The sequence below is a fragment of the Pieris brassicae genome, chromosome 9, assembly GCF_905147105.1.
Source record: "Pieris brassicae chromosome 9, ilPieBrab1.1, whole genome shotgun sequence".
Taxonomy (NCBI): Eukaryota; Metazoa; Arthropoda; class Insecta; order Lepidoptera; family Pieridae; genus Pieris; species Pieris brassicae.
In genome coordinates this window covers 2,113,109-2,257,287 of record NC_059673.1, presented here as the reverse complement: position 1 = coordinate 2,257,287, position 144,179 = coordinate 2,113,109, and the positions used below count along the sequence as shown (strand labels likewise).

Genomic DNA, 144,179 nt, shown 5'->3' with positions numbered 1-144,179 from the left:
ATATTCTTTATGTATAATCGCTGAATTACATAGGTTAACCTTTTCAATGGTCCGTTAAACTGACAAAAGTTCAATTTTTATATTATAATTTAGTTAATTTATTCATTATTATCATGCTCTTCCTATTTCATTCGTTTTGTATTTTTTTTCGTGTGTATTTTTGATGTAATATATATCGATATATAAGTAGGGTCATTTGTCTTAGGATTGCTTTTTGTAAATAAATAAATTATTATTTATAGAAATACAGATAACATAATACTTAAAAGTTATAAGGGATGCAACGGGAGGCCTTATTGCTAACAAGCGATCTCTTCCAGGCAACCCTAGTAAGAAAAAAAAGTACATAATTTTATTAATAGTAATTAATATTATGGGTAAACTGCAAGAAGTACATAACAAAATCTTATATACAATACAGAATCACCAACCTTAATCTAAAAAAGCTAATCTCACGGATTTATGAATTACCCATTACAAGTGGCTACCTATATATAGTGGCTATATTGAGGATTCAGGCAGCGTATTCCACAACTTAACGGCGGAGATCCTCAAATTGCCTAAGAAGGATGGATCGAAATGTTTGTAACTATTAAAATCTGAAAATTAGTAAATATACATCATTAAAATAGTTTCATGGTTATTTATCCCTTTTAATCTTAAATTCCTATGAATCAGTAGAGTAATGTCAAAAAGGTTGTAGCGTCAGTATTATTATTTATTAAAAGCATCGATCAGTTACCACGGCGTTCTAAGTAAAGTATAATGCTGTATTGTCTCAATCTCGCCTTATCAATGAGGATCGTAATACAACTCACACGAGATCACACACATCCTAGGAATCGAACAATGCATCTTAAGGTGTATAATATCATGTATAATTTTCCGTCATGAGCCTGAGACATACTCAGATCAGAAGAGGATGCGAGGAAAATGTTTTGATCTAAATCAACAACAGTAAAGTGGGTATTTAGTAGGATTTCACTTCGTCTATTTAAAAAAAGGGCCAGTGTTGACGAAGCTTCTTTGTGCCTCCCTTAGCCTTTTTAAAAGTCTTATGGGGGGTAGTTTTATTATAAAAAATTTAATTGTTTACTTAAGAAACCTTTACCCACTCTCTTGTTAAATGATAGGTTTATTGGACACAGTTAGTAATTTTTCAAAACATATAATGATAAACTGAAATTCTCAATTTCCAAATAATTTTAATAAAGATTTTTCTATATTAATTTAGTGAGATCCTTGCGCTTCATGCTTGCTGCACAGAGATTTTATATTAGGTAATTTTAAGAAATTTTCGAATAGCCAACAATCGAATTAGCCCCCTGTGGGGAGTGGGCCCCACGTTGGGAAACACTGGCCTAACCCAAAATTACATTTCAGACAAGCCACTCAATTTGTATGGTAGTCAGTCGTTATATAAATTCGTTTGAAATTATCGTATTATTCTGTCTTAGGCCCCAGAACGGTACCTAAATTTTGCTCCCAAATTTCTCTTATTGATTCATGACATTCAGCGCTATAGGTCGGCCCGGGTGCCCGGCAACTAGATATTGTACTTTTTTACATTGCACCCCAAATTATTTTTTTTCTTATATAGAGTAGGGAGGGAAATCAGCCTACGGGATCCATATTTAGCGCCTCTGAGGGAGGAGTACACTCTTACTTTAAACAGTGGAGATCGTATCTCCCAGGTAACCCACCGGGAGTCGATTGCACAGTTTGCAAGTTACCAAAATAAAGTTTTTTTATTGCAATGAAGTTCCCAAAAAAGAGTGCGTATTTACATGAATTACAGCCTATAGAATACTTATAGCTAATTAGTTATATTATGTTGATTTAATTTTCTACAATACTAATGAATTAAACTAAGGTAATGTTCATTAACAGTCTTAGTGTTCTGTAATGTCCCAAAAGAAAATACACTGATATTATGATTACATTGATTCATTTATAAGTTCTATAACAACGTGTGCAAGAAAATATGACATCACAAATTTTACACAGAAAGTACCTATATTAGAAAAATATTAAACAATTCAATCAAAATAACTTTATTCATATAGGGTAACAAGTATACATATGAACGTCAGAAAAGAAGTTAAATTAATTCTAAATTTACTACCAAGTCAAGGGCGTAGAGCGGGAAAGAAGAACTGGTAAGTAACTTTCCCCTACTCTTTTTTATCGCCAAATTTTGGGTCATACAATTTTTTTGAATTGGAGCAAATTAATCAATCATTTAAATATTCATCAAATTTATAAAAACTAAAGATAATAACTAAAACGAAATGGAAAAGAGCACGATAAACAAAGTTACGGTAAGTTGGAAGGTTTTTGTAAAATAATGATCAATGTTAGTAGTTAATTAACGTCCAATATACATCCATTATAAAATTGTTCAGTACAATTTTAGTAGCTCACGTCTCAATTATGTAAATATGAGTCAAAATTCTTTATTGCATTAGTATTCAAGCGTCAATCTCTACCCAGAATCCGCATACAATGGAAGTGAAATCGATTTATTGTGATACGGATGTCGAGGCGATAATGTTTCGGGCTGAGTATTTAGAAATTTAAAATCTAATATATTTCTTCTCTATAAAAATGTCTTTTTAACTCCATCCGTGTATCTCCCATATATAATTGAAAACGACGCTAGTTGAAGAAAAATTGCTGTTTCATCAAGACAATGCACCGTGTCAAAAATTGTTCTCCAGATTTGACCTAAAACTTTTACTATGAACAGGAAATCGCCGTAGGTGAAGCCTATTTTGAGGCTAAAGACAAATCATATGGTATCGTATCGTATTATGGGTAAATGGATTGAATTATCAAACCAAATTCTCTTTAAAAAAAATCTATGTTTTTACTAAGAAATTTTTAGGCCACCTAATTACCATCGTATTTTTTATTACAAATTATAGTTATTCGTGCGGCTTTATTGCATATTTGTATGCGTAAAACTAACCATTGCCTTTCTAACTTTTAAAATTGTCTGTGTATACTGTATACAGTATGCAACGAACTATGGTTTGGTAATGTTATAATTAAGATTGTATGTCAATTCAAACTTTTTGCATAGGTTGACTTGAAGATAATTGGTCAAACGCCTTACCGCCATATTTTATGTGTAATAGTTTTAACGTATATAAATAATATTAATAAGCCTTCGTCAATTAACATCTTATTGATATATATTATACAAAAAGAAGTATATATACTTGTATACAATTTTATTAGCTGCCATCGTCATTAGTTTTTTGCCATTTGCAATTTTAGTGTGCCCATGTTGCTTTTTACTTTTGGACCAGCTTTGACGTGTACGATTACAACGATACAATGATATCAAGGATAATAGTAATATATACTCCGATAACCAGGTAACGAATTCAATTCTTTAATTGTGAAAATCCGGTGACGCCATTTTCGAAAGAATTTCATTGGGATTATCCATGACGATGACGATGACGATGACAAAGAAAAGATTAGGTTTCCTAGATTCGAATACAGGAAAAAGTATTATTTGGTATGTAATGTTACTTTCGTTAATCAAGGCATCTTCTTTATAAGGTTTGTTTAACGTAGTTGGTTACAAACGAGTCGCCTAGAGTCTTACTTCGTAAACTGGTATACACAATCATATATCAAAAGTCTATGACTGACTTATTGTCCTATATCCCCAACGTGGGGGAAACGGTGTCCAATTTTTTTAATAGGATAGGAGGGCGAACGAGCCTACGGGACGCTCTAAAAGGGCAGTCATGGCAGTCCATGATCACCCATTTTAGTGGGTGGGGTGGCCTGTGAGGGAGGAGACGGTCTTTTATTAAAAAAATGAGTTTTTTTATGTAATAGCAGGCAAACGGGCAAATGGCACATCGCCAGAAGGCTCGCAAGTGCGTTGCCGGCCTTTCAAGAATTGGTACGCTCTTTTCTTTATGGACAAGGCGAAAATGTCTAGTGAAGCGGACCGTGGAAGTCTTCCCAACCATCCAGCCATCAAGGTGATGCCAATGCAATTTTAATGTTTGAAACTAGGCAGGGATCGACCAAAACTTTTCAGATTAAGCTTCGACATCTAGTTCTTCCTTCAGCCCAAACTTAACTACGGACCACGTCAACCCAATGGCTCGTACCTCGGCCACAACAGAGCGTCGCCAGGATTAAGCGTCCATGTATCCCTTTTCCTTGGGGAGTTAATTCAAGTGCCTGGACCCTCTGCGATAAATATGTCCGTTTCTCAGCACCGTTTTTGTAGCTCATTAAAAATCTTTTAAGTCCTGAACGGCTCAGCGTTTCATTACTTTATGTATCCATGCAAAGCCATCATCAGATTGAGGCATAAGAAAATCAGTGGCGCTACAACCTTTTTAGGGCTTGGCCTCAGATTTCTGTATTTGTTTCAAAATCTTTTGTCAATTTTTTGGGTCAGAAGCCAGTTTCCGGGTTTTAGGTTTTTTCCGTCACCGTTCGAGCGAATGTTAAATGCGCACATAGAAAGAAAGTCCATTGGTCCACAGCCGGGGATCGAACTTACGACCTCAAGGATGAATCGCACGTCTATATTATAATATTAACAAACTCATTGTTCTATGACAACGAGCGTTCAATGAACTAACGTATATATTAAAATCCAGCCAGCACAATCGATTTTTATCTCGAGAATTTCTCAGTACTTGTACTAAATGTCAGTTGAGATGTTTGCTTGCGTTTGCGCATAGGGTGACAATGGTTTGCATTAACGGCGATATATATCTCTCAGGATTTGTGTGTCAATATCGCGGACTACTCGATTGCGAGAAGGTTGAATGGATCTGGTTAGGCTAGGATAGACCAGATCCATGCAATCCCTGAGGTCGTAGGTTCGATCCCTGGCTTTGCACCAATGGACTTTCTCTCCATGTGAACATTTAACCGTCGCTCATACGGTGAAGGAAAACATCTTGGGGAAAACATCTTAAGGAAAACATCTTGAGAAAAACATCTTGGGGAAAACATCTTGAGAAATGATCATAAAACAAATACAGAAATCTGAGGCCAAGATCAGCCAAGGTTGTAGCGCCACTGATTTTTGAAGTGAAAACTTCTCGAGCTTCTTTGTGATGAAACGAAAAAGTGACAGTAAAAAGAGACATACATATAAATTAATAAGATTTAACGTGGGAGGAAATGAGAAAGCGTTATACAGTGTATAAACTTTAAATTAGTGTGTATTTGATAATTTTCTAAATTAAATAAAAACAATAGATATACAAAAAAAAAAATTATTTAATTATAAAATTTGACGAATTTCATTTACAAATCATAAATTATAAAAACTTTTTTAATAATTGTAGTTTTTTTCCTAATATACAAATATTTTTTTCGTAGTCCATCTCATAATATACAAAGAAATACTCACCCAACATCGCGCATTGTGCATGACAACGCTATGCACCTAACCAATTGTGCATTCACCCCACTGCCCATCACGAGATGAACAGCTCTCAAATGCTACTCGATTGTTATCGCGTTTCCGTTTTATATAAAAACATTAACTTTAATTCGCTTAAACAAATTCTTGTCTTAAAAAATCTCTCAGGATATATGATAAATCAAAAATCTTCTAAATAATAAAGAAAGAGAAAGAGCTTCTTACGAATCTCCGCCAAGTCGAGCAAAAACTGCACTATCCTTTTCTGGAGCCACTTCAGGCATTTCTTGATCCCCTCAACTTCGTTGTGGATAATTTTAGAATCCTGAATTTTGATTGCCAAGTCAATGTATTAATTTAAGATTTTTAATATCGATATGGTCACTATAAGATGTTGTCTTGTTAATTAAGTAATTACCTGCGACACAAAGTCCATTAGGTAGGAACTGAATGACAGACTTGGTATTACATGGATCTCTCCGGAGTCCTCATGGACTTATTCCGGTAGAACAACTGCGTTGCCAGACTTGTTTTTTTACAACTTGTGATATTGATGGCATTGTATCTTTCGTTGAAAGTTTAATAATTAAATTATAATTGTATTGATTGATGCCTTTGATATGTGGTGCTGGCGAAAGGAGTATCGTGTATTGCGAAGCGCACCAATACATATTAACCCAACTCCGCATATGGATTCGCCTGTCTACCATATGCCGATAACGAATTATCATATTTCGGAAATACATATAAGGTGATGAGAACTTGGAGTAATTAATCGTGGTTGGTAACACAGAAGACAATAGACTGGTCGTACAACAACCAGATGGACCGATCAGGTGAAAGACCTCATCTGTACACAGTAAACTGGCGCTGGACAGCAACAGAAACAGATTGTCCACTGCAGATGTTTCCTTGCTGAATACGTGGCTCCATATAGGCTACCGACTGATGAAAGAGGGAGAGAATGATTTTAGAAAGTAGGTTTTCTACAACTACCGCTGCGATTATATCAGCTTGAACATGGGCTGACACATTGATTATAAACGTGATATAATGCTAGGAAGATGACTGGAGATAGCAAAAACTAAATTTTGGAATCTCTTGGAGGAGGCTTTTACTCGTGTGGTCCATATAAATACAACATTTTATAACTTACTTTTAAGTTTTACATCGTACTTCGCTCTCTCCAGTGAGCTTCCGTCCTGCTCTTCAGCCGATTGACCACCCATCGACGGCCTAAGCCGAGGATCGAGTCTCACGAGAAAAATGCCCACTCATGACGAGCTACGCTCACCAAACCAGCCCGAGCTGAGCTGTAAAGGTCCTTAAGGCCAAGAGCGAGATGCCATTCCAAAATATCACTTTTAGAGTGACCCCGTACATGATATGATATCGTCCCTTACACTTACTCATATTCAAAATTAAAAATTAGCAAAATGTTTAAAATTCCGTCTGCGATGTGTAGTAGTTCGCATAACTGGAACTACTTAACATATTTTAATAAAACAAGAAATCTTTAACGCTAAACAGTTAAATAGTTCCTCGAAGCGTTTCCTCTTCAAATCAAACTTAACATTGTCGTCCCTTATTCATTCAAGGTTCAAAATCGGAATATTCCAAATTCCGTCTGTAAAAACCAACCTGGGAATTTAGGCACCTCTTTCGAATTCTTCGGAGCTGGATATATTCGGTAGTGAGCTGATCAGTTTTAAAGAAGACGTTAAGCCTATCTCGTACCTAATCCGCTGTTTTGCTGGTATGTCTTTTATTCTGCTTAGCAAAAAGATTATAGTATTTTTTATTTTATCTTGTTCATAGTTTGTAGCATATATGACATAGTATTATGTACGGTGTGGTGAACTTTAATTAATAAAAACAAAAAAACTTAACGATTCAAAAGAGTGATAGAGTTGGCATTTTTTTTTGTTCTACCCTCTTTATTTAAAAACTGTCAGATTCAGGATATAACGTTATTGAACTGAATATGTTGATGTCTATGTTTGCGATTGTGTATGGAATCACACAGAAAACGCAATCTTAATTTCTCAATGTTCCTATGTGCTTAACCATATAACAAGATAAACGAGACAGTATCTCAAACGCATTCGAGCGTCATACATCTAAAAACAGAGCCTTTCTCACGAATACTAATATACATGTACATGCTAAAATGATTTCTGTTAACACTTAATAAGGTCCACAATACCTTGTAGAGTTTTTAACGTATAGCAATTTATTTCATTAAGAAGCACAGGATACATGTCCCTTCTTCACGGGCGAGTGGCTTCAGTATGTCGAGAAAAATGTACATCTTAGTTTTAATGGACTTTGTTGCTTAGTAAGACTAACGTTTTTGTATATGATTTTATATGTAAATAAATACCGTTTATACTGTCTCAAAATCGTACTATTTGTTTGAAATATAATTTTCATTACTAGAAAAAGTATTTATTAGACTAAAAAAAAAAAACAAAACAGGGATTGGTACTCTCTCTACTCAGAAGAGTTGGTTCCAAAATGCTTCAGTGTTCAGCTGGTACATAGTGGTGGTGTACCTTAAATAATGCTCAGTTTTGGTACAACGGACAGCGTCATTCGGGTGGAATTTCGTATTCTGCCTCGACGTCCGATGATAAAACTTAGCGTGCGACTCTGAGTGCGGTCGACAAGGCGACCAAATGACTTTCTTCCTATGAGCACAGTTAACATTAGCTCCAACGGTGAAGGAAAACATCGTGACGACAGCGGCTTTAGACCCAAAAAGTCCACGGCGCAAGTCAGGCACAGGATTGCTATTGATACTTGCCAATTAAATTGACAAATGATCATGAAAAAGATAAATAAATCAGAGGCCCTTAAAATATTAAAGCGCCTCACCAACCTAACATGCCTACCTAGATTTTAACAATAATATTTGTATGTGATGGTATCACATATTATTGTAAAAATCTATTCCAAAATAACTGTTAACTAGAACTATAAACACAAAAGTATCGGCACATTTAACACAGGTGTACGGTCAAGAAAAATATCGTGAGGAAATCAATGTAGCATACAAAGCTACAGTTGTGTCAAAGACCGATGGAACTGTGTATGATTGGGAAAAAAAGCCAAAATAAATAATATATCTTTAAGAAACACAACTAAGGTAAGGATTTTACAATAACAATTAATAAATTAAGCGCGGCATATGGCAAGAGGAACAATAAAAAGAAAGGTACCAAAAAAGGTACTAAACTGGTGATTAAGGTACAGCAAACGAAAAAGAAGGAGACAACTTAGAAGGTGGATATACCAAATTAAACAGCAGACATGGCATGGCATTGGGACATGGCAAAAAGGCATGGAGGCATTTACGAAGAGAGGCCACACAAATACCTAAAAGAAGATTGAAATAAAAACGTGTTTAATTGTAAAAGTATCCGAATTAGATTATTATTATTATTATTGAATATCCTGTCGCAATCGGCTTCCCAACAATGCGAGTTAAGTTTTATCTTTTGCATATTTCCGTTGGAATAAATTAAGCGCAACAAGATATTGTGTCTACCGAAAACCTGTTTTTTATTGATTTGGCCACAGAATATATTAATAGGGTGTAATCGCTAACACAAAACACTTGTTTTTACAGTGTCTCGAATATATTATGTAGTTGAAATATTGTTAACTAAAAAAAAATTATTAATTTGAAAAGAAATTGGGTTCCTAACTAAAAAAAAAACAAAGAAAATCTTTTATTAACTTAATAAAAACAGAAAAGTATTGATTGACTTTAAAATACACACAAATACCAAACAGATAGTAATTGTTCACGTTCACGCTGATGATACGAAAAACTTAAATAAAAAAAATCATTTTAATTTTCTATAAATCTTACTTTATTTTACATTTAAACGCTAAAAAATAAATTAACCCATAAAGGACTCGAGGAATCACACGTTCTCAGGACATATATTCATTAAAAGTTGAATGTTGGGATGTAGGGGTCAATATACAAGATGGCGTCAGGGTCCGCAAGGTGTCCGTCACGCTCGGCTGCTGAGGGTCCGTCTTTGTTATTGCTCTCAATATAGTACATTATGTAGTCTTTGCCTCGGATGCGAAAGCTATGTGATTAGAATTATATGAAATACCATAGCTTTGTGATTTTTTTTTATATACAATTACGTAAACTGTTAAATATAAAAGATACCAAATATATGTTTAATAAAACAACGTATTATTTGTTTATTTACACTTCGTTATCTTATACAAAAAAATACATGTAAAAAAGCAGATCACTATGTTATTAAGCAACGGGCAAGGAAGCGAATTCTTCCAGGCAACGTTAATTTGGAACAACAAAAAAAAGAAACCCCTACAGAGGGGCTAAAGAGGGGAAACTACAAGCATTAATAATTAACAAAAAAAAACTCAAAATATCATATTATACTACTTATAACTAAAATTAAGTAAAATCTAAAGAAAAAATTAATAAATGATAATCATATAATATTTGTTATTTTAAAAGTACCTATATTTAATTATATACTTTTATACAACTATTATACACATCTCTAATATTTTTTTATTATCACTTCGTGTATATATATATATATATATATATATATATTTTCGTATACCAATGTATCAATGTGCCGAGCATTGGCAAACTTTTATAAACAAAATAAATAAATATTTAATTTTATTGTCACTTTGACAAGACGAAACTTAATTCATTTTATCATTACTTAACATATTTATAATCAGTCAAAATATAGATTAACACTGTAGGTACAAACTAATACGAATTTGCTATAGTTTTTACTTTAGATATTGAATGCGTGACATGAAATAAAACTTTTACGAACACAGCGTATAAGATATTTTTATAAACAAAATATCGTGGATGACTTAGTAGAATTTGCCATCAATATGTTATCTTCACAATTGACGTCATAGCATTCATGCTTAATCTGAAATCTGAATCCAAAACACATTTATAATATAACTTAAAATAAAAAGTAAAAACACAAAGTTCGACGATTGGTGGCCGCGGCGTTGCCTCACATTTTCCCGCGCATCGTTCGTCCCTTTCCAACACGTATCTCTTTCTATAAATGTCCGCAGGATTGCTTCAATCGAGATAATTTTATCTGTGCTTTGACTTTTGTACGTGACTTTTTTTTAAACGAACCAATGGAACGAAGCTGCCAGTTCTCAGAGGTGTAAAAAGGTTTTAATGTTTCTTCTAAAGGTCAGATAGGTCAACGCTTTAAAGCTCCAGTATTATTATTCATGTTATAATTGTTTCATATGATTTGATTGTAAATAATTAATATATATAATAATGTATATAGCATACAACAATATGCATGCATGCCTTAGTATTTATGTCATTAAGTAGGTAGAGTAGTGTGTAAGATTTGGGAGCCCTTTTTAATTAAAAAACACCTGTGTAAGGGTTCAGCTTTTCCATAACATATTTAATAGTTAATTTCATAATTTTGTTTTACCTATTTACAACACGCGTGAGTGCATGAGTTTGTGGGTGCATGTCAGTGAATGAGTGAGTGTAATGTGTACATGTTAGGTCTCAGGAGGATCTCCATCTCTGCGTAAGGTGTCTTTATAACAGTTTTTTTAGATTGTGGACTGTTGAAACAATATTTTGTGTAGGTACTGCCTAAAGAGAAAATTTAAAAAGTTCAGTCCACCCTTGTTCAGCACATCTATGTGTGAAAAACTATATTATATGCCTAACGACTCCGTAAGGAAAGTGGAAGCGTGGTCGTTTCAAGCAATCCTTACTGATGAGGTAAAGAGATTCGGAAAGACTTTGAGCGAAGTGAAACAGGAGGCTCAAGACAGAACGTGATGGAGAATCACCGTGGACGCCCTCTGCCCTATCTAGGGGTTATAGAACATTAAGTCACACCTATTAAACTGTTATATATAGTGGTATAAAAAATAGTCCGAAAATTACAAATAACAAATAGTTGTGATTAAATCAAATAATAGGTATTTTAAGTACTTTACTATATTTTTAAGTTGCTTAAAATCAGTTGCGCTACAAACTTTTTAGGTCTGGGCCTTAGATTTCTGTAACTGTTTAAGGATCATTTGTCAATCCACCAGGCGAGTGATCAGTCTACTGTGCCTGACACTTTTTGGTTCTTTCGGTTCCCTCACGATTTCTTACACCGTTCGAGCGAATGTTAAATGCGCACATAGAAAGTTCATTGGTTCACAGCCGGGGATCGAACCTACGACCATAGGAATGTGAGTCACACGCTGAAGCCGCTAGTTCACAGCTCATATTAAGTTACTGAAAAGTAATGAAAATATAAAAATCAGTTATACTTTTATTTTACTAATAGTTTATCATCAAATATATACAATTCTCGTGTCACAATGTTTGTTCCCATACTCCTCCGACCGACTACTCCGACCGATTCTGTTTCAGTAAGTCTGAGAATCACCTAAAATCAATATACATAAATATATATTTATTTATCATTATATATTTTTCGGATAAAATTCAATTTATTTTGTTATTATATCATACATACAACCCCTAATTTTCACTCCTCTACTATCAACGCCTATATTGTATTTGTTAATTAAAAACTTATGACATGCACTCTGAGGTTTATATATAGAAATATTCACAGAAAAAACTAAAAAAAAAATCATTCCGGAAAAGCGGACCGTCTCTGGGGTAGCATATCAAAATGTTCCATGTTTGTATATTCTAAAAAGGTAAGCTAAGTAATATTACATTCAGGAGAAACAAAGATCGCGGGGCAGGTAGTATTTAATAATAAATTTGCCTCAGTTGATAAAGGCTTTTATTCCTCTTAGTAATATAACATAATATTCATTCTGTATATCCAATGAAAGCCGCTCTCGCAGCTTGTATTTCGCATACGGTGTTGACCGTTGACGTAAACATAACGTTAACTAACGGAGTAGCCAACTGTCTTGAAGAAAGGGCCGCGCGTGCGCAGCGTAGAACTGAGAACATTATAGACGGGCATTTCATAAGATAAATTATATTATACTAATGTTGAATGTAAATAAATATTATAATTATAATAACATTTGTTTTGTTTGTATAATTCGGTATACTATGGTAACAAAGTATAAATAAATAAATAAATAATACTCTCTCTCTCTTCGGATGCTCATGTGCGAGCGACACGAGCGGAATATCTTCTTCCACCGGTTACTGTTCAGGGCCTCTCTTATGACAGCGTACAGTTGTAAACACGAAGAGTCTTTCACATGATCTGTCCGTCTCTGATCTGTAGTATCAGTATCTCGATTCTCAGTGCCAAATTCGCAGCTCTTCCGTGCATTGTATGGCTTATATAAATAAATGACGCTATGTCCTGTATTGGCCTGGGCCACAGATTGAACATGTTTATTTTTGAACATGTCTTATTTGAGTATGGCCTTCGCTGTACCAAGTTCCTTTCGATCGTGATTGGTACTCTTTTTTATTGAAGGACCTTAGTCTTAATTGAACTTTAAGTCTAATTTTTAACTACCGTTTATTATACGCGTCTATTTGTTTTAAGGTCTGTAGCGACAGGTGCGCAGGCGTCACCTTTCTCGATCGACCCTCGCGTATAAGATATGTCTGATTAAGGCCTCACAACTGCTGGGGAGTTGGGGACCCTGGATATCCTATGGAACGGGATATTATTAAAAAGTTGTACAGGAATTAACCAAATATTAAAATAATATCATCTTGAAATACTTGTGAAAGTTCAAGGATTAAACAGTGGTTATAACTAATAAGTAACATAAACGACCATTCAATTATCCAATAAATACTGTTGGAAATGGGAAAGTTTATTTGATTTCTTTTATAAATAAAAAGTTGTCCCTTGGTTGTCATAAAAATTCCTTCAGAATTATATTTCATAGCCTCAGTGAGATCTATTTGGTATCTTTTAAAAGTTTTGTATTAAGTTTTGACATAAATAGGTGATACGTTCACTATTTAGAAAATTTATATAAGTCTCGTGATGTTGAAGTCATCGAAGTAACATTCTCAATTACGTTGAATTAAAAATAGACATTGTAACGATTCTTGGTCATCGTTATGGTTCAAATAATAGGAATTTATTTTAGCTTAATAATTAAACATTCATCACCTTCATACCGGAATTGGAAATATTCGGCAGTGGGCTTACCAATTTTAAAGAAAACATTGTTATGCGCCTAACTGATACATAAATTCGCTGTGTTTCACCTAACAATAAGCAAAAAAAAAATACTAGTACTTATTGTCATGTATTTTAGAAAATATATTATAATTACAGTTTGATGTCGTGAGCTTCAATATGTATCCACTCGCGTACAACAATAAAATATTAGCCAGATAATGAAATGTTACTTACTATGTAACGAATGAATGCAATGTAACTTTTGAAAGTGCCTACGGCTATATCCTCGGGGCGTAACTCTGACGATTTAGGAAATCGCCTTATAGAACTAAGAAGGCTTCAATGAGCAAAACGGCCTTGACTGATGCAAGCTTAATACTTATGACAATCAATAAAACTTAATTTTCTCATTGATCTCTATCCACATGAGGTGCTAACATGCAGTTGGACAACAATTTTTTTTTCATTTAAAATTTCAATAGGTAGTTCGTGGTGATGAATCGCTTTCATACCTCTGATGAGCACGTTATGGAATCAAGGGTTCACATGTGTCTGCACACACGTGTGTATTTCTTAACAGTTCATAGAATTTATCTGTGACCTAGTCTGTTTTCATAGCTCAAACTGTTAGCCGTAAAACCGGCAGTCTTTTTTGGAGGTTACTCCTTAAGAAACGATTTGAGTTATAAGGCCCGGTACGGAAATTTTATGAGGAGTAAAATCAAGTGTAACACGAAAAGTTGAGGCGTTACGTAGAAAGAGACAAACATATATATCTGTAGGATTGATCGTGTAAAAGAATGATTCCATCTCATTCTCTCTCTAAAACTGGATTTAAATTGTTTTGTAACATACTTTATGTAATACGCTTTATTGAAGTAATATAAATAATCCGTATAATTACAGATATATGTTTGTTTCTCTTATCATTTTAGCAAATGCGTTAATTTACCCTTTTTTTCTATTCGATGATATATATCATGATTATCGTTCGTAAGGAGTAAACTCCAATCGTGCGTCGTAGCTGACACACACACACACATTTTTTCATAGAACAGGGAGAAAACTGGCTGGAGGCTCATCTCGGGCTCATCAATGACAAGCTCGCAAATGCCTTTTAAGAATTGGTACTCTGTTGAAGGAATCGAATTGGTTCGAAAGTACTTCAGTGGGCAGCCATATAGTGGTGGAGCGCTTCTAAAAATTCTATTGTACTAACAATCACGTAGTGATATACAGTGACTACGTTGTGTAGGGTTGCCTAATTTTGTCTACGAAATTATCCTTTTAGTTGAATTTAATTTTTAATTACACTAATTAGTTGTTTAATTAGGATCACAACAACGGAGTGCGGTGCCAGCCTGATTCATTCGGTGGTTGATCCTTGTTCTATAGCTTTCTTGGTATGGCTTAAATGCAAAGATATTTTTTATAGATATTGATGTCTTATATAAAACTGTAGTACATCACTTTGGTTTATTATCAATAGTTTCAGTACACCTTTACGCTATTGTAATTTCATACAGAACGGTAACTTCTTTGAAAATATTCTACAGCCTTTGTTCATCAGGGATAAAGTAGGTTTTTGGTAAAGAATTTTTCAAATCAGCCCTTTGGAACCTATTTTAAGGTATTCAATCCTTTTTAGTTGAGATTATTGTTTTATTATTATTTGATTAATCAAAATATATAACTATAAGCGAATAAACACATACCTATGTATATTTAAAGACCTTGAATACTGTTTTATTGCTTTATGTGTGTTGATAATTGTATGATGATATATAATGTTCCTTAAAAGGTACACTGCCACAGGGGCCAAACTTATTAAATTTATTATTTATCAATTTTGAATTTTTCTTATTAGTTTGTAAGTTAAGAAAATTATTAATAGTGTATATTTGATTCTTATGTTTAGGTTTTAATGAACGATAATATATTATGTTCCTTTTTTTTTTAATTGTACTCCTCTTAGTATTTTTTTTCTTGTTAGGGTTACCTGGAAGAGATTTTTTCTTGTTATCTGCCTTGAGTACCTACCATTGATCAGAACCACTTTACGGGTCTGCCAGCCTTTAAGGCCTGGTCCAGCTTATTCTAAATACTATTTATCCATGGATTGTTTTTCTCCATTCGCTTCCTGCTTACGCTTCTATTTCTTCCATCCACCTTTTTTTGGGGCGCCCTCTTCTCCTTCTTCTGTTTGGTCTATTCCAATTTGAGTATAGTTGTCTTCAAAGTCCACCTTTTGTCTGTGCATCTTGCTATATATCAGGCTCATTGCTATTGCTTACTTTTTTACAAATACTACGTAAAACTTTTACTAATTTCTTACAATTGTCAACCCTGTGCATAATTTAAAAATAAAAAGGCCAATTGTATGAAAATGTCCACACGCATTGTAATAAGACTATATTATTCTTGATACGTACTTGTTTAATGTGCAGCACGAGCCGCAGTCAAAACATAGTATTATCATATTATCATAATACGGTTTTCACTGACGACCGTCGATTAAAAATATATGTAGAATGAAGATGTGTATTATATTTATAAAACAAACATCCAAGAATGGTGTCAACACCGCTGAACCAGGTTCTTCCCAGGACCAACATCAAATACACTTCAATTGTTAATACTCGGTTTAAGAGGAAATTTCAAATGTACGTAAAAATACATTCAAACAGCTGTTATGTCAGTTACAGCCACGCTTTTAGTTTATATTTGGTTATGTTGTCTGAATATCAATTGCATAAAATCGTGTATTAAAAAAAAGCAATAAAAAATTTATCTTTATATACCTGAAAAACCCTGGGTCTTGATTCTTCCTCTTTATAAAACTGGCCAGCAGCTATCATCCCGTGTCATGAAAATAACTCTAAGAATCTCTAAGTGCACATGTTTTTTCACCCGATGTTAAGTGATAAGTAGCCATAGACACTCTCAATGCCAGAGGATTCGCGAGTGCATTGCCGGACTTTTAAGAATTGGTACGCTGTTTTCTTATAGGATCCTAAATCGGATTTTTAAAGCATATAGAGTATAAATAATATTCATAGTTTTTTTTATATAGATTTTATTATCAACATCAAAGAAGTTTATAAACCAAGAATTAATAAATTCCGTATTAATGAACATCTCATTAATGGCACAATAGACGGATGCGCCGGCGCAGGTCACGAATCTAAATAATTATTTTAATACAACCATTTATAAGCCCATGGGCGGCGTCGAGTAGGGCTAAAGGGTTAATTGTATCGAGATCCGATTGTGATATCCCTGAATTTAACGAATTTGATGTGACCTTATAATAAAAATAAAATATTAATAAAAGCCTTTTATTTCTTCCAAAATAAGTAAGTAAACATAATATTATTATATATTTTAATTGATATAAATTAAACTAATTTATATTTTTACTAAATAATCTATATTTTCTAATTAGTTTGAAAGATCCCCACAGGTAAAGGACTCCTCAAGGATCTCTAGGTATATCGCTCATGGGCAGGCTGCATCCACTTCGACCAAGCCGTAATGTCTCCTGCCTCGAGATTGAGAGCATCAGTAGCTGAAGTAATGCTCGTATTTTACTAATTTTTGTAAATGACATACGGGAACCAGGACTTTCTACTATAACCTACCTACCTACTTTCCACTGAAGAAATTATTTTAAAGAATAAACAAAACATAGACATTAGGAAGTAGATTTTACACAGACTTACTTGAAAAAAATAATTTAAAATAAGGAATAAAAAGTAATTATTCAAAAACGGATATTAAAAAAGGAATCGAGCTCAAAAGACATGTTACAACCGAGTAACCATGGCAACGGTTCCCTAAAGGGTGTAAGCGGAAATGAGGTGATCCCACCGGAAGTTCAACCTTCGATCTTATTGTGCTACTTGTGAGCACGAATCGAGTCTAAAGATAATGACAGTGCATTATTTTTAAACGAAACATTAGTATGGCCGTATATTTTTCAAAGTTTATTAAGTCTTACAGTTTCTTAAATATTTATACAAAATATGCATTCAATATAATATTCCTGGTGGCTAGAAAAACTGTGCACAGTTTGTATTTCCACCACATCAACTTCCTTTATATTAAGAACACTTATACAATAAATAAATAAAATAAATAAATAAATATTTGAAAAAAAAAACTATTTATGAAAAAATACTATACTCTAATTATTTCTAGCGGCCAGTCTAAAGACACCCACCACAGATGCTTCATATGTATATTCATTCTTTATTTGACAATTTCATAATCTGTGAAACCAAAGCAACTTTTCTGTAAGTTGTCACTCGCCGCAATTACCGCTCAAATTTTGAAAATCGAACTCATTATTACTACCTTTAACCATGTATGTTTATTATCTATAGCCGAAGCATAATTTGTTATTCTATGGCCCATATGACACCGCAGATAAATAGAACTCACACAAGTAAACAGATTAATCAGGTTCATAATACACTGAGTTATAACCCGGTCATTCGGGTATTAAGTGTAAATCATGATTTACACTACAATATATACAATAATACATGTATTATCATAATAAATGAGAATGTATTGGACAGTAATGTAATGTATTCGTAGTAACATTTATTTATGTAATCACACAATAAAACTAAAACCATTAGGACATAGTACAGCGGAAAACTGCTATTAATGAAAGTATAATATATATAAACAATTGGTTGATTTCATAACCTAACCTAATGTAATACATCAGATGATTCGATATTGGTGATCAACGATGTCCTGCGACACCAAGGCCTCTTCCAGCTGCTTCCATTCTTGTCCCAGTTCTGCCTTCTAATCTCTTTACTGGTGTAACACAAATGTAATAGCTATGGTAGTCAAATTTGACGATTAAAAAAATTAAACATTAAATTATGACCATGTAGACTCGTTATCAATCATACAATTGTTTTTAAATAGATAATTTATAATATATTTATTTTTTTAAAGTATTCCGCGTGTTAATTTTAATTAAACCCAAAAATAACACACAACAAAACAACACATTTAAGAGAAAATAACTAAATAGACACATAATAAAAATTGTAAAACCAAGCCGTTACGTTAATGAAAAAGGTATTATGAGTTGCTTTAATGATATATTAGAGTCGTAGTCAAAATCATTTATTCATATAGACAACATGTACACTTATGAACGTTCTCATTCAGTTCTCAAATCAATGGCGTAGAACTGAAGAGAACTATATCTGTAATATATATTTCCATTCTATCCATGTACCAGTTGCTGTCACCGTCTTGTAGAAGAAAACATCTTCTAAGATCACAGGCTCTTAGTCGGGTCTACGAGACGCCCAAAAAGGGGAAGTCATTGCACAGCCCATGGACACCCATTTTTAGTAGGTGCCGGTCTTTCAAGGAGGAGTACAAGTATACTCTTTGTTGGAGGTCCTATCTCCCAGGGAAGACCACCACCGAGAGTCGATACCATAGTTCGCTATGCCTTAAGCTTGTTCCGGACAAGCGTATAAAATTTTTACATGTCTGAAATCTTGGTGTACCACAATCTTAAAGTCAGCTGTATTTTCACACGTATCTGTGTGTTGTGTTGATGCGGCACGTTACCATGGCAATCGTCGCAACGCTTCCCAGAAGATCTAGCCTTGTTACCGATTTTATCTACTTGGCACAGAGGATTTATTGATTTTTCTGTATTGTGTTGTATAGTTTATCTTTAGGTTCTATATCCAAAGTCCTAGCATGTCTAAGACTGAAACTAGATTATGTTTCCCAGGCATGGGCTTTTAAAGAACGAAACAAAAGCAGTAATTCACGAAATTTAAAATGATGTAATTTTTATTACTTTTTGAAGTGAAACTTGTTTATTGGCGTTGAAAAAAAATTACAGTCACATTTTTCCGTTACGTGCCATCTTTTCTTGTCCCTACCACGGTTGATTCGACGAGATTCGAATCCATTAATAACAAAAATATATAATAACGATAACAATGATAGTAATAAATCTATTACAATTAACGAAATTCTATAATAATCTTAGTAGTAATAAGGTAAAATGAAATAATTGTATTATCTGTATTCATGTCTATGATAATAAAAGCATTTTGTTAAACTTTATCTAATTTAACTTTATTAAGCCAATTTCTGTAATTCTATTTATTGGAACATTATTTTTAGCCTAGCATATAGCTTCTAACATATTCTTTATATATATATATATACTGTTCACCACATCATATACAGGATTATTTGTAATAAGGTGAACTTTGATAAATAAATAAATAATCATTTCAACTATTTATTTAATAGCCAACGATTCCAAAGGTGGCATTGGAGCCTGTACCAGCAACACGCCTTCCTTGGTAAGAGAAGACACTATTCGCTCAGGGTTAACTCCGCGAGGCAGGTGGAACTCTCTTCTATACTCTTTAATGGTGCTGCTGGTGTCAGTTTTGAACTCGTGTGTCGCTGTCACTTGGAGAAGGTTGTTTGTGACGTTCACATTCACCTGAAATACATTAATTTGGATTTCTAAACATACGAATTATTTATTATATACTAAATATTTTTTTAGTTTGTACATATAGGAACATAAACACATTTTAAGTTAATGCTAACAATGGTTTGTTAAGAAAATTAATTACCAAAATTTTAATCATGACACTGTCACAAAAAAATTACAATATTTTGCGATCTAACGTCCTATACCCCAAATACAGTAAGGCAAAGAGACATATTTCTGTCTTCCAACCATTAAAATAATAATTATTGGTTCGCCTGGAATCGAACCCTCGTCCTTCTTGATAATATGCTTCATGAATCACACAGGACAGCTGTAAACTGGAGTACCTCAGTTGGATCAAATTCACTCAAATCAAACTGCAGTTTAATCACTCTATTCTCTCCTTCTCCTTCTATCAGAGAAGAAGTAACAAGAGAATCCCAAGTGGGTGGCTTTCCTGTGTCCTTCGATGTTGTTAATGTAGTGTCAGTTTGACCATATAATCCCAGGATATTGGAACTGAAACAATAAAAGGAATATGAATCCGGGTGAGATTTAAATAATAAATAAATAAATCAGTGGCACAACAACCTTTTTAGGTCTGGACCTCAGATTTCTGTATCTGTTTCATGAACATTTGTAAAGCTAATAGGCAGGTAGGATCAGCCTCCTGTAACTCACATGCGCCGGCGACTTTTTAGGTCTAAAGAAAGCCGGTTTCCTTACGACAATTTCCTTCACCGCTCAAGCGAATATTAAATGCGCACATAGAAAGTCCATTGGTGTACAGCCGAGGATCGAATCTACGACCTTATCAATGAGAGTCACACACCGAAGCCACCAGGATATCGCTGCTTTTTGCCACCTGCCAGGAGGCATTTAGTTCTTGGCCCAAAACTTGAATTATAAACGAGAATATCGAATATACGGAAAGTAATTGGAAGATTTGATTAACCCTTTCTGTATATGTGAAATGAGAGGGACAAAACATTACCCTTATTAATAAGCAATAACCAACTTTCAACTAGTGCCTAGTCTTTCGGTCTTATTGCGTTTTCGCAGTGATGAAAAGAGATAGAATAGATAGCTTTTGTTTAAACTGTATATTTAGGCTACTGTAGGTAATCCTACCACACGTTTACTGATAGGTATACCGAACTCCCGACAAATTTGGTCAATGGCAAAAGCGCAGTCCTCTATACAGAGGCTGTTTCAGCGCATCAGTCACCTACATAGTATGCGTGGCTGCGGCTTCCCAACGAACCGAAATCCTCGTCCAATGACCTCTGAGCTTCTGGAAGGGATTAGGCTGGCTTAATTAGCCAGGCCTCTACGCACAACAGTCTTAATGCGGAAATTGAGTCCACAATACATACATAGATACATGCCAAGATCTCAGCAGTCGTTTTATCTACTAAAAGTACCAATAGAAAAGTATTCAATAGACATACCTAAATTTGGTCATTTCTTCATCAATCCTTTTCATCTCAGAAACAAATGTATCTTTTATATTCTGGGCCGAACCATCGAAGAGTGGTAGATCGGTTATTTCAATAGGGATATTGATGTGTGGCTGTAATTGTTTTTCAGACATTTTCTTAAAATTTTGTAAATTGTTTTTTGACAAGTTTCTATCTTTCTAATATCATGTCATTTTCGTAACGTTTTGTAGAATAGAATAGAAGAAATATTTTCAAACCATAGATTTAAGAAGATAATAGTCGTGAACGAATAATAATTCATTCTACAGACCACAGACACTACAGTCCTACCAAAAAGCAAGAATCACTTACAGTGGTAAATTTAAGAATTGTTGCCGGGCTTTTAAGAAGCCGGTCTAAAGCAAGCCGGTTCCCTTACGATGTTTTCCTTCACCGTTCCAGCGAATGTTAAATGCGCACAGAGAAAGTCCATTGGTGCACATCCGGGGATTCAACCTACGACCTCAGGAATGAGAGACTAAAATCAAAAACAATCACCAACATAAGAAAAAATTTAATCTATTGAGTATATTTAATAACAATCATATAAATCCTATCCACTTGTAAACGGGTATTATAATCTACTTAATTAAATATAATAAAATAGATAAAATCTAAATAAAATCTCCGTAAAGTCAATTACACAATGACCTTTCAAATTCATTATTCAGTGTTGTCAGATAAAGTCCCCCTCGAGATGTGGTATTTACGCGCCCTATAACAGATTGACAATTGACAATCCCCCCGGTGTCATGGCGACCGATGTCTAAACATCGCACTATTAATCTCAAATTGAGGGCGTGGCGACCCTCGATGTTTCATATTGATGAATTATGTTTTGAGGGAATACTTTGTTTACTTTACTAATTATGGATAGGTGTTTTAAGAATTTTTATAGGAGTCGGAATGTTGATTAAAGTCCATTTATTCATAAACAATATCAAAAACAATAGAAATAATCACGAAACACTACTTTTATTTCATTTAATATTGTATATGAATATGCGAATGTTCATAATACACAAATCGCTGAAAAACAATATAGAGCCATTACCTAAACCGGGGTTCGTGTTAATTAATAAATAAATAATATATAAATATATATTACAAACATAATCTAAGCTAAGGTATTTTTTTGGTTATTGTAATATATATATATATATATATATGTAAATCAGGAAATAAGAAGGTTTATTATTATTATATGAATATGTTTATTTACAATATATCTATTACGTCACAAAATTTAAAAAATATTTCTTTCCGGAACTAATTAATTAATTAAAACTAAATATTTCTACCATTATTACAACAATCTTAAATTTCTTCCAAATATTTAATACGTATAATCATATCAGTCGAGTTTGGTTTTTAATCTATGGAATTGGACACGCCACACAGGCGTGAGGGCGCAAATCGAACGCAAATTGGCGGGAAAGCAATTTGACAGATCATTTTTTATTCTGTACCATTGTTCCACAAATTAACAGCTGGCCAGGAAGTGAATAAGCCCCTGATTTTAGTAACAATTCCCGATTGTTTATAATAGCAGCCCACAGGTGAAATAACCGTTGTTATAGCGACTTTATAACAATAACAGTTGAAATAGTATCGTGATCTGCGGTAGATTGGTTAGTTTAAGATTCAGAACCTAGATTTAGCCTTAAGTCGACTCTCGTAGGTCAAAAATGATTTGTATTTTACCATACGTTTTCGAATATTACCATAACTTTGATCTATGTTTTAAATCAATTCGTTGTAAATATAACATGATGATAATACCACCTGTAATTTTATCGTTGTCTCTATTAAAGCCGTAAATAATCGCGTGCTATACGCAAAAAAAATTGAATTAGAAATCAACAAATAGAGTAACTACTGCTCGACGCAGTATTTAAAAAAAAAAGGCTCGAATAGGAATACAAGTTCGTTATCCTACTTATACGCTACTATATGCTATTTACGGCTGTCGAATTCGCTGTCTATAGCATAATCTTTCGTAAGAATTCCAAATGGACTTCTGGACCTAATTATCAATAATGCCTTAAACACAGATGATAAATATGTATTACGGCATACGTCTAATTCACAAAAGCTCTCAAGTATAAATTACAATGGCTGACTCATATCTTAGTCACGAAAGTATAAAAAAAAACATAAAATTGTCTGCGGCTATAATGAAAGGGCAGTTTTTAATTCCCGTAAAACGCTCTCTCGGGGGAGAGTTGGCAAACATCATTACACGAAACTGTTGGGTTGGTGTACAGTCGCGTACATTATATTAGATTAATTATTTTCAGCAGTGGGCTGATTGATTTAAAAAAAAAACGTGCCTATCTATATATATAATATCATATCCACGTTTTGCTAGTCATGTAATTATATTTCTGTTTAACATTTATGTTTCCCATAGCGCAGAGGTGATGGGAACGTGGAGAAACTGATAGTGGTTGCTATCAAAAAGCAAAAGATCTCGTGGGCATTCATCAGCCAGATGGATCAACTGAATGACTTATCGTACTCAAAACTGTACACTGTCATAAGAGAAGCGCTGGACAGAAACCAGTGGAAACAGATAGTCTGCTCCGGATGCTTCCTTGCTGACCAGCGAAGATATGACTGATGTTGTGTCGAGGTAATACGGATGGTATTTTGCATTCCTTGACGTGCAGGTCCAGGTACAACCGAACAACTCCTCTGAATTATTTTTGTGTGTGTTTGTTAATTATATTATTTGTTGTATATTAAAGGATATTTAAGCTTTATATTTAAAATTAATATTCACATATTGTCAGCGACTGTACTTTGTTCACCTTTTACTGCGAGTTAGGACGCAAGTTATTTGCTTGGTCAATATAATTCGTAACTATAATTATTTATTAATAATGTTTGTGGCTTTTAGGGGATATTACATATTTTCTTCATACATACGTGCTTATATATTCATCGGAGTGGGGGGGGGGGGGGTTAACGCTTATGCGATTTGAGCAGGAGGGATTTGAGTCTTACAGTCTTGTACTATCTGTGCCGCGTGCGAAAAGACTCTTCCTACTTCAGATATTTTTACAATTGTCTATGACTTCAGTTAGTAACACATAATACCCAGGTGTAGCTTTCTGTTCGGAGTTAAACCGCCATTGGCTATGTTATAAGACAAAATCACCTGGCATTTAAAATATTTCCGATTATTCTTTATTAAAACGTTACCGCTGTATTCCCCTCAATTTTGCGTCTCCCGCGCAATCACTAAATTGGTATCCATAAACACAAACACTGGGGAACAGCGCCCTACTATGACAACTCGATATTTTGCTGTCAAGTTAAACAATCGACCAAACTATCGTAGGCAAGTTAAAGCGTTGAAGCTACCTAGCTTCCTTAACCTTTATACGTCCTTATGTTTATAAAATGCACCTTAACACAAAGCAGTCAATAATTTTGATCTTGGTCTTTGTGGATTAGTAGGTGTGAAAAAAAACTATTTTACGAATGCTTTTGTACTAATTGTACACGATTAGAAAATAGATTCTACTGTAGTAATTTAGTCATTAATACTAGACTAACCACTTTGACTTCTCAGTCATGGAATTATCACACTGAGCGGGATAGTCAATATTCGCTAGGGAAGATAGAATGTTTTTATGGCAGTTTTTACCTCCCACCACTTTGTGTGTGTGAAATATTTCTGAACCAATTTTTATGTCTTAGAAGAGCGCGTACCCATTCTTAACAAGACGTGCGAGCCCTCTGGCAGTGCATGTGTCTATGGGCTATCACTTAACATCAGATGAGCTTCCGTTTCCGTCCTCTTGTTAAAAAAAAACACTAATCAGTTTCCTATAATAAATGAAAATTTTAATGACAAAAGAATAGGTGGAGAAGTTCTCACTAACTCCACCATTTCGAGAACCATTGCTACTGCATTTTTTACACAAACTGAGTAGTGACACGCGAACGGTGTGATCATATCGCCCGACGGGATAAAGCAAATAGATTGGAAAAAAAAACACGTTTTATCATTGATTAAATTGTTTTGTAACGTGATCCAGGTGGGAATACTAATATTATTTAAATATATTAAATAAAAGCAGCTTGGAGCTTTGATAGTAAAGTTTTATTTTTGACTAAAACACTGCTATTGTTCACATTGTTTTTCAAATGTAATATACCATGATTTAGATGGTATTATTCTGTGCAATTAAATTAATTAAAAAACAAGCGACGATCATAATTGTGTTGCGTTAGTGTATGATAATAATAATTTGTCTACATCCTGTTTATATATACAATATGCAGATATACAATTTTATTATAAACTTGAGAAATGTCCTTCTAATCCCATTCCGGATGCACCTACGTTTTCGAAAGATATACTTTGATGCAGGGACAGCGTGATATATTTAACTATTTTGTTTTTCAATATGTAAGAGACATATATATGTTTTTGAATTTACTGTTTTAGACCATGCAATAGTGGGTTTAAAAAATACCAACTTTTAATTGTTTGACACTGATAAATTGATCTCATTAGTGGCGCGTGAGTCGATTCATCTCAATAATAGTTTAGGGTACTAATGGGCCGCACCTAGTTTTGGGGTGATTCGACACAGCTTGCCTTGATTACTTATTGACGTTTTCCCATTAGCACATTAACTTCCGATATCAACGTGTGTCCAAAAAAAAACACGATGTTATTTTTTTATCACCTAAAAACGTTCTCTATGTCCAAAATGTGTCCTCCGTAATTGGAAAACCATCATTCAGCGCCATTATCCGTCAGTTACAAGCTCCTCTCATCTATTTAGCGGTACCTGAGCCAGCCAGACTGCCACCCATTTAACTGGCTTAGCTTTCTCCTATAGTTTAAATTTTAATTTTATATCAAATTTGGTTATACAATGTCTCTATCCAGGTCTCCGTAATTGGAAAACCATCATTCAGCGCCATTATCCGTCAGTTACAAGCTCCTCTCGTCGATTTAGGGGTACCTGGGTCAGCCAGACTGCCACCCATTTAACTGGCTTAGCCTTCTCCTTTAGTTTAAATTTTAATTTTATGTCATATTTCGGTTATACATTGCGCAAAGGCGATGAGAACTTGGAGAAACTAACCATGATTGGTAACAAAGAAGACAAATGACGTTCACCAACCTGATGGAAGGATTATGTGAAAGCCTCATCGCCCTCAAAACTGTAATAGGAGAGGCGTTGGACAGACTGGTGGAAAGAGTTCGCCCCAAATGTTTCTTTGCTGACCACTACGTTCATACATGAGCTACCGACTGAAGAGAGAGATTGCCAATTTAAAGTACATATATCTCTATATATATCAAATTCTCATGTCACAATGTTAGTGCCCATACTCCTCCGAAACGGCTCGACCGATGCTTATGAATTTTTTATGCATATTCAGTCAGTCTGAGAATCGGCCACTATCTATCTTTTAAACCCCTAAGTGATAAGGGGTGTCCACCCCAAAAAAATTGTTTATGTTTTTTGGATAAAATTTATTGTTTGAATTTTTTATGATACAACATACAAAAATACATACAGACCTTAATTTTCACCGCTCTTCTATTAACCTCTATATTTTGTTTGTTTATTAGAAAATTATGAATTGAATTGAGGTTTATGTAGAGAAATATTCACAGCAAAACCTAATAAGTCTTCATTCCGGAAAACCGAACAGTCTCTAGCATATCAAAATGTTCCATGTTGGTATATTCTAAAAAGGTAGGCTAAGTAAAATTACATTAAGGAGAAACGAAGTTCGCAGAGACAGCTAGTATACTTATAAAATTTGTGTTAATCGTTGCATTTAAGATGTATAAGAATCTGGTTGATTAACTAAATTTAAATTTCGTGTACCTCTAGATATTCTGAGCATCTTATCACCCCATTTGTCCCTTACAGCAGAACGCATTTTGGGCAAAAGTCACTGACAATATCCAGATTTAGCATTTCGACAAACCAGCTAGGTCACCTATATAACCTGGAACCTGGATAACCATAGTTCCCTCACATTTTGAAATCGTTTACCTTTAGTTTTTATAATTTATATTCTTTATCTCTTCGTGTATATATTTGCCACAATCGTACCAATATATCAGTGTGCTAACGTTGGCAAATTAAATTATCAATAAACACATTTTAATTTTTTATTGTATATTAAAATGATCTTTAACCACTGAAGGCTAACTGTGTTGAAATATATTGTAATGGTTTCAGATATAAAAACTACAGCTGTTTTCATTAGTTTTATCCGTATTGATTATTCAAATCACACTCGGCGCCCGCGCACACGATCTCATTGTTTCGACTCGTGACGCACAGCGTTCACGTTTACGCTACCTTTATCGTCACGCCTCTCTGTGTTGAGTTTCTACCGATCAGGCATGATGTGCCTAACTACTCTGTGCGTATATAAAGCTAAAACGTTTTGGCAGTATTATCTTATCAGGATACCTACTTATTTAGATAAAATATACTGTCAAATCATTACTGATCCAATACAACGAAAACAACCTTTTGCTAATACTCTAATCATACAGCTACATCAAGCCATTCCTCGGTTGCTCTGGCAGCAGAGCTTTCGCGACTCTTCGTCGGAGACCAGTCCAGCTGTATGGAGATAGTAAACTGCCATTTAAAATCGTTAAAGAACTATTTGTTATGAAGTATTTTTCTTTATTTTAACAGTGCAATTATAAAATTTGTTTCGCAAATCGATGAGCTTACTACGCTAGATATACAGATTATAGCAGGAAAGTAAATTAGAAATAACACTTATTTATTTATAAAAAAACAACTTTTTATCAGTTTCTAAATCATCAAGTAGGTAATCAGCCTCATGTGACACACGTCGACTCTTTGGGTCTAAGGCAAGCCGGTTTTCTGTTTGTTTTTCTTCACCGTTCGAACGTTAACATAGAAAGAAAGCTGGGGATCGAACCAACGACCATAGTGATGTCGCACGCTGAAGCCTCTAGGCCAACACACCTCATTATTAAACTCGTAAGGTTTATTAAAAAGTAACCGAGAAAAGAGGTCAAACGCGTCGCGTGTTCAACAAAATTCTAATTATCATATATGATGAATGTGTTATATTTTACGAGGTCGGCTAATTTAATTAATTCATCTTATTCAAGCCTTTCCTTTATTTTTGTTTGCGTAAGGTTTCATAACCATGGTTCTGGGTTCAAGTTCGGTGGATACACTTTATTTGAATGTCACAGTTTTATAAAAAAAACATATGTATAAATTTTAAACACTATCCTTGTAACACATATTTATGTAGCTTTAACTATATGCATCAAGTCATATTTTATACATGTAGCACATATATATAGTGAACTTTTAAATAATATTAAACAAAAATAGATGTTTTCTCATGCGATTAGAGCATCACGACACAAACATGGTTAGTTACGCTCATCCGTGGAATGGTGGGTTCCAAAAGGAGTCAGGGAGAAGGTCATAACCCCTCCCCAAAACCCCCCTTCGAGAAAACTGTATTATTACTCTTCATGAAAACATTTTTTATAATATTAGGGCAAAAGTCTACGGGACGCCGATATAGAGAGCCACCTATTAAGTAGGTACGTTGGCGGCCTTTATACATCTTTGTTTATTAATGTTTGAAGGTAATGTAGACTTATGATTTTTCACTATATGATTACTGCCTGACGTAAGAAGCTACTCCTCTGACAGCTGAAGTCAGGACTAAACAATCAAATGTTTATATTAGAAGGTATTTAGAACATTCTATGATAAAGCGATAGCTCAATTATTTTGTACCGACTCTGACAATAGGGCTTATAGTTTAGGAGTTGTGTTCTTCTGGTGCTTTCCTAGCTCAACGAATAAGTATGTGTATACTCCAAATATAGTGAGTTCCAGCATTAAAGGCACACTACCACAGAGACCGAACTGTATAATATTCTATTTATCAATTTCTAATTAATATTATTAAGCTAGCTAATTAAGTATATTGTAAATACTGTATTGTGATTTGTTTAAAAAAATCCCAAAATCTATAATATATATCTGTATTCATAAGCGAGTGGAGACCGTCGTCTCTCTTCCGCTACGCTCTTGTTGCAAGTGCAGTAACGCACTTCACTAACTTACTGCAGCAATCTTCCAGTTGCGATCTGAAGCTTTTTAATATTTCGGGTAAAAGCTCGGTATATGCACCTTTATATCGAAGTTGTTTACTGGTTAAAAAATTGTTTCAACTGGTAACCCACAACACAGAAACTCCCTCGTGCCCACCAGGGCGGGACTACCAATAGATGAATTTTGCCTCAACTATATTTATGTTGCGCACCAATACATCGATCATCTACTACATGACGACAGTGAATTGTATCTTATGCGCAGAGGCAATGAGAACTTAGAGAAACTGATCGTGATTGGTCACAAAAAGCAAAAGATAACGTGGCCGACCAAGCAGATGGACCGATCAAGTGAAAGACTCATCGTACTCATAACTGTACACTGTCATTCGAGAGGCGCTGGACAGAAACCGGTGGAAACTGATTGTCCTCTCCAGATGCTGCCTTGCTGAACACGACGCTCAGACATGAGCTGCCGATTAAAGAGGGAGTTAATTCTGTCATGAATAAAGTTTTTATAATTAATATTAAATATTAAATAAACATGAATTAGCAGCATGTTAAACCTGTTAATAAATCCAGCCTCGCAACAACTTTTGTGCTTTAAATTGCCATTCAGCTCTTAGCCTATATTTTATTATTCAGGGCAAGTGTTTCGTTCAATGTGCTTCTAGGTATCAACAAATGATGATGTCCACGTCATCTCTTCAATTTACTTCATATTTAGGCAAGGAGCATTGTACTTACATACATTGCCCCTTGTTTGACATTTCTGTTTTTAATACTTTTGTGGTTTTAGTTTAGAAAATATGTTTAAAATCAGTGGCGCTACAGTCTTTTTATGGCCTGAGATGTCTCTAACTGTTTCACGAGCCTCCTGTGATTGACTCACGCCGGTGACTTTTTAAATGTAAGGCGGCTTGCCTCACGATGTTTTCTTTTTTCGAGCGAATATTAAATGCGCACATTAGTCAGTCCATTGGTGCACAGACGGGGATCGAATCTGCCATGGATCGATGGGAGTCCCAGGCTGGAGCCACTTGGCCAACAATGCTCTATGTTAGGTTATTTAATATTTATAAACAATACAATTCATTACTGGTAAAAAATACCTGCCTGTCCCAGTTCTTTCATTACAAACGTAACGATTGTTTTTTTTCTAATAACTTTTTTTACCTGTTGAATGGGCGTGAGTGCATGAGTGAGTGTGTCGGTGCATGTGTCATGTTTCAGGAGCATCAGCTCTGCGTGAGGTGTGTTCAAAAGCCAGTTTAAGGCCCTGGGATAGGGCACGAATTGCTGTGTCAGTGTTTCGGGGTGGACTGCGGTGCGTAGTGGAGACCTGGAGCACTGAGGCGCGCCGGCCCGTAATAACAATTAGTTATGTAACCCATTAAATTAATGTAATTTTGTCAATTTTTTTCTGAACTGGATTGCTTGGCATGCGCTAAAATATGTCGTTTAAATATCAAAATCATGTTCTATATACATTTTCGTCATAAAATGAATTCAAAGTGTCAAAAATTCGCTACGTTTGGATTTTCTTCTGTCAAGCGAAGCTATTTAAATCGTGAATTGATCTTTCAAATCTTTATGGATACATAAACTACTCAACTCCACTATATATTTTTTCCATTCGCAAATCTAAAAATTAATCTTAAAATACATATTTCAGACAATATCGTGCATTATTTATTTTTTGTTAACTGTATCTGGTTTAAATTAATTATTTTATTTTTAAAAATCATGCCGATTTAGTTTTTATGAGAAAACTACTTGTTTAACCCTTTACGGAGTTAAAATACTCTTCTTTGTAAATGGTTAAAAAGGTTTCGTTTATCTAAGTGAGGAAAGAGGTTTTAGCTCTTATCTGTGAGGTTAACCTTTGTTGAGTGCATTATCTGCGCACGCGCCACTATAGTCTTATAATATTTAGACTGACATATATGCGTTTAATATGGCTAATTTTGTTATTAAAATGTATTTTTCAGCATTTTTTTCCAGTATTATTTTATTTAATCCCTAAAACACAATGGAGTTTGGGGCAGTTCAATCTATTTGCTACCAGGACCCCTACCAGGTTTAGGGTTAGCTAACCTAAAAATATAGAGTGTATATAAAATATTACAGTGCAACCATAAATGAAAATTCAATTGTATGTTTTACACGAAAATACTAATATATTCTTGCTCCCAAACATCACTTTTAAAATATGAACAAAATACTTTTGAAAATACGTTATAGAAAGGATGTACAGGTGTGAAAATGACATGAGAATTTATAAAGCATCGCTAACCAGACCAATGCAACAATTTAGTAGCCCGCAATATCGCAAACAACTCACGAGAGGACCGTTTGTATTGAAGTCGTATGTATGATTTTACACTAGGTATTTATTGTATATTACATTATATATTTATTGTTTATTTTAAATATCAACGAGTAATAATAATATATATTAGATTTTTATGTCAAACTGCCAAGGATACTTTCTGTATATCAAGTCTATTCTAAATATTCCTAACTCTGTAATGTAGGATTCATCTCGTGGCTATGCCCTTATCACTAAAAGGAATTTAGACACACTGCCACTGTCTCAATTAACAGATTTTTAACAAAGTAAATTCAAAGCAAGGGGCCATGTTTTTATAGAGGATGACTGAGGCAGTAACGTTAACTTAAAAAAGCAATAGTCATTCATTTCATTCCATTTCTCCCTCTTTTCTGCTAGGTCTGGATATCCATGGCTGCTTCCCTCACACAATAAACTCAATTTTCGTTAAGTTTTTGTATTTTAATTATATGGCTCGACTTTAGTTCAGTGTCACATTAAAAATTGTTAAATATGTTTGTGTGAAAAGAACCTTTTACCACTGTATTAGTGTGCCGAGCGTTGGCAAGGTTTAATTAATAAAAAAATACCGATATACATATTATGCAAGTAATCCGTACCCCTTAGAATCGCGAATGAACTAAATTTTTAAACGCTGGATTTGCTATTACAGAGTAATGACGCAGGACAGCTGATGTAACTATTGCTACGAGAACTCTATTGTTTGTGCTGTACTGATAAGTGTTCTGCTAACTTCACAGACACCACTGAAAGAGAGTATGTATCAATATGACTAGTCTGGCCATAAATACTGTTACATAAAAACTTTTTCGACTTTTAAATTATTTTGAATTTGGAACACGTATTATTTTAACAACTTTCGATTTTGCGCCATTTCACAAATTTTTCGTGCTCTATATGAAATAACAATATGAAATGGGCTCTTATAGAAAATACCGCTAGGACTCGAGAGTACATGCCCTAAATCAAACTTTACATTAAAGAGAGTGGATCAATCAAAACGCTTTCTGTTATAACATAATATTTTTAGGCAGGCTAAGTGAAAAACACTATCTAAAATGCAAACAATATATCAATTAATATTCTACGATTCTCCAATGAAATCTTAAAGTGCGCTCGCCTGGTTTCGTATGTTGGTAATTCGTTTTTCGTGATGCCAATCACTTGAGACAATATAATAACCAGTATTAATCAAATACAGTTAGTTTGAAGCTTATAAATAAGTGACCCCGATTTTCGTAATGAAACACAAATTACTAGTCATCCAGGAGAAATCTTGAGATAATAGAATTGTCCGATCCCACGTATGTCTCAGCCACAGTAAATTGTCCGTTATTATATAGTTGCATGACAAATTACTGGCTAATTTACAACGACTGTCGCAATGAGAGTATGGTAAAGAACTTATTGTATTTCCCGTGGCATCTACTATGAGAAAATACTTCACTTATATTGGTGGGATTGTTACAATTTCTAATCTTATTTTCAGTAATGGCAGGTAACTATCGTTCTTACTAAATACTTAAGAGTTTCATAGATATTTAACGAAGGTTAAAACGTGTGTATTAGATATAAATAATAAATTTTTCTATATAAGTTAAATTATTGCAATTAAATCACTTTAAATTGAATGTAAGCGCTTTTTCCTAGCTACATTTTTTTTATTTACTATTGTATATTTTTACTGATAAGTATTCATATAAAAGTTTATTGTACACAGGTAATAAACATAATCAAAAAATATAATATGCTATTTGACAAAATTTTAAATTCTTTTCAGATTATGTATTATATAAGTGTTCTGTGCTTTAAACATTCAATCTAATTCCTAATTTCAAGAGCCCGCCAAAACGATTATGCAAGATGGCGTCGCACCACTCCCTACGAACGTTCCGTGTAACGTAAACAAACGTCAAGGCTTACGTGTTTATTGTCAAATAGCACAAATATTACATTTCGATCAAAAACAGTCTGCCGAAATTAAACTTTTGGAGGTTTAAACTGTCGAAGAGATTATTTACATGCTTCATCGATTCGACTAATCTGTGACGAATGTGTCACTTGACTGACGTCAGTTTTATGTATATATTATTTATTTAAACTCAAGTTTTATACTATATACTGTCAATAACACTTTCTTTATCATACTGTCAAACAGCCTATTGGGAAATACATACCAAGTACAAGGTGTAACTACATTTCCGTGTTACAAATATTTCAATAGCGAGGGAGGCATTCTTTCCCCCATTTCTGGGAAAAATACCACTGTTATCCGGCTTTTTAGCTGCACATAAAAAGAGCAAACCCCTCGGGCGAGGGAGAGCTCAATCGATATGCAAGCTAAGCGTACCTGTAGTGAGTATGAATTATGCTTTTTGTGGGACATTCTCGCATTTACTGTCTGGAGGAAATACTTGCAAACTTAATGTAAAGTAAGACAACTCTTAATAAAAAACAGTTAAATACAAAACAGTATTGGTTGAGGTTGGTTCGAATCACAGCACTAAGTGCACGCCGAACTTACGACCTCAAAGATGTGAGCCGCACGCTGAAGCCAACACTGCTCAAAGTCAAGGAATACATCGGAAAAAACTGGTATATGGTATTTACTAGTATATACTGGTACATGGGTTCTAAGACCTAATAATCGGCGTATGTCAAACATAGGTAGACCTTCTAACAAAAAAATATCAAGAAACATATGATATTGACAGCTACCATTTTTTCATATATATCTCAGTGTGTGCAAAATAAATTAAATACAGATCTTTCGGTTTAGTATATAGTATGTTTTTATTATATTTTGTTATAATTCAGTTTTGAATCGTTGGTGAATATTTTTTTTTTATAAACTAGTTAAAAATAAAAAGGTTTTTGTAATTTCCATGTAGTTTTTGACCTTGGGAACGCGCTAGAAAAACTAAAATTTGTGGTCAGGATCGCAATTTCCATCGTTATTGGGAGTCACAAAGTACTGGAAAAATTAGTTTCCATTCGCTCATGTAGGAAACAGAAGCAATTCTTGACAGATTTTATTTATCGAAAAACAAATACTACAAGAAGTTTGATAATTTTAGAGGTATTTTATCACGGTAATAAAACACCTTAAGCTTAACCCAGGGAAAGGAATGAAACCAGTTGATTTAAAGAACATCTTTTCATGAATAGCTAAAACAATTTTCGAATTTAAAATAAAATCATGGTGTGCCTACAACACCCTCCGTCAGGTGAGTCACTCGCCTATCTGCGATCTGTGTATGTGTGTGTTGTGTATGTGTGCGCAGACTTTCTGGCGTCGCCTACTGGGGTTCACAACAAAGGAGTATTCGAAATATTCAGCTTTTCTTGTATTTTATTAATTGGTGGCGATTTTTCTTGTAATGGTCGCTTACGGCCATCGTTTTCATCAATGTAGAAATTTCGTAACTGAGTTAAACATCGTGTATAATTAAAAATAGTTAATTTATTATTAAGTTCTAAGCATGAATGATAGGTATTAAAAAGTGTTTAGTAAAATATGTTTACTATATTACGATTTTAAATAAATCTTTTAATTTCTTATTCATCACTCTGCTCCACTCACAGAGTAATCACTCTCAATCACGAATCCGTGATCTTGGGCTTTCATCATTGTATACATTCAAAGTATTTTCAATTTGAAGTGTAATGTGTGCCTAACCTTACAAAGAGCCTTGTTAATTTCATAGAGACACGCGCTTGAATTCTTTGGGGAATGTACAGTGGGAATTACCGAAAATTTTCGTGAATTAATTCAAAGCATTTTCATTTAAAATTAAGTATCTTCAGGCCGACTTTTGGACACTGAAACTTTGTATAACTCTCAATCGAATTACGATCTTGGGAGTTATGCCACATATGAACAAACTGTTCAGTACGACACTATTTAAAAGATATATAGATTTGATATATAGATGAATATTATAATTCGTTCGTTAAAAAGTTTTCTCTGCATCTCCTATCACATTTACCATAGAGAGTGTTCAGAGGAGTTGTTCGGATAAATAGCTGCGGCTAACTTTCATCATCATACGTCTAGGCAGAATGCGAAGTTCCACCTTACCGATATCCGTCGTTCCACAACTGAGCGTTAAGTTGCCTCTCACCACTATGTGGAACCAGCTACCCATTGAAGTTTTCCGAGCCAATTTGACTCAGGTTTCTTCAAGAAGAGAGCGTGCCAATTATAAAAGAGCCGGCAACGCCCTCTGACATTAAGAGTCCATGAACTGCGACTAGTTCAGTTGAGTCCCCTGTCTGTAATAGTCACCAAAAACTTTATCGATCTCATATAAAGTATTTACTTTAAAAGTCTCTCCACCTCACCAATATTTGTTTTGATATACATGTATTTACAAAAACATACACATCTATACTTACAGTACGATACTGTCGGCAAAAAATATATAATATTATACATCATAAAAAATGAAACATAACCAACCAACTATTCCAACTTTGAATTTGTTATTTATTTATTTTAAATATAGCAATATAGCATTTTTTTTAATTTGTTTTAATGTTCTATTTATTCATTTTTAATTATTATTACTATTACTAATTCAAGATTTTTTTTAATATTTAACAAATGAATGACACAAGGATGAACCACTGAACTGTGCTGTCAAGGTTTTTGTACTCTCTCATCTGAATAAGATATAAATAAGATGATTCCCATTGATGTAACAATCACGTCATTTGCATAATAAGAATCATTGGTAATCGAACCTGGGAATCATGATAGTGAGAGTTGCGTTTTGTAGGGTTTTTTCTTACCATATTAGGTCTTATAAGTTGTTGTCTTATAATTAGTAAAGCCAATGAAAACAAATTATAATTTTCTTTAGGATAACTTTAAAAGACTTGAACTTTGTATACATTAACAGACGAATAAATAAGGCAAAGGCAAGGTAGAAGCTGGAGGAGGTAACTCGTGAAGGGTTTCCGATCAAGGGTACTGAAGAAAGTTAGTATATTAGAATAACAAAAAAAAACCGGGGCTTATTATTAAACTAGGCAAAGGCCGGCAATGCCGTTGAGAGTGTCTATGGTCAGCCGTATCACTTAACATCAGGTGAGCCTCCTGCCCCTGTTCTGTAAAAAAGGCAAGTTTGGTAAATGATGGAGGGGCTGACGGCCAGCATACATTTCTGGATTTTATTCAGTTTGATAATAAAGAGCAGGTCAAAATTTTTGTTAACCGACATTTATATGTGGTAAATCTTATGAGATTGGGAGAAACTGGTAAGGTAAAAAGGTCGTAGCAAGTGTAGGTTTCAATTGACCTTGGGAAAACAGGCATTAAAATAATGCCTATATATATATGGACGAAGTAACAGAAGTAAAAAAATATTTATTTTCGTATAAAAATCTTCTTGAACGGATTTATAATTTAACTGTTTAAAAATTATTAAAATATCTGTCTATACAAGTCGTGGTTATTACAATCATCCAAACACTCTCAAAATATAATAATAGCTAAAAAGATCTATCCGTTATACGTACTATTATTAACCTTATAAAAGACGAAGGGAGTCCTAGGGGTCACGTTGACCATTGTAATGAAACACCAATTGAACTTTTTCTTGTGTCCACCTTTGTCCAGAATGGTCCAGATGACCCCTGGTCAAACATAGGGTCAAATTGCTTAGGGGTCAAATTTTAATCACTGGTCACTTCCATCTTGAAAACTTAAGTTAGTTAATTTATGATATGTTATTAAATGCGGTGAATAAATATAACTTAGAGAGCATGTGTTTTTGTAGCTACAAATTTATGTTTATTTATTTGGTTTACATAGTTATATATACTGTATTCAAACCCAAAGCAATGGACTGTCTGTACATATTAATGTGTTCCTGTATACATTTTACACTCACTCGTACGGTGGAGAAAAACATCGTGAGGATTACGACATGACCTAGACCCAAAAAGTCGAAGGCGTGTTTCCACAGGCTGATTACATTCCTATTAGATTGATAAATGATCACAAAACAGATACATAAATCTGAAGCACAGACCTGAAAGGTTATAAAAAGCTACGCCATGGGCCATGTCAATCATACTATTTATTTGGCTTCCTGGTAGTGCACATGCGTAATATGTTTTCAAATGAAAATTATTTAGATTTCTAATAATAATAATTTATTGCAAGAATATATAGAGTTTTTAAATTTTACATTATTAGTTATATAAATTTGTCAATTCTTATATTATTTGTATCGTACATATTTTATTAAATTTAATCAACTACACTGAAGTATTCCTACGTTATAAGTTTTGTTATACTGACATATATTTTGACATTTGCATGCTGTTTTCATAACTTGCGCTTATTACTCTCAAAGCAATAAATTATAGCTTATACGTAACGGTCAGTCGTAATATTAGTATAGACTATGCTCTGTGGCACTTAGGTAACGCTGTGGTTAGTTAACGAATGACATCGGGAATAAAAGTGAAATTCCTTTGGAGCGCAGATGCGTAAATAGTTTTTGTTTGTATTTAGATCGTTGATCCGTTGTGTTTGTAATAATTTATTAACTCCGACATGTTGTGCTACGTTTTCTTGTTAATATATTTAAATAAAAGACACTTCTACTAAACTAATTTATTTAAAAATAAGCTCCAGGAAATTACCTCATAATATAGGTATATTCTCCAAACTTCTTCGATAATCGGTGACGTGTCGTATACCAACATCACTTTTAATTCTTCTAACAATCACTTTAAATCGTTTTTGTCCCAAATTTTCATACATTGGGGTCTTAAATTTCAATTCTGTCATAATTTCATTTTGCCGCCTATTTTTGCTCAATTCGTTGATTTCGTTTATCCAAAATGGCGTATACTCTATGGATTCACAGATTAAAAAGTATAATATTACACAGACGCGCATTTCTGAGATAAGTATAATCGTTTTGAATTGAATCGTTAATTTTATGCGTCTTACGTGAAATTAAGTAATAATTGTGTGATCTTAAACGATGTGATGTTTTACGTATTGATTATACAATTATGGCTTTTAAAAATAATATAAATCGACAAATAACACATATACGTCTTAAATAAATAAATAATTCATAAATTTAAGTATTTTAGTATCAAGCACGTTTTGTGTTTTTTGTATATTAGTAGTATGTGTATATAGATACACATCAATCCTAAATAACTCGGAGTAGTCTAAACAAGCCTTGTACGCAATACACCACGTAACTGTAGATGATTGCAAATTTAAGAAAACATTTTTTAATTGTTTCAAAGGTATATGCATTTTGAAATATGGCCACTATAGTACAGTGGTATATTTTTAATACTATGTACAAGGGATTTGTAAAGAGCTACTGTACGTTTAACGTTTGTAAACTTATAAAAAAAAATAAGCTTTGTTGGCAAAAAAACCTTTTTTAAATGTAATAGCAGGCAAACGGGCGGGAGGCTCACCTGATATTAAGTGATATCGCCCGTAGACACTCACATTGCCAGAAGGCTCGCAAGTGCTTTGCCGGCCTTTTAAGAATGTTTTAATTTAATATACTCTACTCCCCTGCCATTGTGTCCAGGGACTTTTTCTATCACTCACATTTATACTTAAAAGATACAATAAGTAGTTCCCGAATGGTGTGTTACGCGTCTCGCGAGATAGGCTCCGGCTACATCGGTAATATTTTTTTTAATAATATTCATGGGCGATCCGTGACGCAATTTCTTCCTGCTCTTTCAGATTTGTATGCCACCTTTATATTTTTTACGCTCTTTCCATTGCCGTGATATCTTTAATAAAGTCCCACTAGTACTGGCCCATGTACATCGCCAAAGGTGCGTATCGAAACTTGCGAAGCACATGTTCTACGCCATATATATATATATATATATAGGCGTCATGAATTCGTAGAATTTATCGCCGCTAATATGGGAGCGTTCAAGTATTACGTAACAAATTTTGGGGGGGGGGGGGTCGGCTTGTATAACATTACGATGCGGGGAGGGGATTTAATTACGCGTTATTGTTAATATTCTTTTCGACTTTCCAGTACTTTATACCACATAATGGTAAATTTTAGGTAAAAATAGTCACTGGGGGTGGTCACGAAACGTTTTACTATTGGATATAGAAAACGTTACGTTTCACGGGGGGGGGGGGGGGGGTATCAAGAATCTCCAAAAATTGCGTGACGTAATACTTGAATGCTCCCTATAATAATATAACCTACTATTAACAATGTAACAATCTTAAATAATTGGGTTTAAGTTTGGGTTTTAACCAATCCTTGACAGAAATCTATCTAATTGATCTAATCTAGTCAAAATAAATCTTCGGTGAATGTAATTTGGTATGCAATTTTGGAAGTATAACATTATAATAACACAGTACGTGAAACAATAAGCATAATAGATTAAAAACAACAAAATTGTTTTTTGTATAGAAATTTGGACGTCTTTGGAATTAAAATATAAATAGGTAAAAATTTGCTTTATGTTTGTGTTTGAATGTATATTCCGTTTTGGGCTTTTGTGTTAATGTAATTGTTTGAATATTGTTTAATGAGTAGCTGTAGGAATATTTTAATAAAATAAAATAAAAACAGAACCACAAAGAATAGAATTCGTGTTAATAAATTATATAAAAATTAAATTGCTAACAAAAACTTATTCGTATAATGCCTCTTCGTTACTGGAGGTTGGTCGTCAGTCTCGTGAAGCGTTTGTCCTATTCCAGATGCAGCATCCCTAACGTAACGAAACATTATATTTAATCTTAAACCAGGTATGTAACAAAACATAGTATCAACGTATGCTTAACGAAAACGTTAAGGATCTATCCGGTCGCCAAAGTCCATAAAAGTACATTGTAACTTTCCATGTTTTGTCATGGTTTCTTGAATGGAAAAAATATATAGTGGAGTTGAGTAGTTTATGTATCCATTTTGAAAGATCCATACACGATTTTCCAAGCAAATTTTTGACACTTTGAATTCATTTTATGACAAAAATGTATACAGAACATGATTTTAAATTTACTCGTTAAATTATATCGCAAGCCAAGTAATCCATTTCAGAAAAAAACGATTAAATTACATTAATTTAATGTTTTACATAACTAATTGTTATTACGAGCCGGCCCGCCTCAGTGCTCCAGCTCACCACTGCAGCTCTACACTGACACAGCAACTCGTGCTGGGATGGGGCCTGATCTCGTGTTAAAGTCGTGGCGTTGAGACTTTTCATAATTAGGTGAGAGATCGTTTTGGTGATTGAAGTGCGTCAAAACAAAAAACACCGTGATTTACCAAATCACGGAATCATTAATTACCTATAATGTCGTCAGCAATATTTATAGTCACTTTGGCGGTTAAAATCTAACGTTCTTAAGACACCCGATACCATAAGTCCAGCTGCTGAACAACAAAAGGGAGACGTTATGCAAAATTTTAATTGCTTATATTTGCATACAGTATGGGATGCGCAAAAAATTAAGAATTAGGGGCCTTTGATTGATTGTAACTGGTCACACCGCTTTGTTGTGACACGGCTCAAAAATTATAATCCTACAGATGAAACAACGTTCGGGATACGTTTTTGATTTTCAGATCTATTGCGGAGGAGTATACAGATATATATATATATTGGTGGTGTATTCGAAGTTTTTAGAGAACGACTCTCCGTTCTCTCACAATTCGACTTTATTTCTGTGTACGCATTTAACATTCGCTGACATTCTTTGATTAACAAATGATCATGAACGATAGAGAAATCTGAGGCCCAGGCCCAAAAGGGTTGTAGCGCTACTGATTATTTTTTAATTTTATGAAGAATTAAAATTGAGACTTTTCGCGCCATTACCAATTTAACTACAGATTATGTAACGTTTGACCGAGTCTGTCAATTCGATTAAAAATACGGATTTTACAATATAAATGGAATAATATATATATATATGGATATAATCGGATCTAAATTTTAACAATTCTTTAATTGTCTATATTATTATACAACAAATAATAAATTGTTGTACATGTTAGAAATTCTAGAAACATCGAATCGGTTTTGAACAACATTTGAATAAACATTTGAACTATCTGTGCGAAATTATTTTATTATACCTATCATTTATATCTTGGGTTAGTAAAGTTGGCAACTTTCGAATAATTCAAGCAGAAAAAGTTAGTTTCGTAAGCATATAAAAAAAGGGCAACTTTAAGACTTCAGACAAATTTTGAACCACAGAGACCACCTTTCTTAAAACAATTATTCAGTCCTAGCTATATCTCGTAAACCACGATTCCTTTGCGGTGAAACGACAGAGCCACTACAACACAGACAGCATCCAAAAAGTCCCACGTATGCAAAACCAACGCTAAATTACCATAAACAACGCATTAAAGGTAAACCGGTTTTATCCGGATGTTGGGTTCTTCCGACACCAGAGACAATCGCTTATTGTCGGATAAACCCTTTGTTTTTTTAGGGTATAAACACCGAGCCGTTGGGGTGTTATGCGATTAGGTCAATGATGGACAGAAGGGTTCATCTTAATAGATGTAAACGTTTTGTTTGGTTAATTGATTTAGGACTCGTGAGAAACTGCGAATCTGTGGATTAGCGCGTATCGTGAGGTAGTCACAATGGTGCTTCTCTTGTATGTTGTCTAGGGAGCAATGTCAATATGTTTATAGATATTTGCCTAGATAGAAGAGCTTTATAATTTGTATTGTTACATTAATAGTTAGGAATCGTAAATTCAAAATCAAATTACTAATCAGCTATCTAGAGGATAATTCAAAATTCACAAAACCCCAAAAATCACATAAAAGTTTTGTTTGTTTCGTAACGTTTGTTTATTTATTTATTAAAGTATTCTACATATATAATACATTATAAGTTTCAATCTGTTATAAAAAACGACAGTTACGGTGAACTCTAATTTTTAAAAAATTCAAATAAATTAACTACAAATTTGACTTTAAAACACCTCAAGTGTATTCGTATCATATGTATACGACGCTTTTAAAATTGATCAGCCCAGAACAGAATATACGTAATGTATATCAAGCTAGTTATGTGTTCAAAAATTGTTATTTACGAAGATTTTGAACCTTGGGACGACACTGTTGACTGAAAGAGGCAATTGTTCTGTATTAGACCATTTAACGGTTTACCGTTAAAGATTTATTGTTTTATTAACATGAAGTGTTCGCACATTTGACACGTCGGCCCTTTTTACACAGACTATAAAACAATAAGTAAAAAAATATAACGTCATTAGGAATACATTTTTATGATTTCATTTGTATTTTTTTACAGAAATTACTATTAACACATATTCTGGAAGAAGACTATAGAAGAATGCTAGACAGAAGATAACGCATAACTGATATGACGGACCTCTTTCTACACAGACTATTAAATAGACCAAAGATAACAAATTGAAGTATTCTTTTACGAAATGAATTTTTCGCGCCTTATTTGTTAAAATATTCTCTCTCGCTTCAGCAGCATAATTCCTTAATATCATATTTCCGCTTAAAATATTATTCAATTACCAAAGATTTATAGTATATACAATTATAGACTTATATCCTTAAAGACATGTATATATACACTTAGTATTGTCTTTTGTTAGGTTTTACACATTGAAAGAAAACACTTTCTTACCGGATTGAAGCTATGTATATAAACTTAAGCAACGTCGGAAAAAATTGATTATGTAAAATAATTATAAGTTTATAATAATACATAGCTTCAATCCGGTAAAAAAGTGTTTTCTTTCAATATACACACTTACTATTTAACTGTTCAAGATCCATAGTCAAACAGAACTAGTAGGAATGTTGATCTAAAAAAATTCAGATAATAATAATAATTTATTGCAAGAATATGGTACAAAAAGTAATTTCGCATATTCTGCCAAATTTGTCTTTGAAGGAGTTTTACATTATTAGTCGTATTAAAATTGGTCAATTCTTATATTATTTGTATCGTACATATCATATCAAATGTTATTAAACTTATATAACTACAGCAAATAATCATTTATTGAGTAATACATTTTTTCCATGACTAACTTGGCGGGAATTATATTCTAATTTGAAATTTGAAAATGGTTCTGTCGTACAATTTGAGGCAAAACTGATAAGTCGTCACCGATGTAACACATTCTTAAGCTTAATATTTAATGTAAAATCAATCTTATCCCAACGCAATAAGGTCTTTTAAAACAATACTTATGTCCGTCAAATTCCGCTAATATCCTCTTGTGTGGAACCAGTTTACAATGCTTTTCTGTTATTGCAATATGACACTTATTCTTATAGGCATAACGGTTTTTTTAGCGCAAATATTCAATGTCTTGCTTTGTATTGGGGTCAACGTTTCGCACCTTGGATTGGAAGCTTGTTTTCTTATCAGTTGACAAGAAAATTAGGTTCCTTTTTCTTAAAATTACTTTTGTTAATGAGTTTAAAAGTGTTCAGAGAATCTATATAGTGTATACTGTGTTTTGGATTTGTGGCCTTTATACTGAGCCTAAGTTTTGTATGTAAATTTTAATGGGGTGGGAAAAAGACCGGCAACGCACTCGCGAGTAGTCTGTCATTTAGAGTGTCCATGGGCGGTACCATAACATCAGGGAGGCCTCGTGCCTGTTTGTCCCTGTTCTATGAAAGAACAGAGCGAAGACTGCATCACCGGCGACTACGAAGATTTTATATCAAATTGAGATTATGTTGCGCTTCAAAAACTCACCAAATAATTAAAAAATATAGAAACTGAACAGTGAATAATTATATTTAATTTCGCAATCAACAGTTTTCAATCACTTTTAATATTTATTCAATAAAATTATCGTAAAATTACATTTGAAAACTCTGCATATGAGTTAGTACTACAGATATTGGTTGCATAAAATCGCACAATAACAACAAAACTTTAAATTTAAAATTAAATATCTAAAAAAATTTAATATCTAATTTTTAATTTGGAAATTATTCATTTAAAGTAAAAATTATTTTTTTCTTAAACATTATGTCTCATCGTGTTATTAATTAGACGACTATCTCTCTAAGAATATAGGTTGCGATCCCCAGTTCGACACCAATGTACTTTCGTTCTGTGCGCATTTAATATTCGTAAGAACGGTGTGGGAAAACATCGTGAGGAAACGTCAGCCTGTGTCAGGCACAGGAGGCTGATCACCTACTTGCCTATTAGATTGACAATTAAGCATCAATCAGATACAGTCTGAGGCCCAGACCTATAAAAGTTGTAGGGCAACTGATTTTTTTTACATTCATCAACATTTTCTTAAATTAAAAAAGGATCGAAAGAAAAACACTTTTTTAACCGGATTAAAGCTATTTGTATTATTATAAACATAATTTTGAATTCAATTTTTATCCAACGTTTCGCGTGCTTTACAACAAAAAGTGTTTTTTCTTTCAATGTGTAAAAGCTATGTTAACAAAAGACAATACTATAAAAAACACATCTGGATTTCTTACATATATTTCAGGAAGTCATGTTTTGTTATATGATACTATGAATTCGTATACATTTTGGGGGATATGGAGGTTATATACTGTTTATATAGTGATATATATGAATATGTTAATATACTAAGAAAAGAATAATTCAAAAAGTTCTGGTATATCTTTTAAATTCACTTATTTGTACAATAATTATTAGAAAATAATAATAATTTTTTTGCAAGAATATGTCACAAAAATCTTATACTGGTACAATGAAAAGTTCGCGTATTCTGCCACACATAATGGCTTGCAAATTTGTCTTAAAGGGTTTTTACATAGAAGTTATATACATTATGAGTCATACTATTATAGTCAATTCATATATTATTTTATCACTACATCATCACATTATAAAAATATATTACATTATCAAAATAAGATTAATTATAATGTTTCACGCAATTAATTACAAATATACATTTTTTTGAATATTTTTTTCCCAAAAGTAGTAAATTAAGTCGAATTTTAAAAACTCTAGTAGGGTGATATTTACTTGTTTGTGGTAAATTATTATAAACCTTGATTGCTATACGATTTGACTTGAGAGATTGTAGCTTCGTTTCTCACCGCGCTTCTTAACCTCAAAACGTATCTCAGGTACAAAGACTCATTGTAGACAATTTGCATAATGCAACAAACAATGGACGTTCTATCTTCAAACTGACCTATATCAATTTGCGAAGCCCTTTCTAACGCAAAATTTCCCACTGTCCACAACAAAGACTATCTATGACCAGACCCTTTCGCTACAATTTTTATGGGAAACAACTCTGCTCTATTTTTTGCATTGTCCAAGCTTCTTCAATAGCACCAACTGACTTGCCTTTGGCGAATTATATGAATTTAATTTAACATAATAGATTGTCGTTTATTTGTGCGTTCTTTGTACATCGACCGTTATGTGTCAAACATCGCTGGCCGTTACCAATACTGATGTACCGGTACTAGTTGCGGTCTTGATGCTTATAATAATAATATAACGACTATATACTATATCAAATCAAATGCTTTTTTCCTTATACAACAGGGGCAAACGGGCAGGAGGCTTATCTCACGTGAGGGCGAGAGGGCGTTCGTCTACCTTAGTTATTGTTATTTACATTAGGATCTTTTGGGTAAAGGCTGAACTGAACTTTCCGTTTGGATCTGTTCTTAGCTTCTCCATTCACCTAAGGGGAGCCAAATAGACGTTTACGGAAATATTGAAGTCGGAGGTGACTAGTGTACATAGAGCAATGGACTGGAGCATTCTTAGAATAAAAGAGATTCACAAAATACGTAGTGACCAAATCAGAAAGAAAGATCACAGATGCCTTACAGCTGAAATGAAGATGGACAGGCCATATTTCAAACTGATGCTACATATTATGCCGGAATTTGTATGTTTTGAGCCAGAGGAATCTATGTATAAAATACCAATATTACAAATAATGACAATTCTAACTTAGACTTCGTGTTTATTGAATCTAATTTTACAGTTCGGAGAATTATTTTAAGCAGAGAAAATAAAGAATTAATTATTCCAGTATTAGCAACATAAACAACTTTTAGTTACAAATAAAATGCATATTTGTAATTACACTAAATGTAAATGATTACATACTTTAATTATAAAGGCACGCGATCGAAAATACTTAACAATTTTACACGATTACAAGCGTTTGTGTAATCCGTCCAAATGCTTAAGGTTATCGCGATTTTTCTTAACCGTTAAAACGTTCTCGTTTTAATTGTCCATTGACTGGGCAGGATCAGTTCGACCCGTCCAGCGCAGGTAGCCAACCCGCGCTGACCTGCCACAAAACAGGGGTCACGACAGCCCTTTATGTCCCTTTAAACACCCCGAAATCGCTGCAGCGTGAGTGATGAGGTCAACCCCGCGCCGTGCTGACCGATCTGACCTCTACACCCTTTTCTTACAAGGCATTATTTGTAATCCCTTTCGCAAATCTATTTTATTGTTCATCGCCTATTCAGTTCCTATATAACTGGTGAAATTTTTGCGTGAGAACGGTCTAGTTTCTTTGCAAAACTGTAACGTTCGCAGGACAAAGCATCAGTCCTTTATGGGAAGGTGAGTGTAATAGACAATGAGCGGTCTCTTTTTAATGATTCGCCATTGTGCTAAGGAGCTTCTTTGATGGTCTTTGAACGGTCATCGGTGACCGTTGAGTAACGACTCGACGATGACGGAACGGACGGAGTCGACGATGTTATATATATCGGCTGTGCAACGGTTGGGCGCGTCATTCCATAATTGAACGCCATATGAACTTAATAAAAATCGCTATTGATTACAGTAGGACAAGGAGTTGTTACAATATTCTTAACCTACATAGTAATAATAATAAATAAAAGAGAAAATTAAATAAATTCGAAAAGCTCCTTGTGGCAGTGTACCTTTAACGCTGGCAGCAGTTCCTCGCTGTATTGCGATACTTATTCGTTGAGCGAGGAAAGCACCAGCTCTGGGGTCACCATTAATATCTACCTGTGGGCTTGAACTCCACGGCTTAAGAGTCTCCTGAATCTATATTTTCTGGTGGAACATGACAAACAATAATTTAATAATTATAAAACTAAAAAAATTGTCTACTTAAAAAATAAAAGCCCCTTGATAGAGACTGTAATATTGACTCATTTTTTGTAAATTAGATTAGTTTTAAATTACTTATTAGTCTTAAGTTAGGCTAGATCGTAATGTTCCATGTCTCAGTGACTCACACAAAAACAACTCATTGATTGATTTGTCTTCCCAAACCTGTCACTATACAGTTCTAGTGCAGAACTGAGGAAACCGTTAACTAGAGAGGTCGTGAGTGGATTTGGTGACTGCGTGTGGAGTTCGTGAGCTCCAGTCAGACAGCAGGGCATGATCAAGTTCCGAATTAATAAAATGTTAACAGGTAGTATTCATTTGTCCTTTAGTAAGTCTATATTGTAATTTATTTAAGTATACACTTTACCTAGCTTTAATTAACTCATTTAAGCCACACTTGGCCCTCAGTCTCGACGGACACACTGTTTTAATAAAAATAAAAAAAAAACAGTGTCGCTACAACCTTTTTAGGTCTCGGCCTCAGATTTCTGTATCTGTTTCATGATCATTTGTCAAGTATTATCCTATGCCCGGCTCGTGTCGACTTTTTGGGTATAAGTCATGCCGGTTTCTTCACCATTCGAACGAATTTAAACACATAGAAAAAAATCCATTAGCGCAGAGCTAATCGAACCTACAACCTCAAGGATGGGAGTATGCTGAAGCCATTAGGCCAACACTCCTCAGTTTATATGTGCGTGCTCAATATATATCTTATATTCAAAGACTGTAGTACTTTTAAATTTCATTTGGTATATTGACATAAAAAGAAAGTGATAAAGCCTTAAAAAACGTTAACCGGACAGTCCCCGGATGCAGGGGTGGGCAGCAGTTGGCACGTGCGTAACGGCAGGTGTTCAAGTCACCCACGACAGGGATAATAAACCTTAAGGCTTATAAAGCTTATTATAGCAGAAAACTTAAAACAACTCAGAATAAATTTTTATTGTTTTGTATAAAGCAATGAAGTCCTGATTTCAATTTCTTCTCAAAATCTAGCATTGCACTCAAAAAAGGTTTTATATATGTTTACTTGTCCCTATGGGGTGATTCTTTGCGTAGATATGTAGGTCTATCTGCATCATTTACGCATTTAAAATGACTGCCTCGCGAGAGAGTTACCGGCCTTTTAAGAAATGGTATGCTCTGATCTTGAAGAACCTTAAGTCAAATTGGCTCGGAAATACTTCAGTGTCTTAGGTAGACAGGCTGGTTCCAGATAGTCGTGGTTTACAGTTCACCTATATATATAAATCCGAACAACTCCTCTGAACACACTTTTTCTGATGATTTAAATTACTATGAATGTAATAGTTCTCACGAGTATTTAAAAAATAATTACTAAAACTAAAATGTTATTTATCCCTGCAACTTCCTCTTAGCTCTTAAGAGAAGGCTTCGAACCCACTTCGACCATCGCATTTGATACTTGAACGAATCATGTTTTTTCTGACCGTTAAAATTTTATTTACACACTTATCTTTACGGCGGCTATAAAACAAATGATTTATGTTCATGCAACATTTAAACCTGCAAAACTAACTAACTTAACTAATTTTCTATTTATTTATTTTTAATATTTGGGAGTAACGCATTTTTATATTGTTTCAGCAGTGTCTAAATTGTCATAGATATATTTTATACTTATCAAAATTTAAAGTTCGACACATTGAACTAAATTCTGATATAATCTTAGATAGATCAGAAAGTACATCTGCGTTACCTCCTGGAGTAGCTTCAAGATACCAGACGTTAAAATTTTATTTTAAATGCAAGTGCAATGCTTTTGTATGCAAGAATTTATTGCGATACAAAAAATAGCCAGCCCAAGAGGATCACCTCATTGAAAACTAACTTCTGAAGAGAGTTTGTAACTATTTTATGTTATTTTTAATTATTATTACAATGTAATTATTGTTTTTGGCCAAATAAATACATTTAAAAACATTTAATAGAACTTTATTTTCTCGTTACAATTGATACTACATGACAAACTTGGTGCAAACGTGTTCTATGTCACCATCAAACAGTCTTCCTAATTTTAGTCTTATTGGTTCGTATATATATGTACACCCATACAAAATAGACCTCTTCAAATAATTTGTACGCGGCATTCGTGGCATGTGTGTTTCATTTGTTAAGTTAGTTAAGAAACCATAAAGACCGTATTTAAAAAAAATAAGATACATTAAACATAATATATAGTTTAATTGTAATAATTTTGGTTTCTTAGTACATTTTATTTGTCTGTGTAATTTTTTTTATCGAAACAGTGCTTTTAATTATTTATTTTGAAGTGTTTGCATGTAGAAATGTAGGTTTTGGATATAAATTATATATGAGTTCAGTAGTTTGTCTGTAATCAAATCTATTTTTGATCGCTTATCCGCTAATCTCAGGATAGCACATTGACTTGAAAATAAAATATATATTTCATGTCGTTATTTTTATAACTATTTAAAAAGTCATAGCCATATAATTTTCTAAGTTATCGTACGTAGTAGCTATAAAGGTTATTGAGCTAGTTGATAATAAAAATATAAAAGTATCAAAATTTTAGGTCCGTCTACACACAGGTGTTGCTCCGCACCCCTATCTCCCACACTTCCTTTATCATAGAATAGTGTTTTAGTATTATTACTTATTGAATTTTGTATTTGAGAACTTCGTGTATAAAGAAGTTGGCTGTGGCGCGTTATTATTTCACAATATAAAAACAAATTGTTTTCGGTCAAAAGGTTACTTCAATCTTAATTAATAACAAAATAATTTAAATAATAAATATAAATATCTTTGTCTATAAATTTGATACAGTATATAAACATTTGTGTGTAATATTTATAAAATAAATTAGTGGCGATACAACCCTTTTAGGACTGGGCGTCAGATATCTGTATGTGTTTTATGATCATTTGTCAATCTAATCCCTCATTTGCTGACAAATGACGTCGACTTTTTGGGCCTAAGGCAACCCTCACGATGTTATCCTTCGTTCCTTCATTCGAGAAAATGTTCAATGCGTACTTAGAAAAAAAGTGCATTTGTCAACAGCCGGAAATGGAACCTACAACCTAAGACATGAGAGTCACAAGCTGAAGCCATAGTCAAAGTCAAAAATCATTTATTCATATAGGTAACACAATGTACACTTATGAACGTTAATAAAACAGAAACATACATTAAATGCTACTAATTTAACATTTACTGCCAGTTCTCAAATCAAGGGCGTAGAACAGAAGAGAAGAACTGGCAATAAGCTCTCCACCACTCTTTTTATTCGCCAAGTTTTTTTTTGTATCACACAACTTTTATAAGGAGCTGCAACCATTACACAATGTTCCACATGACATCTGAAGTCAATAAATAATAATAAAATTAATTTACATTCTCGTGGGCCACAAGGCCATCACTGCCAACAATTTGTACCGTGACAAAAAATAAGGAAACTTATCAGTCACAGATTATCAATTTATACCAAGCAATTAAATTAAGGGTTGTATATATAATAATTATATTAATGCGTTGTGAGCACAGAATTGAGGTCACTGACCGTTCAGGAGGGAAGATAAAGGCTAGATAACAAGGTCGGTGACTACCAGATGTGTGAACATCTGCCCACCCCTGCGACGCGCTCTGCTGATCTAACGTCTTGAACTTTTTTATATGAAACCTCTTTGGTTTCTATTGACATTTATAAATTCTTTTTGGCTAAAGGAATGTTTGAATTTAGAACACTCCACGAGATGAAAATTGTAAATGGCGGACAGAGTCACTTGTCAATTCGCTTAAGCATAAAAAAAACTCAGCTGTATTTTCAACGTTAAAATATATTTCTTATCGGAAACTTTGAACCAGCTGCCCATTGAAGTAATTCCAAATTAATTCGACTAAGTCTTTCAAGAACGTACCAATTCTAGCATTGAGTATCCATTGTATCGCCTTATTTCAGGTGATTGTATTGCCAGTTTGGTTCTATAATAAAAAAATAGATTTCTACATAACCATTCATCTCCTTCTCTATTCTTAGGGATCCTCGATCCCTTAGACTTAGTATTTCTTTCTTTCTTCTAGTGTTAGCTTTCCAACCCTAAAAGGTCGGCAACTTGCGAGTCCTCTAGCATTGAGTGTCCATTGTATCACTTATCGATGCAAGCCTATATAACCTAGGTTCCTATATAACCATTATCCCCTGTTGTAAGGAATCCAGGATCCTAGTCGAAAGCATCCACTATCAGACATAATACGAACCTTAAATGTTGTTAACACTTCTTGATTTTAACATATTCGCTTTAACTTAATCAAGAATACATACCAATGACGCTACAACCTTTTAGTTCTGGCCCTCAGATCTGTATGTACCGTAATCATATCTAATAGCAAAGTATGATCAACCTGCCTGATGCCGTCAAGGTTTTGGGTCTAATGCATGTGATTCTGACGATGTTTTTCTTCACCGCACGCCGTAAATGCGCACATAGATTGTCAATGGGCGTGCCGGGATCGATACGACCCCAGGGTCATCCGTAAGTCGTTGTCGTCGTTGAATCCACTAGGCCAATGCTCTCAATCTTTGCCTTTAGTATATATATAAAAAAATTAGTATATGTATATCAAAAAACAAAATCAATGGCCCTACAACCTTTTGTAGGTCTGAGCCTCAGATTTCTGTATCTGTTTCATGATCATTTTTTAATCAAATAGGCAAGTAGGTGATCAGCCATTCGTGCCTGACAGACGCCGTCGACTTTTTGTGTCTAAGGCAAGCCGGTTTCCTCACGATGTTTTCCTTCACAGTTCGAGCTAATGTTAAATGCGCACATAGAAAGAAAATCCATTGGTGCACAGCTGGGGATGGGGGGACAGCGACCTCAAGGATAAGAGGCGCACACTGAAGCCACTAGGCCAACACTGCTCATGTTTAGTATATATGTATATGATTATATTATATGTTTTTTTTCTTAAGGAATTGAGTTATCGTAATTATATTTCACTCTATTCAAAAGTACTCTTTCTGTTAACTTTGTAATTAACTTTACTCGCATAAACCCATCATAAAACAGACAGCAACGAGTGGCGCTTGACCGCATCTCATCTTACACAGTCACCACTTCCCAGAACACACATCCGAACGGAAAGTAACATGATGAAGGAAGCCATACAGCGACTTCCACTTTTTAAATGTAATTTCAATGAGAAACACTAGCTTTTATAATTAAATCATATAATATTACTTCATTATATATATATATATATATATATATATATATATTACATGGTTACGTTACCGCCAAATGTGGCATATATCAGCGTTTACATTTTTTCTATTTCCTCCCTTCCTCGAAATCCTTAAAATTAGATCTAACTAAAAAAAAAATAACTTAAAATTAGTCTAAGTACATTATTTTAAATAAAATATCACTTTTCATATCTGCGTAAATGCATTAAATCCTTTAATGAATAAGAGATACGGAAAGAGAAGTAGACAAGGTCAAAAAACCAACTCAAACTCCCAAATAAAAGACAACAGACATCTTTGTCCAACGCCAACCCAACATGTCGTCCTTGCCGATTAATATTAGAAATAAGAAATATAATCTTAAAGGTAATTCAAATTGGATAAGTTTAATTACTATTATATTACCTTTATATATAATGATCTTATATTATAACTCCTTCTCATAAAACTGATTTCTTTCACTCCACCTTTACTGTGCAAAGTATCCTGCTATGGAATTCCCTAACAATTGATATTAGACGAGCTCAATCTTTAAATTTATTTAAAAATCTTCTTTCTTCTGCCTCGTTATTAGCTACTACTTATATATATTAATTGTTTCTCAATCAACCTTTGGATTAGCTTTTACATTTTTGTTTATACATATAATTATTTAATTTTTTTCTTTAAATCGACTTATGTAACTTTGTTTATATGTATATATATATATCATTTTGTATATTATGGTACAATGGTAGTGTAAATAAATAATACGGACTATGTTAAGTAAATAATTACAAGCTTTAATACCTATGTATATGCCTATTATATACTGTCTCCGACACTATCGACATATGTATATGTTCGCTGAGATTTTTCGACGCTATCGTATGGGCCTAGTACTGTAAGAATAAATTATGTGGAATATATGACAAATAACAATGCATATAACAAAAATAATCTATTTGAATATGGTACAAAAATGTTATTATTTTTTTTATTTGTAATTAACTTTACTCGCATAAAATATAAGATAATCCAAAAAAAAAAAAATAATAATATAAACAATAATCATAATGTTAGTATAAACTTACAGATTACTGTGAGTATATTATTATTAAAAAGCTAAACATAAAATCATAAAACACATGAAGAAGTCAATGCATACACCAGTCGATCTGTACCGACGAGTGTACGCACAAAATGCCTCAGGATATGCGAAGACAGGTCATCTGCCAGTCTTCAAGATGCTGTTCAATGTTATGGTGGTATAATCTAAACTTCGTATATTCTGAGACACATAATGAAGTGCAAATTTGTCTTAAAAATAATTTTATATAGAAGTGTAAACATTATGAGTAATATCATTACAGTTAATTCTCATATTATTGTATCTACTATATCATCACATCAAAATGTAATATATAAGTACAAAAGAACTGTTGGCTCTCATCCTATCAGTCGGCGGACCGCAGCTTCCCGTGATCATTTCCGAATTCCTATGAGAACTAAGTAGATAATTGTTGTGGTTAAACTGATTACACAAAAAGTAAAATATTTAATTAATTCCAAAATTTTACTATTAATTATTATCATATAATTGTCGAAGAAGGGTTTTTAATGTATGAAATCTTTATTTAAAAAGCTGCAAAATCAGAAACACCTAGGTATTGAAAAATAAGAAAGAAGAATCTTTTTAGATCTGGGTCTCAGATTTTATTTGACAATCTAATATCTGGTGATCCTGTGCCAACGGGCGGCGTTATCGCTAACAAGCGATTTCTTCCAGACAACAATAATATAAAACAATAAAGAAAAATAAACACATACAGAGGTTAAAGCACAACAAGTGCATAATTAATTAACAAAATAACATGTAACTATAACAAAAATTTAATAAAGTAAAATCTAAAGATATAAGTTAAATAATGTTATGTATAAATAAAAATGTAAAAGCTAATCCAAAGGTTGATTGAGTAACAATTAATATATAATTAGTAGCTAACACGCCGATTTTTTGAGTCTAAAGCAAGCCGGTTTCGTCACGATCTTTTTCTTCACAGTTCGAGTGAATAATGCGAACATATAATGTCCATTGGTACACATCTGAGGATGGACACTACGTCATCAGAAATAAGAGTCGCACGCTGAAGCCACTGGACCAACACTGCTCTCTGTGAAGTCCAAATAAACGCAGGACTAAATAAATAATAGCTTACTTTAAACACAGTTTAGGCAAGGAACTTAATAGATACAAATTACGATAACAAAAAGCTCACCCTTATTAACATTTACAAATAATTAAAGAACCGTTAACAGGTACTAAGCGACGGAAATCGATTTTAAGTTACCATTAAAATGTCCAAAACATCCTGACCTCTCTTATCAAACATCTACCCTGGTATTATGGTTCCAGTTCTTTTTTTAATTAAGGATATATCCTGTTACAATTTTACATATAAATATCGCTTGTATGAATATACCTTTCCTGGGATTTGTTAGATTTGTATGTAAATCGCTGTTTTAATATTAAATTAAGGAAACGTTTTTGTAGGCAATAAATATTTTTAGATTTTTAAATATTTAATTTAGATTTTTTGTTTGTTTGAACCAAATTATAACGAATGCTTATTAAAACTTAATCCACTTATAAAAAAGTTACGAGAACAGAAAGACGACTATACCTTATTTAGGTAAAGTTAATCAAACATTTAAATGATATTCACTGTCAGTTTTCTAACTAAACCAAACTAGAAAGAAACTTGACTGTTTTCAGAATATTAATTTCCTACTCACAAATATACAGTATTTAATATATTCTTTTATTAATATTCTTAACCTACAAAGTAATAATAATAATAATCATTAAAAATTGGCAGAATTACCATGGATTGCCATACTTATTCGTTGCACCAGCTCCACCAGCCCGTTCCAGTTCGAAACCCATAGCCAAAATAAATAGTTTCTTGTTTTATGAGTCTTGGAAGGAGTTTGAACATATACATAAGCCGAATAGTATTCGTGTAGTAATGCAAATAGCGGTGTTGATTGGCTCAAGTGCGCGTGCGCTCAAACCTCGTATCATTGTGAATAGGTATGCGACATTTAAAGGCCCAAGACCTACACGCGTCTTAAAAAATGTGTGCGTGTACTAGTGTACACACGTAATAAGTGTGAAATTTCTTTATGACCTTATTTTTCGAAAAATGACCTACTATATGCAACTTACAGAAATTTGTTAAATAATATAAAGTTCAACAAAAGGTTTTTTTTATCATAGACATGAATACAAATGATACAATTATTTCATTTTACCTTATTACTACTAGGATTATTACAGAACTTCATAAATTGTAATAGAATTATTACTATCATTGTTATCGTTATTATATATTTTTGTTATCAATGGCAATCGCAAATCAACCGTGGTAGGGACAAGAAATAGATGGCGCGTAACGGAAAAATGTGACGCATAACCGAAAAATGTGACGGTAATTTTTTTTACAACGCCCCTTAAGGAAGTTAGACTTCAAAACATGACGAAGCAGATTTCTGAGTAGAAAGTTTTTTGGCCACAGGGAGGAACATTATAGTAGCATTCTCATTGACGGATGCTGTGGCTTTAACTGGCTATTTTACGAATTTACATTACATTTCTGACATTCGTCTTAATTTTTTTAATAACTCTTAACTTGAACCATGGAACATCTAGCTTAGCTAAAGTTTAATAAGTGATTTAAAATTTGCTAATAACGATATTTAACATAAGAAAGTGTCGAATAACACTCACAGTCTCTATTAAGACTCTCCGTTATTGTGTTACCACAAGCACTAACTCAAATGTTTTGTCTTGTCTTGTGGAGCCTTTGTTCGTGAGCTCCAGTATTCTTTTTGATTATTATTATTAGGGTCCGATGGAGTTTCACTTTTCACAACAAATTATCTAGAAAAAGCTAGACTAATAGGGTATCGTAGAAATCCTAGACAAATGTGTCCAGCGAAGTGTATCCAATTGGTAGGTTTGATAGCGACAAATTAGTAGCTTTGACAGGCCACCATTTCCATTATAACAGAGAAATAGTTTCTATACGGGGACTGTGGCTTTTATAGTACACACACATTTATATTTTTTTGACCTACTAAGCGCAACTGTTAAGACTGTGTATTCTCCAATAAGATCACTGAATGTCAATTACTTTTTTAACGTACGTAACGACTTAGCGCTGTATAATTTCTGACACTTAAAATTATCGTGCTTTTGTCGTTAAGTTTTTTTACTAAATAGTTATTAAACATTATTCGTCGAGTACAAACAATTTTTAACAAGGTTTAGTGATTATTTTATAGTTCTATTAATATAATAAAGTATTTTACAATGGAGACGGAAGAAGAGAAAGCTTACGTTATCATTGGACGTGAACGTAATAGTTTGAAAACTGATCCAATTAATAATATTAAAATTACCAATATTATTCTAGGTCTAACTACTGCGCAGTCGTTAGAGATTTACGCTTCAGTAAATTGAAGTAGGCTTTTACATTTATAAACAAATTTTAATGAGCAGCTGAGCTTCATCATCGGGAGTCGAGGCAGAATACAAAATACCATCTCCTTGACATCCGTCGATCCACAACTGAGTGTTTCTTAAGGCAGTTTCTGCCGTGCACCACCGCTATGTAGTACCAGATGCACACTGAAGTATTTCCGAACCAATTCGACTAAAGGTCCTTCAAGAAATGAGTGTACCAATTCTTAAAAGGCCGACAGCGCGCTTTTAAGCCTCCTGGCAGTGTGAATGTCCATGGGCGATGGTATCAGTTAATATCAGCCTCCTGCCCGTTTGCCTCCTGTAACATAAAACATGTTATTTTGATAATATTCTGTCGTATTAATCTGTAATCAATAAAAAAAATTGTGTTCTTCGAAAGCTGTTAAAATGATTTTTATTGTTTTTATTAGAACCGTATTTCCGCTCTTTTCCATCTTAAAATTTTGTATAAATATGTTAATAAATGCAAATGGCGTAGGCATTTTTTAAATCTTATTAATGTAAAATAATCTAAGGACCATCGTTCCACAACTGAGCGTTTTCTAAGGCAGTTTTTGCCGCGCACCACCACTATGTGGAACCAGCTGCTCACTGAAGTCTTTCCGAACCAATTCGACTTAGGGTCCTTCAATAAAAGAGCGTACCAATTCTTGAAAAGCCGGCAACGCATTTGCGAGCCTTCTGGCAATGTGAATCCATAGGCGGCGGTATCGCTTATCATCAGGTGAGCCTCTTGCCCGTTTGCCTGCTATTACATAAAAAAAAATCTAAGGACCGAATTACTGCCTATTACCTGAACTTAAAGCAATCACCATTTATGTTTTTCTTATCGTAATAAAGATCGTCTAACCTTTAAGTTTTTAAAAACTTCTCACTATTTACTGGATTCTTATAGCCGGTTAACAATCCGTTAATCTCGATAATCTGTGGACGCAAGGTGCTTGCAGCACGCGCCCATGCACCTGCGCACGCGCTGGTGTCAACGCACTACGATTGCTTTTCGCATCTTATAATATTTATGGTTATCAAACGCTTTATTGGTGGTATTTAAAAATGTATGTTAATATTTCAAGCGTCGAGTAATAAGGAACAACAAATTAACAAAATGGCGTAAAAATTTATTTCAAGACTCCAGTGTATTTGGTAAAGATTAATTTACTCTAGATATGTATTAGCTATCTCTGGTCAATAAAAGCTGTGTTGCCCTAGCGGCTTCAGCGTGCGACTCTCATCCCGGAGGTCGTTGCTTCGATTCCCGGTTATGCACCAATAGACTTTCATTCTATGTGCGCATTTAACGGCGAAGGAAAACATCGTGAAGAAAACTTGCATTAGACCCAAAAAGTCGACGGCATGTGTCAGGTACAAGTTGATTACCTAATTGTCTATTAGATTGACAAACGATCATAAAACAGAGACAGAAATCTAAGGCTCAGACCTAAAAAGGTTGTTGCGCCACTGATTGACTTTATTTATGGGAAATTTATTTATTAATTTATAATTGGGAATTTAATTTCATATTGTAGCTCTACTAAACTTTGGTTATGTGTATTATTACAAGTATGAATATATTGTAAGTGTCAAGCAAACCCAAAGACAACGAGTAATATATAAACATGTTTGAGTCATACCAAAATATAAAAACATTCAGACATGACGCATGCGTAGTCTGGGATTATGAATCATTAGTATTTTATAGATTAATGTTTGCATCAAAATATCAGATTAAAATGACAGATAAACATTTTTTATATATTTATTACAATCTATAACATGACAATAAAGACAATAACTTTCAAAGTTAAACAGTTACTTTTAAATCATTTTACTTACTGCAGAGTTACAAAGAATGTAAAAGATGTTATAATAATAACAACCAAAAATTATGGAGATAGCTTCTTTTGTTCATTTCTAGGTTAATTTTTTTTAAATTTATTATCTTTGTCCTACTTTAATAGTCTTTGCCGCTGTCGCAATAATTTGGCGGGAAATCACTGACATCAACAGAACATAAATTACAAATGTATGAATCTTTATTAGCATCATTCCAAATAATTCATTACCATAAAAAACTATTTTTTTTGGTCTCTAGAGAATAAAAATTATTATTTTTGTAAATTAAAATCGAAATAAATTGGCAATTATATAAGCAGATGTCTCGCAGCTGGTTTTTGGTCAAATTAGAAGGTCAAGAAGTGATATTGACGGCTTTCTAGTTGGTAATTATAAATAGGTTATAACATGTAAGAAATCATTTCATCTAGTCGAGGCAGAATACGAAATACGGATGGTATTTTGTATTACGCCTTGACGTCGAATGCGGGTACAGGTAACATACCTTACAAAATAGCTTTTTAACACACATAGTATGTTTTTTTATCTTCAAGTGTATAATTGTGTATTAGCTTATAAAAACTTCAAAACAGAGGCTTACACTATTTACAACAACAAAAAAATTGTTTCTAAGGAGGCCGAACTATTCGAAATAAAGAGGCCAAGATATATGAATGTCAAGTTGATTTTAAACATATTTTTTTGTCAAATAAAAAGAAATTTCTTCCTGGTTACTTTGCGTGAAATTAACTTATTAATATATATATTTTATGTATAAAAAAAATTAAACTATGAACGTAATATAATGTATGCTTTAGAAATCAGAATCCAATAAAGTATAAAAAAGGAAAACGACAGGTAGCAATCAGCTGTTGCTGCAGGTTGAGATGCGGCGTGTGAGTGCGACAGATGCTGCGAACATCTGCCGGCGCGTGCCCAGACTCCAACAGTTTTGATACTTTCTCTTATTGGAATGTTAACTCTAACTAGAGGGGCATAATCCAGTACTATTTTTAATTGTACTTTATTTGCTATACATAGTGTACATACAGCTTAATGTTGGGCAAAATTCAAGGCAAGAGACGGGCTGGTAGAAGAAAGAAGTCGTGGTTGCGGAAAGTACGGGGGTGGAGTCATACCATCCGCTAAGGAGCTGTTTAGACTAGCGATAAGATACCCGGCAATAAAGTGGCACCAGAGGAAGATGTATTTTACTTATTTCAGCCTTTATTGCTGACATCCAGTTTATATACCTAAACATTGTTTTTATACATAATCTAATACATCAAATGTGCCGGTTTTAGTAATCAACACATAGGCCTCTTCCAGCTGCTGACATTATTTTTAAATGTTAGCTCTTCTTGTCCAAATTGTGTGATTTTCTTTATATCGTCTGCCCATCTCTTGCTCTGTCTTCCTCTTTTCCTTCTTCCAGTGTTAGACAATTCAGAATGGTGACATTAAGGTTCTCAGTCTCAATTTTAGTTTATTGTGTAACTTACATACAACTACTAAAAAGGCCGGCGACGCGCTCACGAGCTCTGTGGCATTGTGATTGTAACCCATTTACGTCCTTTTATATAAAAAAAAATGCTACTTACTTACACACCGTAGTGTTATCTAGATGTAGATGTGTGTATCTAAAAAGGCAATTTTGGAATAGTAGGCTTGGTAATTGAACTTCTCCAGACAACCCTGGAGAACCCCAAATTCTGGCTGCGTTTTCCTTATAATTTTCCTGACAAGTACTGTGCAGTTAAAATAATTATTATTTACCTGGGTCTAAAGGGAACTTTTACCTTAAATAGTTTAGTCCAATGAATTCCAAATAGTTTCTTACAAGATTCCAATAAACAATGGTACTATATAAACATTTGTCATTGATCAAAATAATTATTTATAAAACACTCGTGTCCTAGCAGGTGACCCTAAATTGACAAGACTATACAACAATGAATAAAATTCAGACATGACGCATGCGTAGTCTGGGATTATGAATCATTTACATAAGATTACTTGCATAATATCAGATTAAAGATTAAAATAACAGTTAAACAACAACAGTTTATGTTAAATAATTGTTTAAATAAATCTAGTAATTAGTTTTTTTAGTTACTTTATATCAGAAGAGGTTTGTGATGCTGGCCAGTTGCAAATGGGTATAAGTCGTGAGCAATTTTTTCTTCTTTTGTACCTCTAGATTATTATTGTCGTAGAGAAATCAGTAAACCAGTTTTTGGCATTTTATAATGTATTAATTAATAATCTCGTAATGTCTAGTATCAAAACGTGCCGGTCGTAGTATTGCAAAGCGGCTGATCGGTCAGTATAAGTCAGCTGCGCATCTCATCGCACGTGCTATTCAACTCTCTAAATTAATTCAGTACAATTCATAAGAACATAGCGTTAGTGATTTTCTTCCAATTTATACGTTAAAATTAACTTTGCTCACTTCAATAAAATCCATAATTTTTAACTTAATATAAAAATTAAATATCACATGTTAAAATAAGGACAATAAGGACTTATGAAAATGTTGCAGAAATTATATATTCGTCTGAAAATGACATGAGAACTTAAGAAGACGTGTACAATGTAAAATGTAAATACATAATTATGTATAAATAAAATAACAAATAATATGCATACAAAGTTGCTACAACGGCTCGCCGGCAGTTTTATTAAAAGTATCTGATTATCCTCGTTTGATCTGTGATGTTTGAGAGAATAAATTTAAATCCCTTTGGAGTAGAGACTCTTAAGCCGTGGTGTTAAAGTCCACAGGTACTCACAGGTATTACTGGCGACCCCAGAGCTGGTGCTTTTGGTCAACGAATATGTATCGCAATACAACGAGGAAATGCTGCCAGCGTTAAAGGTACACTGCCACAGGGAACAAATTATTTGAATTTGTTGTGTTTTCTATTTATTCATTAATAATTATTATTATTACTATATAGGTTATGAAAATTGTTAATACTGTATATTTGTTTATTATGATTACTCATAAATAATTGAACAATAAACTAAAAATGTTTCGCATTAAGACATCTTTACCGTCGCTAGTTCTTGTGACTTGTACTATAAATGAGTCATACATTGACCGTGTAATCTTAATAATTACCTGATCTCGTGCGAATATCTTTTCGCTTCATCGATTCTTACATAACTTCATTGTGTAATAAAATAAATTAATAACGAATGCGACGTGTGAGTTACCGGCCATTGTCTCCTTAATAAACATTATTTTGTCGTAGGCTTGACAGACAGTCCCTCGTGCAAAGACTGTTTCAGCAGAGGAATAAGTCACCCACGTAGTACTGGAATGCGTGGCTGTGTGTTCCCAGCCAACAGAGATCCTCGGTGCAGTGACTTCGCTCCGTGAAGCCTGCGGAGTGCTCAAGAAACTTCTGAGCTTCTGGAAGGAGCTAGGCTGACTTAATTGGCCAGGACATTACGCACAACGGACCAACGATCCACACTAGCGAATGTAATGACAACATACTATGTTACTGATTTTATTTTGAACTAATTGTTAATTACACCACTTGGAAAGGACCTATGTGGAAGGATCTAGGTACTGCTGAAACTTAAATTAATTATTTAAAAAAATATTCGAAGTTGCAATATAAACAAAATAAATCCTGTTATTTGGGTTACCTGGTTAACTTTACTCTACCTCCTTGTCCCCTCCGCCCCTGACCAGGAGAGAGGGAATTTACCTGAGGACCTGTTGCAGCTGAAAGTCAGTAATTTGTTTTATTTTTGCTCTCAAACATCACACATATTAAAATGAGGGCAATTAGATACTTATGAAAATATGGTAAAGGATGTACACGTGTGATAATAACATGAGAACTTAGGAAGACGCCAGACCAGATCCATGCAACTTTCTCTCAATCGAGTACCGCACACAACTCACGATGGGTGTCTTTGTATTTAAAGCATCCGCGAATGTACGCTATCAATACACAATTGAAGGTGGCACAGGACAGGACAGCGCAACAGTTTCTCATTTCTGAGGCCAAGACTCTTGGGTCGCCGAGCCAGCGGAGTGATATATACAGGATATATTTTAGACACAGGTGATTGAGTTTTCAAGAAATTGATAAAAAGCGAGAGAAAAGGCGGAACCACCGAAACTAGATGATAATGGAACATTGATGTACACTTAATCACAATGGTGGATATGTATAAAGAAAATTAATACTTATTTATTGTTTTATAAAGAAGTGCTTTAAAGTATATTACACAAATTTATTAAATCTTGACAGAACTTCGTACACACATTGTCATGGAATAATGGAACGATTTTTTGTTTATTATTATTACTTTACGCATTTTAGTCAAAAATATGTTGTTCATTATGATGATCCTACGATACTTGTATCACAAGGGGTTTTTTTGCTTGGTGGTTCGCAATTTCTATGGTGGTTTCAGACACATCTTTTAATATTTACTTAGCTATTTGCGGACCTCGTGCTGATTATAAGAGGATTTTCAGATATTCAGACAGCCAATTGAGTTATTCCAACTACGGGTTCATCCCACCTTAAGGACAACTTTCGGGGTGACTTTCTCACCGTTCCGGGACCTACGAAGCTTCGAATATAGTTTTGGTTTATAAGATCCCATATTCTACGGTATGAATGAAAACTTTAAAATATGTAATTCAAATTAGATTTTGTTCGCGACTGTACAGGAAAGTACGGCACGGGCTAAACAATAAAAACTGTCTCAATCGTACTTTTTGTATGTCACATAATTTACCGAAACCAAAAGAAATTAAAAAAGTCTTTCCTATAGAGTGACTTTCAATTATTTTTCAATTGAAATCTATCAGAGTGTTTCCAGCATTTGACGGTATAACAAAAGTATTAGGTCCTTACATATGAAATTGGTGTTTTGTCGTATTGGCCACTTTGACCTCAAATACCTCCTCTTTGGTTAGGAATTCCAAATTCAAATTTGTACAGCTATTTACTCATGTATTTGTGCTTCGATGACCGTCATTCATTTGTTTTTTTCTGTTTGCGTAACACATTTTACAAAATGGAAAACTTAAAGTATCGCTATATTTACGAGTACGAGTTCCGCCGTGGCACTAGTGCTGCGGAAACGACTCGAAGGGTGAATGCTGTGTATGGCGGTCATGTTGCAAAAGAAAACACAGTTCGTTTTTGGTTCCAACGTTTTCGTTCTGGAAATTTAGACCTACAGAACAAGCCCCGTGGGCGGCCTGAGACCCAAGTTGATAAAAAAGTTCCCGGAGGCAGGCCCTGATGTCTGAGAAGAGCACACTAACTGTCCTTCGTAGTCACGAATTCCGCGTATGATTTTTACCCATTTCCTCAGTTCTGCGACTGGATATATTATATAGGAATAAAATTGTATTGTCTTTTATTAACATAACTTTAACACATTTAAAGAAAACACTTTTTACCGGATTGAAGCTATGTATTATAATAAATTTATAATTATTTTACAAAATTTTATTTTTAAATCGACGTTTCGGGACGCGACACGACGGGAAAATTTTAAAATTATGTAAAATAATTATAAGTTTATAATAATACATAGCTTCAATCCGGTAAAAAGGAATTAAATTTCTTAGTAATTGATGCTGTAAATTAATTATGAAGTATATATAATAAAAAATAACATTAACAGTTGGAGATACAACGGGCGATCATATTGCTAACAAGCGTCTCGTCCAGGCAACGCTAGAAAAACTAAGCGTAAACCACATCATAAAATTACAATTACAAGTAGCAGAGTGCACAGAAACTGGTGTTAAATCATGTAGGAGGGATAGGAGGGTAATCAAGTATGCGCGTTTTCCGCTAAAAAAACTCCCTTTGTCGCTACTCCGCTCTTTGAAGGCACTCTCCTTAAAGCCTCAGCTAACATCGGAATATTGGGCGTTGACATATCGAATAACGTCCAGTTTCGCAGTCATTTGGAAGGGAAGGCTAAATTAGCCTCCAAAAAGCTTGGTGTGCTCAGCAAGGCGAGACGGTACTTCACTCCGGGCCACCGCTTCCAACTCTATAAAGCGCACATTCGGCCCCACATGGAATACTGTTCTCACCTCTGGGCGGGAGCTCCCCAGTACCAGCTCCTTCCACTTGATCGTATTCAACGAAGAGCGGTTCGAATCGTCGACGACCAATCACTTTCCGTGCGGCTTGATCCCTTGGCGTTGCGTAGAGATGTTGGGTCCCTCTGCATCTTCTACCGCATTTACCATGGGGAGTGTTCAGAAGAGTTGTTCGGTCTAATACCCGCAGCTGAGTTTCATTATCGGACGTCAAGGCAAAATACAAAATACCATCCTTATCACCTCGACGTCCGTCGTTCCACAAGTGAGCGTTTTCTAAGGCTGTTTTTGCCGCGCACCACCACTATGTAGAACCAGCTGCCCACTGAAGTATTTCCAATTCTTGAGTATACCAATTCTTGAAAGGCCGGCAACGCACTTGCGAGCCTTCTGGCAATGTGAGTGTCCATGGGCAGCGGTATCGCTTCACATCAGGTGAGCCTCTTGCCCGTTTGCCTGCTATTACATAAAAAAATAAAAAAAGGAGAAGACAAGAAGAGGAAGCCGCTATACGGGCGTAGGTAATTCATACAAGTTCATAACACGAGTGCAAGACAAGGGCAAAATACAGGCCAGGCATTTGCTGAACTTTCACTTAGGACGCACCTGTCTGCGAGCGTTAATTTATCTACATTTTAATTTATTGTTTTCGATCCGGTTTCTCTGGCCGTTAATTAGTCCTGTAAGTCTATTCGCTTGTATGTGTGTTTATTTATTTATTAACACTTCATTGTAATACATAAATACAATTAAAATAATTAAATATTCCATCCTGTTCAACCCTAAAACTCCTTCCTATCTCAAAAATGATTTCAAGTGTTTGGGAGCCCATGACTATAGCTTACGCTCTTCCGAAAACTATACCCTTGATATCCCATCTCATAAATCCTCCTTTCTTGGCGATTCCTTTAAGGTCTCCGCAGTTAGGCTATGGAATTCACTTCCCGTCCCTATTCGCTTAGCTCCTTCTCTATCTTCCTTTGAACGTCTTCTGTACGAACATTGCCTGTCCACATCGTATTCCTAACTTTCTTACTAACTACTAACTGACGTGAGACTTATCTTAAATTATCGTGATGTCTTTTTACTTTTTATTTTTAATGTATCATCTTTTTAGTTTAGTTTGTTTTTTTCTTTCTGTTTAGATTCTATAAGACATATGTTTTTTTGCACTTCTTGCCTACCTTAGGTAATTTAATACATTTTTTCTTTACTCACAGTGGTTGCCTGGAAGAGATCGCTCGAAAGCGATAAGGCCGCCAGTCGCCCTCATTTTCATTTAATTACGTTCAATTTTAATATTGTAATGTAACGAAGTGTTAATAAATAAATAAAAACTCGTCGTTTTTTAGAAAGAGAGTGTTTTGGGATTGAACAGGATGGAATAGAGATGGAGAACGTGAGCATCACGTCACTGACGAATCAGTAACCAGCCTGGCCGCTTTCGGAACACGGAGATGTGGTCGTATTCTTAGACCGAATAAAAAATGGATACATAAATTTCGGAGACAATCCTCCATGAAAGAAACTTAAGAAAGAAAGTTTCTTAAGTCAAATACTAAACCCGTCGTATTTGTTTTTTTTTTTTCATTACTAGGGTTGCCTAGAAGAGATCGCTTGTTAGAGGTCTTCAATGCCCCAGAAGCACATCCCGAACACAGAATGTACCTGGAGGATCTACGCAAACGGATAGTTCAGTAACTTCAAGTAAATGAAATAGTCCTAGCAAATTAAAGTACATATTGATTAGCGTTTTAGCTTATATTAATAACACAATAACATAATTATGTCCTTTAATCCGACGCCTTAAAGATCACAGGTGGACGAAAATAGTGACTACATGGAGAAGTCCACCAGGCAAACGGTACAGACGAGGACCTTACGCTCGATGGAATGATGACATTAAGTTAACAATGATGCAAATAGCTCCAGATAGAGAAAGATGGCAGGCCTTTGAGGAGGCCTCTACCGGACAGGGTTCCTGATACATACTAAATGTTACAAATATTTACTGACACATAGGATAACCGTGAGTAAGATATTAATGGTTCGGGAAATAATTTAAGGCTTTAAAAAAATATATAATTCGTAGACGGAGAATGGGACAGAGGGCGTCCACAGTGAGTCTCCATCGCGTTTTGTCTTGAGCCTCGTATGTCACCTCGCTCCAAGTCCTTCTGGCTCTCTTTGCCTCATCTGCAACTATAAAACGCCCGGTTATCTTGTGACGCCCCGTCAAGCGCCTGCTTGGGTAATTTATTTGATGAGAATCTCTTTGGAGTGTATGTCTTATCCACTTGGTCAGCAGATCCAGCAACATTTATTAAAGTATTTGTAAAAGTAGCTTCGATGACCAATATATGACATTTCATGATAATCATGACTTCATCTAAATCCCCAGAAATTAAATAAAGATTTTATTTTTTTATAACAACTTAATTCATATAGGAAAACAAGTAAACTTATGAACGTAAGAAAAGATGTTAAATTAATTGTAAATGTACATTTACTAGCAGTTCGCAAGTCAAAGGCGTAGAGCGGGCAAGAAGAACTGCCAAGAAACAGATAGCAAACTGACAAAAGGCTCACCTGATTGAATGATCCGATGATAATACAGTCCGTGATCATCACTCATTGCCAGAAGATTTGAGAGTATTTTACTTTTATTGGGATCTGTTCGCGCTTTTATTAAACACTGCAAGAATATAGTAAATATTTTAAATTTAATTAATTAAATCTACAGATCTTATCATCAATTATACAATTTCGATGATATAATACGAAATATAAATGTCACACAAGTTACGACCTTATCACCACAGAGTAAGTTTGATGAAGAACTAAATCTGGTCCCCTGCTTAACAATGTACCATTGGAAGCTGTGGCCACGCCCTTTTTCGAGATTGGCCAATCAACGCGCCCAATCTTATAATCATATGTAGTCGAGATAAACATTATCAAATTGATATATTAGGTTTTATTTAATGTAATAAATATCTTGATCTTAATAAAAAAGTTGATAACCAAAATCTTAATGGAATTGAATATTAAAATATATCAAGATATATTTATATATACTTAGTAATCGAGTAACATAATGTAGAAATATCTAATCGAATGAAATGATTCGATACATTTTTATAATTTTAAAATTATTTGTATTATTTTTATGAACACATAATTATAATTATAATATTCTAACCATTTTTAGTCCTTAAAATGTACTACTGTATGATAAAGAAAACTAATAAATAAAAATGTATTACAGATGCAAACTGTTATTAAAACAAAGACTAATATGTCAGTAGGTTTGTTGTCATTGATGGCAGTTAATATTTTTTCGTCTCGGTTTCATTCGTTTTATTGTTTAAAAAATTATTAACTGAACACTATGTTACAACTTACAAAAAAAAACATACCACAAACCACGTATATAGGATACGGTTTGAATTTTTGTTTATAAATTGTCTCTGACAAGTCACAATTTAACATAACGGTCTAGCCTAACTTAAGACTAATAAGTAATTTAAGTCTAACCTTATTTACTAATAAGGATATTTAACGGAGAAAGTGTCCAATACGAGTTTAATTATGTAGTGTATTTGCATTTACTGAGAAGTTTCTTGCATATATTTAAAAGGTTTTGTTTTCAAATTTATATGATATGTAATCAGTTATATTTTTGTCATTGTGTAAATAAATAAGCCAATATTAAAAATGCCTAAAAATATAGGTGGCGACATCTCTTGTTCAGTAGATAAACTTGGTACATTCCAACTCCAAATAGTCGGCTTACGTTTCTATCTTTTATTCTTCTATCTGATAAGAGAGGTCGCTGCATGTTACATTGAAACAACTATTTTTTTATGATCGAGGGAAAATATTTCTGGTTCAAACTTTTGGGAAAGAAATCTATAAAATAAATATGATCACAAACATAAACAGAAAAATATAGATATGTATAATGCAATATTTTGTATATCGCTAACTATATAAGACAAACGAAATCAAAGCCAAGGCCATAGGCAGTGGTTAGCACTTGAAAATTATTCTACAAATAGTAACATATTATCGGCGAGTTTCGTAAAATCAAATATTTAACGTAAGCATGGAATACTTGAGTTGCGCTCCGGACATTATTTGAACCTAAACGAATGAAAAAATTAATATCTTTTCTTCATAATGACCTATGTGAACCAATTTTGTTTTGATTTTTAAGGGCTTTCGGTTTTCCATAAAAAATGTTTTATAAGTACTTACTTTTCTTATTAATTATTAATATTTAGGTACCAATCATATAGCTAGGCTTTGTCGCGATTGGCCTTTAATGAATGTTAATTTTGTCATTGTTTACTTTAAGTATTCTATTGAATTTTTAGAAAACGTTCTGTGAGGTACACCACTACCTTTATCGACTTTTAAATTTATAATTAGTATATTACAGCTTATAAAAAAGATAGTTCTTTTTTATGTAGTCATAATCATATAGTAAACAGGAGTTACACATGATTCATGATAAACAATAGATATAAACAGCAGACGCTGAAAAAACAATAATTTACACTCCAAATAACTTCTGCCTATTCGCAATTATATTTGTAATTGTAAGCATAGTTGTAGTTGTAGGGATTGTGTTTTTTATATATTTCACCTTTTAAGTCTATAGACTATACTATACAATAATATTTAGGGTGCGCAAGACACGCGTAAATGGTGCTTCTCTAAGTAGGTAAGTTCGTACGCGCCAGAGGCACTGTGATTGTGATTGCACAGGCAGACCCAGTCTCTCCTACATTTCCGCATTATAGATTTTGCCTCTAAGGACCTTAAAAAATATAATGTGATAGTAAGGTCCCTCCTTACCTCTAACTTGTTGTATCCCACCATACCCAAGACAAACAAAGTTGGAAACATTACTGGGTAAAGTGGGTACATTTGATACAACCTCAAGTAAATGTATCTCGTAAATTTATTTTAAATACGCTCCACCATTAGAGAATATTTCTTTTCTTGTGGGGCCCAAATCATAGAGTTACATTCCAAGTGGCTCCTAACAAGTGCATTATACAGTGCGTTTACCGCTTATTTATATATATATTAGAAAAACCTTTATATATTGCTCTATTAAAATTTATCTAATTATATTCTAGTCTAGTGGCAATTTAAATGACTTTTAATAAATAAAAGATGGGTGTTAAATAAAAATAAAGCTTGCTTAATGAGACATTTATTTTCAATGTTCAAATTGCAGAATATAATGCGATCGCCATGTTATTATCTGTAAAGGAAATTTAATTAATTCACTTACTGTGTTAGTTTAGTTAGGTCTAAGTAATATAAGACACAATGTTGGTCTCATTTTACTAAAATTAAATCAAATAGTACCTAAGGATAAAATACATAACAAAATAAACAAAAAAAATCATATAAATAATAAAAAAAATATAAAATAACCTAACAATCTAGTATGTATAACAAATAGACGAAAAACTAAAAGCTAAACTTAAGTTTCATGAATTGCAATTCAAACTGCAAAACAAAAGGTGTAGAAGACTTTTACAAAAAGTAAGAAGTAAATTACTTTAAAATAATATGAACAATTAAATATCTTATGTTACATAACTATTTTTTTTAACATCATACATACCGAATTACACACAAGCCGTAAGTTCTTCTACCAACTTTGAGACACATTCTGAAACTGGACTCGGATCGAACTCCATACTTTCGCTCGAATTGAAAAGGAACCTGTTACCTTGTTTCAGGCATTTTGCGAAATTAACAATAGCTGTTATTATGCACATAACGTTAGGTTTCTTTAAAACTTCCTCGCTAAGAACAGCGGAAATTGATACGATCAAGAAAAATAGAATTAACTTCATTTTGTATGGTTCTGTGAAGTGTTTGTGATAGTTTTGTCTTTTATACTAACGTAAACATTTTAAACGTGCAAGTTAAATATGGTATTTAAAAACTATGTTCATTCCAAAGAAAGTATTTCATTTATTATATAATAAACATTTTTTATGACACATTTTATTCACACGGTATTTGACTTGAATATAAGATTTATATATTCCTTTTTAAACTCAAAAATCTCACAAATTAGGAATATGTAGTATAGTGTAGCGTATCAAAGGCTTCTTCGAAGTCGACAATGTACATGTACCTTTGTTACTCTGATGCCTGTATTAGTATTATTATTGTTTTCGTTAGGCTTTAGATAACGAGCCTGAAATTCCTCATGCCAACGTTGTAGTTGGCAATTCATCTGTGCCAATTTCCTGTAGATTATTGCGATATAAGTTCGATTCTCCAATTACAACTTCTAAAAGTGCGCAAGCACGGATTCGTATATTAGCAACTTCTCATGACATTGGAAAAAAATATGTGCCACAGTAATTCTTTTTTGTAATCGTTCGAGTAACATAGGCGTCGCATGATACCGCCTCCATGCAACAGTACCATATTCTAATATTTTCCGAACGAGACCTTTGTATAATATAATTTTTGTTTGGATGTTTCAGAATCCTCAAGTGTTTCTCAGGACAAACCCAATAATTGTAATGTCTAAGTGTTCTGTTAACGTTAGTTTACTGTCAAAAATCACGAATTACTCTTTCTTCTTGAACAATTATGTTACCCATATCATAGTTATGAATTAATGCCCCGTTGTCCTAGAAAAACGAATGAAATTACATTTCTGGACATTCAGTTCCGTATCATTAGAAATGAACCATGAAGTTGTATCATTCAGATCTGATTGAACAAACAATCCTCGAAGTTACTACTTACAGGACAAAACTTGAGGTCATCTGCATACATATATACTCATTAGGATACTTAAAAAAGGTTAGTATATCATTTATAAATAAATTCAACAATTTTGGCCCTAGATGTGAGCCTTGTAGTACACCGGAATTTATATTTGTAGACCAAGGAGCGGGTCTGTATATAGGCTACTATAGTCATACTTTCCGTATCCAGGGTTTGTTAACCCGCTGGTCTCCGGCGATTTCCTCCATATTTTCAAGCTTAATGTCGTTGGTATAACATAACTTCAGTCCGATCTGATGCTACCCTATTTTTTTCGGTAATGTGCTAGTTTCAAACTATGTACTACTACACTATATTTATATAAATCAACCCCCTTTGTCGCTACTCCGCTCTTTGAAGGCACTCTCCTTGAAGCCTCAGCTAACATCGGAATACTGGGCGTTGACAGATCGAATGACGTTCAATTTCGCGGTCATTTGGAAGGGAAGGCTAAATTAACCTCCAAAAAGCTTGGTGTGCTCAGCAAGGCGAGATGGTACTTCACTCCGGGCCACCGCTTGCAACTCTATAAAGCGCAAATTCGGCCCCACATGGAATACTGTTCTCACCTCTGGGCGGGGGCTCCCCAGTACCAGCTCCTTCCACTTGACCGTGTTCAACGATGATCCCTTGGCGTTGCGTAGACTTGTTGGGTCTCTCTGCATCTTTTACCGCATTTAGCATGAAGAGTGTTCAGAAAAGTTATTCGGTCTAATACCTGCAGGTGAGTTTCACTATCGGACGTCAAGGCTAAATACAAAATACCATCCGTATCACCTTGACGTCCGTCGTTCCACAACTGAGCGTTTTCTAAGGCAGTTTTTGCCGCGCACCACCACTATGTGGAACGAGCTGCCCACTGAAGTATTTCCGAACCAATTCGACTTAGGGTCCTTCAAGAAAAGAGCGTATCAATTCTTGAAATGCCGGCAACGCACTCGCGAGCCTTCTGCCAACCAAAAACAAAGTACTGACCTAACCATTAATAACATGAAACAATACTGTCGATAATCAATTGCGACTACTAGCTTAAGAGTTCCCATGCGTATTCCAGGTGAGCTCAAAAAATTATCGGTTATGTCAGTCCAGCACGCGACAACATTCTAGCTTTTATCAGACTTTTATCGTATATTATTTAAATCTTAATTATACTCTTAAAAACTGTAGCATTTTAATAGACAACTCATTTATAGAGAACAATTTCCTTACAAACTACTACACAGCTTAGACAATAACATATATCGTTTAATAAAACCTAATGTACAGCATTTATAATTTTCTTAACTTATGTAGTAATAATAAAACCATTAAAAGTTAATAAAAAAAATTGTAATAAATTTAAAAAGTTTGGTCCCTGGCAGCACACCTTTAACGCTGGCAACATTTCCTCGCTGTATTGCAATACATACTTATTCGTAATAAGAACAACAACTTCATAGTAAAAAAATGCTTACACCAACGCTCCAGTTAATGCCATAGGTACTATCGTATGGCGAATTTAAAACGGTATGCAAGTGCAGAATTTTAATGAATAATTTAAACTTTCATGTAGAGAAATGAAACATGTACATAGGCATAGTATAAAACAAGTCAATTTTGATAAAAATCTTCCTTTCCCTACCATGTTTTAGCGTCAATTTAGCACAGTAAAAGTCTTGTTAAAATGTTGATATCACAACGCAAAAAAGTCAATTTTGCACTGGAGTCTCTTCGTAATTGATGATAATACATACAGCACTATTAGTTATTTTGTAGTCTTGCTCTCTTTTCAGCAAGAACTATTTACATTACATTTATTCAAACACTAAACTTTTCTAAATGAATCGGGTGTTAGAAACGAAATAGCAAAACGATTTTGAGATTTTCACTTCACAACTCATTTTGTACAGTATTACTATTAATGAAAAACCTGAATTCCCTTAAAAAAAATAGTAAAAAAAACACTATATAGATTTTTTTACATTAGATATATAAGTGTAGTTTTTTATTCTAATAACTTCAATATATCGCTATTATTATAATAAAATAATATGTCTATAGTTATTAACATTAATAACAAGAGCAAAGTTTGCTAACGTTGAATCGTTTTACCTAACAATTTTATTGTAGTAAAATAATATTGTAGATATTTTTTTTAATCAGGTAATACTGATCTGGATATACCTGATTGCTTCTTTTGTAGAGCGCTTTCTCATTTTCGCAGATATTGCCACTGTTGACATTGGCTTATACAAAAGCTGACGGACTGTGGCCCATCCGGACGTTTGCCATTGTCATTGAGGCAATAGTTGAGACAATTGACAAATTTGATTATGCTAATATTGTATTCCTTCATAGGTAATTATTAAAGGATTTATATTATTTACCAATAAAGGTACCTTTATAAGAAACTTAACTATCAAACGTAACAGATATTAAGATGGGTAAAAGATGTATTTTAGTCAAATAAAAATGATGACAAAATAAAAATGAAAACCTTTTTATAAATCAAATGTATTGCCTAATAACGCCTTATTAGATACTATGTTTACATGTTATATTTATTAACTTTAAGAAGTAGTAGGAACTAATGTATCTAATGTATCTAACTATGTAATCTGTGAACATATTAAAAAAAAATTATCTATTTTTCCAATCACGACCACGGTGATATCACTTGATTTATACAAGTCCCCCCCCCCCCCCCTTGGCTTGACAATAGGATGAAGATTATTACTGGCCAACATAGCTTTGTCAGGATACGTACGACAACGACAACGATTTGATAACGTATTTTTTTATTTTTATGTAATAGTCACGATGCCAGAAGTCTCGCTAGTGCGTTTCCGGCTTTTTACGAATTGGGACGCTCTTTTCTTGAAAGATTCTTTAGTCGAAATGATTCGGAAATACCGTAATCATAGCTCATTGCATTAAGAAACGCTTAATGCAATGTTATTCTGCCTTGACGTCCGATATTGAAACTCATCTGCAGGTATTAGTCCGAACAACTCTGAATACTCTCCATGGTAAATGCTTAGTAAAATGGTCGCAAAATTTATTCAATTTCAAGCATACGTTGACTATAAGGTATTATCTGAAATGAGAAATGATTTAAATTCATTATATTATATATATATAAATTGTCTAAAACTTAGAACTTAGAGACATGAATTACAACTCCCCCGTATGTCAAAAATATATTGGATTTGGCATTTGGGAGTCAAAGTTAATACTATATATTTTTATGTATTTCTAAATTATTGAATACATACAAATTACGCAAGTCTACAGATAGCTAAATCAGCACGGAAAACAGGGTAACAATGCTTGTGTGGATTCGGAATTAAATCATGTTGCTCTATGTAATTTGTCAAACAATTTATCAAATGAGCAACACTTTGAATAGTGCAAGCCATTTGGGAAAGCTCATAGTTCCCAATTTCTTGATCTTCACTCAGCGCTACACAACAGATTGTCAAAATTATGAACACAAATATTATTTTATTCATTGTTGCGTTTACTTTCTATATGTGACATATGTTTCCTCTTTTATATTGACGTAAAGTATTTATTAGTAATAAACTGCGAATAGCACGCATTACATTTAAAGATGTAGTGAAAAAACATTACATTCTTTTGACTTCCGTTCGATGCTCAAATGTTTTGTAAAAAATGTTAATTGTCAACGCAGAATCAAACTTGAATATCGAATATTGAATATCTAAAGGTTTGACAATTTCAACTGATAATTCACGTTATTCTCTTACCGAGTTGTAGTAGTTATGAATTAGTGGAAAAATTCAAAAATCCTTGGCCTCGATTACATTGATTAATAATAATATAACCACAAATATAATATAAGTAAATTAAAGCAGAGATAAAATACGACTACTAATTTACTAAGATGTTAGTGTGAATTGTAGTCTTCCGCACATCTTAATACTATTAATTTACGTCCTACCACGATTTCTTTTACGTTAAAGAATAAATCTAATAAATAAGAAAAAAATCTATGTGATGATATACTATAGTCTGCCTTTCTCGACCAATGGACTGTCTTGTACAAAAGGTAATTCAATTTAAGCCCGTACCTAGTTCCCAATACGTTTAATGAAACAAATAAAGTTAGTATGTATTAACTAATTAGTGCCATGCTTTTATTTTGACCAACTTTTTGATCAACTGTCAGAGTAGTTTTTTTCTTTTATTATTTATTGGTATTTGATGTTTTCGAATGTTCGAGAAAATGCAGAAACTTTCTGACATTTAAAGACTTATTAACTGTTTGTTTTGTTTACTCTAGTATTGTCTTTTGTTAAAATAGCTTTTACACATTAAGAAAAACACTTTTTGAACGGATTAAAGCTATGTATTATTTTTAAAACTTATACTTATTTACATAATTCTAAATTTTAATAGTTTTTCCGACGTTTCACGTACTTTTCAGTGTGCGTGGTCACGGCGGCTTGTTTACTTTAGCTAGACTTAACTCTAAATAAAAAAATATTTGGAGGGTCTGTTTAAAGTAACGATTGTTTTAATTACATCATAGAAAGAAAAATCGTTATTATTCCCATGGACCATGGACTACGCACGAGAAATTTTGAAAATCACTAATTACTTTTCTTGCTCAGCCCTACAGTCGTCAAAAATGATGAACATAAATATTATTTTATTCATTGTTAGAGCTTAATTTCTTTAAGCATGAAGTTTCTGTTTTTATATAGCACTCTTATACTTGTATTATTTTGATGGGTAATTAACTGCAAATTAATGTATGTATAAAATTTATATATTACATTCCTATACTTTATATTAAAAATATGAAATCCTTTTGACTTCCGCTTGATGTTCAAATTTCTTGTTATAATTTATTTAAATTGTGAATGCACCACACCATATTTAATAAGTTAAAACGCTCATAAAATCCATAATTTATAAATACATATATTTTATTCTATATACCCCGAACTTACAATAAGTAAAGATTTTTTAAAATGTATAGTACATTTAACCAGCGGAAACGGAAATGGCAAAATAATTAGCTTGAATGATTTTTGATAAACGATATTCACTTTTGCTTTTATAGTTTTCTTTTAACTTAAAGTGGCATTGTTGTGTAGTAATTTCTGTATAACTCTTAATAAAATGAAGCCAGTTTCATTTTGGAGAATGGGTGATGTAGCCCTAGGAAGATTAAGTAAGCAGGTCTATGTTAAAGTACAAGTTGTTAAAGATGAAGACGGATTGTTTTACGACGACAAAGGTATACTCACACTATAATTTTATCGTCTATTCCTTATTCATAAAATATATAACCTCGGTCAGCAGGACATACATTTTCATTAAATATAGTTAACAATACAACTGAATAAAACCTAAAACTCGAGGGCGTGTCATTTATAAAAAAAAATTTAAACTAAGAAAGATTAGTTCTTTTTCTAAAACAGCTTTTGTCAAACAGGAAAAACTTATTTGATATTAGGCTAGCTTAGGTTTTAGAATTTAACCAAGTCTTGTAGCATTCTCTTCCAGACAACTTAGGGGTTAGGACAGTTAAACTCTGTTCATCATTCTCACGTCCAAACTGTAGTGGATTTTAAACTTAATTTACATGTAATTGCAATTCGTAAATTTGATTATATTTAGTTGACATCTAACTCCTAATAGCAAATAATAAGACATGTTATAAGTACTAAAGAAGAAAATATATTATCTGATCACCACTTAATTATACTGTGTAATAGTTTTAGGGATATCAGCAAATGGTGATAATATTGAAGTGTTTGAAGAATTATGTTATTATGTTGAGGTGTTAAGATCAAAGGAGCGAATATGGCTGCCATACACAAGTATGTACTTGGCTGAGCGTTCTAGACCATTTTATGGGACAGAGAGGGTAGACAGATCTAAAAAAGCAATTGATGGAAAGCCATGTCCTAGGGTAAGATAAGACTAGAGTCAGATATATATAGCTTTAAGAGATTTAACAAACAAATGCATAGAGTTAAAAAAATCAGCTTGCCTTCTAACAACTTTTTGTTCAGGATCTTTATCCTTAATACTTAAACTTAACTAGTTTCAACTGTTAAATTGGAATGAAGATTGAAATCCTGAATTGTTAGTATTGTTAGCAGCTTCCTGTAGCAAAAAAAAAATAAAACTTACATTAAGTAGGAAATAGGAATTTCAATTTAAAGTATAAGATATAATGGACTAGTTTTACTTGATCTGATGATGATGAACCTTAACATATTTTCAGAAAAAATCAGAAGATGATTTTAGTGACCTGAGTGACCAAAGCTCTGATTATGAAGGATCAGTCTCTGATATTGAGGAGAGGGAGACATTGCATGAGGTAATACTAATTAATTTAGGGTCTGTTTCACAATGTATGGATAAAGCACCAAATAGCTATGCAACACATAAATTATTTGGAAGATAAAAGTTGTGAATAAGAAACATCCTGTTTCATCAGACTCATAAGTTATGACGGACTTTATGTGACGAATAGTGCTATCTGGCAGTCAATATTGTTTATTACCATTAAGTAATAAATAATTATGTAGAACTTATTCGTACATTGTGAAACAGGCCCCTGGTCTATATATTAAATAACTTTGCGATATTTTTATTTAAATGATGAAACAATAAATTTCAAAATACCTGAACTTATCTATATATTTATCTTAATAGGTTGACTGGAAGATAACAAAAAATAATATAGATCACCCCTGGTGGGTTTTTGTACAACTTTTAATTTTACTAATTTATTTCCATGTATTTATAAACTGTGTTGGGCTCCTATAGTTATCATGAAGTATTATAAGAAGACCAGGTATTCAGATATTCGGATATTTATAATACGTATTTATTTTAGTTGTATTGCTATTTTTACTACATACCAAATAACAATAAGGTGTAAATTTTTATACAATGTAGGCCCATAATAAATATTTATTTATTTATTCCCACTGTGTTACCTTATCCAAAAACTTACACATAAAAAAGGCAACGGGCGGCCTTATTGCTCACACGATTTCTTCCAGGCAAGCCTAATATGGAACAGTGAAAATAGTAACACCAACAGAGAGCTAAGTACAAGAAGTGCATGAATACCATGTAACACTAACTATAATATAAAAATAAAATAAAAAATAAATCAATGGCGCTACAACCTATAGGTGATCAACCTTCTGTGCCTGAGGGAGCATTCAAGTATTAAGTCTCGCAATTTTTTGAGATTCTTTACCTCCCCCCATAAAACGCACCGTAACGTTTTCTGTATCCAATAGTAAAACCGGTGCACAGCTGGGGATCTAACTTAGGACCTCAGGTATGAGTGTCGCACACAGAAGTAATAAAACATATGTATAAACGAAAATTTAAAAATCCAATCAGTTCATATTGTTAATTAAAGCCATTCTCCGAAACATTCTACTCCCATATATATTATTTTTATTTCAGTTTATAGAAAAAATTCCATTCGAAGATTTCATCCGTTGTGGCAAAGAAGTATTATTCGATGAATTGTATGATCTATCACTATTGGAGTGCGATGAGGTATGGTATTTCACATTTCTTTGCCGAACCAAAAATTTTTTCCTAAACTCCTGTGTTGTACAATGAATGTACAAGAGTATGGGAAAGGGATACTCTTCTGTAATAAAATCCCAGAGGCTCTTTTATCGCTGCCTTTTAATTTAAGGAATGTATTAAAGAAAAAGACTTACTACAAAGTTAACGATTATCTAGTTGATAAGTTGATATATTGATAAGTATGCATGCTACTGATGTCGAAAGTATTTTCAACCAAGAGGGCTATTCATGCAATCTATAATTTAAAATGTAGGGAATCTCGGGATAAATTCAAGGAAATTGATATACTTAGCTTTCCCTCGCAATATATTTATGAAAATATGTATGTATACAAAAATAGTGTTCATACGCACAATCTTAATACTCGGAACAAATGCAGGCTGCAATTTCCCCGAACTAGACTATCCAAAGTTAGTTATTCTTTTTGGGAAAAGGGATACCTTTCTGTAATAAAATCCCAGAGGCTCTTTTATCGCTGCCTTTTAATTTAAGGAATGTATTAAAGAAAAAGACTTACTACAAAGTTAACGATTATCTAGTTGATAAGTTGATATATTGATAAGTATGCATGCTACTGATGTCGAAAGTATTTTCAACCAAGAGGGCTATTCATGCAATCTATAATTTAAAATGTAGGGAATCTCGGGATAAATTCAAGGAAATTGATATACTTAGCTTTCCCTCGCAATATATTTATGAAAATATGTATGTATACAAAAATAGTGTTCATACGCACAATCTTAATACTCGGAACAAATGCAGGCTGCAATTTCCCCGAACTAGACTAGAATCTAAAGTTAGTTATTCTTTTTGGGAAAAGGGATACCTTTCTGTAATAAAATCCCGGAGGCTCTTTTATCGCTGCCTTTTGATTTAAGGAATGTATTGAAGAAAAAGACTTACTACAAAGTTAACGATTATCTAGTTGATAAGGGCCTGAGACTAGTGCTAGACAGGCCACTTCTAATTAAATTGCGATAATTGTTTTAAAATAAGGGTTGTTTGATGATTTGCTATTTCAAAAGAGTACCGAGGGTTTTTTCTTAAAGTTCTCTTTCTACTTTGCCGATTAGCAAGGATGACTGCGATAATAATTTAATGACGAGGAATAAGTGATACTTGTATCCATAACAAACATATTTCGAGATGTTTAAGATTGTTAGTAACCATCAGTAAAGATTTGGTTTTTAAGAAATTTTTTAATGATGAAAGGAAGAAGATGCGTAGGGCAAAGATAGAGCGTTTTTTGGGGAGCTTATATGTATGTTTGCGTTTTGATTTGGTAGTCCGTGTTAGTTTCCAAAAATGTCTGCATATTGATATAAGTGTAACTGTTAAAAGTTTTTTTCATACATGTTTAAAGTTGTACCAGTCACCAGTTATCGATCTACTATTGATTCATTTACCTGTAATGACTATCTAATACTTTAATAACTAATTAAATACTAGACATAACAATTATTACTAACGAAATACACAAAATAAAAGTTTTAAAAAATTGTGTGCGTGTACTAGTACACGCGTTAGAAGTGAAACTTCTTTGTGACCTTATTTTTCGAAAAATTATCTTTTAAATGCAACTTTACATAATATGGTTAAATAAAGTTTAACAAAATGCTTTTATTATCATAGACATGAATACAAATAATACAATTATTTAATTTTACCTTATTACTACTAAGATTATTACAGAATTTCATTTATTATTTGAATTATTACTATCATTGTTATCGTTATTATATATTTTTGTTATTAATGGCTTCGAATCTCGTCGAATCAACCGTGGTAGGGACAAGAAAAAGATGGCGCGTAACCGGAAAACGTGACGGTAATTTTATTTTCAACGCCGTTAAAGAAGTTTCACTTCTATAAGGTATATTTTAAGTGTATAATGTGTGTGTTGTGGTTGTAAGTGGTCCCAGCTCAGCATCATGCTGTGGAGCAGACGTGTCCCACAGCGCTGGTCATTCTGCCAGAGACCACAACAGTTAATTTGCTATCTCTATATAATGTATCACTATCTTTACACATCTTATGAGATTTTTTCGTAAGGGCGTCGAAGATTATCTTCGCAACGTGAACGCTAGTACTGAAGACAAGTTTGAAGAGCTTTTACGAAAAATCGCTACTGAGAACGAAGTCGACAATTATCTCAAACAGTGTTGGAGATATGCCTTTGTCGTACATTTTGAATTAAAGGCGGATGAGGTGAGTTTTTAATAACAAACAATTGTCTTTTAATAGAGATATTTTATTTATATATAATAATGAAAACGTAACTATATATTAACAGTGTTATGAGAAAAAAATAATTTAAAAGAAAACGTTCTTTTAAATACAAGGAAAAATTATTAATATTGTATTTCATTAATTAATTATAAATTAAAGGAAAATTCATTTGAAGGTTTGAGGGAAGTGAATCCAGACCTAGCTCGTTTATCAGAATTCTGTTTCACTAAAATTATTATTATTTAGTATTTAAACAAGCAACATTTCCTCCTCAACCCAGAGGTCGTAGGTTCGATCCCCGGCTGTGCACCAATGGATTTTCTTTCTATGTGCGTATTTAACATTCGCTCGAACGGTGAAGGAAAACATCGTGTGGAAGCCGGCTTGTGTTAGAACCAAAAAGTCGATTTGAGCCAGGCACAAGAGGCCGAGCACCTTTGTGACTGTGACGAATGATGATGGAACAGTTTCAGGAATCTGATGTCCAGACCTATAAAGGTCGTAGCGCCATTGATTAATTATAAACAAACAACATTTCACAAACATCAAAGTTCTCGACATCGTCGTTTTGGTTCCGTGGCTTCAGCCTGTGACTCTCATCCCTAAGGACGTAGGTTCGATCCCGGCTGGACACCTTTAGGCTTTCTTTCTATAAACCGGAAACCGGCTTTAGACCCAAAAATTTGTCAGGCACAGGAGGCTGATCACCTACGTCACAAACGATAGTGTAACATATACAGAAATCTGAGGCCCAGACCCAAATATAATTGATTAATTTTTTTATTTGTATTCGTTTAGTAAATATTGATTAGTGTATGTATTTTTTGTAAACAAACAAATAGCGCATACTATGTACTTACAAAAATGGTACAATAAAATGTTTTAACGTGAAATCTTGGTTGTCTTCAGTGGTGGGAAGACTTAAGTGGTACACTGACAGTGCACACCAATTGGTGTCTCGTTTGTGGCAAGACTGATGCCTTAAAGGAATGTAGAAAATGTCCAGCAGCCTTCCACGGTAGCTGTTCGCGGGAGTGGCTTATTTCCGTTATACGTAAGTCTTTTTTATAGAACTGGAGGCTCATCTGATGTTAAGTGGTACCGCCGCCCATGGACAGTCTCAATGCCAGACGGCTCAATTAGTACTGTTTCCTTGATCCTAAGACTTCATGACCTCTCCAAGTGTGGACTGCTACCTGGACCTCTCAGCTTGTTTAATTAACAAAAAATGTGTGCGTGTGCTAGTACACACGTAAGAAGTGAAACTACTTTATGACCTTATTTTTCGAAAAATGATCTACTTATTGCAACTTTACAGAAATTGGTTAAATAAAGTTTAACGAATGGCCTTTATTGTCATAGACATGCATACAAAAAATACAATTAAAGAAAACACTTTTTTAACGAATTGAAACTAAGTCTTATTATAAACTTACTTACATAATTTTAAATTTTTCCGACGTTTCGCGTGCTTTACAGCGTGCGTGGACACGGTGACTGAAGACAAAAGGTGTTAAATGTCAAAAGTATCACAGCTGTAGAGAAAGTTGTGTTATCTGTATTTATTTCCCCGGAGTTGGTATCGACTAAAAGATGACGGGTTTTTGCAGAAATGACTTACGGTGTCCTCTATTAATACAATTATTTCATTTTACCGTATCACCGTTAAAGCTTCCGTTAAACACCCGTTCAAGCTTCAATAGAAATAAGCAACTTAATCTTGGTCCTATAATAATAAAACAGCTACGTCAACCATCTTTCTGTCAATTATGGAAGATTTGTTCAACCCTAAATTTTTATTTTTATATTTTCTATGGTAACTTAATACAAATACAATAAAAAACTTATTAATATAAATAAAAGTGTGCTTATATCCTACGTCTGAATTAGTTTGCACTGCTAGCTAGATTATTTGGTACTTGCAGTCTCATTCTCTCCAACATTTCCCCATTAAATATATCCCTAAGGACCTTAAAATATAAAGTGATACATCCCTCGTTAGCACTAACGTGTTGTATAGCCAAGACAAACAAAGTTGGATACATAACCGAACTGTTTGTAAAGAGGCCGTTCAATAATTACGTAAGCACTATAGATAGATAGGTCTTTGATTTTCTTATTTGGTGATTACGAATGCATTTTCGAGCATTCCCACAGAACAATAGTTCGTTTTTGTGCTATTATATTTTACAGCTTGGCTTACTTTGACAAGAGGAGGGGGATATGCAGTAAATCTGTTTACATTAATATTGTCTTTTGTTGACATAGCTCTTACACATTAAGAAAACACTTTTTTAACGCATTGAAGCTATGTATTATTATAAACTTATAATTATTTATATAATTTTAAATTTTTCCGACGTTTCGCGCGCTTTACAGCGTGCATGGTCACGGTGACTGAAGACAAAAGGTGATAAATGTCAAAAGTATCACAGCGATTTAACATTAAATTTAAACAATTGAGTTATCTATTTTAGACCGTAAAAGCCCACTGAAGGTGAAAAACGATTCGCCAGTACTCGTGGAGAAAGTACTATCAAGCACCAGGGTTAAATGTATGGATGATAATTCAGGTGATGACAATCAAGACCTGTGCCCCAGTTGCCGCTGGGGACCCAAAGTCGGGTAAGTCATGTAGCAATAATGCAAGCTTGTTCCTCCAGATTCTTTCTATTTCTTTCACACTACATGCAGCAGGGGTAGGACTTGACTTGACACTGTTATTCAGAGAACCGGATGTACCCCAGAACTATCTAGGATAGTACCAAGACCACCGCATCAATTTTTACAGAGTGCAAACGGACAGGAGGCTCACCCGGTGTTGAGTGATCTGCCGCCCATGGACACTCAATGCCACAGGGCTCGCGAGTGGGTTGCCGGCCTTTTAAGAATTATGAGTTGGTATGGTTGGTTTGTAAAAATATTACGAATCAACCAGTGAAGTTTTAATTTGGTGCCAGAATAACAAACTATTAAGGAAGTTAGTGTTTTTTTCTCACCGTGGTTGCCAAGAGTGGTTGAAAGCGATGAGGCCGCCAGTTGTCCTCCTTTTTATTTAATTAATAGCGGACCTGACAAACATTATTCTATCTTAAGTATGAATATTGGTTTTGAATTGTTATAACTAACTAAAAATGCTTTATGATATACAACAATCTTTGTTTGTTTTTCTGGCGCGTATATAAATAGTTTTGTTGATATTCAGACACGGGAACAGGCGACATATAACTGGCCATGTGAAAAACATGGATTTTTCAAGATTAATGTCACAAACAATTGGTGACTGTAATTATTTTATCAATATAATCGTACCAATTCTTAAAAGGCCGGCGTCTCACTTGTGAGCCTTTTGGCAATGTGTCCATAGTATCACTATATTATAGATTATTAATTTGAATTATAAATGAATATTCCAGATACAATGACATAGTGTGGCATAAGCTGGACAGTTGCTCTTGGTGGCCAGCCAGGGTGCTGACGCCGTGCTCTCTCCCATTGTGTTTGATGTCTTCCTCGCACGAGATGGACCAGTGGCCTGTGCGGTACTATGGTAGAATCTTCCGTTATTCAGTAATTCTCAATACTTTCTTTAAAGGTGGGAAAAGATGGATGGGAGACATGTGAATTTTTGGGAGGAGGGAAACTCCTTGGGAGATCGTGTATTTAATAGAATAATTTTTAAAAAGTTGTGTGGCGTTATAACGTTTTAGGTCTGGACCTCAGATTACCTCAGATAACCACACATCCTAGAATCTAGATCTAGGAATCTAGCAAAATGTATTTATGAAATTTGGCCTGTTTCATGAGTTGGAATATACTAACTATAAAATAGCATGCCAGAATGTAATGGAAAGAAGCTTACTAGAAATAAGAAAAATGCATACAATAAAAAGAGAAAAAATGAGATGAAAAACTAGCGATAGATGTCTTATGCCCTAAAAGAGAAGTGGCAATGGGTGGGACATATAGAAAGATGCATAGATAAAAGGTGGATTTTAAAGACAACTATATGGAAAATACTATGAAAGAGAAGATGGCGCCCTAGATAAAGGTGGATAGAAGATATAAAAGTGTTACCAGAAAGCCATTATCCGTGAAAGAAATTCAATCAATGGTACTGAAGGAAGTTAGCATATCGAGTAACAAGACGAAACTTAGAAAAACGTAAAGATTGGGAATAAACGGGCTTCATTATTATACACACACACACACACTACACTACTGAATAGTTTCATACTGAAATATTATCTTACTCCAACTTCTTTAGCACTCATCATTTCTGAAGGTCGAGTTAGCGGCGCCGCACAATTTCCTCGAGTGAGCCATGACTTTGGACTCAAGATAAATCGCACCAAAACCAAGGTAATGATTGTTGACCGTGTCAGAAATAATTCGCCTCAAGTGACTAATCGCGAAATGCTACGTGGTCCATCGTATGGGCATCACAAGAAGGGACAAGATGCAAAAAATATGGAGAAACAGGAATAGAACAAAAGCCACGAAGACCAGGCTCGTGAAGACACTTATATTCCTCATATTTCTGTACGCGTGAAACGCGTACCTTGCGAGATGTGGAAAGACAGAAAATAGTCGCTCTGGAAATGTGGTGCTGGAGGAGAATGCTTGGGGTTTCGTACAAATGTCTCAATACTTCAAGAAGTCGGTATTAAGCAGCATCTATTTTCAACAGTACAATCTTGCATCCTTACATTCTTCATACACGTATCTCGACGTGGTGTTCAGTCCATAGAACGCCTTGTCGTCCAGGCGAAGGTGTAAGGCACTAGACCGCGCGGAAGGTCACCTACGCGTTGAACTGACCAGATCAGACCGTAGGAGATTCACTCAACGTGTATAGCAGGATTACCTTTAATAGGCAACGATGACGAAACGTCGTGAAGCGCATCACACCTGCCCCTTCTTATGCCCTACTACATGGTGACCACGACCGCTCTGTCAAGAATATACCGGATAAGAAGAAGACGTGTTTATCAAAAAAACTCAGGTTGCGTTGGTAACAAAGTGTCGAGTGATTTTGTACCTGTAACCGAAATAGTATGGATGAATTATTTCCTGTCCAAGGAATCCTAAGTATCCACCTCCAACACCCCATATCTAGAGTTGATGCTCTTTCTCTTCTTCTTTTCTCCTTTCAGATATCCGTATTTTCTAGCATTCTAACTCCAACAATACTGCACGTAGTTTTGATATTTTAAAATTATACCGGAGTCTTTTATTGTTTTGGTGATTGGTCGTACCTGAATTCGTGTATGTGGTGATGTTAGGTATTTTGTATTTGCGTGTTGTTCCCACGAGAATTTAAGTGCGTGCTCCTATTTCACCATGCCTCCTGCTGATAGAGGATCTTTGACAATCCGAGACAAATCTTTGTTTTTATTTTATTATTATTTATTAGTTAAGATGTCAGGTGGAACATGGTGTAATGGTTGCAGCTCCTAACCAACAAAAAAATGGCGATTAAAAAGTGTGGCGGATAGTTCATTGCCAGTTCTTCTCTTCCGTTCTACGCCCTTGATTTGAGAACTTCAGTAAATGCAAATTGGAAGCATTTAATATGTATTTCTTTTTGACATTCATAAGTGTACATTGTGTTACCTATATGAATGAATGACCTTAACTTTGACTTTGACTTTTCAGGTACCCTGAACCATTCATGGGCTAATGCCAGTCATATGTGTCTGTTTTTACCAAAACACACAACGGCTCTAAATGCACGAGATGATATTTTGAAACAAGCCATGCTTGACGCGAGCGACGATTATATAGCTGTTTATTTAAGATAGAAAACGAGTTTTATTGGCAAATGTTATGATTGAAGTGTATTGAAATTAAATGCAACCAACTGTTGTTTTCTTTATAATAAAAATATAATATGTTTATTATGGAACATAGCATCCAAGTATCACTTATTCCACGTCATTAAGCCGGCGTAAAAAACTCTCGGTACTCTTTTGAAATAGCAAATCACCAAACAGTTATTTTAAAACAAATATCGCAAATTAATTAGAAGCAGCCTGTCTAGCACTAGTCCCAGGCCCTTTTATCAACTAGATAATCGTTCACTTTGTAGTAAGCCTTTTTCTTTAATACATTTCTTAAATTTATTAAAAGGCATAGATAAAAGAGCCTCTGGGTTTTTATTAAAGAAGAGTATCTCCACCGAACCTGCTTAGCTCATAAATGGAGAGAAGACAAATGCATATACATCTTAAAAACCGGTAGAAAGGACTATACCCAAGCAAAATCCTTCAGATCCATCAGCCCCCACCTCATTCTTTCTAAAAACGCTGGAGAATCTGGGAGACCTTTAGATACGAAACCGTGTATGCTTATCTAAATTCTTACATCCAGATTAACACGACTTAAGCTCAGGCCAATCAACAAAATCATCACACCACAATGTTTACGCACAGGGGACCTAATGAAATTGTAAGTGCGGATACAGTCGACTAACCATTAACAATTATTTCCCACCGCAGAATATTTGCAATAATAACTTGTTTATTACGATTTAGTAGGTTAGTTAACCCAATTCCGAGATATTTTTGTCCAGTTGTAGAAAAATTTAGTATATTTCTTACCTCTGGCGAACATTTTGCGTAATTGGTTTCTATTAGCCAAATACAATACAATTATAATCCTAAAAACTATATAAATCTTAGTACTCTAGTCCGCCAAATGGTGTTTTTATTATTACATAGACATTAAAACGCTGTGCTAGACTTTCTGTAAAATATGAATGCCTCTCACTGTACAATTAAATGTTTATAACCAATGGCCCTACTACGGCATTGAACAATATATTTCCTATTTAATAATTTAACCCTGGTTTTATACTGTACATATCATTTAGGACTGATTGTCATCTAATAAAATGGTTGCTTTGAGTAAATGTTCTTTCTTTATCAAATTGTCACAGATCAGATCTGAAATTAGGATACAATGATTCCCACATAAATTTAATGTTATATAAGTCCGACTCCAGGTGTGTATGTCAATGTATTTATGCGGTGAATTAGGAGGCCATAGAGACCGATTATCGACTTAATAAATTGAAAATATCTTACAGTTCTACATTCTGAAATTGACGTTACTGATATACTTAGATATGCTGTTGCAATGAATACATTTTTAAATGGCTTCACAGATTAATAAACAGTTTTATGTAACCATACCAAAAACAATAGAAACTAGACTGCGAAGTTTGACAAGAACAATCCTTTGACGAGTTAACTTGGGTTAGCCAACATTGCAACATTTTCAAGCTAAATTATTATATGGAAAGAAAGAAAAGAAAAAGTGCACTAGGATACCGTGTCGGGGGCAGTCTCTTCCATTCGACATAATAATTTTAGGTACTTGACTTAATAAATTCTATAATTGACAAATATCAAATTCTTAAAAGGCCGACAACGCACTCGCGAGCCCTCTGGCATTGAGTGTCCATCGGCGGCGGTATCACTTAACATCAGATGAGCTTCTTGTCCGTTTGCGGTATTTTATATATAAAAAAAAAAATTGACAGTTTGAGATGTTGCTAAAAATTATTATTATAGTTTTGAATCGATTGTGAAAATTTTGTGTTTTAGAAAGTGGCTAAAGATGAAAGGGTCTCTGAAAGAGGAGAGTCGTATTTGCCGAGTTCTATTCTATCCACTCAATAACTCAGAAGCGAACTAAAGAACCAGGATTAAAAATAAAACAAACAAAATTAAAATAAGTTTTAATAAAATCGTTAAATACATAAAAATAATACTTTTTACAACTTAACAAGTGACATGCTTAAATCTATAGAACGTACTTTGCTTAGACTCAGCATTCCAGAATTCCAACCCTTAGCTAACTTTTGCTCAGTTTATGATTTTTAAATTCTACATGTATAATACTAAACTCGATTAATATAAGATTTAGAATAAACCCAAGCTATGACTACAATATGTCAAAATCCACTACATTTTTGACGTACGTGAGTCAAACTTGAGTCAGTTTCTGAATCCCTAAGCCAAGTCAACGTGTGCTTTATAGACTTAAGTTATTTATTTGTACTTACACTATTTTAACATCAACCTATACATATCACATTGCGGGAATTATACAGTTGATTTGTATGAAATTTTATGGTACATTTGACAGTATACCCGAAATCTAAATCAAAAAAGTCATTGATACTAACCGCCGCCAAACATAGTAGTCTGTGCCTGACACTTGGGTGTATGTTTTTTTTTTCATTCAAATATAATTTATTAAGTTGAGTTAGAAGTTTATCGACATAGGTTTTATAGAAATAAAAAAAAATTGTGTCAACGTGTTTCTGAACGAATATATCGAAATGGTTAGAGCAATTTTTATTGGTATAAATAACTCATCGAAATTACCAGGGCGGGCGCAACTAGTACAATTTCTATTTATTTCGACTAATATTAATAAAATGCTGTCATATTCTACATTATTTACATTTTATCTATTAAAACCCTATATTCATAATATGCACAAACTAATAAGTCTTAGAGACTAAGCGCTATGACACCTTTGCCAATGTTATGACATACGAGAGTGACACTTAGCCATAGACTCTTAATCTAGTCAATTCTATATAGTTACTACAGATAATGTTCTCCAAACCGACCGACCTAGACCTGTCAGTCTGGCACTGCTTTAAGTATTCTCTCATCACTTACTGTCTAAGTGTTTCCGCTGCTATGAAAAATATGAATCGTAAATTGATTCTTATGGAACATCGTATCCATCACAATTACCAGTCACCTTATGTCAAGTGATACCGCCTATATACAATCACATTGCCAGATTGCTAGCAAGAGGCGGCCTTTTAATAATTGGTACGAGCTTCTTGATGGACCCAAAGTCGAATTTGTTCGGGAATATTTCAGTGGACAGGTCCATATAGTACACCATACATTAATCTCCCAAAAGTCTCCGGGATTATATATATTTATGATTAGCATACATGCTAATACAGGCTATCATAAATTGGCTCGTCTATAATCCGCAATTCAATGTTAGGACTAATTAGATGTAAAGTGAGCCAAAGTCATTTTGGTTATATCAACACATACATCTCATAGTGGTAACAAGACGCAAACAGATATACTAACAATACAAGCTAAATGGATAATTATAGAAAAGTCGGCAGAAACTAGATTTAAGTTAGGCCTAAATTTCGGCCTTCGTAACACTAAGTCTGACTCTCGCATGTCAAAAATGTATTGGATTTGACATACAGAGTCATAGACGCTGAGTCTACCAATAACATACTTCATTGTGACAGGTTTCAAGTTGTTGGTATATCTGTCCGCCATTTCGTGCGTCCAACCCCTAATCTAAAGGCAACAACGTAGCAGGAACCCTAGGCGAAGTCAACTAAAATAGACATTATGGACTCGTTTTGCCTCTTCATCACAGTATAAACAATTAGAGAGAAAGAGACAGGTGAGTTACGTTAGAACAGTGCAACAGCCATCATATAAATGATTTAGAATTGAAAAAAATAAATGCAATTTCCATGTTTTACAAAATATGTAGGTAGTTTTCAGCTACTTGAAAACTACCGTCACTTTTCGTAAGCAACGGTTCTTAGGTTGGGTTTTGTAAGTTTATAGTAAAACCTTATAATATACAAAACTTTCTCAATCAAATTGTACCGTTATAACTAATGTACTTCGGTCTCTTTTCAGCGTACACACACTTTGATAGAAAGAGACGGAAGTGTACTTAAGTCAAGAGTGTGATTTATATGGGGGTAAGTGTTTGAAGAGGAACCTGGCTATTCATAAATACTGAATTATTTAGGATTTATTTTAAAATGTAAGAATTTCAAATGAAGTGCAACATTGCCTTTTTCGTTATGACTACGTCATTATAGTTCAACAATAAATTATCTTATTTAAGATAAAAATCTATTATTTTTGTGAATAAATGAAATGACGTATAAAATAAGCATACATACATAGTTTGTCTGTCCGAACAGATTCTACAATACGAAGAGAATAGTTTTTACCGTCACAACGAGTACAGAATGTCTATCTTATTTCTGAACGAAATGAAAAAGAAATGAGTGAATGCAAACAGCACGCACAAGTCTACCCTAGGACCGTCATATAGACGTCTAAAAACATTTGAGAGCACCATTTATATTGATTAAAAGTCTTTACTCGCCGGGGCCCATCACTAGTGCACTCACAGCGAAGAATAGGAAGACTAGACCACCAATAATTGTCACTGAAAAATAAAAAGTCAAATCATTAAGAAAAAAACACTGCAATATTATTTACTATCTATATTATCTACTACCATCTCCTTCTGTCAAATTGTATTTAAACTAAACAGAGAAAACTATGAAATAATTCCTTTCTTTTTTTATATTCAACCATTCATTCACCAAAGAGATCGAACATGATTGTCTACAAACGTTACTGGCTGGCAAAGTATAATCTGTGCGAATTAAAAAAAAGTTTATGTAATAGTAAAAACGCGCGAAATGTATTCTTTCTTTAAAATTCTTCCTTGGCAATCTTTGATTACTATTATTTTTAATTCCAAACATGTTTAGCTTATACTTGACGCTGGCAAATGCACGAAGGAAAAATTGAAAAAAAAAAAACGTTTTTAGCTTAAATATTTGCAATGAAAAAATAAACTATTTTGAATTAAGAGAGACGTTTGTTGAAGGATGTAATATAAAAGACGAAACAAAAGAGCTCTTCGTTTGAGTATGATTAGTCGACATCGCTATGACACGCAACAAAACGCGCCATTATTACGTCGTTGGAAATTTTTGTTTTAACAGAATGAGGTTCTATTATAACGTGTTCAAATTTAATAAATGTCCTAACATTGGTGTAATTATAGAAGAGTGTGAAAACTCACCAGTCCTAACAGAAATCTTCTGCGCCACCATTCTTCCACCAATCACAGCCAATCCCGTGCAAAGGGCGTGACCCAGGGACCCTCCCACCACTACACCAAAAACGTCTTCTCTCGTGGCCAACACCACTGTCGCCAGTTGCGACCTATCTCCCCATTCCGCTAAAAATGTCAAAGTTGCCGCTTGCAATAATACTTTATAGACTGCACTACGTCTTTTCCGTCTCTCTGCTAGACCTTGTTCCAGCATCTCAGCTGTTTCTTCTTTATCTTCCTAGAAAGCAAATTTTCTATTAATATCATTAAATTTACAACAATAAAAACATTCAAAGCCCCAACAACTTACTACAAGAAATAATTAAATATCTTCTATAAAATTTTGTCTTAGCAAATGTTTGTGTTAAAACTAAGGTATATTGTCTATGTGTTTTCTTTTATAATATGTATGTGTATCTGTAAGATTACTTATAAATATATAAATAAACGTAGTCTTTAAACTCGTGCATAAACAAGAGAGACATGTTATCTGTTGTAGTAAGATATTTTTAAAAATAAATGATTTTCATAAATTATATAAGGGGGCCGTTCAAGAATTACGTAAGCAATATAGGTGGAGGGTCTTTGATTTTCTTATCTGGTAATTACGTCAACAGTGAATATTTACTTTTTTACACATACTATCCATATATTGTCTATGCTAGAATACGAAATGAATTTTCGAGGATTCTTACAAAAATTTAACGTTTATGTACTATGGTTTTTGCTGACAAGAGGGGCGGGGGGGTTATATAGTAGTAAATCTGCTTACGTAATACTTGACCCTAAACACTGTACGTAATTTCAACAAATGAATTTCGAATTAAAAATTATACAATGTTCAGATAAAAACTGTACATTGTATTACTGTAAATACTACGAAGTACTCTCTATAATAGGTATTTATTCCAAGTGGGACTAACGAAAATACCATAAAGTCAGGTCCATAGACTTTTATAAACTACAACATAATTTTAAACAGAAGTTACAAAGTTCCAACACAGCTCCGATCATTTGCATAGACAAATTTGTAAACAAAATATTCATATTAGTTCGATAACGCAATAATATATATTAATAATGTGATGTTGTATTAGAATTGACTATAATGTAATATGTAACTTCTATGTAAAATTCAACCTTTCAAGACAATTTAGATTGCGCTTGTTTTGTAATTCTTGCAAATAAAATATTATAATTGTACTTTCGTTAGTCCAACCTAGACGCTAAGCGCAAATGAATTATTAAAGTAAAATGCGGAAAAAAATCTTAAAACAAGAAATTAATATCATAAGTGCGAAGTTTGTTACGAAAATAATATCCTGAAGATACCCGAGGGAACTTTGCGTTCGGAACTTCCAAAACACACTTCAAATATCAATCATTCATTAGTAGATTAAGATTTTTAATACCTATATATTATATAAATATAGTACATATTCTGCCAATTTCTGAACCAAACATTCTTATAAATAAATCGCGATGTTTAATAAAATTATTGTAAATAGCAATAAATTTTAAGACTCGTTTCTAATTTAATTACAAAAAAAATTTAATGTATCTTCAAATTTGAATAAATTATCGAAATGTGAATGTACTAACACAGGTCATTCACCCACGGGGTCATGAACTTAAACGATAGTGCCGTGTTCCATGTTTGTCGCAACCGACTAGCTTAATTAGCTGTTTAATTGACAGCCTAGCCTTCTAACTAAACAGCGTCGTTTAACTAGCGGCCTGAAAGATATTCAGCAGTAGCTTTTGTAATATAATAATCCGTACGACCATGTGACAGAAATTAAAAACGATGAAACATCAGATATAAAAAAATATTTCTTCATAAATTATATTGTTTGAGTCAGTCACAGATAAATTAACATTATTACAGTTACTCTTCCAACATACTTGTTTTTCTTTTAAATTAATCTTTGGAAAACACCACCAAAGTTATGGTTTAACAACGCTTTACTGACAGTTTGAAGAGTTTCGCTAGGTGGCAGAGAGTGGACAGTCAAAAGGCTAGGCTAGCAATAAAACGTCATCAATCCAAGTCATTTGCCTAGTTGTTCGAGAAACTGGCAATATGTTTCAGGCCGCTAGTTAAACAGCGCTGTTTAGTTAAGAGGCTAGGAACTAATTAAGTTGCGACATTTACAACATTTATTTCGACGAAACCGGGGGCTGTAAAACCATTGATGATGATGGTGACATAACTGCTTGAACGAAATATGACATATTTTGAGGATGATGAGGATTACATAGCACATTAATGAACCTTTATCGGCGTAAGATAGGCTCTGAAATTGGCAGCAAATGTAATTTATCGAGTACATGGTGCTACAACATATACATATATATCAAATGCTGAATTCCTTTAACTAAAATACTGAGGCAATGATGGTGATGCTAAATAAAACCTAGAAAAAGCTAAATAAAAAAAAAACTAATGTGTCATTCGTACTGCCAGGCAATATGATATAGGTTCACCCTCATTTCGGGCCGATTCGAAGGCCCAGCTTGAGGATCTTCAGGGGAGACTTCGGACTGCATCTCGGATTTCTGACCCGTAACATTCGCTTCTAGAGTTTTTTGACTCGATACATTCGCTTCGGGGCTTTTTAACCCCGTATGACTTTCACTTTCAGGCGATTTATACTCTGTTTTTGAGTTTTGTGGTGATTTCAACCCTATTCCACTATCTCTTTCGGGAGAGATCGATTCCTTTCTGTCCGTTATGGAGAGTCTTTGCCTCACATTGCTTTGGGATGCTTCCCCATCTGTTATACTGTCATGAACTGATGTTTGCTCAATACTTTGCGGCGATTTAGTGCCATTGGGAATTCGATACGTTACGTCAGATTTTATAATTTCTGGGCTGAAGCGAACCTGCCGTTCAGGAGATTTACGACTGTCAGATATCATAAGTGATTTGGGTCTAGATGTTTTTCGGGCCTCAGGTGTTCTAGGGTTTAATGTGGCCTGTGAATCAACCCGACTTAATTGTGGGCTTTCGGGTCTTCCCGACGAGTCTTCAGTCTTCGACGGACTTGGGGAACCCTGCGTACACCATGCTTATAATACATAGTATTTTTAATATCAGAAGGAATTCAACATTTGTTATCTAAAGAAATTGTAGCAGACAGAAAGTAATAACTGTAATTTAAATTTTTTGTTTACGCCCAAACATTGATGTCGCCATTCTCACTTAATTACTTTTTTGCAAGACAACGATACTGTTTGCTAAAAGTATAGAAACTTCCTGAAACTAGTGTTAGTCTAAAATCTATTAAGGATAATACGAAAATCGAGGATTGGCTGGCTTTTTATTGAAATATTTCACTTTTGAAAAGGAACAAATAATTTTTCAAATATTATAAACACCACTTCATTGTGATTGTTATCTATTGATAAACAATATAAATAGCCACTGGTGATATCTGTACATAGTAGGTTCAGCATCAGATACAATTATTTTCTCAATTCTAAATGATTGACTCTAAAATAGTTATGATTTTTTACAATCAAATAAAATAGTTTGTCTAAAAACCATGGCCGTGGAGTGCCGCCTAAAAATAGCATTCCCCATGAGGTGGGTGGCGTAGGAAGCGACCAAGGGAACTTAAAATTGGGTAAATGAGCAGCAACGTTTTCTCCCATTTAGCCTCAAGATTAACTGCGCTCGCCTCCTCCCTTCCCCAACACGAACAATAAAACAATTCGAATGCCCCTAGCTTCCGGCAGCTAGTCCTGGATTCGGTAGTAGTCAGGGAAACGGCGAGGCAGGCGATGGTAAGAATCCCCGTCAGGGATGCTGGTACCATTCCCATTGGCCCTAGTCACTTATAATACACTCACGTTGAGGACGGATGATAGGCTAGTAGAATAAGTGAAAGAACTGAAGAAGATACGATGGGAGATCACGTCCTGGCGATATGAACAGTCCGAAGAGAAGAAAAGGACACGTTTATGCTGGCTTCATTGGAAAACTCAACTCTCCAAGTGGATGAAAACGTTTACCTAGGCCATTCAATATAATTAGGTAGACACAAAATCTAGAAGGTCAATCGAAGGATCGGCCCTAGGCGGGCAGCCTTGTAATGCAAAAATACATTCAGGATTCTATATTTAAAAACTTGCGAAAAATTATTGCGAAACCTAGTAGTGTTTTGAAATATTTGCATTATTTTCACGCTGATCAATCAAGGCCAAAAGTAATATCTTTAATTAGGAAATTATTACAATCTGCAAACAATATGACATTGATTCAATAATATGCATTTCAGTTAAAGAAATTTCACTGAAAACATAGCACTAGAGACAAGTACAAACGATCAAGTATTTTTAAAGTTATTAATGTTTTGATCCTAACGTCGGAAATATCCAGATAATGATGAAACTTTACAATATATCAGGACAAAGACACTTTGTCAACACGATAAGATACACCATTTCGATATCAATCATTGCGATATCTACCGCTTTTTATTCTAATATTACCATAGACTAAAATAAATAGAACTCAAAGAGCACAAAATGTTTATCATGACGTTTGTCACTCGGTCAAGATTGCCAACCTCGATTTCGTACCTTATTGCTCTATTAAACTGGTTAATACCATGACTCAATAAAAATTTCGATAAACAACAACAATGATGAAAATACTGTCTTCTCGTTTTGATGATGTATGACATTTCCCAACTAGGACCCCTAGTCGAAAATTATGAATATTCAGTACATCACGGTCGACTGGTCACTTGCGACGGGCTCTGAGCGGACAAAGCGATATTAAGTTAAGGCTGTAAGGGATTCAGTAGGGGAACTATGATTTCTGTATGTCAAAGTCGGCATATGCTACGTTTGGGCTTTGGACTAAGACAAATAATCCAATCCAATTTATAAGGTTGTTTTGCAAATTGTACAGCCGAGATTCATCGTATCAAGGCAGAAATTATATTATATCACAGCTAATTTGTCTATTAATTAAGACACGTATTACTGTATAAGCCGTCAGCGACCAGTCGTCAGGGAAACTGAATTCTGACTTAAATTTTTTGTTTTACAAGTAGTCGAAGTCGACTTGGCATAGCGACTAGGGGCCCTTTAAACAGTTAAACTGTTTTGAAACGTTCACAAACATTTACGACAACACAGTATTTAATAAAAGTCGTCTACATACTAGCTTCAAACACACCTGTTCCTCCCTCCTCTTCAATTCGGTCTGCACCTCATCTAACTCTTCTTGACCCTCGTTCGGGTCCATCTTCCATCCATCTCTTAGCATCTTCAGACCAAATATGGCGAACAGTGCCGCACTTATATAATGCGTATACACCCTTGGTACAACTGTGGCCACCCAGCCAAAGGCTGCTGAGAGAACAGTCATAAAAATAAGCGCAGATATGGCACCACTGAACACAATTATTCTAGAATGTTTCATGGCCATGATTGCAGCTATGAAGAATGTCTTGTCCGCTAATTCCGAGACAATAACCACGGACAGTGACGCTAGGAAACCTTGCCAGAAGCCGCCTTTGACTGCTGAATTCTGAAAATGACAAATATTAAATCAATAACTATCGTTTTAAAAGTTATCGATTGTCACCCATATATTCTATACTGAATTCGTTTCTGTAATTTCCGTTTTCATAGTTTTGCTAGTTACGGCCATACTCCTCAGAAAATCGTTGGAATGCTTAGAATACAATGCTGCTCATGGCATAGCAATTGCCTTGAAAGTGATCTATGAAACAGATGAAGTTTTGTGTGATTATTCTTTATTGTTAGGTCATAGATGAAGACGCATAGCTGCCCACACTTCTGCAGGTCTGTCTTCAATTACAGAAAAAAAATTCTGGCTGCGTCTTGCCTTGCTGGACGTATATAGCTTCCTGGAGGCAAATGCTAAATTACCGCGAAAATAAATCATCGATAACAACGCAAAGTATCCCAATGCTGGTTGTAGCTTTAAAAGTGTGTTCCAATAGAGAGATAGAGGAGCAGCGACAAAAGATGTTTTAGGGGAAAAGGCTTAAACTTCTTGAGGTTAAATTGGACTAGATCTAGTCGATCCCAGTCCGAGTTATTATTTTAAACGCTGTCTGTCGTATTATATAATATCAACATTATTTTAAGAGTGGTTCCTGGAAAGGAATTGGCTAAAGTTGGCGCATGCATAAAAACAGTGGTTTTAAACAAAACATTGTTACTTCGTGTTAAGATCTTAGAACAACAGATTAAAATTTTTCTTTGTTACATTCAAAACAAAGACGACACAATTTTACTAAAGTATTTACATTAAGTTTATTCAGTTTAACGCTTATCAGAGGAAAATGAGGTCATTCTTACTGCCTGTAAATAACTCACTTATTCATTCAAGGTGATTAATTTATTTTTACGTTTTGTATCATTTTAACAGGCACAGTAAAAAGTATAATTACTCACTCAAAAACGCGTTTAAATCGTGAAAGCTCTGAATATTTTGAGTCTTACATAATCTACGAAACGATAACTTTTTATCTGATGCCGGAGAGTACGCATGCCTTTTACAGGGACCTACCTTCTTTCCCTATAGCGGATATCATTTAATATTTTCATATGTATATCGAACGCGTACATTCATATAATATATAATAACTACGACGTTCGAGTAAACTAATTTCTTTTTGGAAATAGATTATAACCCATTTACGTCACGTCTGGCTTGGATCGCGTCAAGGTCAGTAATGTTTGAAAAAAGAACATGCGTCACCATAGATGCGGGAGCGTTTGTTGCCATCACAGATAATCCAATAACAAATTGCTTTCTACGAGTGAGTTTTGTATTTTTCATCTCTCTACTAAAGATAATAATATTTTGTCTTATGAAAACTTCACATTCACGGACCTACAACAACTAATATTTAAGCCTTGAAGGAGTATTAAGAATATCTATAGCGCAAAATCACCGGCATCATGAGCACACCCCACATACACGATCCACCCTCAGTTTCACACCATCCATAAAACAACCGAATTAGGCATTGCTTAAATATATTTAATCATTTTATTGTTTTTATTTTGTTGTAAAATTGGAACCTTTTTGTAAATATTAGGTATTCCATCTTTGGATATATATTCAGTATAATTGATTTTTCTTATATCGTTGGATTACGAAATAAATAAACAAACATCTGTGGAATTGGCCGCCCGACTCCATACGATTAGCTACCTCCCTAACATCTTTTAAAACTCCTCATAACCATATCCAGACCTGCTCAATCGTGACTGTTGTAATTCTTGAATTTTCTTATTCTTTTGTATTGCATCGTCATTCATGAATCCGTGAAATTAGCTTTTTAGTTTTTAGTTATAAATTAAACTAAAAACTAAAAAGCTTAAAAAAAGCGAAAATTTTGTATTAAATTAGATTATTTTTTTATAAAATTTGGAGTTCTTGAACTGTACCCACTAAGTTTTTTAAAATTGTTTTTTTTCTTTTCCTAGAGTTCCCTGGAAAAGATCGATAATTTTTATGTTACCTGTTTTTCTTTAAATATAACGAAGTGTTAATAAATTAAAAAAAATAAAATTTGTGCTCTTTGGTAACATGAATAAATTATTCATTATTAGATTTGGGCAACATTTTTAAAAACCAATTGTTACCGCTTTCCTAAACCATCATAATTATATGAATCAATTAAGTGTAATTATAGCATATTGTCTATATTCAGGTTAAGGTTTCTGAATTATTTATTAATTTTACAGTACAATCTATTTCAGATATAACACCGATTTCGTGGGGATCCATTACTTATTCGTGGGTCTGTTATATTCAGCATCTGTGATTGCGACAGAGATTTAAATGCATTTTTGAACCGCGATAATCTCGAGGTGAATCAGCGCTACGGATATTAAGAGAACCTCACCGTAACTGCTTACGATATTAAAATCGGCATATTCAAAGTTACAGAATGACTGCGCTGTTTCATTTAAAATAGCAGATTAATAAAACTAGTACTAGTAAACACGAGCTTAGTAACCTCGTTACGTTCGTTTAAGCACTAAACAACTCAACTCAACACGAATTCTACAGAAAATTTTACCTAAATTTTCATAATAATTGGACAATGCAACTCTTATGAATTTCCTCAGTGTAAAACTGAACATAGGACGTCGAGGCAGAAAACAAAATACGTCATATATAAATACGGGCGGATATTACGACGGACGTCGTTTTACAACTGAGCGTTTCTTAAGGCAGTTTCTGCCAGCACCACCACTATATGTAAATTGCCCACTGAAGTAATTCCGAACCAATTCGACCTACAGAGCGTACCGATTCTTAAAAGGCTGGCAACGCAATCGCGAGCCCTTCTAGCATTGAGAGCGTCCATGGGCTGCGGTATCACTTAACACCGGCGCGTTTGCCACCGTTATATAAACAAAAATAGGCCTTTTAAACGTGATACGAGTTAATAACGAATCTTTACAAAGATCATCTCTCTCTCTCATAATCGCCGTTGAACACCAGCACATATTGAGGTCATACGCGAGCTTCATTACCATAAAGCCAGATATAAAGTTCTGACGTCTGACTATAAATATTTCAACAATTTATTTTTGAATAATTTCTAACCTTGAAAACCCAAAGAAAATAAGTCGTTGTTACGTACAACGTACGCACATTTTGCAGCGCATTATGTATTAAAACCGTGATGACAGGGAAGTCTTCCACGGTCCACTTCAGAAGACATTCTTTAGCGAACTAACAAACTTTAGTATCGACTCGAGGTGGGGGGTTTTTCTTGGGCGATACGAGCTTCAACTATTAAAAAAAGAGCAAACTCCTCCCTCAAAGACTGACAAAGCACCCACCAATCCACGGTGACCATAGGCTACGATATACTATAAAAAGACATTTAGTCGACTTGTATCGACGGTCTTAGAGACTAGAGAAGCCTTCAAGAAAACATTTTCATTCTCAAAATGCTGACAATCTCTCTTAACATCAGATGAGCCTCGTTCCCGTTTTCTGCTTTTTGTAAAAAAATCTAACTGCGTTTGTGATTGGTCACCTCAAGTCGTCCTCTTACTCTATAATTTCCAACAGCTACAGCGTTTCTGTGCAAGTAGTTCTCTCAATTAGAGTTGTCGTAATCTTGGGATTGCAGAATACACAAACTGATCGCTATTGCTTTTGGAAGTGCATAGTAAGATGTCTGGTACAGATACCGGCAAACTTCTTGAGCATTAAACAAGGGAGTGGGGGAAAGTTTGCGCATCGTACACAGCGCGGGACACAAACGTAAACTGATTTACCAATCACGCGATCGACACGTCACTCACTCCCCCCCCCGTGACACCTAAAAATCGCTTCGGCACAGGCAACGACATTTGTTCAAGATGTTTGCCGGTATCTGAACGCGCGTCAAGGCCTCTGAATATATTTGCAATTTCGGTCCGGTTTTCTATGGTGTATGTTTATAACTGCATTAATAAATATTTATATAAGATTACAAAGTTATTTATGCAGCGAATGAATCAGTATCAGGTATTAGAACATAATGGGTACTATAAAATTAATAAATTAAATTAAATAAAAAAATATTGATTTAAAATATAAAAGATTTGTAATATTGATATGGCCAGTAAAAAATGTTTTTAGATTAGCTAATTACGTAATAACTTAAGACAGAAGGTTCCATGAGCGGGCATATTAAAAATAAATTAACCGACTTCGTATTACATAGTTCTCTGAACATTATACAGTAGAAGAACTTGGTATTTTTACAAGTTATGTTTTCGTCAACATTTTGTCTATCAATTTTCTTTGACATTTCTCAAACTAGCAAGACAGGTTTTGACAGTAGTTTATATAAGATCATGTCAGATTACCGAATTGTCTACATGCACCAGTTCACGTATAGATTATCTTATTCAATATAAAAAATGATAACTAGAAATTATCCTTTCTCTGTTAGGATAAGATAAACTATCTGACAATTCAAATATAATTTTAAATATAATTAACGTATTATATATTGCACCGTTTTAGCTAAAGTACTTATCATCACAGAACATCAATGCAAATAATACGAAAAAGTACAAGCTTAGCTTTCATACAAACATAAACCGAAGTTGTAAACTAACGACCCCACCTTAACGTTAACTTTTAAATTTTCAGCATCTTTGTAAAATAAATAAAACACCTGGGGAATAACCTCAGCTTGAAACTTAAGACTTGACCGTCCTTGAACATTTACATACGGGTACTCCCACACGTAAACATTGCAGATAATGCGCACGCGCAACATATGACAATCGACTTCTTTTTTCACGGAATTTATTTATTTTTTTACGGACCTCGAAAAGCCAAAAGAGTATTTTGCTTAATTCCATAGGTAGACCATTTTGTCCAAATTTAAAACTCTGACGGACGTATGTATAACCATACTTTAATTAGGTCTTCTCACTCCTGTACCAACCCCAAATTTACAGAATTTGTGAGTACAAAAAAAAAACTAAGAGCAGCAAGAAATTGAATACTGTAGTATACCACCTAGAATCAAGTGCGTTGCACTTACGACCTTGTTGCCATCATGCATTATTCAAGAGTATTACTGGCAACTCTAGGTTACACTTTATTTTCCTCAACCCACTCGATTTGAAATCACGTGATATCAACGTTAAATATTGTCAAATTAAAATTCAAATTAATCTAAAATGTTAAGAAAAAATCTTTTTGAACGGATTAAAGCTATGTATTATTATTTGGTCACGGTGACCAGGCACGCTGAAAAGCACGCGAAACGTCGGAATTTTTTTTTATATAATAATACATAGCTTTAATCCGTTCAAAAAGTTTTTTTCTTAATGTGTAAAAGCTATTTTAACAAAAGACAATAACTAATCTAAAATGTTTTAAATTTAAATTTTTAGTTTAAATCTATATACAGTGGTACATCGATATACGACCCTATATTGTTTCGAGTTACGAGTAGCCCAGCGAGCGATTTGAGATGTGACCAAGATTATTTAAATAAATAAAAAGATAGTCTAAGTAAAATCATATTAAGGCGATTTGTATCGTAAATATAAACCTAGTCCAGCCGTAAGTTACTTTATAAATAAAAATGCATTTTTTTTAAATAAATAAAAATCTATTCGAACTGGCCTCCTTGGTTTTATACAAGCCTATAATCTATTTATCAATGGCCATGAATCAATTAATTTATGTGTCCAAGTGAAATTTCGCCACTGCTTGCTCCAAAGATTGTTTAAGAGACTCGATGGCCCGTGTCGTTTAGAGCAGGCCATGTCCTCTAAAACTGACCATAATTTGAAGTCAAAAAACCTGGGCTGGATGAGAGCCAGTCTTCAACTCTTATAAAGCCCGGAACGTTGGTTTCAAGCCAGGCTTGGGTAGTTCGTGTCTTGTGACCAGGTGCAGAATCGTACTGGAAAGTTTCACAACATTATGTGGAACCAGTTGCCCACCGAAGTATTTCCGAACCAATTCGACTTAGGGTCCTTCAAGAAAAGAGCGTACCAATTCTTGAAAAGCCGGCAACGCACTTGCGGGCCTTCTGGCAATGTGAGTGTCCATGGGCGGCGGTATCGCTTCACATCAGGTGAGCCTCTTGCCCGTTTGCCTGCTATTACATAAAAAAAAGAAAACATACTCCAAGACTATGATACACTCTGGCTAAAGTTTTCACTACTTTTTAAATGTATATTTGTGACCCCTCGATAAGACATACCATCATTGACGCAGGTTGATGACCACGTTGTGCCTTACCGACCAGTTGATCAGCTTCTTTAGTTGTAATTCAATTGTGAAAAATTCAACGGTAAAGAAGACCGGTGCTTTTCACCTGCGTATCATGACATAAGACATTTAATTGTAAATATTGATTCGGGGCATGTCCTGTATATCGACGATAAGCAACGAGCTTCAGGTCTTGTATTATATGTTTACATTTCTTGCGATAAGATTTGCTTCCTAATGGGGTTTTGACGAATTCTGGCTTCTATCTTTTCTGCTCTTCAACAGACGAACATACGGCTGATACCAAGCCTTTGCAGTGTCTGGAATATGATCGACGTCGACGCACTTTATGCAAGGCGATTACTGCAATCCTATTTTCTTTAACACTCCATTCCATATTGTATTTTGGTAATTAACACGAAAAAATATGTGAAATGACGCAAAATCTAAAGAGGTTCATAAAATAATATACGCGTTCCAAATTCGAAATAATTAAAAGTCGTAAACAATGCATTTTCATTTATAACAGAACTTATGGCCAGACTAGTTGTAATACTTTAGCCGCAAACAGTGGACAATTGTCGCCGTAACAATATCAAGTATTTATTATGAGTAACAATAAATGTTTATATTAAACACCTTGGGAATCTTTTAGAGGGTCATAAAATAATACAATAGCAATATGATTTTCTACTTTTTAGAACGAGACTTTGTGTATGACAAATCTCAAGCTGACGGCGCTAAGTACGAATCCCGTGTGTCAAAAACGTATCGGATTTTGATTATCATTTGTTAATTTAATAGGCAAGCCGGATATCAGTCTTCTTTAGATCTAAGGCAAATAAATCGGTTTCCTCACGATGTTTTCCTTCACCGTTTGAGCGAATGAATGAATGATTTAAATGCGAACATAGAACGAAAGTCCATTTGTGCACAGCCGGGGATCGAACCTACGACCTCAGGGATGACAGTCGCACGCTGAAGCCACTAGGCTAACATCGCTCATCCTAATTGTTTAACAACATTTACATTTTATGAATTTGTAGTCATATAACCTAACCTAATTGGTATTTTTTAATACATTTTTATCATAATCCTACAAAGGATAGCTATCGAACATTGAATGGCTATTTTGTATAGGATTTTTGGGTGAAATTTTGATTTTTTTTATGGCCAGTATTGTTTCGCCATTATATCAAATTAAAACCTTTAACTTTAAAAACGATATGTTTTGTTTCAAAATACGGTTTTCCCGTTATGTATACCCTGAGGAGTTATCACTGATGAGCTAACACAATTTAAAAGGTTGGTGTAGCCTCAGAATGTAAGTAAAATTGATGTTTTATTAACTTAAAACGCAAACCTTTACGACGACATCCAACAACCACTCCCTTATACCGGTCTCTGGAGGCAGCGTAGTAGGAACAAAATCAGTAGTTGACTCTATACCCATAGACGCAAAATCCGAAGTCGACGAAAAATCTGAAGTCGCAAAAAAATCCGTCGACATCAAATCCGGAAGGACAGTTGTCGAAAACATCTCACTAGTCACCGTTACAATATCCGTGTAATTCATCGTTCCAAAATCAATTTGAATTTTCGCGCCAATATTTAGAAAGCGAACGCGCCAATTTCACTGACCACAGACTATCGAATACGCAAACGCGCCAATGACACTAAAAAAACATCTCATGATAATTATATCTTGATAACATCAGATAAGTCGAGCAGAGTTTATCATTTTATTGCACGCGACCAAGCGCTGAACGATACGAGGGCAGACTAGATGTTTTGAAGGAAAACCCGAACGACTGTTCACAATTTGTCGTATGCAGGGTGGTAATATCGTAAGCCGCAAAAATTATGCGTCATATAATGAAGAAAAAGCCAAAACTTTATTCGATTCATGTATAGAATAAAAATAATAAAATTGTTTTTTTTTAATTACCAGATATTGTAAGTAGCATACGTCAAATTTATCTATTATTATGATAACATTATCTTGATACACATCTTAATTTTTAAAAGCTGAATAAATGCGACCTTGAATTGGAATTACAAACACTAGTGCTCTGATACTAATTATTACCTTCATATATTTAAAAAAAAGATACATTGTTTTGTTGTTTGTTGTTGTGTACTATTTTATACCAACAGATATTTGTTCTGTTAATATTAATATGTCCATAAAGTTCAGAAGTTAGTTTTCCTAATCAGGATACGGAATCGTATTTCCCATTCCTATCGTATTATATCCATCGTAGTACAACAAAAACTGCGTTTGGCTGCATTCAATTCCATTAAAATTATATACTCACTTAACGTATTACGAATTACTTTAGTAGAATTGTTTTTTGTTATATATAATTTAAGTTAGCTGTAGGCGAAAAAAATAAACGTATATTCGATGTTTTCAAATTAAATATATTCAAAATCATATAGGTAATCCAATGTACACATTTCAACGTCATAAAAGAAATATATTTCAAATGCTTCTAATTTTACATTTACTGCCAGTACTCAAATTAAGAGCGTACAACGGAAGAGAATAACTGGCAATAATTTGTTTGTAAGGAGCTGCAACCATTACACCATGTTCCATGTGATCTTAAGTAATTAATAAAAATAAATCGAAAAACAAAGATTTGTCCTCTATCAGTAGAAGGCGCACTTACACTAAAATAGAAGCGCGCACTTACATTCTCGCGGGAACAACACGCAAATAGATAGTCGAATAGATACGATACGACGAAATATCGTATCGACTCAGTGCAAACCGGCTATGTTATTAATAGTCACCAAGTACACTTGACGGCAGTAGGAATTTTAACGTTACATCTAGCTTGTTACGACAGACCTAGGACGAGGCATATCAAGAAATTACTTCACATATACCTGAAGCATTAATGTATAGTAAACATATACATTATTATATACATATACATCAAAGCGAAGCCTATTTTGCTTTGTCACACAATTGTACTTTAATACTGTATATCTCGTGACGCATCCAGAATCATATCGCTAATGCGGCTTACACCGGTTTGGAATGAAAAATGTATTGTTTTAATTTAAATTAAGCCTTCGGGGTTTTATTTATGTAATTAAGGTTTCTAAGGCTTTGGATGCACACGAAAATAACAATAAAAATGTCCCGTTTTGAGAAATATTGAGCAGCAGTGTAAAAAAAAAACGTGCAAAAAGTTTCATTCTTATTTGCAATCGTCATTATTTTAAAACAAATTTGTTCTTACGTTCAACTAACTTAACATTTTGTGTTCATTTTGTGATTTGTAACTTTTAAGCCTTTAACTTTTTCTAATTATTATCTAAGTGTTTTTTTAATACTTATTATTTGACCTCAAAAACCAATGTCCCGTTTTGGGTCAAAGAATAAATGGTCACTTTAGGCTGTTTGCCCAGCATGCATATTAACTGTTACTAAGAGAATTTGAAAAGCGAGGAATATAAAGGATAACTTTGGAAAATCTTGGAAAAGATTCTGCGAAACTGAGTACGAGACAGGTGAAAGGGGTTACGAAATCAACTGGTACCTATAATCTAGACGCAGATGCGGCTTTAACCACGATATCAACTGGGATTCAAATGTTTGGTGGTTCGCTTTCTTCCAATACAAAAATCGACTAAAACATCAGTTCTACATAATTTACGACTCTATAGTTTTATACACTAATAAAAAAAGAACATTGGCTCTACAACCTTTTTAGGTTAGGACCTCAGATATCTGTATGATAGTAATCAGCTTCCTGTGTCTGATACACGGAGTCGACTTTTTGGGTTTAGACCCAGGCCTTAGGGCCAACCCGGTTTAATCACGATATTTTCACCGTTCGAGCGAATGTTAAGCACAAAGAAAGTCCATTGGTGCGCAGCCGGGGTTCGAACCTACGACCTCAGGGTTAAGAGTCTCATGCTGAAGCCACTAGGCCATCACTGCTCACACACCAATACTTTCTCGAAAAATTATAGGGGAGGTTTTTCGTGTTTACACAAGGTTCTTACATATGAACCTCATGCAGCTCACTGTGTTGAGTCTTCAACAGCGAAATAACAAAGTCCCGGTATTAATTTACATAGAAACAAAATTTATTTTTTCAGGCACAGGTACTTTTAGCCAACCTGAGATGTGCTTGCCTTTGAGTAACAGAAGGCAAACGGGCAGGAGGCTCACCTGATGTCAGTCATATAGCCAGTAGGCTCGTAGTGTATACGTTATAAAAACGTTTTGTTATTTTCTGTTGTAATGTTAGTTTTGTTTTTTTTAAACTCTAATAAGGAATTTAAAATTTGCTCTGTGGTGTAGCCCTTCAGACGACAAGGCTACGTGTTTAATACTAATTTCATCAAAAGTCTCACCTGACAACAGATGTTATATATAATTAGAAATAAATTATTTTCTCATTCTTATCAGTATGCGGCAAACGGTGTCATCGTTGAATTAAATTAATATTGACTTTTTAACCTTATCATTAAAATTAAAATAAATATGGAATACTTTACTTTAGTAACAGAATATTGATTATATCATAAAAGTGTCTGGGGAGAAATAGAGGAAGATCCGAATGGAAAGTCCGAGAGGAGGCATTTAACCAAAAGGGGGTATACCATAGTTGTAAACAAGTCTAACGATATTTTTTATTAGTAGTGGCTTTATTACTATTATTTTTATATAAATATTACGAAAAAGATTGAGCCCCATGGGGCATGGGGTAATACTATATTAATAATAATATTTGAAGCGATATTTATTCATAATCCTGACACAAAGATTTTAATAGTAAAAATAGATAATTAAAACTAAATATATTCAAAGCCCTCGGTAAACGTTCATTAATCAATAAAGCTCCTCATAAATTTAACGAATATTTAAATGAACCTAATCCTTGGTATTGATTTGGTCCAGTTCAAATAATATGTATGACTCAAAACTTGGCGATTAAAAAGAGTGGCAGTGAGTTTCTTGCCAGTTCTTCTTCCCGTTCTACGCCCTTGACTTGCGAACTGGTAAAGAAAAGAGTTCTGGAAAGTTTCATGCCCGTTCTACGCCCTTGACTTGCGAACTGGTAAAGAAAAGAGTGGCGGAAAGTTTTTTGCCAGTTCTTCTTGCCCGCTCTACTCCCTTGACTTGCGAACTGGTAAAGAAAAGAGTTGTGGAAAGTTTTTTGCCAGATCTTCTTGCCCGCTCTACTCCCTTGACTTGCGAACTGGTAAAGAAAAGAGTGGCGGAAAGTTTCTTGCCAGTTCTTCCCGCTCTACGCCCTTGACTTGGGAACTGGTAAAGAAAAGAGTGGCGGAAAGTTTCTTGCCAGTTCTTCTTCCCGCTCTACGCCCTCGACTTGCGAACTGGTAAAGAAAAGAGTGGCGGAAAGTTTCTTGCCATTTCTTCCTCCCGCTCTACGCCCTTGACTTGCGAACTGGTAAAGAAAAGAGTGGCGGAAAGTTTCTTGCCAGTTCTTCTTCCCGCTCTACGCCCTCGACTTGCGAACTGGTAAAGAAAAGAGTGGCGGAAAGTTTCTTGCCAGTTCTTCTTCCCGCTCTACGCCCTTGACTTGCGAACTGGTAAAGAAAAGAGTGGCGGAAAGTTTCTTGCCAGTTCTTCTTCCCGCTCTACGCCCTCGACTTGCGAACTGGTAAAGAAAAGAGTGGCGGAAAGTTTCTTGCCAGTTCTTCTTCCCGCTCTACGCCCTTGACATGCGAACTGGTAAAGAAAAGAGTGGCGGAAAGTTTCTTGCCAGTTCTTCCCGCTCTACGCCCTTGACTTGCGAACTGGTAAAGAAAAGAGTGGCGGAAAGTTTCTTGCCAGTTCTTCTTCCCGCTCTACGCCCTTGACTTGCGAACTGGTAAAGAAAAGAGTGGCGGAAAGTTTCTTGCCAGTTCTTCTTCCCGCTCTATGCCCTTGACATGCTAACTGGTAGCAAATGTAAAGTTAGAATTAATTTAACTTCTTTTTGACGTTCATAAGTGTACTTGTATACCTATATGAATAAAGATATTTTGAGTTTGAGTTTGCAGTGTTGGCCTAGTGGTTTTAAGGGGGTTTTAAGATCTGGCACCGAGGGTGACGGAAAACGTGACGACACTGTCATGCCTTAGACCCAAAAATGCCTATTAGAAATGATCACGGAATATATACATATATCTGAGGCCCAGACCTGTTGGTTGTGAGGCTATTGGTTACAATCATACGAAAAACAGAACTGTGCTCTGTACATTATGGAAAGAAAAATTTCTCTTAGGCATAGATCTTCCGAGTAGTGTACACACGTAAGAAGTTAAACTTCTTTATGACCTTATTTTGCCAAAAAATGATCTACTAATTGCAACATTACAGACATTGGTTAAGTAAAGTTAAATTAGATAAAAATTAACAAAAGGCTTTTATTATCATAGACATGAATACAAATTACAGATTTTCATTAATTGTAATAGAATTATTACAATCATTGTTATCGTTATTATACATTTTTAATATTAATGGCTTCGTTCGAATCAACTGTGGTAGGGACAAGAAAAAGATGGCGCGTAACGGAAAAATGTGACGCGTAACTGGAAAATGTGACGGCAAACTTTTTCCAACGCCGATAAAGAAGTTTCACATCAAAAATACTAATATTATTGTTATTTTTACATTTCTGACGAAACTTACATAACAAACCGGTTATTTTGTGCTTAAATTTTGTGTGGACTTTCTTTACTTTAAATATAGTTATTTGTGTACATACATGCACTTCTTGTACTTCAATTTTTCCATATTTATTATTATAAATTTAAAACATATATCCATAGCGTTTGCATAGCGACCTTACAGTTAAGTTAAAACAATTTTGATAGTATGTTAGGCGTTACACACGTGGAAGTTTGAGTCCTTGACCTAATTCTAATTCTTTTAATAGCTATGTAGTTTGGCGTAGCTAATACGTGCCTCAATTATTTCCGTTTTTATATCATTTATTTTTGCTTTCCGTATCGTATTTATAGTCCAGCCTTATACACAATTATGTAACGATTTTTTCATATCAATTGCTAGGTCACGGAGACACTTCTTTCTTATTAATGCTAAGAGTTCAATTGGTATCCCACCAGGGCCAAATTTTCTAATTTCCGTAGCTTATAACTGGGTTTGAAGGATATTTCATCGGGGTGTGAGGGTGAAAATATGGAAAATATTGCGCGTGCTGATTATGATTGGTCAACAGAACCTCTACATTCACTTCTATCACAATCAAAGACATGTAACATGTTCTAAAACGGTGCTAGAATAATGAAGTCTATTAGAGTCTATTAGACCAGTGGCGCTACAATATTTTTAGGTCTCATTTTCAGATTTCTGTATCTGTTTCATAATCACTTCAATCGTGTCAATCTACTATCAGCCGTCGATTTTTTGGGTGAAAGGCAAGTCGGTATCCTCACGATCCTTCAACGTTCAAGCGAATGTTAAATGCGCACATAGAAAGTCCATTGGTGCACAGCCGGGGATCTACGACGGGATGAGAATCGCACGCTGAAGCCACTAGGCCAACACTGCTCTGACATGAACAAAATAATCAAGTATAAATTGACTAACAACATCGCTGCTTGTATCTTAAGTTGAGTTTAAAAAGTCATGTACACATGCATACTGACATGCATGTCCATCATGTGGATGCCAAAAGTTGTTCGGTGGAAAAGTAAAAAAAACAGCGTAATACAAAGCCTTACAAAAGTTACTGTCGGTGCAGGTCATATTTTTTGACAGATGAGTCAAAAAGACACATACTTGGAATGGTCCAGTGGCAAGATAAAAGAGAGGAACCCCACCAGAACCGGAATATGAAATAAAAGAGATTGCGGAGAAAGATTGGCGAATAGTAGCCAGGATAAGAAGATACGAAATTGGTGGAGGCCTTCACTCCGTCTTTCGTCCATCAGGTCTTGAACTTATATTCAATAGCATAACATAAACATGATGTGATCCTTATTATAGTACTCGAATAGGAGAGATAATGAGGGAAGCCATCTCTATAGCACGCACAAGAAAGGTCTTCAATCAGTGAAACCATAATGCTCACACAGCCCACAACGAAAAGGCTGAGGGTATCGCAGGATCGCGAACATAATGACGCCATGGTGAAACGGTATGAGCGACGTTGTAAGCCTATCGGCATCAAGGTGGGCAGGCAGGCCAGATAGCACGTATGGACCAGATTCATGGACCCGCTCTTACCACAAAATACCGCGCAGCCTCCACGGACTAGGTGGACTGACGACATCGTCAATGATGGCACGAATTGGAGGCCAGTTCAGGGAGTACTGGAGGAAGATGGGGGCGGCCTACGTGCAAAAAAGAAGGTGATGATATTGCTGGTGGTAGTTTTAATGTGTGTTTCAGCAACTCTTGACAGACATTAGTTAACATTGACAGTCCATATAGACTCAGGACGTAAATATAATAGAATGTGTATAGACTTTGCCGAAATAATTCACCACGGCGTGTTCGTGTTTGCTTTAATTATTATCAAGGCGCTAAATTTTGTTTGCACAACATATTATCATAGCGTAAATAATAAAAATAGACGTATCATACAAATTTGCACATAAATATTACATTATGTTCCGTTCACCGTTTAAACTGATCGAAGTACCGTTTGAAAAACCAGTCTCCTTGTCTCATCTTGGACACCAGACAATCTAATACTCAACTAGGTGATCAACCTACTGTGCCTGAAACATGTCATCGTCTTATTGGGTCTAAGGGAAGCCTGACGATGTTTCCCTTCACCGTTTGAGCGAATGTCAAATGCGTATAGACAGAAACTGCATCGGGAATCGAAGCTACAACCTCAAGGATGCGAGACGCAAGCTGAACACTGCTTACACAACACTAGTAGTGACTATCACTTCTATATTGTCTCAGTCACGTATTTAACATCTATTGTCTTAGAATTAACCACAACAATATATACATTGTCTGGTTTTCCTCTCGGGGAAAAACATTTTATTTCTGTAAATGTCCTTTCACGGTGTATTTATAGATATGTAAAAATAAGGAAAATTTTATGTGTAGATTTCATTATGTTTTCCACAGTTTTTATCCGTTTTCTTATTGACTTTCAAATCGTTATAGGCGAGTATCCATTTAGAGCAATTACTATATGAAATTAATCAATAAAAAATCTTTCTTTCTAGGAAAACCTCTTTTAATCAACGCAATTAAGCCTGCACGAGCGCAAGTCTGACTTTCATACGTCAATGTATTGTTTTGACATACGAGAGTAATAGGCCCACCTTTATTTTATCATAACTTTGAAAAGTACTTGAGACTATCGTAGAATACATTATACAATTCCTGGTAACCCGAAAATTTGCTCTTATTTACGTCATATACATGTACGGAAATATCCCGAAACATCAATTCTTTAATTGGTTCCATAACCTTTACTCCCCTGGGGTGTGACGCCTACTGGGAGGCGCACTACCGGATAATTTCCAAAATGGATACAATACAAAATGTATATCTCTATCTAGCCCTCAGTTATCTAAGATTATTAGTGTTATCGTAGGAAAGTTTTCTGTGCACATTAAAAAGCACGTACACACACACACACACACGTCAAAAAACATTGATATATTTGTTTATTACGTCCTCAGATATCTCCCCATTGGTAAGGAATGTTGTGTGCAGCTATTATACCATAGCCATTTGACTTATTAATGATTTAACGTACTTAACCTGAATAAATTAAACATAACACTTACAATTTTATAATTAAACTATTACAAAAGAAGATTACTAGGAGGTAGTGAGTTTATAGATTAAAATCGATAAAAAAAATTGTTGCATCTCTGAATATGGCCTTAGACAGACGTTGACAGAAATTCCATATATTGACAGCATATCATGGGCTCGTTATACATATTTAATTTCTAGCGAGACAGTTATTGTTTCGATAATTTCAAAACGAAATAAATTAGCTCTAGCGCATCACTTATCAATATACGATCTTATTTCAGGTAGATTCAATGCCGAAATTAATCATTGAGATACTCTTTAATCGCTAATCTAATCACTACCTTTTCACAAATTAAACATAAAATATTATTAACAAGCAACTGTATTTGTTCTTCTCTCTCCTTCTCTTCAAAACTTACGTGTATAAATTTGACAACTGTCGTTCTGAGTTTCCTGCACTGCACTTTTGCTTGTTTAAAAAAAAAGTTATCAAATGTGATGGATGGTATGCATCTCACTGTTCCCGCTCCGCTTTCTGGACTTTGAAATGCTGCTTCCGCTGATTCCCTCTATAAACATCTCTCCAGCGGCTATCGACTGGTTTGATAGCAATCTTTAAGGTTAATTTCAACGATACCAACTCCCAGTGAAGTAATGTAAGTACTGGTGTTCCACAGGCGTACTTTCGCCTCTTCTATTTGCTATCTTCATCAACTCCCTGACGGCGCGTCTATACGCCAATTATCACCTTTACGCTGATGACCTTCAAGTTTACGTTCAGCCTACACTGGATGAACTTCCTCTAGCGATTCAGGCGATGAATAAATCTTCATTATACAGCCAATTGAAGTAAAGACTTAAACTAAATCCTGCTTAGAGTCAAGTCATCATATCGGAAGCCCTTTCAAGGGTCTAATGGACTCAGCTACCTGGCATTCGCCTCGACGGCGTGGCCTTGGCTCGCAATAAGACTGCTCAAAACCTTGGTGTTTTCTTCGACCAACGTTGTCCTGGAGTCGCCAAGTAAAGTAAATCAGAAGCAAACAAAACGCCACTTCTTTGAGAAGTCGTTCTAATTTCCTTCCTATCTGCACTAATGTTGGTGTGGTGTGTGTGTTGGTGCAATTGCTTCTGCTTCCTTTTCTCGATTATGCGAACTCATGCACCTCTGATATGAATTGGTAGAGCTGCTTGACGAGATCGATTCGCCTGCAGAATTTCTGCTTATGCTTTATATTCGGTCTCATGAAATATGCCCATGTGTCTAAATTCCGAAGGAAGCTCGAGTTGCCATATTCGACTCAGCCAAGTCCCTCATATCTTTCTATACTCTATTCTTTTCAATCCCAAAACACCATCTCAATTAAAAGATTATTTCAATTTCTCAGGTTCTATATATATAATCTTTAATATATATAAATCTCCTGTCACGATGTTTGTCCGCGATGGACTCCTAAACAACTTAACCGATTTTAAATTAAATTGGCACACCGTGAGCAGTCTGGTCCAACTTAAGAGATAGGATAGCTTAGATCTTTAATTATAGTCGGAATTTTGTTTTATTGCAAATTATTTGTCTATAATTAATTGACAGTCACAATTATCTGTTAACTCCAAAAGCTTCTAACAGATGTCGATACTTTTCGACTGGATTAAGTAAGTAATCAATAGATGGCACTGCTATGTTAAACCGACAAACGTGTCATATAAGCTACAATTATACCCTGAAATTCGATTATTTCTACTTTTTAATTTTTGGTGTTAGCATAGCCAACCACGTGTTACTTAGACCGAAGTGTAAATCAAATTCAAATTATAGTGACAATAATACAGTGAAATTATTCTTTCGTGTCACTGTATGAAGGCTAACTAAAACCACATTAAGGAGAAACGAAGTTCGCGGGGGCAGCAAGTATAACTATATTTTACGCTCCTAATAGATGCTTTTTGGAAATTCCATCTCACAGCTCATCCTTCTTAAGCAATTTATCTAGGATTCATTAAATTGTGGAATGTGGCTGCCCGACTCAACTTTATCTACCCTAACATCTTTTAAAACTTATCAAAAACATTTATTAACCATATCAAGACCTGCTCAATCGTGACTGTTGTAATTCTTGTATTTTCTTATTCTTTTGTATTGCATCGTCATTCATGAATCCGTGAGATTAGCTTTTTAGTATGACTTTTCTGTATTATTTTAGATTAAGGTTTCTTTTTGAAATTAGATTTGGTTATGTACTTATTGCACATGACCCATCAAATTTCTTCTTTAGATTTTTGCCTTACTAACTTTAACTGGAAGAAATCGCTTATTGGCATGGCGATAATGCCATTTTATTTTAAATATAATAAAGTGTTAATAAATAAACTTTTTTGTGTTAATAAAGCTTGACTTGATAAACATTATGCGGCCTCTGCACCAGGAAAATTACACACACCAAAGAGGCTGTTACACACGAAAACATCAAAAAAGTCGACAAAATAATTTTGCGGACTAATAAAGTTGATTAAGATAGCCGAGACTCTAGAGATCAAAAGAGCGTGTTAGACATATCCTAGATGAATGTTTGGATACGCAAAGTGGGTGCCGCCCGAGCTCACAATCGACCAAAAGTTAATGATTCAGAATTTTTATAAAGATTTTAGCCCCAGCTACTTTATCTTATTCTTAGACCTCAAAAGCATGCTCGCAGGACAGACATTTTGCGCTAATTAAGAGGTTATCACCGAAACTGAAGCTTATTTTGAGATTAAAGACAGATCGTAGTATAAAAATGATATTGACCGCGATTATCGTTGTATGGCTTTCGGAAGCCAAATATCATATCAAATTGTATAAAAAAAATTCTTGAATTGTTTCCATTTCGAATTCTTCAGCCCGTCTTGACGTGCAAGATGACGGTGACATCTGTATCGATAAACATCACTACAAGTACTATTTCTTCAACATCATGCTATTATAAAAAAATATGATCGACGTAATAGCATCTGCTAATATGTGGCTTTGATCAGTAATGTTAACTATTACCGAAAGTAACACAAACATTTCGCATTGTTGGCCAAGCGATGAATTGTAAAATTCAATTACGTTCGTTTATTCGAACCCCTATTCAATAATGGATATGACTTGCTCAGTGATACAGAGTGGACACGTGGGTGTCTAAGAACCAGATCGTTTAGGTCCATCAGTATACACAGAGCTTAGACTATATAAAAAACATTTTCACAAATCTAAGAATCATTCAGAGTCTTTGATATATGTCGGTCATATAAAACAGCTTTGGTCACGACTTAAGTCTGTAAAGATCTATTAGATGTTAGAGGCCGCTATAACATTACATAAGCCCTATGTTTTTTACACATGTTACCCACACAATTTCTCTGCCTTGCTTGCTTTTGCTGTCAAGAGGGGGGGAGGGGATTGCAGTAAATCTGCTCACGTAATACTTGAATGACCTCTAATTAGTACTGGTTAAACAAGCTGATTTGAGATACTATTAGAGCTTACAGCTTTTACTGTGACAGTAATGTTGTTGAATTACTTTCCAAGATATCCGTTGTCTATAAAAATAGTATGTAGCTGTACTATTCAACAAATTATAAAACGCTATGAATAGATAAAAATATACATAGCTGAATGGAAATACTTTGTGGTTATGCAAGACAAAACATATACAAACATTTTACGCAGATGTTATTTTTGGAAACTTTACAGATTATGCTCCTCTTTATGTTAAGTAATTGGATTTTTATCAAAATAATAATGGAGGACATATAAACACACCTTAAATAAATTTAATTTAAGATAACAATTATCTATCTGTAAAATCAATTAAACTAATGTTAACAAATCATGATTTTTCAAATCACAGTCATTTAGTTATCTTTGTTCCATAAGTTAATTAGTTTTGATTAGATAAAGCATAATTGTTCCAGTTTTTCCTTAGTAGTAATCAACGGAAATAACAGGGGACCATTGGGCAGGTGGCTCTATTGATCACTGGCCTAGCCATGTAAGAATTGGTACGCTCTTTTCTTGAAGGACCCTAAGTCATATTGGTCTGGAAATATCTTGATGGGCACCTCCTCATAGGGATGTTGCCAATAATGTCTTAAAAAAGCTCAGTTGTGGAACAAAAACATTGAGGTGAAATTCCATAGTCTGCCTCTTCATCCAATTATGAAACTCAGCTGGTGCTATTAATCTACATTTCCTACAAGACCCTACATTTCTGCAAGGCAAGGGATCAACCTGCTCAGAAAGTGCTTTAAGTGGAAGGAGCTGGTATTAAGCTCCTACCTTGAGCTGAGAACATAAGTGTGGGGCTTGGGGAAATGGGCTTTATAGAGTTACAAGTAGTACAAATTTAAATATATATGTTGTCTAAATATGTCTAATCATTCTGAGGGCATCAAGGTTCTTGGAGGCTAATTTAGACTTTCCTTCCAAAAAAAGTCAAATGTCATACATGCAACCAAAAAAAATTGTCACATCCTACAGTTGCCGCCTATTCAAGGTTGATCTAAAGCAAGTTTAACAGGGAGATATTCTTGCTTGATGGATTTTAAAACTTACATTTAGTGTGTGTGTGTGTGACACTTAAATTCTTTTTTCTAAGATAAAGATGGCTATAATATATCAGTGACCAAATAATAATGCTTCAATTGCTATAATGTTCAATTATACTTTAAATAAAACTTAAAAATTAATAGTAACTATAAAGAGTAGCTAAGAATTTATTTTTAGTTAGAATTTTTTTTGGTACAAAAGACTTGTACATATGATATAACAGATATATATTTTCCAACATAAATTATACATTCTAAAATTCTGATCTGGGAATGATATTGAGCTGCTTGGGCTCTTTTCTGTTCTAACCAAATAACTTTTCTATATTTACTATCCTTATTAAATAACTTACATGTGTGGGGGGCAATGATGACACTGCAGGTGCCTGATCCTCTCCAGCAGATAACACCCATATTGTGGCAAATGTTATAGCCGCTAAATAGACACTCCTCAGTCTAAGCATGTTTAGTCCTGGAATTGAGAAAATTATAGTAGAATTATTACTAACGTTATTGTAGTATTTAAAATATAGATATAGTAGTATTTTAATTGTCTTTCATCTACACTTATAATTTTTTTTCGATTTCATGTACGAACCTGAGTACTAAATAATTTTTAGACAATATATAAAATCCAACAATTTTAATTTATAATATAGATTGTTTGATCTCAATTCAGGCATATTATCCTCTTCCTTGCACACAGAAATATAGAACAAATCAAATGGGTAGTATTTACTTACAAGAGTATATGTAAACAGGGTGTAGTAATCTGGATAAGTGTCCAGATTACTACATCATATCTAATTTAATATCAAATTTATATCGCGGGGCAATCATAAGTTTCCTTCATTGTTTTTTAAGATATAATATTGCTGTTGTCACGGTGAATGGAACATTAATTACTACGAATACCAAGACTAACCTTGAAAATATTTATTTTTTTAAACCAACAATTGCTATAAACACTCTCAGTACATTTCAGACTGTAATTAGTCCGAATATAACATAAAAATAGCCAATTTCATATTTCAATGATAAAAATATTTCCAAAACGTTTCGAGTTTCGTTTCATTTAAAAAAAATTGATGGAAGATATCTAGTGGCGACAAATGACGTTGACAATAATTTTTGACACTTAGATCTGACAGAGCTTTGATAACCAGGGCTTGAGAAAACATTACTTTTGGACAGGCGTTACTCATTATCACATATAGAGTTTGTATAGTAATGACAATAGCTCAGTTTTTATTAGGAGACCTTTATCATATAAATTCAAGAAAAGTTTTTTGTCCCACTGTCGTGACGGCTTTACTAACATGGGACAGGCCATCTTATATAGTAAACACGTCCTCAACCCATAATTAATCCTCTATGACTACAGAATGTTTTTTTGTCTAGAAAACTTACACTATGATTCAGAATCGAGATTTATCCTAGAAGAAGAGAACTTACAATCTGTTGTTGCCTCTAATCCATGTGATGTGTTCAAAGAAGGGCAATAAACAAGAACTCTAGAAAATATTTATATATTTTGGAAAATCCTTAATGTTTTTACGATAAGACAATTTACTCATATTTATAACTTTACACTATCTATTTTGATTTATTATCGTTTTTAAACATAGTACTACCATTACACTGCTTTGTTATATTGTAGTATCATATTGTGTTGAAATCGACTTTCCTAACTATGCTCTTGAAAACTTAAACGTCATAATATTATTAAGTATTAAATTTTTCAAAATAATGTTTGTTTTTTTCATTATATATTTTAGTTTCAATTTGAAATTGGCTGAAATAACCGAGCAATTGTACATTAAATATGTATTCGAAAGGAGTATGGCAGTTCTCATGACATTTTACACTTGAAATTAGTCTTGATAGTTAAGAAATGGTTTTTAATTTTATTGATATTACAATCTAATATTAAAACATTAATTTCACTTTCAAATGTTTGTTGTTTATAAATTAACAAGTAATAAAAAACATTCTGATTTCATCCTGCGTTTAATAACTTTCTCCATTCCTCAACTTTACTTTGAAGCACTTCTTCCCTGAACTTTGCTTCTTCTAACTTAAAAATTAAACTTCTTTAAACAACTCAAATTTAGGATTCTTTTTTTTAATTTTTGACTTATTTAATATTATATGTTATTAACTTATGCAAGTACTTTTCAATACAAATATTATTATCTACAACTACTTAATTGAGTAATCTGTGATCAAAACTTTACTTTTACCAAGTCACAACAAAAACTTTCAAACTCATAACCTAAAATTGATACAAAATTAAATTTTAAAGCTTCCAAATGCCTTTTGATTACCGCCGATTTAATGGTCCAGAAGATAGTGTTTCATATAAACGCTTTTCTGAAGATTTTCTGCGAACCTACGATGAACTATATAAAGACTTACTTGATGAAAACGGTAAAAGGAAGGATGGGCGCGCATTGAATGAAGCACGAAGTTTGTGTACGTCTAGTACGTGTTTATCAAATAGTTTGTTTCTATAAATTTTTATATTAAACACTAAACATTATGTTATTTTTCAGTCTCTAGAACAAATATAGTATCGCAGGCTAAAGGGTCGGCATATGTAGAACTTAACAAAACAAAGGTTATTTGTTCCGTTTTTGACCCTAGAGAAATAACAGGTCATCAGAATGAATATAGGTAGGAATTGACTATCGTTTTATCTAAGAAATAGTGCTAAGCTATTTAACTATACTAAATAAATACCACCCACCATAACAAAATTTTCAGTTGGTTTGGCCAAATCTATTGTGAGGTGAAATTCGCGCCATTCTCTTGCCCTCGAAAAAGAAGACAACTAGTTCCAGATTCAGATGAAAAAGCTTTATCAGCTGATCTAAAAAAAGCTTTAGAGACTGTAGTCAGGAGAGATAAATTCCCTAATTTCCAGGTAAACCATCATACCTAAAGCCCTGGTTATGTCTTGTCCAAACTAAATATTTGTATATCTAATTCTTTCAGATGGACATATTTGTTTACATCTTAGAACATGATGGTGGTTGCTTATCTGCAGCAATAAATGCTGCAGGATTAGCATTAGCAGATGCAGTGGTGCCAATGTATGATATTGTTTCAGCCAGTTCAGTTGCTATAATCAATGATCAGATTATAATTGACCCTACAGAAGCAGAAGAGCATTTAGCTTTAATGTATACTGATAAAGAGAAAAACCATGGCCTTGTAACAATGTGTTTTATGCACCATTTAAAACAATTTACAGACTTTCGACAAATTGGTTCAGTTGATGCTGAATGTGTATTGAAAGTTATGGATATATTAGAAAAGGAGTGTGATAAATTAATGCTAGTAATAAAAAAAATTATGGTGAGCAATGTTGTTAGGCAGCATAATGAGCATAAAGTCTTATTAGAAGAAGCAAAGTTCAGGGAAGAAGTGCTTCAAAGTAAAGTTGAGGAATGGAGAAAGTTATTAAACGCAGGATGAAATCAGAATGTTTTTTATTACTTGTTAATTTATAAACAACAAACATTTGAAAGTGAAATTAATGTTTTAATATTAGATTGTAATATCAATAAAATTAAAAACCATTTCTTAATTATCAAGACTAATTTCAAGTGTAAAATGTCATGAGAACTGCCATACTCCTTTCGAATACATATTTAATGTACAATTGCTCGGTTATTTCAGCCAATTTCAAATTGAAACTAAAATATATAATGAAAAAAACAAACATTATTTTGAAAAATTTAATACTTAGGTTTGAATTTAAAAAAGCCACAAATTTAAATTCACTAAATAAATGAAAGGAACATTTAATCCTCTGGTTTTTCAGGTGGTGGTCCACAGGGTTGTAACATTTTCTCCATTAAATTAAACTTCACGCGTGCTTTTGATTCATTTTCAACAATAGCAAAGTAGCTTAATAAATCTGGATGTCCCATATAACTGCAGCATGAGTCTCGGTGTTGGTTTGTCAGCCATTCATACTTCGTGGTGTCGGCATGTCCTGTGCCTATATATTTGCTTTGAAGATGTTCAAGCTGGCTATGAATGTTGTACCTTTCTCCCATGTTTATTAATATCTCATACAGAGTTTGGTTAAAATAATAACAAACGTTTTAAATACACGTAAATTAAGCATTAAAAGCGGTTAATTATTAAGCATTATTTACTTGAATATCTAACTGACAATCTGAGGCTTGACAGTCGACATTATTTATTATCTCTTGATATTTGACAATTGACGGGTAATGTCAAGCCTAATGCCATTTTAAAGTAATGAGCGTTGTATGTCTATGGTTATAGGTAATTTATCTCCATGGTAACGATAGTAGTGCCGTGTTTTTGAAGCAATTTTTAATTAATTGCTGAACCAGAAAATCGTATTTTCATAATTATGAATAGTAAAGACAAATATTTAGATTTAAAGGAAAATAACCTTTCACTGCGGAAACAAGCAAAAAAAAATTCAAAAAAGCAACTGCATGGACAAAAAATAACTCATTTATTTTTGCACGAGAAGAATATTTCCGAAATTGTAAGTTATTTTTGACTTATTATTGAAATCTTTAAATATTGCACATCGTTAACAATTAATTTTTTAGCCTCTTCCGAAAAATCCAACTCATATAATCTATGCCTACTATCATAACAATTATATTATACAAATAAAAAATGTTGAAACTATGTTCAATTTAACACATTTGCATTTACAATGGAATAAAATAACCAGGATTGAAGGCCTCGAAAAATTAGTGAAGTTAAAAAAATTATACTTGGGAAACAATCAAATAAGTGTCGTAGAGAATTTGGAAGCATTAAAATATTTAGAAGAACTTCATATCGAAAAACAGAATAAGGAAAACGGTGACTCGTTATGTTTCGATCCTAGATCAATGATTTCTATTGGAGTAAGTTTTGTCACTATTTTTATAAGCTATCCAAATCAAAAGCTCGTATAGTCATTGAATGGTGCACTCTCTGTACTATTGTCAATTCCCCTGTATTTTACTTATTTTTTTATATCAAATTAAAAATCTAACACGATGTAGTAGGTACGGCAAATCCCTATTCTAAATGCGAACATTGCGAAAATCTAGTTGGGAACAGCGGTATTTCGTCATGATTTAGTATCAATATTTTTCCAGGCATCTCTTAGAATACTCAATGTGTCGGAAAACAAAATATCTGATGTATCGTGGGCTAGACCACTACGTCGCTTGGAAGTTCTTACAGCTAAGAAAAATCTTCTTGAAGACGTTCGGGTGAATAATTTATTAACAGAATATGTTTATCTACCATTCGTTATTTTAATGATCAATGTGACCATCAAGATATAGTAATATTTTAAATATCAGATATAGTTTAATACAAATCAGTAGAAGTACACGGTTATAGGTTATACCTGAAACAAGTTTCATTTCTCTACATTTTTTTTACAGTCAGTGGCAGACGACTTGTGTACCCTTGTGAGTTTAGTGGACGTGAATTTCACGGGTAACCCAATGACTAAAAAACATAGATATAAAGAAATTATTATAGCTAGATGTGGACCACTACGTAAGTGTTTTTATGTTTTATACAAATATTAAGTATAATTTGTTCTATTCTAATACATTTTTAATTTACATTCTACGGGTTTAGACTCGTAATAATTGCTTATGCGTCATAGTCATTTGTTTTAAATAAACATTAGATTGAATTGATTTGAAATTAATCAATTGGTTTTTAGTTTATACATACTAAAATCATAGATTGAAATTGATTTTTATCTCACAGAATATCACAGATCTTTCGATGGTTTACTTAGTATTAATTTACTTTGTCTTTATCTTATTTCAACGTAACATATATATTATAACTTACGATATTATGCATAAATTGGAATTATAATTTAACAGGAGTATTAGATGACGTCCATATTCATAACACATCAAGAATTTTCCTGCAAAGTTTCGACAAAGTTGTTCGATTACGTCAATTGCATGAAAAAAATAAACTTAGTTTATCGCGAGATGGCGCTGATGAGTTTTTGGCACTGAACATGTTACCAGGACCCAGGGTTCGCTCTGCACTCTCTATATCTGAGTTTTCTAATCAGAAACCTAAACGTACGTATATTTTTAGATGCATAAATTGTATACGACACACAGCTGACGTGTTTCTATTCTTGCTTACTTACTTTCGTGTTATATTTATAATGACAACTGTCAATATTTATGTGGCGTAAATGGTTGGATAAATGTTCGTTGTAGTTATCTATACAATCTAATATGATGCTCATATCATAGCTAAACATTGACTGTATAGCTACATTTTTTTTATGAAACGATAGAACTTCTAGAAATATATATCTATTTTTAGTAACCGCGGTGGATGCCAGCTATACCTTCATGCCGAGAGCGTTCTGGCGTAATCGCCCCGAAGAAATCGAAAAAGCTCCAATACCACCAATGGAACCTGAGGGAAATTTCACTCAGAGTACTCCAATAAAGGGCATACTAAAAAAACCTATGCCAATGAAATATATTTGAATGGATGTAGATTTGTAACGATTTTAATTATTTGTCACATCAAAATTTTTTACATTGTATTGTATCTTTATTAAAAATATAAAAAAGCAGAAAGCAGCTGTAGTTTCTAAAATTTATTTATTTATATCATTTTATTATCACTTTCGTAGGAGGCCCTATATAATATTTATGTTTTAAAAACATCGAGATTTTATTTGTGGCTAGGGCTGCAATGCCGTGAATAAATTTTTCTAGCTCTTCGTGGTGTCATAACATTAACTATTGTCAGTTGTCACCGATTGGCAATTGTCTCTATGTGATCGGATGTTGCTGACAGATTTAGTTTTAAAAGCTAATAAAATTTAAATTCATCTGTTTACAAGTTCTAACCTCAAATAATGTTGAGGCGAGTTAAGCATTAAACGAACTCGACAAAATAAAATTTTAGTGTTAAGAATGTCTTATATTCTTGAAGAAGCATTCAATATTTTTCACGAAGAAACTTCAGGTAAGGTATAACTTAATATGCTTATGCTTTTGAATACGTAACTAGTTCTATTCAAGTAAGTCTTTACAAAAACGAACTCTACTCATGTAACTTCCCTCGATATAACACCAACCCCCTAATGGAAATCACTCGGCTTTGGTTAGTTTAGCTTGTCTTCCATACAATGATACATTTTACATAGCAATACATCCACCCTCAATAACGACAAATAATAAAAAGTACTTTATAAGTTGCCGAAATTAGTTAAACTGCCGAACTGATTACGTTATTTTGTCGTTCGTAATAAATTCGAATTTCGTCATCAAACATGCCGAACTTTCTATGAAATCATTTTTTTCTTGTTTACAAGCTGTAAAATAAGTAAACAAATACAACTTAATAACTGGTGCAGCAAAAGAATTTAGACGAAAATAACAGACTATACGCTATAGCGTTCAAATAAGTATTGCTTTTTATGTAATTACTAGTCAGAAATAAACTTTTTTTTTAAATAGAGATTTTTCTTATTTCCAATTAACAACAACTCTTTGTAACGTCGAAACATGCAGTCCCTTGAGTGTTGTTATTAAGAGTTTACATAATTGCATAATGTTAAGTAATTTAGCTGGATGCAAAGTAAATATGATTTATTGAAATTTTCAGAATTATATTTGCATGGTCACATTGATGAAGTGTACACTTTAGATGCATTACAATTTCACAGAGACTATGTGTCTAAAAACATACCTGTAGTTATTAAGGGTGGATGTTTAAAATGGTCTGCTACACAGAAGTGGAACTCTCAGTATTTTAGGTACGTTATCAAATGTTAATGTTACAAAATGTATAGCTTATTATATAAGGATTGTCTTAAACTATTTAAAGATATTATTATATAAGGATTGTCTTAAATTATTCAAAGATATTATTATATAATAAAATAAAATAGTTTGGATGAATAAAAAACTGAAAAAAACTTAAACCATTATAAATAATGTTAGGATGTGTTTTTATAATAAACATTGTATAGTATTGTCTTTTGTTAACATAGCTTTTACACATAGAAAAAACACTTTTTTACCAGCTTGAAGCTATGTTTTATGATAATCTAATTAATGTAAATATTATAAGTTTCTAATAATACATACCTTCAATCTGATTAACAAGTGTTTTATTTCAATTAACATTGTAAATTTAAAAATATATTTTATATTCTTAGAATTAATATAATTCTGTCTACTTCTCTTTGAAAGCGTTGTTAAAATGTGTATACCTGAAATGTTTAAAAAAATACTAAATTTAATGAAATAAGACTAAATACCTACTACAATTATAATTTTTAGGCAAGTTATACCAAACAAGGAAATAACTCTAGCTATTACACCAAATGGATATGCAGATGGTATAACAAAAGATAAAACTGGCATTGAATGCTTTGTGATGCCGTGTGAAGTACAAACTTCAATGTCACACTTTTTAGATATGCTTGAAAATAAAAGGTATACATTAAAAGGTAATAATATGAATAAGGAATTTGTGTTTAATTCAAGATTAGGTAGTCAATTAAGTAAGTTATGAATTTACTTAGAAATGAAATGAAATATACCATTAGAAAAAAAAATGTCAATGTAAAAGACAAGCACAGACTGCCATTTAAAATATTTGTTAAACATTATCTTAGCAGCTTGTTGGGCACAGACTTATTAAAATCAATTAATTTCTAAACACACACTCACATTTTAATATGTTGGGTTAATGTAGGGTATGCTTCCTCAGTTCAGAGATCCACCGCTTATGTGTTTAGTTAGATAGTACAAGTTAATTAAGTTTATATCTCAAGTTAATAAATTTTTATCGCTCAAGTTGATAAAGTTTAAATCTCAATTTAATAAGCTTTATATCTCAAGTTAATAAAGTTTATTGCTAAAGTTGATAAAGTGTAAATCTCAATTTAATAAGCTTTATATCTCATGTTAATAAATTTTATATCTCAATCTAATAAAGTTTATATCTCAAGTTAATAAAGTATATATCTCAAGCTGATAAAGTTTAAATCTCAATTTAATAAGCTTTATATCTCAAGTTAATAAAGTTTATATCTCAATGTTGCAGTAAATACTGACTGATTTTATGAGTGGCATTGTCCATTATTTGATTTAAAGTCACCAAAGATGTGAATCATAATTTTTTTACAGATGTATAAAAGCAACAAAAATTTGGTCTCAAACAATTTCCAAAATGTGGATACTAAAACAAAATTTCCATTAATGTTTCAGAGAAAATTACATACCCTACATTCAAAGACAGAATTCTAACTTAACTGAAGACTTCAAAGAATTATTCTCAGATGTAGAACATGAAATAGATTTTGCAAGTAAAGCATTTAATAAGAAGCCTGACGCTGTAAATTTTTGGATGGGTGACTCAAGGGCTATAACCTCAAGTAAGTAGTGATTTATATGTTTGTCTCAATATTTTAGCAAAGTTAAGGAATTTCAACCTTACTAGGCTTGTAGTGTCAAAAAGTTGATGTTTTGACCTTTGATTAATCATAATTAAAATTATTCTAGTGCACAAAGACCCCTATGAAAACATATACTGTGTTATCGATGGGTATAAAGACTTCATATTAATTCCACCCACTGACTTGCCTTACGTCCCATATAAGAAGTATAAACAGGCAATGTTCAAATATAATGACGGATGGGATATCGAAATGATAGATAGTGTTGAACTACCTTGGATTTGTATAGGTAAGTTTATTCATTAGATTATAGATTAGAAAAGTCCATTTCATAATTATCTACACACTACCAATTATCTAAATAATGAAGACTGGTGCCATCATAGCCCTACAACCTTTTGCCGTGTTGTTATTGAATATTTTTTTCTATTAGCCATGTTAAAATATATTTCATATGAGTACAATATTTTAAAAATGAAATGAAAATTCTATAAAAATTCTGATGCCATATATTAGTTTGAAAAATTAGACCGCAAATTGTTGCTTTATGTGAAGGAGCTTTTTTACAGCAATATTTACAAGTATTGATGTATCAGCAATATTTACATGTATTTTTAAAATTGCTGGCAGCGTACATATATACTATAATAGTAATTAAACTATAAAAAAATCCATCTTGATTTTGTGATGTTTCAGATCCTCTCAAGCCGGACTTTTTGAACTACCCTCAATTTTCAAAAGCGCATAGATACACAATTCGCATAAATAAAGGGGATTGTCTGTATCTGCCTAGTCTATGGTTCCACCATGTTTCGCAGAGTCACGGATGCGTTGCTGTCAATTATTGGTATGACATGGAGTTTGACATTAAATATTGTTATTTCAAAATGCTTGAAAAGTTGTGTGAGAGTCAAACTTAAATATATAAAAATTTCTTTACACTGATACATTTGTCTATAAAAATCATGAATAATTCCATTCAAAATTGAACTATGAACCTTTGAAAAGTGACAAATTTTATAGAAAAACCGATTTGACAAATGTTTATTTTTTATCAACAAGCTAGAATAGTTTTCTATAAGGCCGTTTATGGGCATATTTGAAAAAAAATAATTTAACCGACTTTAAGAAAAGTTAGTTATCCGCTTTAGTTTCCGAGAAATATGTGGGCGAACGAAACAATATTTAGCAATTCAATTTATCAGTATGTATGTGATATAGTTGGAACTGGATACTATTTATAATAATATGAAACTGACAAGGTGTGCAAAATTTTGTTTCATTTGTCATTCAGAAATATGTGGACATTTCTCGGAAAATAAAATTCTGCACTAAAGAATATACTACAAGTATATTCAGCACTGGGATGAAAAAGCATGTCCCAATCACGAAGCACAATCCTCCTTTCCGGGATGAATAGCTCCCTGAAACCGAGAGCCACGGGTGCGTTCTTCTTCGACATAGCGAAAGCTTTCGACAAGGTCTGGCATAACGGCTTGATTTACAAGCTTTACCACCTCCAAGTGCACTTGAAGGAACGTTATCGTCCCCTCGACCCATCAGGGCCGGAGTCCCTCAAGGCTCGGCTCTCTCGCCCCTTCTTTTCACGCTGTTTACCAGCTACATCCCTAGGGCTCCCAATGTGGAGCTAGCCTATACCTCTCATAAAGACAGAGGTGTCATTGTGGACAAACTGCAGACCGCCATTTCGACAAGGCTAAACATCATCCCAACCCGCTGGTGCGTAATAGCATCAATTATTCCCCTTCCCGATAAAAAAGGCTCGTAGGAGCCCCCGACACATACATATATGTCGGAGAATGAATATTTTAAACACTCTGAAGTTAGTCGTAGAATGCGGTGTGGTATGTAAAGAAAGACTGTCAACGTTGACAATTGACAATGCCTAGTCTGTGTGATCTACCAAATGTCAGTGGCGCGACTGTTTCGTGGCAGTAAGTGAAATCTTTAGTCACTTGAGTTTCGAACGTCGCCTGCGCCGGACGTGCGCACTGACAGTGTTTAAATATTAAGTTATAATGTCGGACGACGGTAGTAACACCAATTTTGCAATTATTAATCGCGTTGAATCTGCGACATATATATATATTTATTTAGTAATTTTTTTCTGAATTTTTCAAAACCTGTAGAGTATTTTTAAATTTACTAATGTAACGTAAATGATGTTACGAATTTAAAATCTATTACATATATATTCGTTGTAAAGTAAAATCTCTATATTGATTAGATTATTAATTTAAGTGTGTATTATTATATACAGATTATTATCTGAAAGGAATAACATAAATATAAATATACAGACCGACTTAGTAGACTTTCCACTACCACGTGATCGGTATCTAAGCGATTGCTACCGCGGGGCATTGCTAGTTTTATATATATTTATTAGGCATATTAATATAAGTATGTAGAGACCTTAGATCCTGCTTGTTTTCTTTTATTTTATATCATATGATGGTCTGTTTAATCATCAAGTAACGTTTGCTTAGATAACATAAATCTCATTATGTGACATTGAGTCATCATCACGTCATAAATATAATTTGCAATATGTAGTCAAGATGTCATAATATCAAACCTATTGACTTTGTCCTTTTTACACTCTAAACAAATAAACGAGACGAAATACAAAAAGTATTGAATATTTCGCTTTCATATATAAAAAAAAATTAGGCTCAATATGTGTAAATAAATATATTTAAACTGATAAATAAAGTTGTTATTGTTAATCTTGGTTTTAATTTTATCCCTTTACTTGAAGATTGTCGGAGTATGTTTACGGTCTGAAAACAAATGTCTATTTAAAAAGTTGTCACTGTCAAAACTGAACCAATTAATCAAGCCCGGCTATGGACATTATGTACTTATGAACATGTCGTAGAGAAAGTTATAGTTTTGTCTTTTGTTAAAATACCTTTTACACATTAAGAAAAACACTTTTTGAACTGATTAAAGCTATGTACTATTATTAAAAACTTATAATTATTTACATAATTCTAAATTTTAAATATTTTCCGACGTTTCGCGTGCTTTTCAGCGTGCGTGGTCACGGTGTATGTGTCAAAAAGTGTTTTTCTTAAAGTTGTAGTTTTTCAGAATATCGTATTTGTCTAATAACATAAATAAAAAGATTCTATATATTACCAATATATCGGGGTAAATATTGAAAGATGGCAACATTTTGACACTCTTGCATAAGCCACGAGGCGAACACATGCCCACAGTGTTCTTTATGACGCACACATCACCAGGTGGCCAAGCGCGTATCGTCGCATACGTCCATAGAGTTGTGTTGCCAAGCTTTACAGTGACATTTGCTGAAAATTTACGATTATATTATCTAGATATATAATCGGTTGAGAACAGACATATAATCATATTACATTTTAATAACACCAATATACAGTATTTACCATATATCTACCGTACACAGTAATAATAATACATAGTAAATAAATACAAAACTTAAATATATTATTTCTAGCATTTTCACGCTGTATTGCGACATTCTGTGATCGAGGATAGCACCAGCTCTGGGGTCATTTAAATCTTTAACTGGCGCCTGTGCACTTCAACCCCACGACCAACGGTTTTACTCCAAAGGGAATAAAATAGATAAAGAGGGAGGAAAGACATAAGTTACGATTCGTCATCCCGTTTAATACGCCCGAGCCCGAGCCGAGAGGTCTAACCGCTCTGACGAGAGCTCCCAGAAAGGCCTCTCCGCCCGCTCGTGATGAACCCGAGATACTGAATGGATATTTTTCCATTGATGACAATGTAGCACTGTACGAAATTCAATCACAAAACGAGGCCCTAAGTAATAATGATGAAGACGAAGATGAGTCAACTCCGCTATGTAGCTTCTTTGGATCAAAGCGAAGACGCACTGCAAAAGTTGAATTATGTTGAAAATCTTTTAATTGCTCACGCTTTAAAATCTTTCTGTCAAACCAAAATGAGTAGTTATATTATTTTCATTTAATTACAATAAAAAGCAAATAATTTTCACTAATTACAACTCACGTCCTATATATTCAGGATCCGGCCAATCATCCGGTAATAAATTTAGTTCAAACGCATATCTAGCCGCAGTCTCTGCGCCGACGCACCACACAGCCGAGCCATATGCTATCCGACAACAGACTCCACACATTTTCATTTTACCTAGAGTACCACCCTGGAAATAAAGCTTACTCATAATGATAATCTAAAGTGAATTATCTTAATGTAATAATATTCTAATAATACGAAAATCACAATAAAATAATTAGGTCATGAAGGAAGGACCACTTTGGTTCGTCAAACGTAAAGGTAGGATCCTGGGCCAGTCTAACTACTGAATTGCTCAAATATCTTGATGTATATGCATTCCCAACGGGCAATTCTTCACGTCAGGCTATGACGTCACCGTACAAGTTGTAGCGGCATGTGAAAGGATTGTTAACGGTTCCTCAAACCGAAAGGTAGGAACCTCGACCAGTCTAAGCACTGACTGGAAAGCCCCAGTGGCTGACATCGTGATTTTATATATATTCAGGGCATGACGTCATCCTGGTTATTGTAGCCGTAGAATGTAAGTGTAAGAGCAGTGTTGGCCTAGTGGCTTCAGCTGCGACTCTCATCCCTGAGGTCACGAACCCTGGCTGTGCACCAATGGATTTTCTTTCTATGTGCGCATTTAACATTAGCTCGAACGGTGAAGGAAAACATCGTGAGGAAACCGGTTTGCCTTATACCCAAAAAGTCGACGGTGTGCGTCAGGCACAGAAGGCTGATCACCTACTTGCTTATTCAATTTAGAAATGATCATGAAACAGATACAGAAATCTGAGACCCAAAAAGGTTGTAGTGCAATTGATTTTTTATTTTTATTTTAGAATGTAAGTGTCTCTACATTGATTAACGTGTAATCTTGGCTTCGTTTCTACTTTACACATGGTTTGGTTTACTCTCACTGGCTCTGGAAATTACTAGTCCAACATAATATTCTTTACTTAGGTTTAATAGAAGTAATTCTAGTTGGGTCCTACAAAATAGTGAATATATTAGGGATAGTAAAAAAACGCGTGGCTGTTTTGTCAAGTAATATAATTCTAATGATATATTTACTCACAGAACAAATACTTACCTATAACTTTTACATAAAAGTTTCAAGGTATTTTTTTTTGAAATTGTTTTTGTATGTTATTATTGATGTAATATTACGTATGTTAGTGTCTGTATATGTATTGTCCTCTATAAATAAATGATTACCGTTGATGTAACAACGATCTCAAAACATTTCTCAGTGAGCACAGACTAGATTAATCGTTAAAATATAAACTTACGGGTGTGTATTTACATGTACACTCCCTTAGTCCAAGAACAGCGCATTCTGCAGCTTGACAGCTTCCGTCTTCCAAACAGCGTCCACCTAGACCACATCTACAATTCTTAAGGTCGGTGCATGTACAGGTTTCCTTTTGACGCGTACAATCCTATAAAAATCCCTTTATAAAATTCAAATTTATTATTAAAAACTAAATCAGCCTTAATGCAACACTCATCTATTTCTGTCAAATTGTGTTTACGCTGTGTTGAAAGAATAGAATGATGACGAGACTGACCCCTTATCAAGAAGAGGGATTGTCTCTAAGTGAGCTTGTGATTCTCAACTCAAAACACGATACCAACATAAACACCGAGAGGAAACTATCAATCATTCAAAAGTCTTAAATTCAATGAATGTCGAATTCTACACACTTGACGTATGGAAGTCAGCGTTATTAAGTCTAAGATCACCAAGAATCCGTTTCCTTATGCCTGCAAAAATTAACAATGAATTTTCAAATTAACATTTTTTTTGTTAAAGAACAGGAGACAAATGTACAGATCGCTTACTTGATGTTAAATTGATACCAGAGGGCTCGCGAATGCGTTGCTGGATTTAAGAATTGGTACACTCTCTTGAAGGAACTTAAGATTGGGCTTACAACAGACAGGGTCGCAAATTCATAATTATTGCATTTGTAAGAATACTTACGATGCCACTCTTTGTAAGATTAGCATATTGACAGTCTGCCTTACAACATAGCCCCTGAGACGGATGACAGTTTGCTCGTGTCGCTACTGAGCAACCTTCCTTGTGAAGAGCACTGCAATTAATTGTTTCCATGTCTATTTATTTATAAATATAACATCATTACAGCACTGCGCCAATAGAATAATGTCGAAAAAATTAAAAATAAAATACATTATTAAATAAATAATATACTGTGATCTCTGCGAATATATAAAGATATCGATAGTGTGGCCTTGGCCTTCGCCGTCGCACGTCGTCACAAATATGTATGCTTAGTACAAAATTGTGGTTATTCATATAAATAATAACACAAAAAAAGCCAAGGGGAAGGAATTATTATTTGCTAAAAAAAGTTTTATGGTACGGAATTCTAAATAGACTAGCTGCAATTTTTCACTTGAGTCCCAAATTTTACTCTCGATTTAGTTGCAGTAATTAGACTTCGGTACTTCTGGTAGGACTGGCAAGGCTGGCTAATTATTATTTTCTTATGTTTACATGTTCACATTTTAAGGACCGTCATGCACGCTGAAATTTCGAGCGGGTAGTTTTCCTAAAATATGGTGAGATGGCCGATGGCTGACCATGCGTCATACTCGTGAACTGGTCGGATTTGAATTCGTGTATGCCGTTATGTTATTTCGACTATCTATTTGCATGTTGTTCCCACGAGAATGTAAGTGTCCTACTGATGATAGAGGATACAACTTATTTTTTTTAAATTATGAATTACTTACGATGTCACGTGGAACATGGTGTAATGATCGTATATCCTTACAAGCATTATGTAAAAAAAAATTGCAGATTAAAAAGAGTTGCGGAGAGTTTATTGCCAGTTCTTCTCTACCGTTCTATGATTTGAGAACTGGCAGTAAATGTAAAATTAGAAGCATTTAGCATTTAATATGCGTTTCTTTATTGACGTTTACCTAGTGTACATTGTGTTACCTATATGAATAAATGATTTTGAATTTAAGTAGCCCGGACTTTACGTACAACGGACATAATGAGTAAGTGCGGAGAGTGAGTCCACCAGCCATTAACCACCATTATTATTAGTTAAGGAAATTTAGTTTTTTTTTTAAATAATGTAACAGGACTCCTAACACAGTAATGTTAATTCATAAATGGCAATGTTTTTCAATTATTAATACCCTCCCTCAGATACAAGTGTTCCACCAGCTCTGGGTGTGCAGCAGGGATCTCTAGTCTTGCAGTAGAATGGAAGACCACAGTCACACGACTCACCCTTTTCCACTATACCTAGAACGCATTAGACATTAGAAAGTCCCAATAGAAAGCCTGCATTTTTGTCGGAAAATCTTGAATATGATTTCAGCTAGGTTAGAAACGGGCAGAAGGCTCACCTGAAGTTAAGTGATAATGTCCATGGAAACTCTTTATTTGAAGGACCCTAAGTTGAATTGGTTCGATAATAGTACAGTGGGCAGCTGTTTCCACATAATGTGGCAAAAACTATATTAAAAAAGGTCAGTTGTGGAACTGCCTCGACGTCTGCTGTTGAAATTCAACAGCAGACGTCTGTATTAATCCGAACACCTCTGAACGCTCTGCATCGTAAGTGCAGTAGAAGAGGCAGAGAGAAACGACATCTCTAAGTAACGCCAAAGGATTAAGAAACTTAACGGGATAACTAAATAGTGAGAACAATCCTGATTCAAGATTATTGACTAATCTTTTATTTCTATGGTTTTATACTGTGTATGCTGTATATGTTCTTACTAAAGTATACGCCATTTGAAATAAAGTTTCGATATAAAACACAGCTATTTTGGACATACCATTTCCACAATATGGTTTTTCAGTCACCGCAAGACAATAGCTCATGCTGCTCAAGGTAGCGGCGATGAGCCGTTTGCTGCATAGCGAGAACTCTAGAGAGTGGGCCGTTTGTGTAGTGGACGATTGAGACCCCATTAGGTAGCCCTTACATTCCGGATTTGGAAAGTTATCGTCATGATGCGCACCAAAACTGTGTCCTGAAGAAATTATATTATTAAACTAAACAGTAGAGGTCAGTTCTAGTAAGTGTCCAGTAGTTTCAGAAGAAGTCTAGTAAGTCTTTGTTCCAGGAAACTGAAATAATTAGGTGGAATATTCCTATCAATTAATATTCTACGTTTACTTCCCTAAGTGTTTTAGTATCGTGTTTCGGGTAACCTTAAGGGTCTGATTGTAACATAGTTAAGACAATGTCGTCTTCATTAGAAGTAAAAAATATATAGAAGTAATACACCATGTATTGTTGGTATGTAATAAAAAATAAAGATCAAGACGAATTATTTTATTTTGAGGCGCCACTGCTAATGAAATGTAATGAAAACTATATCTAGATAAAAGATTCACCCATCTCATGAGCCAGCGTGGACGCGGCGACCCTCTCAGGCACACGTTCGTTCTCGTCTGACGTGCCGTGCGCCAACGCAAGTGTATTAAACGAACGACCGGAAGCTCGCCTATCGCATAAACCACCTGCTGCGCCCCCCATACCGCCCCCCAGGGACGTGAAACTGAAATAATTTAAAAAATGTGTATCTTCGATAGAAATTAAGTTATTAACAAAGCTAGCTATAGGAATTGGCAATAATGTAGGGCATTTTGAAACCTGACATCTAAATTCTAAACAATGTAATTACTATTAATTTGATAACATAATAGTGATATAATAATATAATTAAATAAATTAGTAAAAGCACTATACAGATAAATTTTTTGAACATAGAAAAAATCTACCGATAAACGTAAATTATGACGATTAAACAAATATATGTTTATAGCAGCTATAACTAAATTAATATTATCTTCATAGTAGCTTATCATTAAGAAAAATCAAACTACACGCAACACTCGTAGAGCGTTTTCTATTCTTGCCGGACCCGCGTACGTATTTGAAGAAGTCTATCAAGTATCAGGTATGTAACTATTTAACCAATTTACCGTCTTATGAAGACCGCCTTTTAAGACAAATTTGCACGCCGTCATGTGTGGCAGAATGTGAACATTAGATTTTACCATCATAATATTGTTGTACCATATTCTTTATAAATTATTATGATTAAAAAAATCTTTTGAATCGAATGACTGTTTAAGACCGCTTTTCATTTTTACCTTAGTCCCAATGTCCTATTATGAAAAGCATGTCCCGAAAACGCAACCCCAAGGCAGACTTCAGAGAGCCGACGAAGCCTTGCAAAATGCATCAAGTAGGCCCTGCCGTCAATGGAGTGATTTCTAAGTAAATCACCAAAAACTTGCGTGTTTGTCTCATCCGATGTAAGCACTAGGATGTACTTAACTGAAAAACCTGGAACACAACTTATTAAGCTTATTCCGTAACATTAGTAATTGGAAATAAAGGTACCGTTATTTTAAAAACGTTGTGGTATAAATATATCCGATGACGTGTTCTAAGTGAATGGACATCTTACAGTATTACGAGTATATGTGATCCATTCGCAACGGAAGCATTCAAAGATACTCAACACCTAGCTTTCATTAGTACAGGATTTTTTCATAGGCACGCGTACCATCAGCGACTTAGGAAATTTAACATGTCAGTTCTCTAGCCGGTGTTACATTGTCTCCCCTTATTCATTCCCAAGGTTAAAAATCACAGTTCAGGCACCTCTCTTTTGAAATTTTCGCGATAATAACGGATTTAACAGTACTTATCCAGAGCTGGATTATTCGGTAGTATTTTTGTTTCGTATAAGCAGGAATTACAAAGGAGTATTTTTATTTTATAGTAACTTTTATGTTTAACAAATTATCATATGTTTTAGTTAAGATAGCTTGTAACATATACTTTAGATATAGTAGTATGTTGTGCTACACTTTTGTAAATGAATAAATAAGTATTACCTATATTATCTGGTATACCATCTTCATTAAAGTCAGCATTTCGGAATATTATATCTGCTTGAGCGACCGCATGCATCATTCTGCGTATAACGTGTTTCAGACTCGAGTTTGCGTCCTAAAAATGTACTATTGTGGGTTATCATGTGCTTTCACGGGGTATAATGTGAAACGAAAAAGATGACATAGGAATTTTGAATTATTCTGACCTCCCACAACATGTTTTGATTTTTCTAAATTATAATTTTGTTCAGTGAACGTAGCTAATCTCAAGTTGATAAAGTTACATACATTTAAAATGAAATAAACAACAATTTTGGAGCTCACTGCCATAATGGAATAAACGTTTTTCCTTCCTTGTGAAGTTTATTGAAAAAAAGCCAGGCTACACTATTTCATAGTTAATAAAAACCAGGCTGAATCTATCCATCAATAGACGTGAGTCAGGCAAAGGAGCAAGCTTGCCTAAAAAGAATATTCAAAGGACACGCAGAAACGTGTCCTATTAGCGCGCTACAGGTTTACGAATATTGTGATGAACTTTGATTTGTAAACATACATTCAAATATACTTATATACAAACTTCCGGGGATTTACAAATAATTATCAACAGCATTACCTTTTCATAGAACTCTTTATCCGCCAAGAGAAGCAATTCACAGATTCTTGCTTGTGCCACACCAGTTTTCTTCTCCTCCTTCTTATAACGAAACTGCATCATATGACTGAAGCTTGAATCGTACTGAAAAAGTATAAAAATTATTGTATTTGAATTGTAATAGTAATAGCGAAAGTGCGTGTTGAGAACTCAATTGTCCAAAACAAAGTAATTTATTAGTCTCCTTCACACAGTTTTGATTACAGTACAAGATGAGTAACCTAATATTAAACCGCAGGCAATAGGCAAGTCTTGCCGCCCATCACCGCTATGTGAAACGAGCTCGACTTCTTTCCGAACCAATTCGACTTAGGGTCCTTCAAGAAAAGAGCGTACTAATTCTTAAAAGGCCGGCAACGCGCTCGCGAGCCCTCTGGCATTGAGAGTGTGCATTGGCGGCGGTATCACTTAACATCAGGTGAGCCTTTGCCCCGTTCTATAAAAAAAAAACCGCAGGGTGTGGCTTCGCAAACCTTAGGTTCACCTAGCCAGGGCTTAACGACCCGGAGCATCGGTCAAGAATAGCTTTTGAAGCTCACTGCAGTGAGTGAAGTACGAAGTAAGGGACCATCCGGTGAAGGCGGACATCATCATCGATCATTAATCATCTGGAATAGTTGAACCAGTGAACCTAAACAATTTCAGGTTCTACAAGATAAATTAATTAAAATCCTTTTTCTTTATCTCTTTCTCTAACACTTTACACTGACACAAAATGGAGCAATCTCACAAATACACAATAGGCATCTTATTTAAAACAATTTAAAGCGTTAAATTTAACATCAATCCCACACATCGTCATTAAATTAATTACATACACCTACCTAAGTTAGAACTGAATACGTAGCGCGTACGTACGATCGCAAAATATAACTTATTTAAGAGTATTTACATGGTATTACAGCTTGCCTTCTGAGATACGGGATATAGTACCAGTTGGCCAGTTTCGAATACGCCTTCATTTTTGGGAGATGGACTTCAATACAGTAATCGTATAAAAATAGTGTGTTTTCAGTCATGTATTTTTTAACGAGAATAAACTTCTTGTAGAGCGAGAATCTCATTGAATATAACTATACTGTTATTATTAAATAGGCCCGATTTAATATTTATTTTATAAAATAAGTAATAAAGATTATCGTGAACGTTTTGTAGGTATTGATGTCTTCTATTAAACTATACGCCACATTCACGATAGTTTCAAGCTCATCAGGGATAATACAGGATTATAATGGCGAAATATTATTATTGGATTCATAAAAATCTAATTTGATGTAACCAAATTCACAAAGTATCCATGAACAGCTTCAAATTAAAATCACTTATTCCAGAATATTCTATTATAGCAACTGCGATATTTATTGATACGTATCGAGAGTTCAGGCACGGCATACCGGCACCTGTAGCGGAGATTACCTGAGTTTCGCTGCGCACCCGTCGTGGCGCCTGCATGAAGTCATTTTCATAAGCCCCAAACTGCTTGTTGGGGTCATCACGCCCGTAGGGGTCAGCGTGCAGCGTTCTGTTTCCTGGTATAACAACAATTTAAAAAAAAACCTCATAAAGTGTTACGCAATGCGCACGTCAATTCCGCCTGTATCACCTCGATGTCGATTCACAACTGAGCGTTTTCACCGCGTACCATCACTAGGAACCAGCCACTGAAGTATTTCGCAACCAATGCGACTAAAGGTCATTCAAGAAAAGAGCGTACATGTACCAATTCTTAAAATGCCGGCCTATTACGTACTCGCGATCCCTCTGGCATTGAGCCGCGGCAGCACTTAACATCGGGTGAGCCTTCTACCAGTATGTCTCCTGTTTTATAAATAAAAACGTTTAGGCTGAAAAAGTAGTAAGAAGAAGTTTTTATACCTATATGTAAAACACCATAAAACTGATGATCCTCTCCAATGTAACCTTCAGCAGAACCTGACTCCGGATCCTCAACCGGAAAACCATATGCCATGGTGATCTCACTCAGTCGGTAGTGTTTATCTGGTGTTTCCAGGCTTGCGTCTGGATCGAGGAGTAGGACAGATAGCTCTGACGTCAAAGACTGATCTAGAAACCAAAAAAAAATCATTTTTGTTTGAAAAGTATTAATTTTAACAGTTTAAATTCTTGGAATAATTGAAATCTAAAGTTTTTTTTAATATGTATTAATCATAATAAATCGGTGGCCCCAGACATGTGGACCTCAGATTTCTGCATCTGTTTCATGAGCATTTGTTAATGTACAAGTAGGTGATCAACCTCCTGTGCCTGATACGCCGTCGATTACTTGGGTTTAAGGCAAGCCGGTTTCCTTACGAAGCTTTCCTTCACGGTCCGAGCGAACGTTAAATGCGCACATAGAAAGAAAGTCCATTGGTGCACAGCCGGGGATCGAAGCCACTAGTCCAACACTGCTCAGTCAGTTTTAAAACACTTTTCCAATGACCGCTGTATTCTAACCCTCAACCTCTATAATAACTTCTAATCTCTTTAAAATTTAAAATCTAATGATATAAATATTAGGCTGTAAATTTGTAGGCTAACATAGAAAACATCTATTTTTGATATAATTTGATTTAGTTATTCAATATGCTTTCGAGGGCGATGCAACGATTATAGCGGTTACACAATTCAATACCATTTTTATAGTAAGATTTGTCTTTTGAAATAGGTTTCAGTTTCGGCGATTATTTCGCTGATGAAGAGAAAAATCAGCGAGCATTTTCTTGATACTAAAGTGCGACATGGGAATTCAAGAACATCGAATTTGGGTTTGACAGAGTTCGTTACTAGAGGGCGCCAACATAAATTATCAACGAATAGTGTAGTAAATTTATTTTTCTTAACGTACGAGCTGGTGTCTACAATTAATTTATGTTATTAACATTTAAGTTGTTCTTGCTACCCAATCTGTGTTATCTAAATCGAATAAATTATTATGTTTTATGCTATAAATTCGTTTTTTAACAACATTTTAAGTACAACACGTGGCGTGGCGATGACATGTTTTGGCAACGCTGCACAACAGCGCGCCAGTTGACGTACTATTGTTTGTCTCCGTTCTACAGAATAAATAAACGCAGCTGAGATCGACACTGCCTCAGGGGACATGTAGTTGGTGACTAAACTTCCATGAACAGTCAACGTTGCACTTGCATTGACGTGATGTCTTCGATGTAGTGTTACTTTAAAAGGTTATACATAATTCAGACGGAGAAGCTTGCTAAAAACACTACACGATTGGCTAGAAATAAATATTCATTTACGCCAATCTCGCGTTTGTTATAATTTAATAGTTAACAGTTAAGTAGACAACACATTATGCGTGTTTAGTTTACAATAAAACTGAGATAAAAAATTACACAAATAGAGATTTTTCGCCGTGTCGTTTGGCAACCTTCCGGTGATAATTATTTACTATATATTTTTTTTTGGTCTTGTTATATTCCAACGTAACAGCTATTAATGTATTAACATAGTATACGGCCGCTTAGCGGACCCCCTCCACTTCTCCGATACAAAAAGCCTTCTAGGAGTTGTGTGCTGTGATATTGCGGTCTCCTCGATTGTGAGGAAGTTGCAAATGGTCTGGCGTCTTCTTAAGTTCTCATGTCACACGTGTATGTATCCTTTTTCTAACATATTTTTATACGAATTTTGAATAAAAATAGGGATTTGGATTGAGAATTAGGAGTTCAAGTAAAAGTTGTTAGAGGTTTATGAATCACAATTTTGAGGAACGGAAAAGTCCGACTTACAGACGACAATTAAACGAAAGGCTACAAACTGTTAATAAAAACATCTGCACACACAATAATTAACATAATTAGCAAGAATTACTACACTAGAAGGGGAGGAACAAGACTGTCAATACTAGAACACGTGAAAATCTGCAAAATGACGCAGTCCATATGATCTCAATACCATAGGAAAAATAAATAAGTTGCATACAACGGGATAACGCTGATTTGCCATGTCTTTTCACACGTGTAAATACCTTTTATAACATATTTTCATAAGTGTTTGATTGTCCTCATTTTAACATGTGTTAATAGCAGCGTTCTATCTAACTGTAACAATGTATTATAACCGGACTAACTGAAATCGGTTACAAAGTAACTTGGTTCTATGTAGATGCAATTCAACGTAGGATTAAATACCTATGGGTTGCCATTTCAAGCAGAGCGTATGAGCTTCCTTCCCGAACCTGGCGATAACTATTTCATATCCGTGGGCCTTGCATATCCCTTTAGACGTTTTTTGTACATCTATAGCCTGTATTACCACTAGATTTAGATAAAGAAGCCAAGATATTACGGACATTGCTTTTTGGAAATGCTTTGACATAAGCCTGTCAATAACAGTAGTGAAAGAAGAATAACATTCTCAATGCAGATAAAATATAGTTCGAATAATGATAAATTCTTCACCTGTGCCTTTATGATCTCAGTTGTGCCTATGCCTGACACACGCGATCAAATTTTGGAGATATAAGCAAGTGTGAATTGCGTAAATGCGTTAATCGTAACTCGTCATAGTTCAATATGAAATAAAACTGTTGATATAGAATAATCTCTCTCTCGGCATCGCCAGCTGATGTCTGAGCGACGTGGTCAGC

At 34.1% G+C, this 144,179-nt stretch overlaps 8 protein-coding genes and 1 long non-coding RNA gene across 15 annotated transcripts; 4 read left to right on the top strand and 5 right to left on the bottom strand.

The window, feature by feature from the left end:
* Positions 1-19,859: 19,859 nt before the first annotated feature.
* Positions 19,860-21,733, bottom strand: LOC123714371 (heat shock protein 30D-like). Its single transcript, XM_045668603.1, has 3 exons — positions 21,529-21,733; positions 20,425-20,596; positions 19,860-20,083 (listed from the first exon to the last, which is right to left on the bottom strand). The coding sequence occupies exons 1-3, from the start codon at positions 21,669-21,671 to the stop codon at positions 19,874-19,876; spliced, it is 525 nt and encodes a 174-aa protein (XP_045524559.1). The 5' UTR covers positions 21,672-21,733; the 3' UTR covers positions 19,860-19,873.
* Positions 21,734-71,078: 49,345 nt separating this feature from the next.
* On the bottom strand, positions 71,079-71,836 carry LOC123714366. Its single transcript, XR_006754301.1, has 2 exons — positions 71,515-71,836; positions 71,079-71,145 (listed from the first exon to the last, which is right to left on the bottom strand). It is a non-coding gene; the product is annotated as an uncharacterized LOC123714366 (long non-coding RNA).
* Positions 71,837-77,729: 5,893 nt separating this feature from the next.
* Positions 77,730-88,345, top strand: LOC123714256. Of its 2 annotated transcripts, none has more exons than XM_045668455.1 (9): positions 77,730-77,931; positions 78,413-78,609; positions 78,928-79,023; positions 80,133-80,228; positions 82,317-82,472; positions 83,403-83,547; positions 84,971-85,118; positions 85,910-86,043; positions 88,152-88,345. In XM_045668455.1, the coding sequence occupies exons 1-9, from the start codon at positions 77,814-77,816 to the stop codon at positions 88,295-88,297; spliced, it is 1,236 nt and encodes a 411-aa protein (XP_045524411.1). In that variant the 5' UTR covers positions 77,730-77,813; the 3' UTR covers positions 88,298-88,345. The 2 variants fall into 2 exon arrangements, with proteins under 2 accessions (XP_045524411.1, XP_045524412.1); XM_045668456.1 differs by having other exon boundaries at positions 85,910-86,035; positions 88,152-88,299.
* A 1,879-nt stretch (positions 88,346-90,224) lies between these two features.
* Positions 90,225-120,557, bottom strand: LOC123714086 (transmembrane protein 165). Of its 4 annotated transcripts, none has more exons than XM_045668190.1 (5): positions 120,408-120,557; positions 119,836-119,954; positions 98,608-98,976; positions 93,399-93,669; positions 90,225-92,750 (listed from the first exon to the last, which is right to left on the bottom strand). In XM_045668190.1, exons 2-5 carry the CDS (start codon positions 119,944-119,946, stop codon positions 92,680-92,682), a joined length of 822 nt encoding a protein of 273 aa, XP_045524146.1. In that variant the 5' UTR covers positions 119,947-119,954; positions 120,408-120,557; the 3' UTR covers positions 90,225-92,679. The 4 variants fall into 4 exon arrangements, with proteins under 4 accessions (XP_045524146.1, XP_045524147.1, XP_045524144.1 ...); XM_045668191.1 differs by lacking the exon at positions 120,408-120,557 and adding an exon at positions 120,226-120,328; XM_045668188.1 differs by lacking the exons at positions 119,836-119,954; positions 120,408-120,557 and adding an exon at positions 106,541-106,943.
* Positions 120,558-121,714: 1,157 nt separating this feature from the next.
* LOC123714243 (exosome complex component MTR3-like) lies at positions 121,715-122,970 on the top strand. 2 transcript variants are annotated; one of them, XM_045668440.1, is made up of 4 exons: positions 121,715-121,957; positions 122,038-122,158; positions 122,249-122,408; positions 122,480-122,970. In XM_045668440.1, exons 1-4 carry the CDS (start codon positions 121,795-121,797, stop codon positions 122,960-122,962), a joined length of 927 nt encoding a protein of 308 aa, XP_045524396.1. In that variant the 5' UTR covers positions 121,715-121,794; the 3' UTR covers positions 122,963-122,970. The 2 variants fall into 2 exon arrangements, with proteins under 2 accessions (XP_045524396.1, XP_045524395.1); XM_045668439.1 differs by having other exon boundaries at positions 121,715-121,966.
* A 96-nt stretch (positions 122,971-123,066) lies between these two features.
* LOC123714245 (splicing factor 3B subunit 5) lies at positions 123,067-123,684 on the bottom strand. Its single transcript, XM_045668444.1, has one exon. The coding sequence runs from the start codon at positions 123,547-123,549 to the stop codon at positions 123,292-123,294; it is 258 nt and encodes an 85-aa protein (XP_045524400.1). The 5' UTR covers positions 123,550-123,684; the 3' UTR covers positions 123,067-123,291.
* A 113-nt stretch (positions 123,685-123,797) lies between these two features.
* Positions 123,798-126,096, top strand: LOC123714242 (protein phosphatase 1 regulatory subunit 42-like). The gene is made up of 6 exons (XM_045668438.1): positions 123,798-124,016; positions 124,084-124,389; positions 124,627-124,743; positions 124,921-125,038; positions 125,380-125,589; positions 125,843-126,096. The coding sequence occupies exons 1-6, from the start codon at positions 123,876-123,878 to the stop codon at positions 126,010-126,012; spliced, it is 1,062 nt and encodes a 353-aa protein (XP_045524394.1). The 5' UTR covers positions 123,798-123,875; the 3' UTR covers positions 126,013-126,096.
* Positions 126,097-126,353: 257 nt separating this feature from the next.
* On the top strand, positions 126,354-130,893 carry LOC123714244 (bifunctional peptidase and (3S)-lysyl hydroxylase Jmjd7). 2 transcript variants are annotated; one of them, XM_045668443.1, is made up of 7 exons: positions 126,354-126,499; positions 127,142-127,292; positions 127,822-127,977; positions 128,755-128,921; positions 129,049-129,231; positions 129,639-129,789; positions 130,237-130,893. In XM_045668443.1, coding segments are annotated over exons 1-7 (861 nt in total). In that variant the 5' UTR covers positions 126,354-126,447; the 3' UTR covers positions 130,238-130,893. The 2 variants fall into 2 exon arrangements, with proteins under 2 accessions (XP_045524399.1, XP_045524398.1); XM_045668442.1 differs by having other exon boundaries at positions 129,639-130,893.
* A 790-nt stretch (positions 130,894-131,683) lies between these two features.
* LOC123714290 (disintegrin and metalloproteinase domain-containing protein 10-like) lies at positions 131,684-143,888 on the bottom strand (the record flags this gene model as incomplete). Its single annotated transcript, XM_045668506.1, has 14 exons — positions 143,722-143,888; positions 141,440-141,628; positions 140,981-141,093; positions 139,526-139,648; positions 138,910-139,024; positions 138,157-138,352; positions 137,395-137,558; positions 136,830-137,027; positions 136,182-136,290; positions 134,989-135,100; positions 134,294-134,443; positions 132,990-133,143; positions 132,108-132,280; positions 131,684-131,746 (listed from the first exon to the last, which is right to left on the bottom strand). Coding segments are annotated over exons 1-14 (2,022 nt in total), but the record flags the coding sequence as incomplete, so codon positions are not given.
* Between the last annotated feature and the right edge of the window lie 291 nt (positions 143,889-144,179).

Excerpts from the sequence above, each read along its gene's own strand:
- LOC123714244 (XM_045668442.1), top strand. The coding sequence starts at position 126,448 with ATGTCTTATATTCTTGAAGAAGCATTCAATATTTTTCACGAAGAAACT. Across the intron at positions 126,500-127,141 it reads TTTTCACGAAGAAACTTCAG|AATTATATTTGCATGGTCAC; the intron begins GTAAGGTATAAC and ends TGAAATTTTCAG. Across the intron at positions 128,922-129,048 it reads CTCAAGGGCTATAACCTCAA|TGCACAAAGACCCCTATGAA; the intron begins GTAAGTAGTGAT and ends AAATTATTCTAG.
- LOC123714086 (XM_045668188.1), bottom strand. The coding sequence starts at position 106,753 with ATGAATTACACGGATATTGTAACGGTGACTAGTGAGATGTTTTCGACA. Across the intron at positions 93,670-98,607 it reads AACAGGTGTGTTTGAAGCTA|GAAGATAAAGAAGAAACAGC; the intron begins GTATGTAGACGA and ends TTTGCTTTCTAG. Across the intron at positions 92,751-93,398 it reads GAAGATTTCTGTTAGGACTG|TGACAATTATTGGTGGTCTA; the intron begins GTGAGTTTTCAC and ends TTTATTTTTCAG.
- LOC123714245 (XM_045668444.1), bottom strand. The coding sequence starts at position 123,549 with ATGGGAGAAAGGTACAACATTCATAGCCAGCTTGAACATCTTCAAAGC.
- LOC123714371 (XM_045668603.1), bottom strand. The coding sequence starts at position 21,671 with ATGTCTGAAAAACAATTACAGCCACACATCAATATCCCTATTGAAATA. Across the intron at positions 20,597-21,528 it reads GAAGAAATGACCAAATTTAG|TTCCAATATCCTGGGATTAT; the intron begins GTATGTCTATTG and ends TTATTGTTTCAG. Across the intron at positions 20,084-20,424 it reads GTGAATTTGATCCAACTGAG|GTGAATGTGAACGTCACAAA; the intron begins GTACTCCAGTTT and ends AATGTATTTCAG.
- LOC123714256 (XM_045668455.1), top strand. The coding sequence starts at position 77,814 with ATGAAGCCAGTTTCATTTTGGAGAATGGGTGATGTAGCCCTAGGAAGA. Across the intron at positions 77,932-78,412 it reads ATTGTTTTACGACGACAAAG|TTTTAGGGATATCAGCAAAT; the intron begins GTATACTCACAC and ends ACTGTGTAATAG. Across the intron at positions 83,548-84,970 it reads GTGGCTTATTTCCGTTATAC|ACCGTAAAAGCCCACTGAAG; the intron begins GTAAGTCTTTTT and ends TATCTATTTTAG.
- LOC123714243 (XM_045668439.1), top strand. The coding sequence starts at position 121,795 with ATGCCTTTTGATTACCGCCGATTTAATGGTCCAGAAGATAGTGTTTCA. Across the intron at positions 121,967-122,037 it reads ACGAAGTTTGTGTACGTCTA|TCTCTAGAACAAATATAGTA; the intron begins GTACGTGTTTAT and ends GTTATTTTTCAG. Across the intron at positions 122,409-122,479 it reads ATAAATTCCCTAATTTCCAG|ATGGACATATTTGTTTACAT; the intron begins GTAAACCATCAT and ends TAATTCTTTCAG.
- LOC123714242 (XM_045668438.1), top strand. The coding sequence starts at position 123,876 with ATGAATAGTAAAGACAAATATTTAGATTTAAAGGAAAATAACCTTTCA. Across the intron at positions 124,017-124,083 it reads AGAAGAATATTTCCGAAATT|CCTCTTCCGAAAAATCCAAC; the intron begins GTAAGTTATTTT and ends TTAATTTTTTAG. Across the intron at positions 125,590-125,842 it reads TTCTAATCAGAAACCTAAAC|TAACCGCGGTGGATGCCAGC; the intron begins GTACGTATATTT and ends ATCTATTTTTAG.